At 41.0% G+C, this 144,179-nt stretch overlaps 2 protein-coding genes and 1 long non-coding RNA gene across 17 annotated transcripts; 2 read left to right on the top strand and 1 right to left on the bottom strand.

Annotated features, from left to right (window-relative positions):
- The first annotated feature begins 58,469 nt into the window (after nt 1-58,469).
- On the top strand, nt 58,470-87,760 carry LOC108923165 (homeobox-containing protein 1-like). Of its 11 annotated transcripts, none has more exons than XM_029258606.1 (13): nt 58,470-58,790; nt 60,488-60,491; nt 73,059-73,654; nt 75,667-75,752; nt 77,578-77,688; nt 78,660-78,813; nt 79,454-79,536; nt 80,233-80,328; nt 80,897-80,985; nt 81,469-81,552; nt 82,762-82,812; nt 82,921-83,070; nt 86,110-87,760. In XM_029258606.1, exons 3-13 carry the CDS (start codon nt 73,062-73,064, stop codon nt 86,218-86,220), a joined length of 1,608 nt encoding a protein of 535 aa, XP_029114439.1. In that variant the 5' UTR covers nt 58,470-58,790; nt 60,488-60,491; nt 73,059-73,061; the 3' UTR covers nt 86,221-87,760. The 11 variants fall into 11 exon arrangements, 10 of the variants coding, with proteins under 10 accessions (XP_029114439.1, XP_029114441.1, XP_029114438.1 ...); XM_029258605.1 differs by having other exon boundaries at nt 58,472-58,790; nt 80,894-80,985; XM_029258602.1 differs by having other exon boundaries at nt 58,472-58,790; nt 80,891-80,985.
- A 2,283-nt stretch (nt 87,761-90,043) lies between these two features.
- On the bottom strand, nt 90,044-124,497 carry LOC108922475 (kinesin-like protein KIF13B). 5 transcript variants are annotated; one of them, XM_018732636.2, is made up of 40 exons: nt 123,302-124,497; nt 120,371-120,461; nt 112,444-112,456; nt 112,149-112,209; nt 111,945-112,037; nt 111,365-111,545; nt 110,861-110,948; nt 110,273-110,407; nt 108,261-108,373; nt 107,708-107,819; nt 107,034-107,246; nt 104,217-104,327; nt 103,816-103,950; nt 102,854-102,984; nt 102,656-102,742; nt 102,345-102,520; nt 101,798-102,053; nt 101,333-101,495; nt 100,959-101,105; nt 100,014-100,163; nt 99,705-99,833; nt 99,243-99,416; nt 98,970-99,127; nt 98,621-98,753; nt 98,369-98,512; nt 98,145-98,174; nt 97,884-97,983; nt 96,243-96,369; nt 95,863-95,918; nt 95,376-95,500; nt 95,110-95,286; nt 94,773-94,865; nt 94,411-94,563; nt 94,115-94,192; nt 93,889-93,942; nt 93,550-93,649; nt 92,716-92,849; nt 92,574-92,636; nt 91,502-92,222; nt 90,044-90,873 (listed from the first exon to the last, which is right to left on the bottom strand). In XM_018732636.2, exons 1-40 carry the CDS (start codon nt 123,372-123,374, stop codon nt 90,770-90,772), a joined length of 5,382 nt encoding a protein of 1,793 aa, XP_018588152.1. In that variant the 5' UTR covers nt 123,375-124,497; the 3' UTR covers nt 90,044-90,769. The 5 variants fall into 5 exon arrangements, with proteins under 5 accessions (XP_018588152.1, XP_018588180.1, XP_018588172.1 ...); XM_018732664.2 differs by having other exon boundaries at nt 91,502-92,144; XM_018732656.2 differs by having other exon boundaries at nt 92,716-92,813.
- LOC108922497 (uncharacterized) lies at nt 92,859-93,965 on the top strand. The gene is made up of 3 exons (XR_001965140.1): nt 92,859-93,011; nt 93,577-93,675; nt 93,904-93,965. It is a non-coding gene; the product is annotated as an uncharacterized LOC108922497 (long non-coding RNA).
- Nucleotides 124,498-144,179: the final 19,682 nt, after the last annotated feature.

Below are 144,179 nucleotides of genomic sequence, written 5' to 3'. Positions count from 1 at the left end.
AGCTCTGTTGAGAGAAAGATGACTTCCTCCTGTTTCGTCCTGTCCACGTGCGTAGGCACACGCAAGATCCTGACGTCATCCCAAGGTCAACATCATTTCGCCGAAGCGCCGAGTTATAAATGGAGAAAATAATTTGGTCCTCCTCTCTGACCTCGGATGTCAAAGAACTTCTTTTATTTACCTTTGTCGGCGAAGTCAATAATGCATTAATACGACCAAAGGAGTATATACCATGACTCACACGAGCCTCAGAAAAGGCATCTCAACATAAAAACTAGCAATAAGAAAAGGAAAAAAGTCTTGAGGGCTAATAGTTTTTTCAGAATAGCATAAGCAGAATAAGCAGTCTTTCTATTCTTAAGAAAAGTATATGGTACAATAATCCAAGGTTAAATTGTCTTCAGTGTGACTTTAAATGAACGGAAATGACCTTGACCCAATTTTTTGCATTGTTGCACACATTATTTTCAACACGTTACAATTTCACTAATTGTAAATATTGTAAAGCTGTTTTCTCCGAGGATACGGTTTCTCAGTAGGCACCGCTAATGAGAGTGTGCGGACGCTCTGGTACTGATTGCAGCCGAACTCTAATAACCTCCCAAAGCATTTCATTGCAAACATACCGAAATTCATGTTCAAGAAAGATCTTCGTTTGTATTACATAAATAGGTAAAAACTGGGTCTAAAGTACACTCTAAAAATAACACGCCAGCATAAAATAGCTCATTAACTTTTTGAGGAAATTGTCCTAGTGTTTTTGCGGCCATTACCACCTTATCATTATACAGTATATACAGTATGTGATGAGTTCAATGTACAGTAAATTATAATTAAGTAGAAAAATTATTAAGAGAAGTACTCCTTTTATATGCATTTCTAGTTGCTTGTAAACATTATCATTACGCACTGATGTCAAATTCATGGGTCCTCCCAGCAGCTGCTGCATTTGCATCTGAATTTTTTTTGCTCGTAGACAGTTGAAGTACCAACATGCGGTTGGCAAGAAGTTCCAGCAGCGAACTTCATAGCACCACAACGCTACAAGTTCAGACCCCAATTATGCTTCCTTCAGCTCTTTCTAAGGGCATATTTGAAGCCCACACACTTGAGAGCTGAGGAACACAACAGGGGAAAGCTATCAATTACAGCCCTCGTACAGTCCTTGTAAGGTGTGTATCGCTTCCAGGAAGGAACACTCAGCTCCAACCGCTAACCTCTTAGTGTCACAGCACTACGTACTCAGACCCTGATTACACTTCCATCAGCTCATTCTAGACACCTGTTTGAAGCCCACACGTATCCTGGGAGCTGACTAATGTAAGAGGGGTAAAACTGTCGTTTATAAGCCTCGCGAAGCCAGTTGCCTTTCCAACGTGAAGCATGAGAACGACCCTCAAGTACCCGTTGAAGTACTTTGTAGCACTGAGATTAATGAAGGCTGCATCAGATGGGAACAGGGACATTAACGGCAGTCGGGAATAAATGGTTGATGCTGGTGCCAGCTGTAAGCTTTATTTATCTGCCTCACCTGAACAGAAAAGTGAGACCAATTTAGGATCAATTGCCAGAAGTAGCTTGCTTCTCATCCTGTGCCTCTGGGGGAAGGAGTGTGTGTGGCACAATTTTCCTGCTTTCAAGGGTCAGGTAATTACTCCCAGTGTGCAAGTACTTTACAATCAAGTCTAGGAGGGGAGGAGATAGGCGTGCGCACAAAAATACAGGCAAAGGGTGTATTGCAAATTCCAGCTGAGCACCGTCTTTCATGCATGATACGCAAAAAAGTTAGTGTGAGAAAATGGAATTAATTTCATACATTAAGGGGGAGAGCATGAGCAAATTAAAAACCGTATGCTCATAAAAATGGAAATGGCCACTAAAGACCTCTAACATCTGAGCACGGCTCTGTGTTCAGACATGGTGTAGAATTACTTCAGTATGTCTGGCCTGCTGCAGAGATAATGGCAAAAGGAGGGTGTTAAGGGACTAAATGATTATTCTTAGTGTTGGAGCCAGGGGCGGTTGACTTAACACTTCTGCTTTAAATTCCTAAATACAGGTCTAGCCTACGGTTTCAAAAAAGTGCTCATAAGATGAGATGATTCCCCTCCTTTTCACCTGGACAGTGGTAAAGCTCTTCATTTATTCACCTATTCACTTGATAATTCAGAAATGAAAGCAAAACGTTATAGTAATGGCATTTAAATACGGCATGTGGGGTTAAAATGTGTTAATAAACACTGTTCTTTCATCACATATCAGCATTCTCACAGATCAGCTAAACCCTGTGTAGAAATAATTGTTCGCTAGAATCCATTATCATTTTTACTCAGGTCAACAATATTCCTGATGATGGATGTCACCATTTACTCAGTTCTCTCACCAAGCGATCATGCAGCAAATGCAGGACTTTCTGGTGTCCCTCAGCTGCTCAGTTGCAGTACAGCCAAGTAGTATGTGTCAAATTGTTTTACAGCTGAAAAATTATGAATGTCTTATAAGCTCATACCTCAGTCTGAACAATGGCCCAAACCCAAGACTAATAACCTGGAGCCTGAAACAGGCATTGATATGGACGATGACCCTTCATTTAAATTCTTATAAATACACATTGCCTGAACATCCTAACAAGGAGCCCCTATTATCTTCCAAAATTTCTTACAGAGCAGAGTTATGAAGGGGTATGAAACTTGTCTGAGACAAAGTGAGGACAGCATTTTGAGGTGGGTGCAGGAGGGACTGAGCATGACAAGGGATAAGTCGCTTAACTCTACTAATTACTCTTAGTACATTTTTCATTTTGACAGTGCCATATATAATGATAGCATGAAAATTAGACTATTCTGTTTGGTCAAAGGTATTTTCCAGACAAAGTTGTGGGCGATTAATGCAAGGGCAAAATATTTAACTCTCACACAGCTTGAGAAGGTCCTAGCATTAAATTGGAAACATTTCATTATATAGTACAAATTGCCAGCAGCAGTCACGGGTAGCAGGTAGCACTTTCACTGTGTTACTTTCTTGAATCTTGAACAGCTGAACCATCAGCGCATCAGTGGGCCAGGTTCGGAAGTCCACAGTAGACAGCAGGGAACAAACACGTTGGCTCTCTTTTTGCTGAAGAAGGCATAAAAAACAAAGGCAAAACCACGAAATGGTAAATGGGAAGTATTTCACTGCTCTCCAGATCAGCCTCATCTCCCTCAATCCAGGCTGGAAAGACCTTTAGGTCTTTCATGTCAACCTCCAGAAATCGTGGGAGGTAGCAGCCATTGCTTGCTGTAGAATCTTGTTAAAAACCACTTTGAACCAAGATAATAGCCGCTTTGGGTCTTTGTTAAACTCAAAGTGAAAAAGGATTAAATTGCTTTGCAACCTTAATATATGGTCTGATTACTGGCTATGTTTTGAGTTGTGCAAATCAGGAAGACTGAATAGGCTCTTTAAATAATGTGGCCCTGAAGATGAAAGTCATTTCAATATTATAAGGGAACGAAACATTACAAATAGCCTTAATCTGTCTACAAATGAAATAATTTCAGTACTAAGAATTGAAATGCTAATAAGATCTACGGCAAGTATCGAGAGCCTCACTGGGTTTTCCTTATCGTAATCCCATTTAACGTTTTCATATGTTAGAATTAAGCTCTCTAAACCTCAGCACTTGAGAAAGACAGAATGCAGTGTTTAATTAAGAATTTAGACAGGACAGATGGTCATAAAATTCTGATGTAATAGAAATAGCTGGAAGCTGGCAGAGGAGAATGAAATTAATGTACATAGCATCCATTATATGCCCTGAAGCCAACTAAAGCACAATATGAGAAGTGTCATAAAGATTATGGGCTCCCCTGAATACCTTGAAGGCTGGACTCCATAATATGCAACTGTTTGATTAACCCAGACATACGAAACTGCTCTTGGGAATGTCTACAGTATGTGAGAAATGCATCAAATCTTCAAAGGCTTCATTACATTTTAACTTTCAGTTGTTGTTATTGGTGTGTAAAACATACGTTTCCTGATGACAGGTTGAGCACAGTCTGGGATCTAACGCACCTGCCTTGTACTCACATTTTGCATTTATAAGAACCTCTAAGGGGTCTGTTCACAAAACGCACTAACAGCTCTCTTCTGCACCTGGCAGGCTACCAGATCTGTTGCAGTGATTTGTTTTCTTTGCTCGAGCCAGTATTGTTGGTTATTAATAGTGCTTCCATTAGAAGACCAAAGCCCTTTGCCCCACTTTACATTGCATCTGTTGCCCTGATAAAGCAGTCATTTAAAATCACCTTGCCATGACCACCAAGTTGAAAAGCAATGTGAGAATCAAAGTCATTTTTATTTAGCTTACAGCAGAAGGGGAATAGAGAAGTTTATGTTCAAAGAATGAGGTTGTGTGGATTGAAAACAAAAAATACCTGCCTTCCAAGTAACTAAGTAAACATATTGTTATTAAACCATGTATGACCCATTTTCAGTCATGATGAATTCAACCAAGAACCATTGCACCTGATAAATCCACAGCCTCATTCTACATATTCTCTCAAAATCCATCTATACACACTTGAGTCTCAAAGGCCACACCTACTGCTCGTTTCCTTCCCAAGAGTGGCTGATAACCCAGAAGCTAGGGGGTGTGTGTGTGTGTGGTCTAACCTCCCAAAAAACATACACATTTCAAGCTGTAAAGATAGTATTCATAGTATCAGCTTGCAAAGTAAAAGGTACTGCCTGGCACAATCTGGAAGAAAAAAAAATTATTGACTATTTGAAAGTGGTATGCAACGCCTAATGAACAAGCAAATGTTTTTGATTCCACTTTGAAAGACTTTGCTTGTAAATTACATAAAAGAACTATATACCTTTACAAAATCATGTTACTTTGGCATGAAAAGGACAAGCCTTAATTCTGTTTAATATGTGTATTTATGTCAAAAGCCCCTCACTGAAATATTACCATAAAATGTAAGAAAGCAGCCAAATATCCCAAATATGCAGCCATAACGCTCTCCGGTGGATAAACAGTTAATCTTTTAAACAGATGTTCTATTCTCCACCAGTTTAATCATCTGCAGTATGACACTTGACCGTCCATAGTGTCTCCTACATGTACTCTGCTGACAGTTGATGGAGACATGTGCATGTGGAGCACACTTATGTGGCATGCAACTGTCATTGGCCTGTGACTCTGTCCTCTAATTTACACCCCCACGGTGGAGCAATGCCAGTCATGTACTGCCGTGGTGTAGTCACTCGTCACACTCAGTGACTGACATTGCTGAGAGTCTGAAAAGACAGCTTCTCATAATGTACAAGCATAGGGTTATCCACAGGTGTATGGAGTACGCTGCAAAACCATCCTGTAAAGCACTGCAAAACCACCCACATCTATTTTACATGTTTCATCTAACTGTAAAAATGTCCCTGAGTTTTAGGGATAAAATGTTTTTTAAAGCACAAATTGTTCTGGCCCACTTTCACATGAAAATGTTGCACATCCTGACCAGCAAATGGCACGCTGATGTCACAAGTAGTACTGTATTGCCTGATGAGCAGCACAAAAATATTAATCTAGGCTACTAGATACACTTTTCTATGTAGTAACACTCATACTGCTGTTTCTTCATGGGGCAGCTGCCTTTAGACCCAAAGGTCACAGGTTCAAATACCACCAGCTGTAGTACCCTTGAGAAAAGTACTTACCCTAAACTGCTCCAGTAAAATTACCTGTCTGTGTAAATGGGAAAATTATAAGTTGCTTTGCAGAAAAGAATCAACTAAATGAATAAATGTGTTTATTCAGTTGATGCATTTCCCCATTTATATTTCTTCATTTAGCAGAAGCTTTTATCCAAAGCGACGCACATCTCATAGAAATTTTATAGGCTGATTCTTTTTTCTGGAGCAATTGAGAGCAAGCAACTTGCTCAAGATAACTGCAGCAGGTGGAATCGGAACCTGGTCCTTTCTGGGGCAAGGTGGCTGGGCTAAGCACTACACAGCCAGCTGTCCCTAATGGAAGAAGGTTCGACAGTTGAGTCAACCTCATATTTGTGAAGGGAGATTCCTATGCGGGACAAAAGAGCAATTATTGGCTAGAACCTGAGGTTTCATTCAAAGAGCCCTCAGCTTCTACATAGCTGGAATTACGTACAGTTCTCCATGTATTGCTATCAAGCCCTGAGAACTGAAGCTTTTCCTTTGTCGTGTACTGTTCTGTACTTTGCTGACATTTTTATTTAGTTGATTTAAATGTTGGCAGCTTCAGCACTGCAGCTCTGTGCAGCAGGCTGAAAATCAAACTAAATTGCTTTTAGTCACTAAAGTGGTAATGAACCATATACCCAGTTTTGTTTTTTCCTAAAGAAATCAAAAGTAAATGTGTAAATGGATGATAATATAAGGTTTGCATTACCAATGATATTGACTGCCTCACTTAAGTGGTGTAATTAAATTGTAAAATGTTCAAAACAAACACTGTGCTCCCCCAAGCTTAAAAAATAATATTATCATACAAGTTTCAATTCACATTATTTATGATTTAGAGAAGAAATCCTTTTTTTTTAATTCCTGAGAAAGGTTAGAGAGTGATTCTATACAGCAGGCAGCATGATGGGGCAGTGAGTAGTGCTGCTGTTTCACAGCACCTGCATAGTGCAAGAGGACATGGGTTTGATCTCCACTCAGTCTGTGTGGAGTTTGCATGTTCTCCCCCCGTGTCTACGTGGGTTTCCTCCCACAGTTCAAAGACACCCTCTTCAGGTTCCCCCATAGTGTGTGAGTAACAGAGAGGGTGTGTTCCACTGGTATATGGATGAGTGACCCATTGTAAGTAGTGTATCTAGCAGTGTAAGTTACCTTGGTGAATAAAGCGTAAGGGCTAGTAACATGACATATGTTCATTGGAAGTTGCTTTGAGGAAGAGCACCTACTAAATAAATGTAAAGTGACACATCCCTTTAACTCTTAGTAAAAATTACTTTTAAATATGTATATAGTAAGCAACCTGTGAAAATTCTGCAGGTGACCTGCGTTATTGGCGAATCATCATTTGCTGAGTTAAAAATAAATAAATAAATAAATGCCTTTTATTTTCAGTCATTTTACACTAGTTTTGTTTTAATGTAGCCTGACATTTACAAAAATATGAAAGTATCTGTATTTTTCATAGCTACGGTATATTTTTAGAGAAAAAATTTAGACAACATAACCAATTCATATATTGGACCATCTCTGCATTATTCAGTCTTTTGCTGGACTGGTTGTGTCTCGGAGTTACAAACAAAACAAATAGTGAACAGATTTTCAGTTCCAGTTGTATTTCTAAGTTAAAGAGTGTATTGCTAAGATTCAAGGCATCTAGCACTCAAAGAACTCATTTGAGACCGTGTGCCCCGGGAAATTAAAGGGAGGAGAGGCATTATTGTCAAACACTTGTGTACCACTGATACTGCACCGCTTTCAGACACTCTGTACCTTTGGATGTTGCCTGTAACTGTTCTCTTGTGAGGCAACAAGTTCCATGTTAAAGAGGAATGAGCTGGGGGAGAAGAACTAGACTGACCCCATCAATCTGTGCTCAGACCAAGAAATCTTATCTACAGACCCCCCCATCCCCACACCATCCTGCCAAGGGGTCTGCCTCCGGCACTGGGAAAAAACTGCAGGGCTCTTCCTGATGGAGCCCAGGGCAGAACAGGGAAAAGTACTAAAGAAGGTGAAAGTGGTTTACTTGCCCTATATTAACAAAAGGTTTAGGCTAATATCCTAACGTCAGGATTTCTAAGTGCACATTTCTGATAAATAATACTAACAAGAATAATGTTCAGTCGCTTGCAGTGGCGAATCCAACTGGGGCTGAGGAATCCTGAATAAAATGCTGGGAAACATAGAGCCTAAGGCATTGCACGCCTTGGACAGGACGCAAATGCGCTGCTTGGACCTGTTAAAAAAACTTTCACAATGCAATTATAGTTTACTGTTGGTTTCCAAGTGGCACGGTGGTCGCAACAGCCTGTGTTTTATGAGGTGACAAATTAAGCGGTCAAAACAGGAGCAAATACTAAAGTGTTGAGGTGGCTGTCATTAGCTGGCAGCACTGAGGCGATGATTGCCCCTCCGTCGGACTGTTAAAAAGAGTGGAGGACACAATATTAGAGGCTTATAAAGCACAGCCCGGAGACCGTTTCACTGCGCGAGTGTCAACAATGAAATTGATGAGAAGCAGACATATAGCTGGTGGAACAGGTTGTACTGAACTAGCAGGCACAGCCCTCTTTGTAAGCAAACGGTCACAGACTAAGCTTGCACTCTGTGAATCATGTCAAACATGAGAAATTGTGCTCATGTTAATAGAGTTAAAATAATGAATAAGAAAAAGGTGTTATTGCCGTTATGGAAATTAATTTGTTGTTAATCAAATTAATTATGTTAATTTTGTTTGAAATATAGTGGGGGCGGGGGGGGCACGGTGGCGAACCGGGTTTGACTGGGTCCCGCTCTCTGGTGAGTCTGGGGTTCGAGTCCTGCTTGGGGTGCCCTGCAGCGGACTGGTGCCCCATCCTGGGTGTGTCTCTTCCCCCTCCAGCCTTGCACCCTGTGCTGCTGGGTTAGGCTCCGGTTCACCGCGACCTCACTCACACAAAAATTTACCACTATACATCACACACACACTCACTCACACACACACTGTCTGAAATCCCTGCTGCCACCGCGACCCTATTAGGACAAGCGGGATGGATGGATGGATGGATGGATGGAGGTTTCAGACAGTGTGTGTGTGTGTGTGTGTGTGATGTATAGTCATAAATTTTTTTACCAGTTTTTTTTTTTTGTGTGTTTCTAACTGTCACTTGCACTGACATGCAGTGACAAATTTTAATGAAATTATAAAATGATCATTTCGCAGTCCCATTTACCTGTGTTTTTCTGCTACTCATCATTCTGAGGAATTTCATTTTGTAAAAACAGTCTAACTTTATATATATATTTGTAAATATGTTTGTGTAAATGGTGGGGGCGTGGTGACCCAGTGGTGCAGTGGGTTGGACTGGGTCCTGCTCTCCAGTGGGTCTGGGGTTCGAGACCCACTTGGGGTGCTTTGCGATGGACTGGCGTCCCCTCCTGGGTGTGTCCCCTTCCGGCCTTATGCCCTGTGTTGCCGGGTAGGCTCCGGTCCCCCGCGACCCCGTATGGGACAAGCGGTTCAGAAAGCGTTTGTGTAAATGTATTGCTCCTTATAGTCTGATACGAAGGTAAAATAATACATTTCCAGGTCTTAAATAACCGCTTCAAATTTTCAGGCAATTCTTCCTTCTCATTTCATGATGGATTTGTTTAATTAATAAAGTTAAATTAAGGGTACTGAAGAAATTGCTACATAAATTGTTTTGTTGTATTGTAAATCCACTGGACATGGAAATGTAAGGCAGGTACATTATACTGGCCTAAAGAAAAATGTCACAACACCACAATCAGCATGAGACACAGTGATTAATGCAGCTGTACAGTCACACAAATGGTTCCAATTCCTTTATCACAGCACCTTTTAATACAAGACACACACAATGTCTACAACCACTTATACTGAGCAGGGTCGTGGTGAACTTGAGCCTAAGCCAGCAGTGCTGGGTGCAGGGGACACAATGCAGACAGGATACCACAAGGAACCTCAAGCAGGATTCGAACCCCAGACCCACCGCACAGCAGTCACTGGCTAAACCTGCTGTGCCCGCCCCCAAAAAACATTAAAACATAAAATTCATTAGGAAAGTAAAACATGCAAAGTGCTACAGAAGACAGCAGCACAGAGATAAGTGCACATTTTAATCTCCATCTTGCGCTTTACATGTTTCCTTTTTAATGACCAGATAGACTAAAAATAGCAAACAATGCAATGATGCAATGAGACAATTCAGATGTCTGGAAACATATTTTGTGTAATGTTTTTAGCAGGCAATGCAGTTGATGAATACATGCCTTGACACATAACCATATTTCGCACTTCAGCGTTATTTTCTCTTTTAAAACAGCGCCATTGCATTATTCAGCTCGTCTGAGGCCTTGTGGTGGTAATTATTGATTTTCAGTTGTAATGACTGCATAATTTGTGCTTCGCAGAGGATGAGTGAGTGATAAATAAGCAAAAGCTACACTGGTTTCTCTTAAACGAACAGACGCTTATTAAGAATTTAGTCAAGTAGTGGGGATGTGGTTCTTTGAATGAAGCAAGGCAGATACAAGCACGGAACCCCAAAACTGCCCTCAGGTTCCCTCAAGACTTAAACCTCATCCCACACAGATCTGTCTTTTCCAACATCAGTCTTGCACTGGCTGTTTTTGAAGAGCTCGAAAGGTTTACAAATGTGCTAATTTTGTGTCTATGTTCTCTCACAGAGATTGCTGGTACGCCGTGCCATCGCAGCATAGCAACCCTTCCACTGCTATTTGAATGCAGTGCAGATAATGAGATGCATATTGGCAGAAACTTTAAGGAAAATACACATATTTACTCTTAGGCAGGGCAGGAAGCGGGTGGGATGGGGTGGATTGGGAGGCTGGGGCTGTTTGTCCCAGCCATACTTCAGAAAGTGTCATTACAATTATTGTGATTTATTTTCTCTTGCAACCTTCATATGAAAAGAGGTAACTAGTGCCAGCCAGAGGAAATGACCACTAACCACCCAACAAGCGTGACCTGCAACAGTTAACTGTGCAGAAGGGCAAGAGTGCAACACCCAATAAATGTAGTTGCTGACCATTAACACTCTGTCCTCGTGGTTTTTGGAAACCATCTGTCTTCATAACAAATGGGAAGGTTACACCTTTCCTTGTCTCTTTTTTTCAGCAGGATTTGATCCTGGTCATTCAATTAACTTCTGTTGAACTTTTAACAAGATAAATTGCACAATTTCCCTCCAAATGCAAACAATTAAGACAGAAAGATAAAGAGTTATGCTGGAACTCACACCACCCAGATATGTTAGGGGGTGCACTGTATTGTATATCAATAAGTGCAATAAGCAAGATCAGGAGAACATTTTAAACTTGCATTTCAACAGTGCTAAGATGGACTAGTGATCCTGTCCAGGGTGTACCCTCCCTGGTCTTGTGCCATATCCTTCCAGGATAGGCTCTGGACCACTGCGACCGTGACTCAAACCCCCGACCCACCGGAGAGCAAACCCTGGCCAAACCTGCTGCACCACCACGCCCCCGTATACCACAGATGTAATAATAATTATTATTACAGTCACTCATGTACGTTACAGTCGGATTTAAGAATTAAGAGTTGCCAAACATAATGATTATTGCAATTGCTGTAAATTTGTTACTAACCTAATGCTTTTACCCAGCTGGATGGCGCTTAAGAATAAAACAGCAGGAGCATGTTCTGTTCAAGAGTGGTGTGGGCTTGGGAAATTTAAAGGCAGTTGAAAAGCTGTAAAAATAGAAGAAAAAAAAAACACCTTTTTCAGGTACACACATAAGCACACTAGGGCACTTCGCAGCAGGCCTTAAGTGTCTTTGGTAATTCTGAAAAGTTGATTGCAACCAATACCTGCTGGGACTGAAACCAACAATGGTCAGGTTGAAACTCTGTGTACCTAACCAATACCCTAACCCTTAATCACATATATGCTTCTGAACATTTTGTCCCGACCTATGAAAATATTAAGAAAAACACAAGGTTATTTGCAGGCCCAAAACACACACACACACACACACACACGCACACATGCACACATTTTCAGAACCACTTTTCCCATATGGGGTTGCGGGGAACTGGACCCTACCCGGCAACACAGGGCATAAGGCCAGAGGGGGAGGGGACACACCCAGGACGGGATGCTAGTCCATCACAAGGCACCCCAAGCGGGACTCAAACCCCAGACCCACCCGAGAGCAGGACCCAGTCCAACCCAGTGCGCCACCGCGCCCCCCGGAGGCCCAGAACATACAGGATGAAATGCTGGAGCTCTACCAGGCTTAAAGAAGGAATTCACCCAACACAAAATTGTCTTTCAGAGAGACTGTCACTGATGAATTTATTCATTATTCTGGTAATCTGAAGGTGATCTTGTGTTAATTGGCCTCAGTAAATCTCCATGTCACAAAACAAAGTAGGTCATTTATTTCTAAAACATTGAGTGGCTAACACAGGAAATACATTGGACTTTGTCATTTTATTGCAGGATTGCATTCTTGCTGAAGAAAGATAAATTAAGAGACATATAAATAAGACCAGATGTGACTTTAATATCTACCAGATGTATAGTGTGCATCCCAAAAAAACTAAACAATTTTGGTCTATATTACACATATCATTTCCACGAATAATTTGTTGGCTCACTGTACCTCTAATTTAAATTTTAATTCTTTTTGGGGTGATATGTAAATTAGTTCCTTGCCTCCTGCTTCATTTAATTTGGTTCATTTTACCACAAGTTGGAAATTGTTCAGATCCACTGTCAAAGAAGCATATGCACGCTGTACAGCATACACAGGAGGAAGCTTATCATCTCAGAAACATCCGGACCATCTATCTAGGAAGCATAGTAGTACACAGAACACCTATTCCTTTGGGGCAGGTACCCTTATTCATGTCTGTAATTTTGGTAGCTGAAAAGAAAATCTGCACATCAAGAACCCCAAACCATCTTGACAATTCTTGAGCAATTTTCCCATGAAGAATGAGTGAAAATTGCACCATCGCTGCATTCAAGTTATACTTATGTGAAACATGGTGCTCTGCGCTTAGTACGTCTGTACAGTCTGTAGCATCTATCTGTGACATACTAGGAGACAGAAAAGCTATTTCTTTGTTGAGTCAGAATGTACAGCTATGTATGCTGGCAGACCCTGAACACATCTGTCCATCAGAAACCCATTCGACAGATCTTAATCAGTTTTGCTAAGAGAAATATTTGAAAATTTCACCATGCAAACTCATCATAATACTTGTAATTGTTTCAAAAGGTACACTCACTACATATTTATGCAAGGCAGACTTCTTTTGCAGTAAATATATTAAGTTTGTACTTTTTCTTGCTGTTTTTGTAGATGTGCTAAACCACGAGAAAAGCAACAATAAATAAATAAAATACTGGATAAAAGCTAGTTGTAATCAACAAATCATATTTTTGTCATGCAAAATATTTGCCTTACTCATTTTGACAAAGTAACAACTTTAATTCTGAAAATTGATATTGGATATTCTCATATTCAATAAAGCAATTTAACACCACATAACCTTGTAATTGCTTTGGTACTTGCGTACAATAAAACCATTATGAACTGCAATTTCACCTCCAGTAACTCGAGTGAATTCAAATCAATTTCACTCTTTGCCAAGGATGATAATTCTCATTGATGGAAGCACTGCAGTAAGCAACTATTTGTATGCTAAGTAGAAAACTTGAGAGCAGTGGCTGTTTTTGGACTGTGAACCCAATTTTCAGAATCCAATTTTGCAAAACAAGCATGGTCTTTCAGAGCTGTGGAGTAACAGGGCTGTGATTTATGTAATTATTTCCTCGAGCTTCATTATTCAAGCTCATTCACCTGCACATTTCTCCCATTCCACTTGTAAGAAGAAGGTTTTACCAGATCATGAGCTTTGGATTTGACCTTCACCCCTGACTTGGTACACAGAAACAGACATCCTAAGGAACTGGTAGAATCTTAAAAATTTAGTTGTACTGTAAAACATTTTCTGAGGCATGGGAGAGCATGGTTTTGCTGTTATTGCTGTCTGTGAATGAACGTTCGCATGAGTGTTTCAAAAACCTCCAAAGACCTCTACTGTTGAACACTGATGGCGATGTACACCTATATTATATTTCTCTGTACCTTTTAGTTAAGAAATAATCACTGTTTTCTAAAAATGACGAGTATCTTATCATATCAGGATCTGAAGATCTAGCATTATTAAAAATCTGAAATTTCATCCTATAATTTCAGATTCTCCGGTATCCCTGTACTGTTGCTTGATCTGTAAGTTTTGCCTTACCAAATAACCTCTATACTCCTGAACAGTCACTCCTTGAAGGTGATTCTGAAAAAGCGATGAACAATCCTGGTGATCTTTACTTGCAGTTTGTGATGACTTTTATTCCAGCTGAGCTCATAATTAAAGTCTTGATTGGGATTTTGATGAAAAGAATTTCTGGATCCTTACAAAAATAAACCAGTTTAGAAATAGCTATCAAATTCCAATCCTTTTAAAATTTACTTTAAAACTGAAATACAGAGGCATTTCTACTAATAAAATATATTTTTTACTGTGAAATTAAAACAAAGCATGTTTTATAATTTTGTCGCATTGATAGCTTACATTTTGAATTAATTGTTTATTTGCTGATAATTTAAATTAACTAAAATTGTTGTTCATTTTAGAATTAAAATAAAAAACTTCCATCAGACAGTAGCTATCACCATTAGGGTTTAGTTATGTTTCTTTAACAGTTTTTCTTTTTTTGAATGTAACACAATAGGAAAACGATAATGAGTTCTCAACACATTTTGTTTAGCATAATTTAAAATCACAATTACGACTAAGCAATTAAGAGCTTAGCTGAAACAAAAAACATGCACTCAATTTACACTCAAAAGCCCACAGGATATTGTTATTTCATGCCAACATACTATTTTTTTCTTGTACATCTGACAAAAATGTCTTACAAATCCATGCACAAACATCACATGTTCAACCTTGCAACATTTTTCACAGACAAATTTGACAGAGTGCATAAACCACACTGTGAATGTGGCCATTCATGTCTTCATGAAGTGTAAACATGCCTTGGGATCCATGTGCTTATGTGTAAGTATTTCCCAGGATAGTATCATCATGTTTTGCTGTTAACAGGTTAACATGTTTCATCAGGAAATTATATCACATATCTTCTTACCTCTTCTGCAGCAGTTAACAGAAATGCAGGATACTTGTGGGTTGCTTTGCTTTCATTCTTCTGTGCACCACACATGTACGGTATGTGTGTGACTATTCACTGGTAAATCTGAAAGCATTTCTTACGCATAATTGTAAATGCCATATGTTTTTTCATGCACAAAAATTGACTTGGGCCTTAAATGATGCCTTCATACAGATTTCCAGCCCATGCTTAAAACCTAGTAAAGTGCTGGCACCAGTTTATTGGATAAATTCATAAACAATGTCAATCAATACCACTGTTCCTTGAGATACATCTAAATGAAACATTTCCTTCCTAAATGAAAATATATTGTACCCACAAATCTAATAAGAGTGATCCACATTTTTATGACATTTTCTCCCACTTGAGGAGACCATGATAAATGCAGCCCTGCAAAAAGTCTCTGGAGTTAAAGAAAAAGTGACACCTCCATCCTTGCATCAAAACCAAGCCTAACAATACTAAATAAGTTTTCAGTTTCTTCTGTGCTTTCGCTGTACTTTGAAAGCACATCATCCAAGGCCCGAATGATGAGATTTAGATTTTTATTACCAAACCACACAGATCAAAAGGTAACACTTCTGATTAAGTAGTCAGCTGGAAAATACAAAACCATTTACTCTGATTACATCTAGCAGAGACTTGAGGAAGTGTTACGAGATTTCATTCTCGGTACAGAATGTCTCAACACATTACAGAATATTATCTGCCAGGGGCCGTGGAGGTTAGGGCGGAATGAAATCACACGGATGAAATCTCAGCTGAGGACATTCCAGAGGTTCTTCTGGGCAAGAATGCACCTCCACTCTAATGTGCTCCTAATGGCTTTGGATTTCCACCGGAGCTGGCCAGGTCACCCTGGCTGACAAGCCCAAAGCGACGTGGGCTCATTTCACAGGCAACTTTGGGGCTGTAACGAGCTCATTAAAGTTGCAGAGCCTTATTATGAGGCACGACCAAAGTCAAAAACGCCACACACCTTTTACTTTTGGTTTCCACCACATTCTTGAGAAAATGTCAAATGAAAAGCAAATAACCTATGGAGGGGGCTTCCTGCTGAGAGGAAAGATGAGGCATATTTTTTAAAATGATTTGCGCATGACCAAGTAAAAGGTTTAGTGCTTGTGCCGTACACAAGCACACATATCTCAGATATTTTGCAGCATTATCAGCTTGCAGTGTTAAAAATGATCAGTTTACCACTTTACGGTTTTCTGTTGAGTACACAAAATGCTCTCGAAATCCAATCTGGTAGCACCTGACATCATGTGATAATAAAATACCAGGTGAGAGAGGATCAATAGGTTTACAGATCAATGCAATTGACTCCCTCTATCACTGTAATTACAAAGGAGATTAATTGGATGTGTGGCTCAATTGAACCATGAAGGTAACTGGGATTAACTTTATTGGGTCATAAAAAAAAAATTCTCCTGCCGTTATTTTAAAACGTAACACATTAAATCTAAAACAATTAAATGAAATCAATTGAAATCTAAAACATAATTTCCACTCCGAGGTATTCTTTCACCTGTGAGATTTCATATAACCATTGTGGAAGACAATCCAGCCTTTCAGGTACATATCTGACGGCTGCTCGAATCAGGCGAGAGACATTATGAACTTATTAAAAACTCATTGGTTTCAGCTGTGCAGTCTATCTTCGTTACAGACAAAAAAACAGACAGCAAAATGAATATAGTTAATATATGCATGCAATTATCACAATCAAAATAATTTATTTAATTCAGTGCATGTGAATGAGCTGAAAGCAATTAAATAGTCTGATAATCCATCCCTTCTTGGAGAGGAGCATGGAAATTAGTCAGCATTCTGTACAACTGCATTTACCACTGAAATGCATTAAAAGCTTTACAAAATGATACCAATGATCCAGCCAGTGGCAAAGACAGCCTTACATCATCTTATCTTTCATGTAATACAAATCAAAAGCTTATACAGCATAACATCTACATATGACGGAGGACATATGGCTGTCAATGAATACAGTGGCTTGACATAGGGTTGCTAAAACAACTTCATTTCAAGAGTACCGGGGTAATATTACACAAGAACAAAGTACTTATAAGACAAGTAACACAGTGGAAATTTTTCATTTTTTAGCCAGGATGTAACAATGAATTATTGAGATATCTTTGTAGAAACATCTCACATGAACTTTCAAGAACCAGGCTGAAGGGACTTCTTTCAATAGTCATCACTTCAGTGTTACTGTACAAAGAGAAGAACTTGAAAGTGGTGAAAGACTGGGGTACCGTAGCATATTTAAAATTTTCTCATACTATTTGCCGTGTGACAAAGTGTCTAGTGAAACTTTCTTTCCTGTCTACAACTTGAGATGTGTGTTCCTACCATCCACATGTGTGTCAAGGGAGTATTGTTGCCTCCCCTATTTATTTTTTAGCACTAAATCTTTCATACAGAGACGATTGAAAAAGTCTACCAACACCAGGTGACATTACTGCCGAGAGAAGGGAGAGCATAGAGATGCTGACAGCAGGTGACCTCTCATGGGAGTACACAAACACATACTCTCATATTTCTCCCAGCTGCAGAGTGGGTTTCAAGAATCTCATACATATGGATATCCCAGATATCCATGTATGTCTTAAAGTTATACTATATGATCAGAGTGTTATAGATTTTCCTCTGGGAAAAAAAAAAAAAAAAAAAACACTGAGCTGAGCCAGTTGTTTGTTCTTATTTTAATTATCTGGTTATTTGACCCATCTTTGCAACTGAAGAATTGAGGGTACCTTCTTCAAGGCTATTACCACAATAGTAAGGAGTGGGCCTCAGCCAACCAAGCATTACCACTCAAGTCCATGTCCTTAATCACCATGTTACCATGTTTTGAGGGTTATCATAAACCTTGATTCATATGGTCTTCAGGCTTTCAAGTACCTACGATTTTAGTTGTCTGAGTTAATAGGTCAAAATGAGTCTTCAGCTTTGAACATGGACACTCAGTCCCATTCTTGTCTAGATTTATGCCCTCAAAGCATGTTTACACCTCAGGAAGACATGGATGGCTTTCTTCCTTGTGTGATTTACGAGCCCGGTCAAATTTGTCAGGTTTGGCGTAGACATGTTCAGAAAGTTTACTAAAGAATAGTGAAACCTTTTCTGATATGGGCAGTGCCATAACAAGCTTAGCAATTTGTTGGCAGGTGTATTTAGCGTCCTTTTCCTACCTCATACAGTTTGGAGAAGGGATGTTCTCCAGACAGATTCTCGCAGGAATGTTCTTCAGATACATGACAGTTCTGCAGGTGGAGAGACTATCTTTGGAGCAAGCGTAGGCGTGACATCAATCACTTTAAAATTCAGTGGCTATGGCAACACAATTGTAGAGCATTTACAGACGAAAACGACAGATGTCGGTGTGGAAGGACTCCCATTAAAACAGGTGGTTGTGCTAGGTGCCTTAACAGGGGTCCATAGCTCGTTGGAAGTTCTCCTCCCAGAAGAACAGTAGGGTGTTCATTGTGTGCATAAATGGTGGTTCACCATAATGTTTGACTAAACTCTTCCAGTCAGTTGCTTGACCTATAAGCGGAAGGACATTCTTCACATCATATGGAATCTAAAACTTCGTTCCAACTCTCATTCGGTCTCACACAGTCTCTTCCGGGGCTTACATGACCTGCACAGACAGCATTCATACTGTATTTGAAAGCTTGTTGAGTATTACACATGCCACAGAGAAAGAGCACAGAAGTAAAATAAAGAGGATAAAAACATAGTGTTTTATTCTTCATGTTTGCCTTCCGACATTAAAGTTTTTTTCTTCATTCTCCTGGCTGTCTCAATGTTTTTCTTATGCTCCACCCTACTTGTTTTTTCACGTTGGATCGAATTATTGACGACTCAAGATTAGTTTGCCCCTCTTTTTAAATCTAGTGTTCAGTTTTAACTCTTATCTCTCTGCTAGCTCAAAGGTTTCTTCAGCTATGTGGGGAAAATTCTCATTTTTTCCTGTTTGTTTAACATCTGCCTTAAAAGGATTTAACTGTTGTCAGACTTTATTTAAAGATGAAACCTCGTTATAGAGTTGAAATTAATCATAAATATATTGCATTGTTTTATTTGAGATCTGAAATTGGAACAGTTTATGTATGTCATACCTTTGATGACATGGAATTTTTTTAAAAAAAAAGTAATCATTATGCACATATTCGAAATATGGTTGGAAACACAAACACGAAAGCGCTACACAGATTAATGTGGGTTCTAACCCATGTCTTTAAGGCAACAGCACTGACTCGTATACATAAATAAGCCTATATGGGCTTCACTACTTATTTTTCTTACTTTTGCATTTACTCTACATATATATAAAATTTCTTTGTTTAATTTTTTTTGTTTTAATATTTTATGTGTTATTCTACAGTACTGTTTGAGTGTACATTACATTTAAATGTATTCATTTAGCACATGCTTTTCTCCAAAGTGATGTGCAACTCAGAGTATTTAAGTTTTAGTATGTTATCTTTGTACAATATGCAGTACATTACCTGCCAGGTACCTCTTCATCAGGACTGACTGAAAAATGTCTTGCTAAATTGAAATGTTTCAGAATAAATTATTGAGATGAAAATAATGAATTCAAAGGTAAGGTATATTCAGATGTACAAGCAGAATGTAATAATATTCCTCTCTTTAAATATTGATGTCATTTGGGGAGGGGAAAAAAAAAACTTGTCAGTTATCAAAAAAAAAAAACTTTTGACAATTCTTTTCAGCCTCTGGCTTCTGTCAGGTCAGATATTTTCCCATCCATTACAGAAAATACTCTCAGGCTCTTAAAGAATCACTTGACATGGCATATCAGCGATTGACAAGCTTCGGTCTGAGAGACAAGATAAACGTTGCCTCTTAAGTGACATGACGTATCACACAAGCACTAATAGCTGGAAGAGAAATGCTCTGATGGCGTGCAGAACTCACCATACGGTTGAGGAAAACCATCGAGCACCTGTGTGAGCGTCTAAACAGAAAAACAGCGTAACGGAACAGATTCTATACAATTTGCACTTCCAGGCGAGTCTGTTGTCGTTGGAACAATATATTTGTGAACGGCGTTCGGGAACGACCATCAGACGTCTTTCAGTTTGGGATTTACAAGAGGACAAAGGAGAAGTAATAGCGCTAACATTATGTTCCATCTCTGTGCCGCACAAGGATGTTGAATGAATGATTCTTTCTCAGCACCGTTCCTTGATGCTGCTGCAGTCCCCATAAACCAGGTGCTTAGTCTGAAAATAATAATCACTCTCTCACACACCCCGAGCAGGGTCACAGCAACCCAGAACCTAACCCAACAATGCAGGGCACAATGCTGGAGGGGACTCACTCTAGACAGAACACCAGTCTGCCAGAGGGAACCCCAAGCAGGGCTCAAACCCTAGACCTGCCACAGAGCAGGTCCCAGACAAGCCCACTGTGCCACCACACCACCAGACCCCTGTGCCTCCAAAAATAATAATAATAATTTCCTCCAACAGTCCACAGATGACAGGTGAAACACTGTGTGTGTATGTGTGTGTGTTTGTGTGTGTGTGTGTGTGTGTGTGTGAGAGAGAGAGAGAGAGAAAGGGAGATTAAATGGCCCAGTGAGCGGGTGAGTGAATGATTGAGTGAATGTGTGTGTTATTGGCTTGTGATGAAGTGATGTCTCATCCAGGGTTTACTCTGTCTTGTATTTCATCTTTCGGAGACCACCACTACCCTGCACTGGACAAGCAGTTATTGAGGGATGGATGGACGGACAGGCGGACAAAAATGTGATCATTCTTTTCTTTTTTATTAAGAACTGTAATTTGTGCAAATTCTGTCTTTATGGATTATTATCTCTACCAGTTAAAGTGATATTTTGAGAGCTGCACTTTAATGATCCATTCTGTTCGGGTGCAGAGATGTGCTCAAAATACAAGCAATTATTTGTCAAAAACTAGGTTTTACCTTTGGTGTATAACCTACAGTTACACTACTAATGGTTGCATACTTTTGTAGTAACTGTGCTTTTATAACACAAACCTGTTAGTACAGTATCACATATAAATTGTAGAGAGAGAGAGAGAGAGAGAGAGAGAGCTCACCATTCCAAAGCAAAACCCTGGAGCTCCTTGACAAGACTGCTATCTTCTAAAACAGCACTTTGCCATTAGCAACATACTCTTCAAAAAAAATACTGAAATCTGTTGTGTTAAATGAAACATATTGCCAATGTGGCTTATGTTTAAATTTTCCTGAATTCCTCAAATATGAAAAACGTATACATAAATATTTCAGAAATTGCATTTCCTAAGGTGTCATATGAAAACACAACATTTATTCATTTTGCTGATTTTCTCCAAAGCAACTTACAATTATTTACCCATTTATACAGCAGAGCAATTAAGGTAAATACACTACTCAAGGGTACTACATGTGGGATTCAAACCTACAATTTTTTAAGGCCAAAGGCAGCAGTGCTAACCACTACACTACCAGCTATCCTAGACAAACACCTCCCTGAGACATTTTAACTCAATGAACTTTATTTGGTTCTTCCATGGCCTTGTCTGTCTTTAATTTGCATAACAAAAATTCGGTTTTGGTTGTTCCACGATTGATTCCATTTCACAGTTTATGTTGTCGAAACCATGGTGGGTGGTGGTGAATCGTGCGGTTTTCTCATTGCACTAAGACAGCCAAAGCAGTATAATTTACATTTTGAATGAAAGAGTAAACTCCCCTTACTGGGCGATGGCAGGCTAAGGCATGACTTCTGACACTGTGCCGACACACCTTCGTTGGCCAACATGTGACAGCAGGATGCCCACGCTCCCCACCAGGCTCCCTGCTCCTCTCGGCAGGCGCATCACCTCCGTGTCTGCCTCCTGCTGCAGCAGCTCTCCCAGCACTCTGCGGCTCATTGCAGGGTTCACTGCTCGCTCCTCCCCGCACCTCCCGGAAGAGGTCCCTCCTCCCCCACATCCCCCGACACACACACACACACACACACACGCATACACAGATTTAGCCTCACAAGCACAGGTCAGTTCCTGATCTGCACAGGAGGAGGAGAATCATTCCCTCAACCGTGTCCTCATTTGGCACAAGGAAGAGATATGCTGGGGAGATTGAACCCCTTTCATTGTTGTCAGTGTTGGAGTTTTTTCTGCCCCCCTTGGATGCGCATCATGTGCGGCAACTTGCCACACCAGTCCCCCTTTCAGCTGGGTCTCGGGGCTTGAACGAGAGCACGGGATCAAGAGCTCTGCAGATACATCTCCTCGGAGGACCACAGCTCGGGCAGGAGGAGAACACCATGGAGGCATGCCCTACATTTCACCTGCCTAACCGCCCCATTCCCACCCTCCTACTTACCCCACGCGGCACTAATCTCAGTAATATTCCCTCATGTGCCCACGGTTGTTACCTACAGCAGCACCACTTCATCAAGGAGCCTGCAACTACACTTGCTGTCAGCAACAATGAAGCATCGGGGGGCTCCGAAACAGCAGCACAAAGGAGAAAAGGGGATGACCTGCCGAATCTCGTTACGGTTCACCAAGAGACTGACAAAAACCAGCTAAAGTTTACAGCTGGCTAACCAAAGCTTTAAAAATAAAGCCATATGCACAGTATTTCTGCTCCAGATTCTCACATATAAGGTAAAATACAATGAACAGAATGAATAATAATAGTAACAAAGAGCAGAAGATCAGACTGAGGTTTGAAACTGTGACAGTGGTGTAACTCCTCCCTTTTCCTGCTGCATAGGTGGTAAACCCTTCATTTTTCACTTCAATAAAAAGTCAAACTGAAATAAACTGCAGTTCTTGACATCAGCCCATTTGAAGGACTTGCTTCTAATGATGCTGGCATAAAGATCCTTCACTAGCTGACAAATATCGATATTTGTAGAGATCACTTGAATGCATTCGTGCGCCATCAATTTCCTTCTTCATGAAATCATGTTCGTTCCTTGAGTTGTAATCGGGAAAAAAAAAAAAAATCACTTTCAATTTATTCTGCTTGTCACCCTACGAAATGTTTGGTTTTTCTAGCATTACAAGTTTGTGTGGCAGCTGTAGTGAGCCTTTAACAATATAGCAATCACGGGGATGAGCCTATGTATGTGTTTTCAAAAAAACTGGTGACAATAGCTGGTGACAAATGACAATGATTTTCTGTTGTTTGTTAAGACAGATCGACCAAAAAAACGCCACCATTTGTTATTCTTGCTTAGGCGAAGCCTGCATTTCGGGGAAAGGAAGTTTTCAAAGTCGTCGGTCAGATTTATTCTTTTACTTTACATGACATTTTTTTCAACAAAAATTGTAGACTGACCAGAAGGTGCCTTATTTCACTCTGTCTGAAGCTTTTCTCTCTGCCTTGAAGCACAGTTATTGTAGGGCCTGTATGTTTAGCTTTGCTATAAACTTTTTTTTATTGATGGATAGTAATGAGAGGGTAACGACACTAAACCGCAACGTAGCGTCCAGAGATATAAATTTGACAAGGTCTTGATTTTGAGCTAAGCAATTGAAACAGCAGCCCTGGGGAGGGTCTGCAGATTGAGCAGAAAGCAAACGGTGATGGTGAGGCAATATTGCCAGGATAGAAGATCTCCCACTCAAACAGCTCTCTGTTGCAGATTCGTGATGGCCAAATATAGCAGGACAGTACCACAGTATGCCGTGTTCTCGGTTTCTCTGGCCTACAGCACTTGGACTGTCTGGAACTAGGAAGCCGAGATGAACTGTAAGTGGGATGAATCCTGCTAAAGGCGAGTAAAAGAGCAGATCCCAGAGGTATCGCAGCAGACTATTGATCCTGCTGCCGACCGAGATTAGTCTAAAGCTCGGCTTTTCGGCCTGCTCAATTATCATGTAACACGCACAAATGGGATTTGCAGATTTTAGAGATCCGCAGCCGAATAACGTAGGTCATTAACAATGTTCTCTTATTTCAATTATTTTGTCAATACTTTGGTCGGTAGGATATGTCAAATTGGATGATTTTCCGAAAGCGCCACGAGAGCTCTCCACGGCAGCCTCCCCGATATTCCACTGCCATTGTGGGGTGGCTCCGGTCTCCGTGGTAATTCACTGACAGCCTACTGTATGAGAAGTTCCAGTTATAAGAAACTTGTTCCACCTTCGCAGTACTTTGAGGTTATCAGAACAAAATTTCCCTTGCGTACATATTTGTCAATATGAGAACAAAATTTCCCATACCGCTGTAGTTCCATGATATTTGCATGAATGCTTTTTGTCCAATACCATCAATAAATATTGATGTTTAAACCCACTTTATTTTAAAAGGGCCCTGCAGTTTTGTCTAGAGACTGAGGCTATTGCATCAAGCTCGCTAGAAAAATAAAAATGTTTTCCTGCTGCAGCCAACAAAGTACATTAGGCCTCTGCGGTGTCATGGGAGGAGGAGGACGAGGGCGAGGAGGAGGAGGAGGAGGAGATTATCAAGTGAAGCAGGATGATGATGAAGTGGTCAGAGCTCTGTCTCCAGACAGCCCTGACTGCACAATGGCAACCAGCACTTTTGTAGCTGTGGGATGGATGCTCTTCTGAAGGTATGATACCCTGAATAATATTCCCCCATGAAGCAGTACTACAAAGAGAGAATGGGTCCAGGCAGTAGTATTTATGGAGTCCACATCTTTTACTATATGACAGGCATAAATCTTGCAAACAGTTTTGGGATAATTGTCAGAGACCCCGTCCATGCACACAATGTAGACCCTTATAAAACAAGATGTTCTGAATAAATAATTTAATTAGGGCAGAGAGTTATAAAATCCATATGTCGCAAGTAACCTTACAATTTTGCATATATCATCAGCGAAGGCTGTGTTTGTTGTGAATCACCTGGATGTTGGTTTAAGCATGTTTAATATTCGCTCGAGCTGATCTGAGCCAAATAGGGGAAACTTAGAGTCAAGCGGTTTTGCTGCTAGTATAATCTTTCTGGCATAATGAAGCATCACATGGTTTCTGAATGCCAATCCAGCTGCACCTGGATGAAATGCTTGGCTCTCCGATTATGTGACAGGACACATTATGCTCTCCATCTGGTGAAGAACATGAACACCTCGGGAGAAAATAGAGTACAAACCTGCTGAGGGAATAAAAAACTGATAGTGGTTGCATTTCTTTTTTTTTTTTCTTTTTTTTTTTTTTTTGCTGGAACTCATCAACAACTGCTCGCTTGGCAGGCGCTTTCCTGAAACTAGAAGGAGTGGCGGTGGGGAGCAAGAGATGTTGTTTCCGACCAATGGTGTCACACCAAGCCACCAAAGCTAAGGTGCAGAGAGGGAAAATGACACAGTGTTTATTAGTGAGCGTGGCTCTCTCTCTGTACCGCACGACCACCCTGCATCCTGCTGCAGCGTCTGGCTCGACTCGGATGATAGCCTCAGGACCGCGTCACTAAGTGGTTGGCACAGGTGTTAGTGTTTAGAAGCATCACATTTCACCCAGCAGTACCTGGGAATACGTGTTTGGATTCATCATGTTTCGTCTTTCTCACTGTTCTCTGCTATTTTCACAATTTGCATCTGTAATGAGCATCAGCCTTTGATTCATATTGTAAACCTGAAAAATACATAATACATTCCATTTCAATTTCACTTTTCTTGTAGACTATTTACTTTTTATTATTTTCAATTAAATAAAATGTAAATATGCTTTATATTTGCATTTATTAATTTAGCAAATGCTTTTCTCCAAAGTGAAGTACATCTCAGAAGGACACATTTGAATTATCCGCAAAACACAGTTATCGGTCATGTAAGTGTTGGGCTGTCTGGGGTGAAATCAGTTGGTGTACTTATAATTTTTTATTCCAATAAAAGTACGGTTCAAAATTTACTGATGCCTAAATGTAGTATTGTGGATTTTCACCGTTGACTATAATTTGCAGCAGTCACAGAATTTACTCAAGGACAAAATGTCTCTGTGTCTGTATTTTTGTTTTTTGTACATGATTTTTTTTCTCCATTTTTTAATAAATTTATTTTTTTGTGAAATCAGTGAGCACAGAGGAATGTCACTTTACTCACCACGTCAGTGATTTTCCACACAGCTTGCTGTCCAATTGGATCTCAGTCGGTGCCTCCCCATAAAGTAATCTGAACATTCAATTCCACTTTCTTCCAAAATTGGTAAAAGACTAAACCATTATTTGGTGATGTTTTGTTTTTTTGTGGCATGAGCTGCAATGTGACTTGTAATAGAGAATATTGAGGATGCAGCTGAAATGATTACACGCACACACACACAGTCTGAGGCTGCTTGTCCTGAGTGGGGTTGCGGCGAGCCGGAGCCTAACCCTGCAACGCAGGGTGCGGGGCGCAGGGCTGGAGGGGCAGGGGACACACCCAGGACGGGACGCCAGTCCGTCCCAAGGCACCCCAAGCAGGACTCGAACCCTGGACCCACCAGAGAACAGCCCCTGACCAAACCTGCCGCACCACCGCATCCCCTCCCCATGATTTTACTATATTAAGAAATACTACGGTGTTCAGAAACTGTCTGATTTCACATTCATCTCAAGTGGATGTTTTCTAATTCCATATTAGTCTATGAAAGAACCTGGTATTATACCTTATTATCTTCCATTCTTAAGCTTACTTTCCTTTCTTGCCTGTGATTTATTGGATGTATGTATTTCAATCCTGGGGTAACTTGATCACATTCAAGCATTAGTAGGGGAACAGCTTTTAAATCCACCCTGTTTGCCTACAGATTTGCCCACCCTGGATGATCTCTGTAAGGAACTTACTTGAAACCTGGCTGTAAAAAATGAGATATACCAATAAAGTTTTACTGGCTGATTTGTGAAAGCTGTAGGGGAGTTTGTTGCAGCCTTGTTGCCTTAAGCTTTCAAGGGATGTCTCGGGCTTAACACAGGAAAAGGCATGAGAGTGTTTTAGTGTCTGACACTGCAGGGCTCTAGCGCAGTTTTGTTGAGCGACTGCTAAAATTTAAGGAACGCATCCATAGTTGTGGTTTGTCGAAGCAGGGGTCACCGGGTTTAATGTGCTTGTCATCTCAATTATTCCTTTGTGTTTGTATGAGCATTTTTATGAATTTCGCTTGAAGAAGAATAATACTGGACCACTAGCAGAAAGCAGACCCACAGCATAGGGTGAGGCTGCAATGGATGGACAGCTCCCTGGTGCCGGCCTCATACCAGCCCTAGCAGATAATAAAGAGCAGCTGTATCTAATAGAACAATTAAGGCTGTTATATGAGGCAGTTGGTGTGAGACTGAGGGAGAACACATTGGGAGTGAACAGGGAGGTGGAAAAATAAAAAAAACAACACACACAGCCTCCGGGTGTATGACATGATTGCTGACATTAAATGTAAATCGAGTTTTTGGTATTTTTTTTGTTGGTTTCACCAGTCTTTGTATTGCAGGCTATGTTTTGACTTTGAAAGAGGGCATGTCTCTATTTTATTTTTATACTTTAATATAAACTTTTTTTTGGAACCTCTGTTGCTCTGTGCCTCTTCTGCATATGTGTTTCTACTTCACAAATGATCAAATCGAAACGAAAATGAAAGATAGAAATATAAGTACAGAACGCTCGGGCCATCGGTATGTAATATAAATAATAATCAAGCAATAAAATTTTAAAATTTTAATAGCATCAGTGTTTCCTTGCAGTATTGTAAAACACCTTTTTTAAATCACTTTCTCTCTCAAATACAAAAAAAGCATTGAGATAATGTAGACTTTATGATGGACTAAAATATGTGAACATGCACACAACTGTTTTTTCACCATTTTGGTTCTTTGAGGTTAAACTGACGTACAAACTTGTAAGGTCAGAATAATGTCAGAATTTGGATCTTGTGAAAACAGTGGCATGTATACCTGTGCATCGCAACCATGCATGTTTGGATTTTATATTCTATACGTGATGCTCTGTATGTTTGTAATTTCTCTAATTCAGTTTTTAATGAATATATTCTGCTAGGTAGACAAGCTATGTCAATCAGACCTGTTTATTTTAATTCCATGAAGAAATGCTACTACTTCAAAAGTATACATGCTAATGCAATACATAAATTTGCATATTTTCTAACAAAAGGGTTCCAAACTTGCAGAGAAACCATTTTAGAAATTTTATATAACTATGTGCCCATCCACTCATAATTTTCATGATCACCTTTATATATTTACATCCTCTCTACTTTCATGTTGCTTAAAATGTTTGAGAATGTTAACATCCATCCATCCATCCATCCATCCATCCATCCATCCATTTTCTGAAACTACCGACCTTGAAAAGGTTTATAGCAACAAAAGGCCAAGTAGGGAAGACCAGACACACATTTCTACTGCAACATTCACCAGCTCCTCCTGGGGGATACCCTGGTGTTCCCAGGACAGCTGAGAAGAATAATCTATCCGTCACATCCTGGGTCTGCCCCAGGGCATCCTCCCAGTGAAGTGCATACTGTATACCTCCCACTGGAGTCATTCTGGGGGCATCTTCACTAGATATCCAAACCACTTCAACTGGCTCCTGATTGTCTAAAGGAGAAATGACTCTGCTCTACTCTACTTTACTGAGGAATAATTCTAAGAACCTCAAAGGAAGCCAATGTTCCACAGGAAAAAAAAAAAAAAAAAAAACAAAAACTTTTGCTGTTTCAGTAGTTTCAGTGAATATAAAGGAACTTTGGAAAAATAAAGTTGGTACCATGAGAGGGAGTTTGCATTGTAACTTCTATAAATAATCCAGATAATACACACTGGTAAGATCATAGAATTATATTATTCTGAAGTAGGTTTTTCCCCCCATTAAGAATTAGGACTTTCTTATTTTCTCCCCAAATAGTCAGAAGCAACGTCATTTGTCATTACCTGTAGCTTTTTAGTAAGATGGCCATTTCAAAATAAATGTAGACCATGCTACTTTCGTATGGGTGCTGTACGGTGCTACTATGCATTGTAATTGTATAATAAAGAGACATTTCTCACAAGTACTGGTAGCATCATTTGAAATCCCCAACAGTAAAGCAAAAAATCAATTTTACACGGAAAATACACCATACCATACCAGATCCCTTATTAATTTTAATGTCACTGTACACTCTCCTATCCCACCATCCAGTACTTCTCATTTTAGCATGGAAGCCTCAAGAAATATATCTAACAGATGCCTGCATGACAAACCTTACTGACCGCAATGACTAGGGGTTGTTAAAGAGACTGTTAGTTTTGGGAAGAAAGGATTCAGAAATATGAAACTCAAAGTAAGTTGAGAATTCTTTGTCGTTGTGGAAGCACTAAGACCTGTGAGAAGTTGAGAAGGCGAACAGTTGGAGCCTTCAGCTTCCCGCATTCATTGCTTTGTGTTTCCCTCCTGTCTCTTTCTCTCTCTAATCTCTCTCCTCCAGTCGCTCCCCTGGCGGAAACACAGCTGGCCCCTTCGTCCCTGTCCTTCCCAAGAGGGAGGTGGTGAGAGCCAGCTGTGTGATGCTCATATGGGACTGGATGAAGCATCATAGGCAGGGGGCAAGTGGCGACATCGGTGCCTTCCTTCGACTCATAAACACTGCATTATAAAATTTAAATAATGACACCGCGCATTGGAATTGTCACAGATTGATATAAGAATAGCCGTAAACTGCTATCTTCTGTGAGCAAGACAATATCCACAGAACATTATTAGAAGGAAACGCATTAATGAACTGAGACTACGTATTAAATTGCTTTGATGTGTACGCCAACATGTCAAGCACTTAACAGACTTAAGGAAGAAGGGCACATGTCCAAAATAACTGTCTTAATATAGAGTCCTGATTTATGATGTTTGCTTGTGCTCACAAAGGCTTTACACAGACATTTCTGCAGTGGCTGCAGTGGTCTAAGAAAAGATGTAATTGGCCTTTGGGTATAGCAGCTCTGGGTATTTTAATTAAAATTTCCTGGCAGAGTGACACAGTAACCCTTCATTTTCACTGAATTTTTTAGAACATCTTGGCATCACTGAATTTCATTTTTGTCCCAATGTGACCCTGTCAGTAGAAGAAAAAATTAACCCCCTTTCTGACCTACCTCTAGGTTCCTAATCATAATTCCAAACAAATTAGTGTGTGCCACTGTTCTTTTGTGTGATAAGGAAGGCAAATCATGCCTAATAAGTAATGGTTCCTTGCGCTGCTGACTAAAAGTTGACAAATTATCCAGACCAAGGGGTGTTTTACAACCTTGTATCTGTCGTTAGCTCTTGACCTCTGCAGCTAAAATATAGTAATTACCATGCAGTGTTGACGTGTTGTTTTTTCAGACAGATAAGTAGAGGGGATAGGGATTCCGTGCTGCACAATTATCCTATTATCAAACATACGTGTTTTTTATGTTCTCAGTTTCCAGATTTAGTCATTCATAATTGTGGGTTAGTTTAACTTCATGTCCATCCAAATATCTCCAATGGTGGGATGCCCACACACTGTTGACAGTAAACATGGCAGTCAGTGATGGTTTGGTGCAATGGTGCAATTCACTGGTGGCAACTTATGGTGGAGAGTGTCCAATAACACCAGGTAACAGTAAATTTAGACCCCAGCAACAGCCTCAGCTATGTGGAGCCACATTCAGAAACGATTTTTTGCTGCACAAACTATCTTTATGGGATTACTCAATATGGTGTATGTCTGGAAAAGGACAGAATTGAGCCTTACACTAAATCAAAAAAAAATGCACTCCTCCAAGTGAATGCATTGAAATAATTTTTAAAAAAGAATTTTTATACAAAACTATGTTGTAGGTGTCTGTCAGCGTGTGGTGCAACATTTTGACTTGTACGGAAGTGTAACCGCAAATAAGATAAGGTGGCATCAAAGAATCAAATCAACTGGCTCAGAGGAGATGGCACGGGCCAGCTATACTTGTAATGGTTGGGGAATGTGAAACGATCGACGCAGAAGAGACACAAGCACTGGGGGGAAATAATAATTGAAAATGGCTTTAATACATTTTAAATGGATATGCACCACATCTGTTACGCATGCTATCCAAAGAGTTCTCTCTGGGATGCCAAGCAGGGGTCCTGTTTGTAAACCAGAGCTGGCTAGGGCAGGTTCCGCATGAGCTCTAAGAACCTCAGAGTAGAAAAACTATCATCCAGTGTCTGCATATCACTAGCTGTTAGGGCCATAAATTTAAGACAAATAAATAACCACTAGCAAGCAAATAAGTGGTAATATAATACACCAGTAGGTAACATGAGGGTATATACCCATTCGTACTGCATATTACTGCTCCTGTACCTCTGAGTCGACAACTTGATTACGATGCCAGAACAATACATTCAATCCGAAGAGCTGGTCCATAAGGTTTGTGACAACAACTGAGCTCAGACGTTTTCAAGCATAGATGATACTTGCCCGAAATTCTTGCGCAAAAGGAAGCGTGCAGTGGTTACAGTGATTGCAGTAAGGAAAAGTCGGTGTAAGACTGAATTTTGCTCTGATTATTTCGGTTGGAGCAGCGTAAGACTGCCTCGCTCCTCATCAGGTGAAGGATTGTGTTTACCCCAAGAGCTGATGCGAAAGATCAAATACAAACATGGAAATCACATGTATTCTTGTACTTCACCAACATACGGACGAAATTAAGTTTATGGAGGGAGCAGCAGACATGTCACAGAATATAAGTGACTTGTGCATGAGAGCATGTATTTGTCTACAAAAGCAATACCTGTGGGCCTTCTAGTTCATTGAAATAGATGCAAACTCAGTTGTGACAAGTTAGAATAGCTGAGGATGGTGTGACTGCCAAATAGATAATCATCACTGCCACGTGAAAAATTTGCAGGCAGCTAAAAGACTCTCTCACTCTCTTCATGTGACATTTGCTATATTTTTATTACAGGACCAGCCAGAACTGTTTTATTCTTTTGATTATAAGCCTATACCAATCTAAAACCATCTGAAGTAACATTCAATTTTGGAAATGTAAAGTGACACACTGGATGTGCTCCTTTCCAGCTGAAGGACAAGATATTCTGGAGGCACATTTTCCACATTCAACATCGACACGATGACACTTAAAAACAACACTTCTGGTGGTTCATTGTGGTGAGTTGCCCATCCTGTGTGCGTCCCCTCCCCTTCCAGCCCTGTGCCCTGCATTGCCAGGTTAGGCTCCAGTTTGCCATGACCCCACTTGTGGAACACACACTCTCTCTCTGTGTCACTCACACACTATGGATAATCCTGAGCAGTATGTCTTTGTATTGTGGGCAGAAACCAGAGCACCCAGAGGAAACCCATGCACACAGGGGGAGAACACGCAAACGCCACACAGACTGAGCGGGGATCAAACCCACATACACCACGTAGGCATTGTGAGACATCAGCACTACTTGCTGCGCCACCATGCCACCCACCTTCTAATGATCTCATTCTTTCTAATTTTCCTAACACTGGCCAGGCACAAAAAACTGTTGTAGTACCATTTTTTTTCCCGAGTAGCACATTATTTGTCCTAATTTTGGTGAGCAAAGATTGGAGTAGGTGGGAAATTAAGACACTACAGTTGTACTGCTTTAGAGCCCGTGGCATGCTCTCCTAATGTCCAGATAAACTGAAAATGCAAAAAATGAAAACACTGAAATAATATCAGTAATACAGTAACTAGTGGATAAGGTTACTGTTTGAATATGAATAGATAATGACAGGGCCTTCTTGAGTGTTTCTGCCACCAGGTGTACTTTTCATTCGATGAATTATACATTTTAAAAGTTGAGAAGTTAATGCAGAACAGTGAGGTTCTGGATTTCCTTTAACCCGTTTTTGGGAGTCTAACAAATAAGGAGTGATTGTAATTACAGGTGATGCTGATGAAAGTGCCCTTCAACTCAGTATAGCATAAAAAATAGACCAAAAAAGAGCGCTTTGATTCGTGAGCAGTGCGCTCAAAAGTCAAAATGGTTCCTGACGCTTAAGTTAAAATTCCTAACCTGGAACATTTCTCCTGCTCTGTGTGTGTGTGTTTTCAACATGTTATGTGCAATACTTGTGTCCTACAAGTAATTTTTGCTTATGTACATAAAAAGTAGATCATGATTTTTTTTTTTTGCCTATACAAAATATGAGATATCTTTGTACAGATCAGCCCATGTTCTGGTAATGATTATAAATGTGCCTCAATTACTGAAAGATTTAGAGTGTACGAAAATTATTTTGATATGTAGATGACAAGATATGAATTACAGACATTAGAATTGCATGGATTTCATGTGAGGTATTGTGGCTGGTTGCAGGATGGCGGCAGCAACTGGAGCTGGAGGGACAAAAGACAAAGGAAAAGAGTAATGTAGGCACTTGACAAGTGCCTGCAACAGGTCAACAATACACTGACTACCGAGCACAACAAAAAACAGCAAAATTGTCTTGAACGTGAATAGGTGGCCTACATTCATTTCCTGGAAGTCTTTTCTCTCCACTTAGAGACCAGCTGCTTTATATACGGTCTAAATTGTCTCATCGCAGGCAGCTTTTCGTCATCTTCTGTCGGACGTCCATGGGGCCGGCACTGGGTGTGGTCCATCAAGCATGGCTCCTCACTGTGCAGTGGTTCCACCTCCCGCCACTTTGCAATATGTGTTCACTAATGAGGCCCAGCAAGTTCTTGTTTGTTGAGCCCACCAGGAAATGCTGGAAACCAGCTGTGCTGGCAGCCACAAGAGGACAGAGCAAGAAGGAAAAGAGAACAAGTGCTGCTTCACACTAGATTGCCCCTACCGCCCCATGGAACTTGTGTGTGTTTTGCTTTGTGGTTGGTTTCTGTCCAGCTTTCTTTAAAAAGCTTTGTGTTTTCTATTTTCTGGTATTTTCTCTTAGGGTCCAACCATACATTACATAAAATTTGTAAAAACTTATTTTTTGGAGGGAAGTATTAGACCAAAACCGTGACGACACTTGTATGACAGATCGCGTGTGCGTGCGTGCGTGTGCGCGTGGACGGACATCAAGTGAAACAGAGAGTGGACTCAAACACAGTTTGCTTCAGCATAAAAATGTGTATTTCAGTGTTCAAACAAATAATGCCAACTGCAGTATGTGAGAGTGACAAAACCAGGAAGACGCAACTGAGTTATTCAGGATGCAGGATGCTGCAATATATCTCTGTAGTCAAATACAACCTTGAGTAATACAAAAATAATTACAACATTTTATCACTGGTACATCCGTCATAATTTTGGAGAAACTCAAAACAACCTAACCCACCCGCCAATCTCATACAGCATATATAGTCACTCACTAACCTTCACACTCCCATATGTGCTGTTTTAAACAAACCCAGCCGTACCCCGGCACTACTTTTCTTTTGTTCGAAAATGTCCCAGCGCTCACTCAGTCACAGTGCGATCCCTCCTGTGGACTCTAAGCCAAGACTCTAAGTTAGAAAGTACACCAAGTATTCAGAAAAATGATCACTGAAGCTAAGTTTGGCTTGGAAAAAGCTTTTGAATGTGTCACCAGCATATCCAGGTTCCTGTGTTCCTCCAGCTGTGATCCCCTTTGCCCCAGGGCCCACCACATTGCCATAATAATAAATGCACACTCTGAAGTCCTTGTACATTCATGTCTTGCTCCATTTCACATCTCCGCTTCCCCTTTTTAATGTCAATAATAAATTGCTCCCGGATTCTCAAGGCGGCCTCCCAAAAAAACGCAGCTCGTAAAAAAAAAAAAAAAAAAAAAAAAGGAAAAAAGTAGCCTCTCCGCAACTACAGTATTTCTGCTGAAGATAGCACAAAAGTCAAAAAAAAAACTTGGGTAAAATGTTCTGTCAGTTCATTCTGCGACTCACTTCATCAGCTATGGCATGGGGATAAATTAAACATCACACAGAGAAGCAGGGATATGGAAATGACAGAGCAGAGAAAGCTGCCATCAGTCCATGTGTAGTGCTGAATGTTCCCATTGTATTTAATGTCAACTTTGGCATGTGCTCTAATGGGAAAAGTCAGCCTTGAGCTGCCATCACATTTTAAACCTTACTGATACCCTTAAGCTCCCTAATTGCTGGATATGATCGAGGTGAGGGACAAGACATACGTATCTGACTGAAAGAATCCCATCCACAAGTGCGCATACATTTTACATCATTTTTTTTTATTCACAAAACCATCACCTGGTAGCGAGCAGCATTCCGGGACTGTCTCAATTCTGCGTGACGCATGACGCAGGCCTAATCCAAATGAGAAAAGTGGGCCGCCGGAAAGCAGAATTGTCACCTGCGTGAGTGATGTCGAAAAAAATATAGGAGGAGGATTAATTACAGCAGCGCGGCTGAACGCTTCAGTAGCCTCGGCATGGGACCGAGTCACTGGTATGAATGTCTAATCTTTTTTTTTTTTTTTTTTAAACAAATCCATCTGCTCGGTCTCCGCTTGCTTTGCTGCCATGCATAGGACTGGTCTAAAGGAACTGAGGAAATCACAAATTTGTGGGTTTGAGTTAAACAAAAAAAAGTCAGATTTCTGCAACTGTCTCGAGTGCAATAACGTTGCACCAGTCTCCCACCTTACTACGCGCTTACTCTCTTCCACTACTGCATATTGATGATTCTCTAGTACAGTATGAAGAAATGCCGTAGTGTTTTTTTCCGACGTAGCATATATGCTTTTTTAGAAGCAGCACGTCCTTGTCGTGAAATGTCTTATGTACGGAACATTTTCTCCTGAAATAAAAGCAGTTGCGTACGAGCTGTGCTTTTTGATCAGAACGAAACCCCCGATTTATGTCCTTTCAAGCAAAACCTCAGGCAGACGAGTGTGCCTTGAACGCTCGAAGGCAAAGTGAAGTGTCTGTCTGCTAAGGGGCATGTGTAGTGGCGGGGGGGGATAGCAGTTCAAGCTTCATTTTTTCATGCATATCAAAAATAATATCATTTATCATTTAGACATGTCCAGTCTTTATGCATCAGTAGAGAACCCTCACATTAAAGAAACCAGGGCTTGGGGGTTGAAAATTTGTTTTGTTAAACCCATTGTCAGGAGGTAATTGGAATTCTCATATACATGTACCCACAGATGTAGCAAGGTATTATTATGTGATAATGGAGACGTTTTTAATTTATTAGAATAGAGCATAGCTATAGACTTCTGATTATTCTTGACAAATTAAATGTCGGGTCCTCCTGTGACTGTTTACATTTTTTTAAAAGCAAAGAAGTGAGTGGTATGCTGGTTAAACAACTTGACTTGAGAGGCCCTAATTAAACCGATCATTTTAAAAAATGTAAAAGCCTTGTGGCCTTTTTGAGATTTTTGCCTTTTTGATTTACGCTGAGTGACAAAATGATTATGGGCTGACCATTGGAATGTAGTTTGGGGTCTTTAAATAGCCAAGCTCCGAAATGGAAAAATACCAATAAGCCCTTTCCAAGACACAAGGCTAAGAGAAAATTTTTCGCAGTTACACACCTCCATCTACTGGAGGACTGTGTGCTGCTTTACTGTTTGCTATGCATGGTTCACATCAACATTTCTCCTTTCCTGGATATTCTTGCTCGTGCTTGGTTATGAAATTAACTTTTCATGGTTGATTGCTGCACTTCACGCATTTGTCTTGCTATTTAGCTGGCAAAATTTTTAAATCAAAATTTTCACAAATTTTAATTGCAGCCTTTAATTTGTTTCATTTAAACAACTGTGTTTTTTGTCTAAACATATTTTCAAATGGTCAGCTTGCTTAAATCTTACATTTAAATAAACACAATCAACTTGTTAACATGTTAATTTTGCTAATAGCATTAATGGCATTCAGTAATAAAAAAGTAAGATTTCTCTTGTGGTTTCTTATTTTTTAAAAAACTGAATCTAGCAAGTTACTATAAGCAGCTTTGTATTAATATCTTCCCACATACTCTTTTAAAATTATTTTAAGATAGTCTAGTATTATGCTATGCGAAGGTCTGATCGGAACGTTCTCAGGACCGAAGCTCTCTGTCGTAAGAGAGTCATTCAGCTGGGTTGAGGCTATACCCTGGTAGAAACCTCATAATATGTCAGTGACCTTCAGCCGTCATACTTGCTGGCAGCTCCATCACTGAAATTACCTCTACAATCAAATCATCATCTCCCAAACGGCTTTGGCGCGGCAGAGTGAAGGCTGGAAATCGGAAACCTCACTGCTGAACAGGGTATATGAGCTCTTTCCATGGCTGAACTGTGCAAACATGCATTGCCAAGGCAGGGAAGTGAATGCTAAGAGAAATATAGTTGCTCAGGAGGTTGAGTTGTTCCACATCTTCTGGGTTATGTGGGTTTGGATCTAGTCTCTGTTTGATTTCATTTCCTCTAGTTCCTTCCTACGATTTAAAGAGAATTGAATCAGTGCTCAACTGAACGGAAGAGAATTATTGATTGGCGAGATCTTCTCATTGCAGGAATTTAAGTCCTCAAGAATGCCAAAAAGTAAAAATTAGAACAAAAGACCTCTGACAGTTCTTGGGTTTTGAGAAAGGATTTTTTTAATGTAGTGCTTCCTGGAGAACAACAAACTCAGCCAAGCTCCTGTTACATTGACTCTTTTCTCTTGGACACAGGATGAAATGCTACAAGCTCTTCCTCAGGTGTTGATTATCAAAATGGTTCTCTGCTAGCGTATTCAGTTAAAATATTGGAACCGACACATAGTTATGTCCCCACCTCCATTTCTCTTGATCCAAAGCCTACCTTGGTGCAGAAACCCTTTCTTCTCAGTATGAGCTCTTTCTTTCATAAGTGTCAGTATTAATAAGTGTAGAAGATAATCCTAAAGAGTTACATCACTCACATTGATCTCAAAATAAAATATTTTGGGTTCTGATGCATCCCATTTGCAAAACTTACTGTAATGGACTACATTTGTCAAACTGAGGAAAGCACCAGTACTTAAAGAACCTGAGTGCTGTTTCCAGCACTCTTCACCTGTGAATTTTATGCCCCATGTGGCTAGAGCGTTTCCACAGAGATAACTACTTATACATTTCTTTTTGTGTTTCACAAGCATCTTCTTAGGGAGGTCATCTTTTCTCAACCAACCCTTGTTTTCCACTGGGTAGGTGACACCTTGATCTAAGGTTAAATATCTACTAAATCTCCATCTCTACGTAGCGGAAGCCTAATCCCATATGTACCTCCCCATTATAATAGGTAAAACTTATTATAATACCTTACTGTGCAGGATCTGTACCATAATATCCAATAAGAATGTGTCTGTAAAATTTTCCCTAAATGTTAGCATGTTAATAACAATGCTTCAGTCTGATTGGACTGTTCAGCTGAAATCCTTTCCTTGATGTCTTCAAAAAAATGTTTTCTTCATTTCTGCACCAACTGCAGAAATATTCTATGTTGAACGTAAGTGCGCTCTTAGGAATGTCTTTTCTCCCAATCGCCTTTGTTTATATGATCATCAGTTAGGTTTTATTAAGCTTATGACCACATATGGTGTGTACTGATCTTTGTCCCTTCTGTCAAAAAAAGTAACCATGCGTTTTTGTGAAGAGGTTTGAAAAATATGAAAAATGGTGTCATTTTTACAAATGTTGTCTTAACGGTATATCACTTGACTCTTGTGTCATCTCTCGCATGCAAAACAGAAAAGGAGGAATCTGATACTGCTTCTGGCTGTTGGTCCTTTTTAGCAACACATGGGATATTGTGTTGGATTCAGTTTAAACAACAAAGATCTCTGAAAGGCACTAGATGAAATTTGTGAACTCAGACTGTACCAGCTGTCTGTTGAGCAGACTTTTTGATTTTTCTTTTAAAACTATGACATAAAGTAATAATTTTTCAAAAACATACTTTAATCAAGTAAAGCCCATTAACTTGTATGCCTCTGCCTGCTGTCAAGACTCCCCATGTGTGTTTTTGAAGATTCCTCCTCTGTGTATTTGGGGGTTCAAAATGTTAAAGGTTCAAAGTTTATTTTTCCCCAAGGATATTTGCAGCTCACTTAACTGGATAAAAATGAACCCAGTGGGGTAGAGTTTTAGATCTCTTCTTCTGAGTTAAAGTGGTGAGCTCTTAAAGGCGACAACTTGTGGTTCTGTAGGAAAAATCTTTTTTTTTCTTTCTTTCTCTTTAACAAATGTAGTCCAAGACATTAAGCAAGCAAATTGTGGTTATGCTTGTGAATTAGCAAAGAAAAGCACATTTAGAAGGTCTTGAAGTTTAAATTAAATGAACTCACTATTGTCTCTGGCTGGTTTAAACAACGAAACATACTGCAGCAATATAAATAGCTTCATGATTGTACTGTTTATGCGACCTTCTGACCAGAGTGAAGGACAAGTCAAAGTCATGATGTAGGAATAAAAATGTGTTACAAAAAAAAAAAAAAATTGAGTACTAGTACTGTAGATGCATACATGCATAGAGTAGTTGGAGGTATCTGATATTGAGATTTTTAAAAAATTTTTGCTTAGTCTGGCAAACCATTCTGCAGTACTTGATTTCACTGGAAAAAACAACGCTCTCTAGCAAGCCTAGAGTTCCAGTCTACCGGGCTAACAGATAAATTGAGATTAAAGTGTCAGTGCCCATGGCTTCTACACTGTTTCTACCATCGCTGACTTCACTTAGATTCCTTAGAATCAAATCTGAGAGGAAACACACAAAATAGATGCACACACAGCTCTCTTTGAGCTCACCAGCACCACAACCATAGTCCATTATTGGTCCTCTGCAGCTACATACAAGCGCATTGTTTTGGTCTTTTCCTTTTTCCTAATGAAAAGCACCAGAAGAATGCCTTTTTCTCCCCTTTAAAAATTGCCTCCTTATGATATCCATTAGTGCACAGCCTCATTCTTGTTGGATGCTCCCTCAGCTCTAGGTTTCAGTCAACACACTGAGCACTCTGAGCTGCCAGCACACTGGGAGGTAGAAAGATTAATTGCATTTGAAGAGATAATAGGTTTTTAATGTGTCAAAATGGTTCAAAGACTAAAAGACCAAATTTACAATACACTTGAAACCAGGCAATAAAAAAAAAAATCAGTTGCTTAATAAATGATACTGTATCAGTCAAAACAAACACTTTGTTGGTCGCAACATGCTGCTAAGTAATGAAAACCACTCAAGCTGAGAAAAGACATTTCTATGAAATTGTGTTTGTATCATACCCTGTTAGTTAACGTTACTTTGACAGAGAACTGCTGTGTTCTCAGCTACAGCTACCCTTCATTAAATATCAACCATGATTCATACTGTAAATAAAAATGTCCACAGGCATTTAGCAAACAACTGTGCTGTTTTAGAATTAAATTAAAAATTAGGATTGCGCCTGGTAGCCCTAGTGGCACACTTTTCCTGGGATGTTGGTTTAAACGTAGGCTCAATTCTGGCACAGTCTGTGTTGAGCGTACATGCTCAACGTTGTGTTTGCCGGGATTTCCTCCAGGTGCTCCAGTATCCTCCCACAATCCAAAGATATGTGTTTTTGGTAAACTGGTTACTATAAATTGCCTGCAGTCAGTGTACATGTGAGTGCCTGAGTATGTGTATGAATTCCCTCCGATGGATTGGCATCATACCCAAGGCATACAGTCCCCCAAGCCCTATGTTTTCAGGATAGACTCTGGACCACCACAGCCATGCATTGGACAAATGGTGACTAATAACTGATAATAAGTAATATTAGATGGACAGGTAGGAACAGGAAATGAAATACAATTATAAATGACAAAAATTGTGAAGATATTCTTGAAAACGTCCAGTTTTTATCTTTGTAGAATCCACTGTATTTTGACAACAGCGGCAATGAGAAGTTTTGGTTCTCTGAAGTTTAAATGATCTACTTTCTTGAGGTGATGCAAAAGGTCCTGCCAGTGGTGAGTGTCAAACAAGCTAATCTTCAATTAACTAATTTTTTTTTTTTTTTTGAAAGTGTGAGTTAGAGCTCGCCTGTAAGTTTGGCCATGTTTTTCAACTGTAAAATTTCTACCATGGACACAGTTGCCAGCAATAGAGCAATAGTGAACTAACATATGAGAACAGACACTATTCATTTTACAAGAGTTCCAAGAATTATATTTTTACATATCTTTCCAGTGTTTAAAGTAGGCAGCATCTAGACTAAAGAAAATCTGTTCATCCCATATGAGAAATTATGGTGATTCCTTGCTTACATGCAGAAATGACAGCTGGAGCCTGAGACCAAAAATTTGAAATCTGAGATATTATTTTGTTGTTCCAGAGCACATAAAATTCTACAGGATAGAGTTCATTTTTGCAAATCACCATAAAATTTGAAAGAAACCACCATGTGGCTTGGCAACCATTGTACGTTGACCCAACATCCAGTGATAAGCTGGACCAAAGCAGCAGGTGTAGCACCTAAGCTGTGTATCACAGAACTGCATAGACGTTCTCAGATGACACTCCGTTGGCTGTCAAGGGCATGAAGGAATGCTTCCCGCAAGAGACAGCTCCAGACACCTGCATCACCAGCAGGTAGCGTAGAGATTTGAGTTGTGGCCTTAATAACACACTAGGGTTCAAATCCTACCTTCTGCTGAAGAATAGCTGAGCAATGTTCTTCCACTACATTACTCCAGCAGCAATTACCAACCTCTAAATGGACAAACAATTGGAATTAGATTAGTACACAAAATTACCATTGTAAATCACTTTGGAGAAATTCACCAGATCCCCAACAATGCAAGGAATGAATTAGGAATATCTCCTACACAGGATAGAGTGTTGGATCCTTTTGTCCCTCCCCATTTCCAACACTGTTTGTGTTTTACTCCCCATGACATGCTCAAATGCTGGGAACCACCAGCCTATTCCATTTCTGGAAGGGTGATACCCTTAGAGACGTCCACGGTGCTGGGGATCGACAGTGGAGGCTGTCCTAAAAGGTAACCCTCAATGGGAAACAGTTCACTGTGTTCATCCTAGCCTAAAAACAAGCAGAGTTTTTCCACATTCTGCTAAAGGGCTTAACAGACTGCTTTTCATCAATAAGGATCTAATGGTATAAGTTTCCCTCTAACCCGCCTTAGGCAACCTGTTCTGACCAAGCCGCAGCACTCTGACATGACATGTGTATCGACATGACTAGAATTCTTAAACTCGTGCTTGCACTGGGCTAAACGGCCTGTCTGGATGTCGAAAACATCAACAACTCTCTCACTCAAATTCATTTAGCCGTTTGTCCTTGTCACGGTCAAGAATAACCACTGGGTGCTAAACTGAGAGAGGTACACACTGGACAGGACACCAGTCCATTACAGGGTAGCCACATACACACACTCACTCATTCACACAGGCACACACTAAGGGCAAGTTAGTGCTCAATTCCCCTGACACATCTCAGGACTGTGCGAGGAAACGGTAGCACCTGGAGGAAACCCATTTGAACACGTTCCACAGAGAAAGAGCTGGATTTGAATCTAGACCCAAACAGCCCAGTTGCTGTGCCACCGTGCTGCCTTAAATAAGTAATCAAAAACTCCATGTATGTCAGATTGTCTGAATGGATGTGTGTGTGTGTGCCCTAAGATGGGCTGCCATCCATTCAAGGGTTGAATCCTGCCTTCCACATGATGTCGCTGAGGTTGGCTCCTCTAACAATCAATCTGGAAAATATTAATGCAAATGATAACAACCTTTGAATTGTTTAATGAATCTATGCTTACGTGTCCGTATATACCAAGAATCCGGCTATGCAAGGGCACAAACTGAATTTCTTTTACAGGCACAAACAAAAGCAATTTCTAGCATGGAGTGAAAACAAATATGATTTGTGAGAAGTGGAATACATTTCTGAAAAGGTGGTCCCAGCATGCAACTGCATGATAAATCTCTGTCAATTATCATGAGTAGTTGAGCAGTGGAAAAGCAACAGGAAGGTTTTCTGATATTACTAAAGGGGCTCTGTTGTGTGACTTGATCTGAACATTCCCACAGAATAAGAAACATATAGCTGGAGGAAGGCAAAGCAAACCTACGGACAGAAATCCAATACAAAGGTAAACAATTTCCATTGTGTACAAATGTTTGGCGAGAATCCATTCAGATGTTACTGTGGATATTAAAATAAAATGCTCTGCCCCTCTTCAGGGGTGTCTGAGCCAGTTCTCAAGAGACACGTGATGTTCTGGTCTTTCCTAAATGTTAAGAACCTTACTGAAATAATTATTGGAAAAGTGAATCATTTTATTTGGCACTAATTAAAATTTATTGTCGACATGCTACAGTATACCAGGCTGAAGGGCTAAAAGTGGCAGCTCATTGACAATATTATAATACACACACACACACATTTTCAGAGCCGCTTGTCCCATACGGGGTCACGGGGAACCGGAGCCTACCCGGCAACACAGGGCGAAAGGCTGGAGGGGGAGGGGACGCACCCAGGACGGGACGCCAGTCCGTCACAAGGCACCCCAAGCGGGACTCGAACCCCAGACCCACCAGAGAGCAGGACCCGGTCCAACCCACTGTGCCACCGCGCCCCCCTATTATAATATCAATTATTATTAATTATTTGTGTTAATTTATTTTGCTGACACTTTTGTCGAAGGCAACATACAATGTCACTTAGCAACCTACATTGTACCACTTACACTAGTTTACCCCTTTATACAGCTGGATAAATTTTACTTTAGCAATGCAGGGTATGTACCTTGCCCAACAGTAATGCAATGGGAGCAGGGGCTCAAACCCAGGATCTTCGGCATCAAAGGGGGCAGCTCTATCCACTACTTCCCCCGTTGCTCTGTGATGAAGAAACAAGTGCATTCTTGCAACACTGAGGCTTTTGTCATACTGCTTGCTCAACCGAGAGGGTCTTTCCATCTGTGCCAACTTGGACTGAAGGTTGTTTCTTCAATTTACACAAGAGACCTGCTATAGACACCCTGAGTGAAGTACTTAACAGAATCTGCATACTATAAATTAGCAGATTCATTGCTGAAATTGCAAGTCGCTGTGGATGAAAGCCTCTGCTAATCAAATAAATAGTAGACCATTTCTGTAGGATTGTTACGCTCTGAACTGAATGATTACCTGCTGTTCAGCAGATAGTTCACTCCATTTGTACAGGTACGTAGGTATTTTCCTGGAGCAACGCAGGGCAAGTACCATATTCAAGGGTACTGCAGGAGTAGCATGGAACAGGACTTACATTTACATTTATTCATTTAGCTGACACTTTTCTCCAAAGCAACTTACAATGTTAAGGTTACAATTATTTACCTATTTATGCAGCTGGGTAATTTTACTGGAGCAATTCAGGGTAAGTACCTTGCTCAAGGGTGCTGCAGCCGGAGGTGGGGCTCGAACCTGCGACCTTTAGATCCAAAGGCTGCCTTTGGATCTAAAGGTCGCAGGTTCGAGCCCCACCTCTGCCCGTGACGTGAGTGGCTGACTTGAACTGGCCCCTCACATAACAGGCCCATGCCCTTAACCACTGCCCTACGTACTGTTTCTGCGAGACGCCCTCTGTTTATTTCTAACAGACTTTTCCCCCTTTGTCAGTAACTGATCCTCAGAACATTTTTTCACTGAGATGGCTTAAGTTGAGCACACCGTCTGTCTTAGTCACAAAGTATTCCAGTATGTGATTTAAAAACTGCCCCGAAATACAAGTGTGTCTATGATGCATTTTCCCATTTGGCTGGTGTTTGCTCATCTGAGAAACGGTGTGTTCCAGACACTGGTGAGCCTCTTGAAGGCACACACACAGTTTGAAACCGCTTGGCCCAGGCGGGGTCGCGGCAAGCCGGAGCCTAACCCGGCAACAGAGGGCGCAGGGCTGGAGGGGGAAGGGAAACACCCAGGACGGGACGCCAGTCCATTGCAAGGCACCCAAAGCACGGCTTGAATCCCAGACCCACCAGAGAACAGGACCCAGCCAAACCCGCTGCACCACTGCACCCTAACCCTCCCCCTTTGAAAGTAGACAGGACAAAAGTTGCCTACACTGCATACGCTTTCCTACTTATGTGTTTATTCAGGTATTTTGAGCAAAGGCGAGAAACATGGTGAGAATGTCTGTCCGCAGTGCGCGGTATTTCTAGACAAACAATGAGACCCTTGTTGAGACTGTTTGTAAAGAGCAAAACAGTGTCAACAATCGTTTACTTCCTGGGATCCAGTGGAAATAGAAATCTTCATGGCTGTCAGTAACAATGGCCACCACTGCCATAACAGTTTTGCCTTGAGGTTACGGTGAATACACTGAGAAAAATGTCCACCCCACCAGTCCCCATTTCCCACTGCATGCAGATTTCATCTTCACTTCATTAATTCATCTCCGGCAGAGAACCCTGTATTTTCGTCACAGCCATAGAACAAAGACAAATCCTGGTTTTGCAGCAGTACTTTTTTTTTGTTTTTCCTTTTTCTCTCTTTCTATCATTTCCTTCTTTGCAGCCGCAGATGGTGTCTGTAATATACATTCTACTATTGCATCCTTTTTGTACTGTGACCAACCTGCAAACTGGAAGGATGGGTATTGGAGGTAGTGGTGCTGGGGGGGGGGGGGTTATTGGGTGGCAAAAATAACAACCAGAGAGAAGAAAATCAATTCCACAGCATGTCTGATAGAATCAGATCCATTTTAGTAATGGATTTCACTACCAATTTTTAATTCAAAACATTGGCAGGTATATCGAATGTAATTATTATTTTAAACTTTTGGTCAGATTCCAATCAGCTGCATCTGTTCTTTGGAAATGGCACCAGGGCTCTGTTCCTTCAGCATTGTCAGTCAGTTCTACGTGCATCCATATTTCAGTCGGTTTGATCATCCTGTTAGTACAGGAAAAGGACGACACAAAATCAAAACGAAGGCATAATCCAAAACTAGTTTTTTTTTTCTTTTTTTTTTTTTTAATCATTTCAAGTATCAGTAACCCTGACTGCCGTGCAGGCTGAACAATTCAGTCAGTGAAAGATTGAAACATAGTCATACAGTGTCACTGCATGCTGACATTTTTGTATAGTGACCTTTATTTCTCAATCAAAATAAATGTGTAAAAGTATAAAAGTAAATAGTTGGGACAGCTGGTAGTGTAGTGACAGCCGCTGCCTTCGGATCCAAAGGATGTAGGTTTGATCCCCACCTCTGGCTGTGGTACCCTTGAGTAACGTACTTATCCTAAATTGCTCCAGTAAAATTATCTAGCTGTATAAATGGGTGAATAATTATTAGAATGTAATTGTATTATAATTATAACCTTAATACTGTAAGTTGCTTTGGAGAAAAGTGTCAGCTAAATGAATCAAGGTGAACCATAGTCAATAAGCTGTTTCTTTCATTTGTTAATTGTAGTGATATGTAAGTTTGGTGCACAAATTGTGCAGTGGAGGAAAAAAATGGGACAAGCAGGTTGGAAGGACCCTGGTCCAAACTTTCACACCTGCTCTACTACAGTTTAATAACGACAATAAAAGAATCATGCTTTACAAATGTGCAGTTAACTAGTTTAGTACGCAACCCATAGTAAGTCACTTTAGACAAAATCAGCCCAATGAATAAATTAACTTCCTGAATAGGGTAAGGTTTTAACATTTCATCTATATTATATATTATCCTCTCATTCCTGCCTACAGATGACTGTGAGGTGGAGGAAGAGCAAATGTGTGGTTATTTGAAGACACACTCTCATGCATGTTGGAATTGTGTCTGCAGAAAGCGATACACGTGTGTTTGATGATACCCGAGAAGCCGAAATTCCATGTATCACCAGGCAGCAATCTAACTCCATTTTTCTTTTTGCCAGGTGCTTCAGAGATATTTCCCTTTCCCACACGTTTGTGATTGCCTGCTATAAGGTTGTCAGGGAGGAAGGGAAGGTGCACGCCTGATATGCATTACAGATGCTGTTGTCATGGAGTTCTTAGGCAGCTTCTAGTCATACAGTCCTGCATCCACAACACGGACACGAGAGAACAAAAAATATGTAAAACTGTAATTGCCTCTTTTATATTCCTACTATTATTGTTTTTTTTTTTTTTTTTGTACATGCCATGAGGTCAGACATTGGACTGCGGAACTTTCTAGAATGTGGCAAATGGCACAGTGGACAAAAATAGTTTTGGTAATTATGAGTAGGTCAGAACTGATCTATTTCAGGGTTAACATCAGTGCTGTATTGTTTTCTGAGCCTGAAATTCAATGATCTTCACATAAATAAGGGTTTCAGTATATGAACTACATATTAATTAAATTAAATTTAAATTTAATATGGGATTCAAACATTTTAAAGGTAATCTAACAATCACAGCCATACAGCATTGTCAAAGTGAAAATAGCTTTAACAGACACATCAAACTGTTAATATTCTAATTTAAAGGACTAATTTAAAGGTCTTCTACATTTATTACAAATACATGTGAATCCTTGTACTCCACACACTCATACACACAAAGTCTGCTGTCCCAGCCTGTCTTCCATATGGACAGACATAAACCCACAATAGATGCGGATACCTCACACCTTTTTTCCTCTGAAAAATTGAGAATTTTTTTTTTTTTTCCAAGAAAACTTCATCATGTGTATAATTGTGGCCCAAAAGTCTAGTCATCTTACAATGCCTTTCTGAATGGTGATGGAGCTGTGAAGTTGAAGTTTATTACTGGTGTTGCAGTTTCCTCCCTTAGTTCAAAAACATACATATCAGGTTTACTGGTCATGCTAAACCACCTCATAAAACTATTGATCCCGTATTTGCTCAGGATAGCGAAATAGTAGAATGACTGCTACTGAGAAGATCCATCCATCGTCAACGACCACTTGTCCCAAGCAGGGTTGCACTAAGCCAGAGCCTTACCTGGCAACACAGGGCGCAAGGCTGAAGGGGGAGGGGATACACCCAGGACATGATGCCAGTCCATCGCAAGGCACCCCAAGCAGGGCTCGAACCGCAGACCCACCATACTGCAGGCACCGGCTGCACCACCACACCCTCCTACTGAGAAGATGTGAATATTAAATTATAAAACAAACAGCATGTGAAAAGCACACAAAAAGAGAAACTGATAACAAACATAGAATAACAGAAATATAACAAACATTTTGGAATAAAAGTTGACAGCACTTTACTAAGCTGCAAAAAATTAATAGTAACAGGAAAGGTGGCATGTTGTGGAGGGCGTAGTAGTGTGTTGGGTTTGGCCAGTGCCTGCTGCGTGGCAGGTCTGGGGTTCAAGCCCTGCTTAGGGTGCCTTGCGACAGACAGGCATCCTGTCCTGGGTGTGTCCTCTCCCTCTTGCGCCCTGCGTTGCCGGGCTAGACTCCAGCCCACTGTGACCCCACTCAGGACAGGTGGCTATTGACAATGGATGGACTTGGCATGTTGGCCACCCATGAACTCATCCTACAGCTTCATTGCCAGAGACTCTCATGAGCTCTCCGTGGTGCTGAAGGGTGGTGACATGTTCCAGCCATGGGTCATAAGCTGGAAAGGTTTACAGTTGTGCTCGTGCATATTTCTTTGGATTTAAGCCAGAAATCCTGTCTTCAGTGTCTGCAAAGCACCTCTTTTCTCACTGATGTTATGTTGTTGAAAAAATCCTGCACACCCTTTAAAAAAACAAGGAAAAGGCCTGAAGTCTTAAAGACTGAAAGAGCAGAATTGTTAGAAGTCAAAATTTTTTAAGTGTGTTTGCCAGCAAATCACCATCTTGAAATCTAAGGTACCACCTTCATTCATTCATGACCAATAACTACGTGTCCACAGCAAGGTTTCAGTGGCTGAACCTGTCCATTGGAGGGCAATCACACACACACATACTCCTGGGAATTCTGAATAACCGATACACCTCAAACATGTTTGGTGACCGTGGAAGGAAACTCACCCAGACACAAGGTAAATATAAAAATCGGAGGCGAACTCGAACTAACAGCCCAGGAGCTGTGAGACATGAGTAATACCCACAGTGCCACTGTACAACACCTCATAAATTCACTTCAGTTCAATTAGTGAATATTACCCTTTCTGACAGATTAAAGAGGCTTACCTAAGACACAGCAAAAAGTATAGAGAGACATGGAGCCAAGAACAACAGAGGGGAAAAGACGAGTGTGGTGTAAAAGCAGACGTAAATGGAGAAGAGTAAGAAACACTACTGAAGCTGTTACAGGACAGAAAAATAAGGGGTCCAAGGTCAACTGGCTGCTTACCTCTCCTAGGCATTGTGAACAAATTCATCAAGACCTTTGACAGGGAGCTATATTATCATCTTTTTTTGTTCTATAATATGAACGCTTCAAGATGATTGATTGGTGAGCCTCAGGCAGGCTAGAAGGGCTCAGAAATAGAGACAGAAATAAAAAAAGACTTTGGTCTATGTGCTGTATGTTAAATTATTGTAACTGTGTTCATTTCATATATTTAAAAAGAATTCTAATACTAATTTTGATGTTACTATACAAATTAAAAGCACAAAATAAACTGTTCTTGTTTGGCATGTCCTTTTTCGTACTCTGCTACTCTACTCTACTCTACTCTACTCTTCTCTTCTCTACTCTGCAGTATGTACAAACCACTGCTGAAAATATTTGTTTGAATGACTCACCACTCAAAGAATTTCTCTTGCAATACAAGTTTCAAATGGAAATTGTAACCCTGAGTATGGAAAAAGTTGTTTAATGTCTTTGACTCCCAACCAGAAACACTTGGCTTGAAAATGCAAAGTAAGCAGATTTTTATTTAGCAGTACTAGGTCATATATATTTCTTCTGCCTTTGAAGAAGAAGCACATGCAGTATATGGCTGGTGATGGCTTTGTAAATTTACAGTCAGACTTTTTTGTCAAAAAATATATTGTAGAGCTAGCTTAGAATTAACGATATCCCATAACATTTAATATCTCTCAGTGGGCCTTCTCATGTCTGACTGCTTTTAACCATCCACATGCTCTGTGCTTGCAAGAGTCGAAGGTTTATAGCGCTGAACGTGGGATCAATACTGCAGACATTACTGCAGACAGAACCTCGGTGTCAGTACGCTGGCACAGAAGGCTATTAGAAAGTGCCGGAGCAGAGGCGGGAGCTATCAATCTGAGTACATCCACTGGAGAGAAATCAGCAGGTTGACAAAATGTTGCCTCTTTCCAGGTTGAATTTATTGGCATGAAGTGAAATGCTTCATAAAAAGGCTTTTGTTCCTCCCATTCTCGTTCTATCATTTTTTGAACCTGAGGTCAGCCTGTCTTGCCCAGGTACAGGTTGTATGCTTTGGTCAGACCTTTGAGTAAGGCAGATTTGTGGATACTTGAGCAAACAGATGGGTACAAATAACAAATGCTCCTGCAGGTATAGCTCCCTTGGTGTAAACATTTATGTGTCTGTGTGTCCTTTGCAAAATTTTAATAACGAGGCTGCATTTTATGTAACTGACTATAATCTCGAGAACAGATTCATACTGCCATGATGAATGCTGCTCATGGTCCCCAGCCCCAAAAATTTCATTTAACAGCTTTCATATAACGTCTTCTGATATCATTGTAGCGATTATACATCTCAGTTTGTCGGCTTGTGTTTTGACATACTGTGAAATACTACATATTCAGAAAAGCTAAGAACTATTTGCTTTTTTAATTGTGTGTTACTTTGATCGTGCTCGGAATAAAGGTATAAACACAAAACGCCTGAACGGTGGAGCTTCTTTTTCCTTCTCGTTTAAATCATGTTCTCATCAGCTAATTATGTCTAAAAAAAAAATCCCTTCATCATGTGTTCTGTTTTAGAGTACTGAGTTCTGGCCACTGCTCTGATGACTTAGTCTTTGTATGAGTTAATTGTAGCACTCCAAAAATGTTAGTAGCTGGTCATTGTAGGCTCTACCTAAACTATATACAATTACTGCCCTTTCAGAATCACTGGCTGGCTCATGTTACTGGACATGTTGCAAAGCCTGGTCTATTACCATGATAAGAACAGTGCAGCCATTAGTTCTGTGCATTTCATACACAAACAGTAAACACGTGCCTTTATTAATTTTCGGCACACTCTCTGTAGGTACAACTGTTACATTCAAATGGCCTCTCAGATGTACTTCGCTGCCTGACAGTGGACATCTTGCCTTTGGTTTAAATGAGTTTTAGTGACATGGCCTTTGTTTTATAAGTCTAAAGGACTAAGGGAGTCTTTGTCGGGCTTCAGAAATAATGAGGTAGGCGCCAGGTCCTGCCATCCTGAGTGAGTGCTCTCAACTCAACCAGTTGTTGGCCTGAGCACATTTGCGGTGCTTGTTGTTCTGCTGGGAAAATGATTTGCTGTCATGCCAATGCGGGAGGAACGCAGACTCCAAAGTGCAGGTTATGGGGGAAGGGTAGAAGATAAACAGCTGCTCAAGCTTAGAAAAATTGAGACCCCCCCACCCTACCTGCACCCTGAAGGTCTTTCAAATCAGGTAGATTGTTGAAATATGTTTTTGTTACCTTTTGCTCCCTAGGAAAAAGCTTTGGTTGGTTCATTATCTCTGAGATACTGAATAATAATGGCAAGATAATGGGCCAATTTAAATAAGAACATGCTTTTTTGCTGTAATGGCTGGTATTATTCTTTGGATGTTGGAGGTGAGTTGGAGGAAAATGTCAGTAAATGTCAGACATGATCCTTTTGAAAGAAAAAGAAGGGAAAAGAAGCTTCAGTTGCATATAAGTGGACTTTATATAAGTTCATCAAAAGTGTTCCAATTAATAAAATACTGAAATGTTCACTTTTTAAAAATTATTTATTACATAATTCATCCTTTAATGAGAACATAAAGAAAACTGTAAAGAGCATCCCAGGTAAAGGGTTAAGAAAATAACAAGCATGTTCTTTTACTTTAGATGAGATATTGGTCTCGGATTGGAAAAGCATCATTATCATTTGCACACAAGAATAACACATCTTTTCCTGTTTCTCTTACTGTATTCATTGGAATTTATTGTTTATTTATTTATACAGTGTAAATTATACTAACATCTTGCATTTCCCTTGTGCTCCATTGCTCTTAAGTGTTTTTTCTGTAAATTTTCATGAAGATGTTCATATAACCCTATAGTCTGTATCAGTCTCTTTTTTTGCTATAGCCATGCAGAACTTTCTGGGTTTTTTCTTCATACTTAATTCAATAGATAAGGTGTTTTTTAATCTCAGAAAATGCAGCATCTCTACAGCCAGACCATATCAGTTTGGTCATGGTCTCCAGGAAGTTGATGATATGAGTTACTCTATCTAGAGATCTCAAAAAAAGCCTGATTTTGGACCCTCTTGCAGTATTATATGGATGCTTAAAAACAATAAGACTTTAGATTAAGGGCATCATAATGATTGAGATGTTCTGATAATTTGTAAATATATGTTCAACTTCCAAGCTAAGAAAAATGCTACAGATAAACTAGGTTTATTCCTCTGCTCAGGACTGATTTTGTGTTTAAAACTGACTGTGTCATTTTAAAACCAGGAGCTTGATGCTAGTTCCCATAATATACCAATAATACAACTATTAGCATATTTGGTCCAATCCTGGAGGACTCAGCAGGTTTTCCAGGTCACTTTGCACCACTTAAAGCTGGAGAGACAGTGAGGTGACACAGGTTGGTCAGTTCTTGGCTGAAACCACCACTCCTAGACTTGGCCCTCTAGGACAGTAACTGACAGTTGTGCATAACAGTCTGTCCACCTGTACATTCTGTTATTAAATATACTCCAAGTACTAAAGAAAGATTAACAATGTTTTTACTATCAGCATGTATAATTAGCATATTTGTCTGGAAAAAAACATCACTGAGGTCCATGGAACACCACTATCGTATCGCTCTGGGTATAAGGAATTGAAATTGATCCCATCTTTGTCTGCAGAGTCCAGATCAGACTGTAACTTGTGATTTTTTTTCTGTATATATACAGAGAGATGGAGAGAGAGCGAGAGAGAGAGAGAGAGAGAGAGAGAGAGAGAGAGAGAGAGAGAGAGACTTCAGTGCTACTGTGATGAATTGGTGTACCCAACCTCATGTCCTATATTTGTGGGATAGGCCCTGGATCACTGAGACCCTGCATAATAGCTCAAGTGGGTTGGTGAAAACGCCAATATAATATTCTATTAAGTCGACAAAATTGACTGATTTGGCAGACCTGGTATCAGAAAGAGATAAAGGTGTAGCTTGAACTTTGACCAAATACTTCAATGTTTTATGGCAAAGTCTTTGTTTTTCATTTAAGTACATTGAAAAGAAGTTTGAGTGCCCCCCTTCCCACATTGAATTCCCTTCCTTGCAGTTTTTGATTCCTAACCAAACCCACCTCCCACTACCTTATCCTCTAGAAAATCCCCCAATTCTGTTTTTCACATCCATTCAAAGCAGGTTGACTCATGTACCACTGAAAGATTTACCCCGGAGGAAGGTTTTTTTTTTTTTTTACACTGCTTGTTCTGACAGAACATGTGGTGGAAATGTGGGGGAGGAGTAGGCTGAGATACCAAGTTACCTCTCCTCCATGAACATTATCAAGGGGCTAGATGCCCGGATATTGAGCTCAACTTCAATGCAAGTGGGACACAAAGCATTTAAGAGTATCTGTGTCCTTTTTCAGATATGTACCTTCATCCACCCACACATTCCAAGAAACCACATATAGGATTATATTTTGGAATAAGAAAGGGAGGATATGCACGGTGAGGGATTTCCAGTAAATTTGTGCACTCCATGTCCCTAAAAATAAAAATGTACACAGTTTATGCATATTTCATGCATAGGGATTTCCTCTTATTTTGCCCTAAATTAGACCATTTTAGTTCACTTAAAGTTTACTTGCATCAAGTTGCATGTCCTTCAGAATATTTTAATTTATTCATTGATTTTTCTGACATTTTTCCACAAGATAATTTATACTTGTACATTAAGCTAAGAAAAATTATTTACTCATTAATACCAAAGAGTTATTTATAACTGCATCAATTTAGGGTGAGTATCTTGTTCAAGGGTTCCGGTATGAGCAGGGATCTGAAATCAGGAACTCTGCTTGCTAGATGAAGTCTGTAATCACTGTTACCTGCTACACAAGTATAATTTAAGTATATTTTGTAAGAGTCATCACTCATTCACTCATTCGCTCAGCTTGTCTTTGTCAGGGTCGCTGTGGTCTATCCAGAGCCTATCCCAGAATCACTGGACCTTAGGGTAGGAGGGGTTCACCTTGAACAGGATGCCAGTCTATCGCAGAGTAGGAAGAGTGAAAAGAGGACATTAAAGCAGCATACTATTAATAAACGTGTTTCTCCGCCCTAGACTGTGCCACTTTTGAACACTTGCAACATTAGGATGAATTTTTTTCTTTAATGGATTATAATCCATTACTGTTACTTGTTATCTTGTTCCGTTTGAACTCATAATGTGGATGATTTTTTCCCACCTGATGACTGCTGACTGAAAGCTGACCCCACATGTGACCCCTGGAAGCATAATGTAAAATGTTTGCCTCTTCATATTTCATATCTGGAAATATCTTTGTGTAAAGGAAAACCTGAGCGGGAAGTAGTTATTGGGGACTGTACAGACTTTTCGCAAGATAATAGGGTTTTTTTTTAGGGTTTAATCGACCTGTGGTCTGGTTTACATTACCTATTTTTAAAATTAATTTTACTTCCTTTTTTCCTCTCTCCTATGGCCTTGTAATGACCCCAGAGTGTTGCAACGTGATACTGCATCAAGACATATTTTGCAATTACACCAAAACAGAACAATACGTGAACATAAACATCAGTCTTGACATCATGTTACAGAAAATAAACGACGTATCTTTGATAACTGCACATGTTTTTACACAAAATATATGACCCAATTCATAGGTTTATTCACGGCAATTTGAGATTAAAGTTCCCTGCAGATTTTTATAGCCCAGGTATTATTGTTTCAGAAAGCCCAGAAGAGTCTGCATCAAGCAGATACTCTGCTTCAAAGGACCTTATTTGTTGTGGTGGAGACCTTCAGCCAGACCATTACTGAAGCAATACAACCTCATGTACCTTGAGCACAGGCAATAAAACAATAATTTCTGCCCCTGAAATTTGAAACTCCAGTTTTCTTGTCAGAAAGTACAAACCATCACTGTGCAAAGTCCGTCTCGTGTACATTTTTTGTTCCAGTGGATGAAATGTTGTCGGTACTGCGGCTCACACGGTGATGGGCTCGGAGAAACAGCTCCATGATAACAACTGATATTTATCTATTAAGCAAACTGGTAAAGTAGTTTGTTATAAAAATGTACTGTATTATCTGGGTCTCTGATAATATGTAGAGACAAGAGGAAAAAAAAAACACCCATTCCAGCAAGTAAAAGCACTGCTAGTCAAACAGCAATTTTTAAACCCTAGGCACTGAACGACCATGAGTACAGTGCTACCGCACTCACGGTCACTACATGTGCAGATGCACAACCTCGAATATAATGGGTATCTTCTTTGAAAGACAGATTAAATTGGAGATTCGCCTTGGGTGTAACAAGAGTGACGGATGCAGACAGCAAGCTCAGTAGCCTTGAAAGACAAGTTCTGGAGCTGAAAGAAAGGGTGTAAGGCCTTTAAGATAGCAGCATTGTGCTTGAAGGTCTACTGGAGGACACCAAGGACGCTAGACCCCTACGAAGACTTCCTTAGAAATATACTGGGATGAGATAACCTTCCTAATGGCCACAAACTAGAGCAAAAAATGAGGGCCCCTTGGCTGTAAACCATGTACTCACAAGAAACTCTGTGCTGTAGAGAGGCACGACAAAAAAAAAGGTCCAGAAAAATTCAAGAGAGGTTTTCTTGAGAACTGCAGTTCTGGAAGACACACACTGACTCCTATAATAATTAATAGATTATAAAAATAATACAAATTATTTGGACAATTATAAAAAAACATAATTAAAATAACATCATATCTTTGAAAATTAAAAACATTACTGAATGTTAAGGTTTATTTAAATTTCATTCACGACCACCTGATGCTGTGTTCTATACCATTCAGAAATGAACCAATGCAGAGGAAGATTGTAATATTTTCTAGGTTAATTTCAGTAGTAAATTACTTAATTTATATATTTTTTTCCAATTATAATGGTATTAAATGGCATTAAAGAGCAAAAACAGAAAAAAACAGGGGCTTTTGTTATTTTTTTAATTTAATTAAGAAGGTTTTGTCCTACTTTGTGTTTCAAAAGAGGGGGTTTTGTCTGGACCCCCTTTATAACAGCCCCCCATTCCCTGCTTGTGCCTCCAGGTGGGGAAGCCACCAGACCATAGCTGGAGGCAGAAGGTAAGAAGTGAGCACAGAATCACACCAGTACAACAGAACACAGTGAAATCAAACAGGCAAGGGTTTGATAACCATCGAGAACATGTGAACTGTTGAGTAGCACTGAGGGAGAAGCCGAGGTTCACAGGAACAGGCGGGGGGGGGTCACTGAGGAAACCTACAGATGGAGACAAAGATAGACAATGACATCACACACACATATATCATCTGAACTGCTCGTCCCATACGGGGTCACAGGGAGCCAGAGCCCAACTCGACAACACAGGGCGTAGGGCTGGAGGGGCAGAGGACACACCCCAGACAGGATGCCAGTCCGTCACAAGGCACCCCAAGCGGGACTTGAACCCCAGACCCACTGGAGAGCAAGACGAGGTCCAACCCACCGCGCCCCCAGATAGATGATGAATATATGGTTATTTTTATTCTTATTCTTCTTCTTATTATTATCATCATCATCATCATCATCATCATCATCAACAACAACAATAATAATAATAATTTGGCTGACACATTTCTCTGAAGTGACTTACATTTACATTTATTCATTTAGCAGACGCTTTGTCCAAAGCGGCGTACATCTCAGCCAAAGTACAATTTATGCATTACGTTAAGAGAAAGAGACACAGCTGCAGACATGTGACTCAAGTAAACCTAGTTTGTTACCTTCCACTTGCTGCACCGATGTTCATCGTTCAAGTAGATGCATAAAACACAGGATAGACAGATCCTGATACCCTCCTACTAATTTTCTTTTTTTTTTTTTTTTGACAGGTGATCCAATAACCACTACCAATCTGTATACATTATTGGATCACCTGCACCAAGGGTAGTACAGCACTGGGGTTCTGTGAGTGAAAGGCAGTAACTCCAACCACTACAATACTTGCTGCCCCAACATGTGGGCTGAAAATTTTGAGTAAAGTAAAATCTGGCATAACTTGTCTTTTAATGAACGTGGGTGAGACACAAGGCTATTCTGAATGAATATGTGAGGTTAGAGGTGAGAGCTCTTCCCTGAACTTTCCAAGAGTCAATGATGAATGTGCACATTTCCTACGCTGTGCAGTAGGTGGCAGTCTGCAGCCTATGGTGGCCTCCTTGAACCCGAACATCTCCTTTAGCAGAAAGCAGATGCACCAGCGCCGTTTATTGCCAGGATGTGTATTACATTACATTACATTTATTCATTTAGTTGACGCCTTTCCTCAAAGCGACTTACAGTGTTAAGGTTACAGTTATTTACCCATTTGTACAGCTGTTCAGTTATTCAGATCAAGTTCCATGTTTGAGACCCCACAGGGCTCCTGCTTCTTACATATCCCGTTCAAGGGTTAAAGGAAGGAACGGAGACAACTGTGCAGACAAAGGGCCCCAGTGAGCCCAGAAACTTTGAACCTACAATACGTGCCCCAGTTACTGCATCCACATTCGTTCATCAGTGTTTCAGTTAACATGCAACTCACTTTTCCAATAAAGAATAAAGACTAAAATATATTAACCGCTGTTGTACCTATAAAAATGTTTAGGAGTATTTTAACAGTCAGTATGCATTCGTTTGGCACGAAAACTGACACATTTAACATTTTAGGTAAATAAAGAAAAGGAAATAATTGTATGTATAACTAGTCCCATTAAGCATTATATGATGAGGTTATACCCATAATTTTTGAGGTTTTATATTTCATTCTCTGCAAACATCAAAGATGTGGAAACCTTGGGCTGAGAGCACTGACTGTCCACTCAGTCGACATATAATTGATGTCAAAATATTAATGTAAAGATATGCCCTTGTGGCCAAAGGGTTGTTGGTTCTAGTCCCAGACCTTGTTACTACTACTGTTTTACCCTTGATGTAATACTTAGTACTAAGTACTGAATTTCTCACATTAAATACCCTGCCACCGAAATTGGGACTGGAATATTAAGGCCCTTTGGATGAAAGCTTTGGTTAAGCAAAAAATGATTAAAAAATGAAATGCACTGTGCAGCTCGCGTGCGCGAAGTGCGAGATGCACGTGCATCACCCCCACCTCCCCGTTAAACGCGCATTCCGCTGCGCGGTACCCGCCATGACGTCACCTCCCGCACGGCGCTCTCAGTCAAGGGTCAACGGTGATGCTCACACATGATGCTTACAAACAGAACCTGCTTCCTTCGGTGTCCATGGGAGTTGTAGTGCTTCCCACGCTGAATACGAGACTCTGACCCCTCGGAACAGTTCGGTGACCCTTGGCGGCGCCCCGTCGCCTGAAAGAACTACGATTCCCGTGGAAGAGCGGGCCGCTGTCGTGTTCATGTCAACATGGCGGCCGTCAGGCAGACAAAGGCGAGTCCGCCGCGTCCGGCGCCCAGGGCGTATTGAGGGGACTGCTGAGGGGAGTGCTGACGGGCGACGGGCGGACGGCGGAAAAGCGGGCGGCGAGCAGCACGCAGACTGCTGGCGGAGCTCCGGCACCGGGGCCGCGGGAAACAGATTTGTTTTAGCGCAAATACATATCCGTTATTAAATGCTGTGGCGGACGGAGGCCATAGATCCACACACTGAGGTAAGTACTACTCCTACTCGCGAACGTGGTAGCCAACTACTAGTTAGCTCTGTGTCTGAGTACCGCTCACGTGCGTGGGTTATCTAGTTAGCGGGATGGCACTGGTGACTGGAAGTCAAACGCAACAGATCGCAGCAGTGGAAAAATGAGCTGAACTGCGAGCACGAGGAGTTTTCTTCTTGTTCTTCTCTTCTTCGCGCGGCTGCGCAGCGCTGCAGCACGCAGCCCTGAAAGGAAGTAGTAAACGGTTCATTCTACTGGCTGTGGCCGCCTGCTAAAATCATGTAAACTTAGCAGAGTCCGCTAACTAAGAGCGTCCCCTCTCCCCACTCTGGGTGGTTGCAGTTTCGTTAACCAGCAGCTGGGCATGCACACAGCTGGCGGGCGCTCGCGGCGCGCGGGGCAAACTCTCCGCCGCGGGCGGGTTAGTCAGAGTGGGTAGTAAGGGTCACATCTGTCCTTGGGACACAGCTGGCTGTGCGCGCGCGCGCGGCGCGGGGACACCGGCGCTTCCACACACACACACACACACACACACACAGCTGAGCTCGCGTTAACTCGCCGCTCCCTCCCTGACTGAGCCGGACTGTTTCGCTCGTCACTACGTAGACTTCGTAGTTGCATCGGATTTGCAACCCGCTCCAGTTTGGCTGACTAGCGCCGGTTAACTAGTTGAGCGGGACGCTCAGTCGGTTCGCTGCAGATGCAGCGCCGTAAAGTAGCCATTTGCTTACGGCACGAGGCATGACTCGTTAGTGTTTGTAAATGACGTGTGTGTGTGTATATATGCATGTCTGTGATGATGTGCAGTGCATGATTCACACGCTCACACATCCGCAAGTAGTAATTATGTGTGTGTGTGTGTCTGACATAATATATATTTATACATATAATGCATACGTGTGTGTGTGTGTATAGAAAATCCGTGCATGAACATGCAGAGTTACATATATGTGTGTATGAAATATAAATGAGTTATTATCTGTGAGTTGAGTGACGCGGCTAAATATGTTCTGCAGCTCTACCACTCCTAGGTTACAGCCCACGGTGTCAAAAGTGATGTAAAGTTCTCCAGGCGCCAAGAAATATTTAAAAAATAAATGTAAGCGTCCCTATTAATCATCCTTTTTTTGTTACCGCAAGTGTTGCAGTTGCTCCGAATTAGAGAGCTGGCCATTATTATTATAAAACTAGACCATGCTCGGAGTTGTGGCTGACAGTGCAAGTGGACTTTTTTTTTTTTTTTTTTGAAATTTTGCAATTAATTGACGAGAACAAGATGGCTGTTGTAAGACAATGTAAATGGTAATTCCAGCAGACAGTTTGTTTCCTGTGCAGGATTTGGAGGGACCGGCGTTGTGATGGATTGATTCGGGCTGCTTGGAGCTCTGAATGCACCCTGGGGGCGTCCCTTGCTTATGATGAAGACGAGCGCTTTGCTCATTGCTGTGCACGCGTGCATACACGATGCGCGCTCTCTTCAAGTAACGCTCGTCTCCCCGCCGTCCCACATGCACATCCGCGTGAGTTTCGGCACGGGATGCAGCCTAAAACCAAAAAGTTGGCGTAGGTCTAGTCTTGTTCGATCGCGAGAATCAGGTTTGAGTTTGCTTTTCAATACGCGTTTTAAGTTGCTTGAAATTATGTCCAGGAAATGGTAATCGTTAACTGGAAGTCATCTTTGGTATTTAGCTTAGTCTGTAAAGGTTTACGTTTAACTTCCCAGCAAGTCAAAGTTCTGCTTTAGTGCAGGAATGTCCGTTATTAGCTTTATCCTGTAGTTTTGTACCCTGCTGCCTTTGGTTTGGTAGAAAAATTCATTTTCTCTTGAAATGAAAGCTACCTGTAGATATGTGTGAGCTTCAGCTTCACTTTTAAGGGGAGAAAAGAAAAAAAAAAAAAAAAGAGTGGGAGCAGAGTTGTCAATCATTTCATTCTAGAATGACACTTTTGCTCAAACACATCATGTTTGATTGCCATTGTTTACAGTAAGTCACAGTTATAAATTAGTGGTTGACATTATGATGATTTACCAATATTAATGTATATAATTTTGCGGTTAAATTACAGACACAGGCTATATTAGATACCCTGTCTCCATCCCTAGCAATATTTTTGGCAGCACATGAAATGAAGGTACCCGGAGTATCCATCGTAAGACAGACAACATCTCTTCAAGCCCTTGATGACAGCTATTAGTCTGCCTTACTGTATATACACGCCTGGCTCTTAACCCAGTGCTCTGCATGGCTTCCTATCTATTAACAGCTGGTGAAATGTCAAACGTCTAAAACCAAGTGCGCAACATAAGACCATCCCAGCACAGAAATGAAGAAAAGATGTCACTTGTCGCCATTATGTACATTAAGAGTGCAGTGCTTAGTGGAGCTGTTAGGTGGCAGGTAGTTGAGGGACAAGTACTATGGCTATGGAGGGGTTTTAGTAACACCATCTGCCTCAGAAGAAATTGCAGCTAAAGTTACTGACACCTGTGTGTGTACACGTTCCTTAAAGTACAGCATACTGTACTTCCTTTTTTGTTTAAAAAAAAAAAAAGTTCATATATAAAATCACGGCAGAAACGGTGCAGTCCTTTTAAATCTGTGCTGCACTTTATTGCAGTTGTGAACACCAAAACTTTCTCTTATGTCTGTGCCTTCAATTAAATACAGTTAATTGAACATTTGAATACATTCTGCCTTTTGATACAATTTTTAACCTTTTTTTAAGAGTATCCCAGTTAATTTATAGCTAACTGACCATTTTGTGATAGATGATACTTGCTCTTAAATGTATTAAAGGGCATTAACTGAATAAATAGTTACCATGTAAATGCAACACACAAAACATTTCTAATTAATGTTTTAAATTGTAAATTGAAATACTGTTTTTTGACCTTCACATTTTACAGTTATATTTACATATGTTTTAGGTTGTTGGATAACAGTTAGTTTTTGGAGCTGCTGCCTTTGGACACAAAGTTCACAGATTTGAATCCCTCCTTTAATAGACTTAAATACCCTTTAGCAAGGTATCTATCCTAAGTTGCTCTTGTAAAATGACCCAGCTGTATAAATGAGTGAATAATTGTAAGTAGCTTAACGTTGTAAGTCACGTTGGAGAAAAGTTTCAGGTAAATGGGGGAAAAAATATAAATGTAGTTTAAGCCTCTTATTCTTGGAGTTCTCACTTATCGAAGCTATAGGGCACTCATTGATTAATTGGAATAGTTAACTTGGTCATTACGAAGCAAAAACCTTATCTGACACTTTAATTGAGCAACTTCTTTTAATCCATTTAGGCAGGTTAGTTTTTATTGTAGAGCAATCTTGAGTTGGACTTGAAGCAGTTATCTCTAGGTTATTTGTCTGTCTTCCTAATAACTACATGTTCAGCTGTTGTATGGGGAGAGAAAGGCTTTATTATTATTAATAATAAATTTGTAAAAATGAAAACAATATTGACTAAAATAGTGAAAATGGTTGCCAGTTCCTCTCATTTTACTGCTGGTTGGTTGCTGGTATTTTCAGAGCAATAGTAGAGAATTCTACTTGTGATAGCAGAGCTTAATTGTTGAAACATTTGAAAGAGTTTTGCACCTTATATTTTTATTTGTTAAATGGGCGGTGAGACATGTGGGTTTTATGTCACCATGCTTGACGATTCCTTCTGAGTCCTGTAAGCATATCCAGTGCTTTGTCTGGTACTATTGGCATTTTGGCTTGTGCTTTTTTTTTTTTGAGCTTTTTCGTTCAGCAGCACTTTGAAGTCTATCTCCCGTTAATTCCGTGTATATTAAAAAAAAAAAAAAAAATGCTTTCCATGAGCATAAAAGTGCAGAAAGCTGTTTGTTTTCCACTTGACTATGCATTTTGTTAGTTTAAAGTCATGTGTTGCATGGCTTGAGAGTTCTAGCTTAAAAAAAAAAAAAAAAAAAAACATTCTAGAGGATTTGTTAGAAGTTTTTTTTTTTTTTTTTTTTTTTTTTTCTTTTCTTTTCCCCCCCTTTAATTTTTGGGACTGCTGAAGATTATGATATGGGTGTGTTGTGTGAAAATTGAATATATTGCCTTGTTGCAAACCGTGACTGGAATTCCTTTAGACGTTATTAGTTTTGCAGTTATGCATTAGGACATTTGCTCATCAGTCATGATGACTTTGGCAGCTACAAAGCTTTAATGTAAATCCAATCCAGTTCCAATCTCCACATTTATCACCTTAGTTTGCAATTTTTTTTTTTTTTTTTACCCCCCTCCCTCTAGTTTAATAATGCCTTTGACTGACCTACGCTGGTGGTGAGGCACGTTCCGGAAGAAATGTAACTTCATTTTGTTAGAAGTGCTGCTGACATTGTTTTTTTAACCTCATCAGTGGCGGGCGTGGTAGGAGAGCGCTTGTGAGCAGCAGCATGCGAGCATGAAGCGGAGCACGAATGGATGCATTTCTCTAAACCATATTATGGCATATAGAGTTTGCTGCCATGTTGTGTAAGCACCCTATCGCTGCATTAATCAGGCTTAGTGGAACACTCAGAATGCATCTTGAGCAGCTTTTTTAGTAACACTTTTTTTGTGTACTGCGTCCTGTTCTCGAGCAAGCATGCCAATGCGCCAGACTTTGTCTGCTGTATTATATTACCCTCCAGACAGCAGTTACCAGCATCTGATGCGCTCAGCATTGGTCTGTGGTCCGGCTGAGATTCGCAAAGTTGTGGCTCAAGTCAGAAAATGAAATCTGCGGGGACTATCGGAGAAACGCCCCTACTCTACTCAATTGTACTGTGGATGGGTAAAGAGAGCGTACGTGTATCTTGTAGTATGTTAGGGAATGTAACAGTGTTCACGTCTGTGGTACTGCATGTATCCATGTAACGTTAAAGGCGTTAGCCTTCACTTTTACGCATTTAGCTCGAAGATTTACTGGATTAGTTCAGGGTAGGTGCGCTGCTTAGGTGTGTGACAGCAATCACCATGCCAGGACTTAAGATATCAGTGTTCAGGTTTACAGGTGTGTCCCTTTAACTGCTGTGGTATTTGCCCTTCTGAACATGGGTACAGTGAGTTTACACATTATTAGGATGTTTATGTAATGCACAATTTTTTTTCCGCATATCTTTGCTGTTCTGTTTTCCTGGCGTCTTCGTTTTCCGTTATGCTTCTCTACATCTGAAGACTAAATCCTATGCCTTATGTCACCCTGCACAGAATGGTGAAAATTCAAAATACCCCTTTAAACACACTTGTCATACATATACTGTGTAATTAAGACAGTTTGTACCATTCGCCATGGTATAAGGACTCCATTCCTGGGTGTTTGAGCTTTGTTATTTGTAAGTGCAAGAAACTGAATGAACTGCTCAGATTAGTGTTTAGAATTTGTCCCAGTGGATTACCACAGTTGTGAGTATGGCTCAGATCGGTAACTAGTCCCAGCAGATGCACGTAGACGGTTTTGGGCATGGCTTGGATTGGTAACTAGTCCCAGTGGTTGAATACATTGGCAGCTGTGAGTATGACTCACCGATTGGTAACTAGTCCCAGTGGATGAACAGAACAAACAGATGTGCAGTCAGGCTCAGGGTACTGGGAGTGGACATCATCTCATTTAAACTTTTAACAAAATGCTGCATTGTGTTCTGTGCACATTCTTCGTTTCATTGTTGCGGTAAAGTTTGGAAATTGTTTGAAGCAACAGTCATTTTAACTATAATCTACTTCACAAAGTGTAGTGGAACATGCTTACTCACTCATTTTTCTAACACTTTTACATTGTAGTCGAAGTTCTCCCTCTGGTTTTTCATAAATTGTGTCCGTATTTCCTTGTGTTCCCACTTTGACATAACTTTGAATGTGTTTGCTACACCCGCACAGTCCTTAAACCACCTCTAAATAAACTTAAGAATTAGCCAATTACTCGTTTATTATGTAAGCAACACTGTGGAAGTGGCAGTCCCAATCAGACATTCCAGAACACTGAGTTTCAGTATGCAGACTTGAACAACTTTTTTGGTTTTGGTTAAATCATATTAAAAATAAGGTGCTGATATGATACCCATGGTCAATTTTTTTCCCCACGTATGCAGAGCTTTACATCCTCAAATTGGCACGATTTTGAAACTCACAAGGAGGCCCACAGTCATATACAAAATGCCTCGCTACTTTACCGCTGTGTAAAGACTTATAAACAAACTGACCAGCTGCTGTCTGCAGAATGCAGGCCTGTCGTTTTCTATAAGACTGTTGGCACTGCGTGGAAAATATAGAGGCCATGAATAACCGAGGGACCTGGGGGCACAATCAAAAAGCAATTCTGTGCTGTCTTCCCAAGCTTTGTGTTGGAAAAATGCTCAAGGATGGGTTTTGCCCTAGATTAAGCAAGTATTATTTTAATGCCAATGTGGCCCTTTTGATTGAGGCGTGGAAATTTCCTGGATTCCTTTGGATCTTTATCACAGTTTTATTCTCCTCTAGAGAAAATAAGGCAATGTTGTAATACACAGCTAAGGCTGGCAGTGGTTGTTGTGGCTGTTATGTAGCATATTGCATCAAGTTTGGACTTTTTCCACAGGCCTTCATCCTAGTTCTTCTAGTATTTACCTATGTTAGAACTAATAGGTGGTGCTGGTGCCTTGCGGCACTTGGGTTCGTACATGAATTTGAATCAGGATCAGTCTATAGCATTTGCATGCTGTTCACATGTTCTTGTGCGTTTCCTCCATTTCCTCCGGTTTCCCCGTAAAATCCAAATATGTGTTTCAGGTGAATCTTTTTTAATCTAAATTGCCTGCAGAGAGTGAGTATGAGTGTGTGAGAGATTTCCCTGTCATGGTCTGGCATCCCATCCAAGGTGTACCCAGGGTCATGCCTTCTCTTTGCAGGTTAGGGTCCAGATCACATATTTATGTTTTCATGAGATTTTAAACAGCCCAGTCATATTCCAGCTTGTTTTGTAAGAAAATATTTTGTTGCTTGGTAATGCAGGTGAGCTCTCTTTACCAACAGGTGATATCTTGTAGAAATGACATATTGGGGGAATCAGTTGTAGTTGTGCCTGTACACATGGTTACTGTATGTTACTTTCCTCTAGATTTACAGTAAGTTCCAACATAAACACCTTCAGTGATGGCAAACATCTGTATCGCAACTTAAATCATGCGTGGTCTGTTGAGAATTTGGATCAGATGCCCGTAGATATCGGTGCTTACACATGGAATCTGTTTGCTACTGTAGTGCCCATGTGAGAGCTGTGTCCTGATTTACTGTCAGTTTTTAAAAGTAGCCTTTTGATTTATTACTTGATGTCATGGAAGGTCAAGCAAATGTGAGTGAGCAACACAATTGTGTAATTGTTGTATGTCGTGCTTAAGTGATTTAGTTATTTTAACTCTTTCTAGGTTACCTGATGTGAAGTTTACACTGTTTGCATGGAAAAACTACAGGTCACACACCTTTTGGCGGTTAAATCAAGAAATACAAGCAGCTTTGAGTGAGAGGAATATATACTGTATCTGTGCATTTGAATGTAAGTCCCAACTATTTTTACCTTGGGGTTTGATTTTGTAATATATTTTCATGCCATGTGCAGGAGATTAACCATGACGCATCTCTGTGTATCCAGGAGGTGGCATGAAAAAGGGTGAGTGTCAGTCGCCATCGAGATGCCACCTGCTGGGCCAGTGGTACAGTGTGTAGGGACTCTGCCTTACTCTCGAAAGGTGCAGGTCTGAATTCCATACTCCCTCCGTACTACCTTTGATCAAGGTACTTGCCTTGAATTACTCTGTAAAAGTAACCCTGTTAGGGGGGCACGGTGGCGCAGCGGGTTTGGCCAGGTCCTGCTTTCTGGTGGGTCTGGGGTTCGAGTCCTGCTTGGGGTGCCTTGTGATGGACTGGCATCCCATCCTGGCTGTATCCCCTCCCCCACCAGCCTTACGCCTTGTGCTGCCGGGTTAGGCTCTGGCTCCCCGTGACCCTGCATGGGACAAGTGGTTTCAGATGGTGTGTGTGTGTGTGTGTGTGTGTGTGTGTGTGTGTGTGTGTGTGTGTGTGTGTAAAACGCTGTTGTATAAAATGGTGAATAATTGTAAGTGGCTGGACAGACAAAGCTAACATTGCAAATCACATTAGAGAAAGGATCAGTTAAATGAATGAAATACTCGTAATCAATCATGGAGTAGGAACAGGGCTGAGACCATTTCGTCCAAATGCAGCTGCACGCGCAGCGCCCCAGCACACCCAGAAGCAGCAATGACTCCGTCCTTATGCTCACGTCCCCTCGTCACCCTCTTGATGTCTGACATTGTACTTCCTTTGGAGTCATCCGCACGTGTAATCTTCCCTCTGCAGCTGCCTTATGGGCTCACACTCCCCCCAGCTTTTCATCTCCACTTCACAGCTGCCCCCCCTCCCACACACACACTCCCTCCGCCTTGACAGGAGGCAAGCTGTGAACCCATATACCATCAGTTTTCATTCTGGTGGCTTCATGCCACAATGGTTTATATTTCCATGCCTTTTTATATTGGTTGTATTAGCTCAGAGGAGTGAAACGCCAGCCAGAATTCAAGAATTACGTTTCCCCCCCCTTCATATGATTTTGAATTTTATTTAGCTGTTTTTCCTAATCATTGTTGTTGGTTTTTTATTTTTTTGGGGGGGGTGGGCTGCTTTTCTCCTCTGCTGTGTTCTAGTACTGAGATATTCCGATGAGAGTATATTGCTGAGCAGATGCTCTTTTACCATGGTGCTTTAGTCATTTCCTATCTTTAATGTATGCTTTCAGAAACTGAATAGGGTTAGCCATTTAAAGTAATCAAAATCAATAATAAATAATCCAGTTTTTATTTTCTGCTGTAAATCAGTTGTAAATAGACCTCCGAACAATGTTTGCTCGATTTACCTCGTCTGTGCTGAAAAAGTTTTTTTTTTTTTTTTTTTTTTGGTTATTTTAAACAAACAAATAAGGGCAAAACAGCTGAACTGAGAGTCCCTGTTGAAACAACACTGGTGTGTTGTTCTGAATTCAGTTTCCGTGCAGCAGGTATTTCAGCTGTTAGCGAGAGAAGGGAATAATTTGTCAAATGTTTGTCAGTGATGAGGCTGCATGTCAACAGTAAATTAAGCTATCAAAAATCATATTCACAGTTTAATTTTATTTCTGACGCTCTAATTAGTGGCAAAGTAGAATATTACAGCAGTGTTCTCGGGAACATTGCACGGAATGGTAAAGGCTGCCTCTGAGCCTCTGACTCGTGTGGACCGAGGTGCACAGATTTCTGCACTGCTTTCCTGGCTGTGAGCCCCCTGTACCCCCCCTCGTCCCGTCCCAACCCCCCCCTCCCACCTTCATCACCTGTTTACATCTGAGTTGTGACCCAAGGAAGTATCACTATTGCCTCTTTAGCTGTTACTGCTATACAGACCATGTAACTTAGGAGCTTTATAATGGAAAGAAAAAAGACCTCTTAGTGTTTTTATAACTTATTAAATATATCCAGTTGTGTTACTTTTGCATATTTATACATTTGTAAATATATTTGTCCAAAAGTCTTTAATATGAACTTTGGCTATAATTTATGCCATCACTGATGTATTTGTAGCCTGTTGGGATTCTTAAGGAAAGATGCGTAGTAAAAAGGAGCAGTTTAAAAAAAGGCAGTTTTTAACAGTTAAACAAGTTTCCTCAAGCCTCTGTCATGAGTCAGTCAAAATTCATAAATTTGTTCAGTTTTAATCCCTTCAGCCAAATTTGCTGATTGTACAGACAGTGTAGTACATTGTTACCACAGCGCACCATAGTGTTTAATTCTTAAGCAAATCGTGTAGGCTTTCATTCGTTTTGCATGAATCAAAATTAAATGGGTTTAGAGGCTCATTTCAGGTATAAAACTTGGGCGTGTTTTACCTCAATTTAAAATACAGCTGTCAAGCAATTTTTGTTTTTTGTTAAAAGTTAATTAACATATTACCTGATTGAGTGTATGCATTCATTTGTAATTAGTGGGTTTTGGCTCAGACACATTTAGTGTTTTTACCTTTGCTGTTGTTCTTAGTGTTGTTCTGTGCTGTCAGCATCATGAGTTGTCTGTGCTGTCATGGCAGAGTTGGTGTAAAACTCCAGAGACCATGGACTTGTCATTAGGCCTGTAGCACTTTACTACCACTTGAATTAAAAAAAAATCACTGCAAAAGTTCAGACATTTCACTAAATAAGATACTGGGAGAATTTGTTGTGTGGGGGGTGCGGTGGCGCGGTGGGTTTGACCGGGTCCTGCTCTCCGGTGGGTCTGGGGTTCGAGTCCCGCTTGGGGTGCCTTGCGACGGACTGGCGTCCTGTCCTGGGTGTGTCCCCTCCCCCTCCGGCCTTACGCCCTGAGTTGCCGGGTAGGCTCCGGTTCCCCGCGACCCCGTATGGGACAAGCTGTTCAGACAGTGTGTGTGTGTGAGAGTTTATTTTAAGTGAAAGGTGTAGAATTTGAATTAACTACTAACTATGAATATTTGTTTTTTATTGTAAAGAACTCATACACATTTAAAATCATGTGTATTTCAACTGAATTATTGTTTCACCTATATTGGTTTTGGCAGAAATGTTTCTGAAATTGAGCAGCACGGTGGTGCAGCGAGTAGCACTGCCACCTCACAGCGCCTGGGTACTGTGAGACAACACAGGCTCGATCCCCTCTCAATCTGTGTAGAGTTCGCATGTTCTCCCTGTATCTTTGTAGGTTTCCACATCCCATCCAGGATGTACTCCACTCTGCCTTGAGCCCAAAGCTTTTGGAATGAGGTCTGGATCACCATTACCCTGCTCAGTATAAGTGGTTCTTGAAATTGGATGGGTGGATGTTTCTTAAAGTACAGAAGATGTGAAGACCCATCGCCTCAATACCCCCTATTCTGTAACCTTACAGAAGTATATACACTTACTCAATTAAGGTCCTATTATATATTATGTGAATGCAATGGGGCAGTATTTTCAGTGTGGAAAAATGTGCAGTATGTGTCCAGCAGTCACTAGCTGTGCAAGTGTTGTGTGCAAAATTAGCGAAATTCCCATAGATTCATTTAAAGAGCTCCACATTTACTTTGACAGCAGCTGGTAATAGAACGAGTAACAATGAGAGACCCCATCCTGCATGGGAAAGCCTGTTTGACTCTTTCATTAACCTCATTAAAGTGTAAATATGTGCAGCGTTTTCAGCGGTCATGTTCCATCTCATTTGAAGACACGGCCCCCGATGAGTAAGTTGCTGCTCTTCCCAGTTAAGTGCATTGCATCCTTGTTGAAGTTTGTAAAGCTGAGCAAATGCTAATGTTCCTGTAACCCCTCCACGGATGATGAAATCATCACTCGCGGGTGGTGCTGACACCGTTTACCTTACATTGGTTTCGTTGTAATGTGGCTCGTGCCTCACGTCTACGAGTTGAGAGCGGTAACAGTTCGGGGAACTTGCACCGTAGCTGTCTCCCACCTACACTGCACATTATCTCATTATTTCAGTAGCACGGCCTTGGTTCTGAATCAAAAGATTAGCTTAACTTTGTTTCAGAATTTTGCCAGTGAAGCAGAAGTTCCTGCAGATTTAATCTAATGTAGGAGGGGGAGCAGAGCTTAGCCGTCATGTGTTGTTCTTTAATGAATGTGCTTCCTAGTAAAGGCCAAACAATAAGGCAATGCGTTACAGCGTTGTCGTTTTTATTTATTTACTTCCACGTGTATCTACATTCATTTGTTTATTTCAGTGCAGTAAAGTTTCCAGACTTTTTGTCTTTCCCTCATAACCACCCTATGGTGGACCAAACTTGTTCTAATTTACATTCATTCATTCATTTAGCTGACGCTTTTCTTTGAAGCGACTTACAGTGTTAAGGTACTTAATATTCCTTACTTATATATATATATATATACACACACACACACACACACACACAGCTGGGTAATTTGTCTGAAGTCTTCATTGAACATAGGTGGGCCAACAGACAAACATACATAAATGAACAACCCTGTTTCCAGATAAGCATTAAATGTTACCCCTATTTCAGATGTTAGGCAGTGGAATCGACAGCGTTCGCTGTACAAGGGAGTGATTTATATTCCAAATACACAATTTACTGATGGAAAAGAATTGATTTATAATACCTCATTTATCCGGTTGTTGCATCATAATTGAATTTGGAGTAAAACTAGTGATTATTCAGCCAAATAATGGATGTTTTTCTTCACAAATATTAACTTGGGGAAAAGAGTTTGAAAAGTAATTGCTTTCTCATTTGATTTGTTTAAGGCCTGTGTTGAAGCCTGTTGAAGTGGGCCTTTTCGTACCGCGCGTAGTGTTTACACATTGGCAAAAAAAGGCAGTTTCTTACAGAGTGGAGGTTCCTATTGTTTGATCAGTTTTGTCTATATCGTAAAGTAAAATGGCCTTCAGTCATCTTGCATGAAGGCACGTGTGTGAATACCGAGTGGCAGTAGTACCGAGGGTTTCTTCAGGCATCGACAAAGTTTTTATACTGGCCTGCTTTTTCCTGTACACAAGCGATGTCTTGCTACGGTGTGAGACTGTGTGACCAGCAAGTGCAGTCAATCTGCACTTGAGGTTCCTCTTGGCATCTGCAGGATTGCCAGCTGCAGAAAATTGCTAAACCACCCCGCTATTGTCCTACAGCATGCAGCGACTATGCGCCGTGAGTCATCCTCTGCCTCTTTACAAAAGTGGAAAAAAAAAAAATTAAAGTAGGTTGGCTCCCTCGGATGGAAATTTTTCTTGGCAGTTTTCCCTCAAGAGTCTTTTACTCACTCACCCGCTCTCTCTCTCTCTTTCTTTCTGTCCCTCCCTCCGCCCCTTATGTATAACATAAGTCTTACGCAAATTGAAAGATAAATCCATTTCGCATCTTTGCTGGCAGCTCTGCTCGTTCGTGGAGAAAGTGCTTGCTTCCCAAGGCAGCTGTAAGATGGTGTGAGTACAGGGGTACAGCCTTGTATTCGTGAGCACCCCAGTGATACGTTGGCTCTTCAGAATGCATGTCACTATTTATAAATCCATCCCACCAATAAAGCAGCAGTGCATTTTATTGTGATCTGTAATCTTTGTTTTTGTAACTGTGAACTTAGTGCTTTTACAAGCTACACTTAAGATTTCTACAGCTGTGATCATTGTTGCTATAACGGTTGGCTTTATTACTAAAGTGGCACAGGCAAGAAAGCAAATAGTTAGAATATTCTGAACACAAAAATGGATGTGCAACATCTTAAAAGACCTAAACGATCCACGTCAGACGATAGTGCAGAATGAGATTTTTTTTTCCGAGCTGTAGAGCTAGCTTAATGTTCTGCTCGTGTTTATGTTGTTCTCCACTGAGCACTTATGTTTTCTTAGCCTCATCCATCGCCCTAATGATGGCACGACCTTGTTGTATTTTAGCGGAAACAGTAGAAATGGCTGCCATGGCAACTGGCCAAGAATGACTTTCGCAGGGTAAAGATTTTCCATCTGTGGTATCGAGGAGATATTAGTTTGTTAACTGACGACTTGAATTCCAGTAATTTTAAAAAAGGTACCATTGCTGAACTGATGAAGCGGTTTAGCTGTAGTTAAGTGCAAGTGTGGATCTCTGCCTCTCACTCTGTCTAACTTAGGTGTCACCCTGGACTTGTTTTGGTAGCCTGTCGTGGACTGCATGGTTTGGAGACTCCACAAATGAAAACGCAACGGAATGATCATCTGGCCTGCTCAGGAAACAAATGTCTTCCATTTGTTTGTAGTAGAGTACCAGTAATGGCAGAAACCTGGATTGATGGCTGCTGCACCTTTGTTTTCAAGCCAGGTTTTCCTCTTGAACTTGTGGAGAGAAACTGTAGGCTTTGCTTTTATTGCTATCCATCTGCCACCAGTGATTTGCACCCTTTCTTGATTGTGACAACATACGATATCTGATAAAATATTCAAACAAATGTTTGGAACTCGGTGAGCGTTACATTGACGTAAATGAATAATTATGGCTATGCAGCAAAGGGGAACTTATGAAGATTAAAAGCTGAATGGCACTGCGGTCTCAGAGAAGCTGCCAGTGATAACCAAATATTTGCTGTTAGAGAAGGGTGGCTAAAGTCTTGGCATACACTAAACAAATCCCTAAATGCGTCGTGTTAAGCAGCAAGATATACTTAATCTTGTTTGAATGGTAAGATGATCTCCCTTCCTCATGGTCTTACTTGCTTTGTTCTCTTCCTTTAAAAAAAAAAAAAAAAAAAAAAAAAATCTCCAGAATGTCCCACTACACAGACGAGCCCCGCTTCACCATCGAGCAAATCGACCTGCTGCAGCGGCTGCGCCGCACGGGGATGACCAAGCAGGAGATCCTGCATGCGCTCGAAACGCTGGACCGGCTGGACCGCGAACATGGGGAGAAGTTTGGCAGGCGGCCCACGTATGGTGGAGGCGGGGCCAGCTCAGCTGCCAACAATGGCAACACTAGCAACGCTGCTATCACCGCCACCACATCATCCTCTTCCTCTTCCTCCACGCCCTCCAGTAACGTGGCGGCCTCCTCGTCCACCGCCACAGCGGCAACGCAGACGCAGTACCGCGGAGTCAGCATTGTTGGCAGTGGGGGGGTCGGCAGCCTCTCCCCTTCACCCAGCAACAGCTATGACACCTCACCGCCTCCTCCACATGTCCCCACCACCGTTTCTCTGGGTGTTGTGACCCAGAATGGGCGCGATGGCCTCTCTTCCATGCCCAATGGGAAGCTGTCTCCACCTCGCTACCCGGTCAACAGCACAGCAGCACCGCGAGGCTATGGCTTCGAGGCCGCTGAGGAGGACCTGGACATCGATGACAAGGTGGAGGAGCTCATGAGGTCAGTTGCTGAAACAGAGATAGAAACTGTCTACTGACTATTAATGTGTGATTTAATGTGCAGACGGTGAACATTGTCAGGTAGTAAGAGGTAGGTGACACAGTAGTTAAGGATATGAACTGTGGTAAATTTATGAACTGTCCTAATTTTGTGTAGCACTCGTAGTAGTATATCTGGATGGATTAGGCAAAAATGTAAGTCGTATTTGATGAAAGCATCAGCTAAGCAACTTCATTGTTATAAAAACAGTAATGCCTCATCATTGAACTTTTCAGCTACAAATATATTGCCCCCAGAAAACTAAAACTTTTTCATGTGCTGTTCGCTCACAAAACACACATTTTATAAGGTTGCCCTAGTAGTTCATTAACAACATATCGTGACAGGCCTTTAGGTAAAAGACACATCCTCACGAAAATTTTATTTTTAATATGCTGCATTGAGTGCCTATTGTGATTGTGGTCCCCCCCCCCCCCCCCCCCCCCCCCCTTCCCTGCTTTTAGTCTAAATATATCTTTCTTTGAAGAGGGACCACTTTTCATGAGCAATATATGTTTTTTTAAACATATCCGATCACTAACGCAGCAGTGACATATAGGAACAAAAACATTTGTTTCACCGTGCTGATTGTGTGACACCCCACACGTTGTCAAATGCTTCATCTAATAAAACACTTCTTTTCGGGACACCAGAGGGCAGTCCGTCGATGTGGCCACCCTTGCTCTCAAGTGCAGCTCGCTGTTAGTATGTCTGTTGCAGATCCCAGGCCTCCTGTAACTCTAAGAGACAGTATGTCTATTTTTTGGTTGTCTACAGATGTGACATTCTCAACATTTCAGCGTTTTTAATTTGTCAGTTTTTAAAAGTCAAAGGGTGAGCTGTGGAGTTACGGAACAAAGAGAAAGAACAAAAAAATGTATGAATGCCTTTCTTTCAAATTGTGGAGTGCAACAGTAGATGGCAAAATAATCCTAAATAATATTAAAATAATCTGATTAAACAGTAAAAAGTAATCTTGATATTTCCCTAACATAATGTTGTTTGTAAGAAGTGCATGCTGTTTTTTCAGTCTCATATAATTCCAGAGCAGAGGCTTAATATATAAGACCAGTTAAAAAGTATAGACACTGGAAACCTGGGCGATATTTGTATGGGACAAACTCAACAAAAACGCTTTTTAAAAAAAAAAAAAAAAAGTTAGAGCAAAGCAACCCACAAAAAAATGACTGAATGCCTCATGGGAGGGGGGGATATTTTCCAGGAAATGTATTTAAACTTTTGAGCAGTACTCTGTATTTAAAATGGGGAAAACAGCTAAGATTATCAACAGTGAGATTTTTCTCTCCTTGAAAAAGCAGTGGACGGTGTGTCGTAGCATCTTCTCACAAAGTCGGACTGATGTATCCTGTATCCAGTGCTTCCAGTTTGTTCTTCTCAACCTAGAGTTAATTATGTATGGAATATCGATTTGGTTATGTGAGAAACTAAAACTGATCGCGGACAAAGATGAGCCCATTTTGGCTTGATTGTTTAAACTTAATTTTGCTAATTGGAATCAATACAATTGTAAATGAGCAAGCAGGCTATTCCCCCCCCCCCCCTTTTTGTCTTTCTTTCCTCAGAATGTCATAAACTCTTTGCTGTCACAGTACAATGTAGAAGTCGTTTGTCTGCAAGAGATGTGCATGTGATCCCGATGGAGGGTGGGCAGAAATTTGCATGTCGATAGCAGATTTCTGCTTATTGGAGCAAGATAAGAATGCCGTGTGTTTTTGTTTGCACGTGCAGTTCCAATCCATTTTATTCGTGTGTTGTGTCCTTCCCGGCAGGGCTGCATCAGAGCGCTTAGCGTATGATCAAATGGAAAAAGCACAGAGGGGCACACACACTGGTCCAAGCCCTGTCACAATTGCTGTGTGATACTGACTTCTTCATAGACATCTGAAAGGGTTTTATTTTCAGTTTCTTTATCTTTGGCTGTCTTTTGATTTCATTCCTTCCTGTCCCTGCAGGAGAGACAGCAGCATCATCAAGGAGGAAATCAAAGCCTTCTTGGGCAACCGACGCATCTCCCAGGCTGTGGTGGCTCAGGTGACAGGTGTGTGTGACCCTCAGTCCTTCATTCCCTCCTCCTCCTTGCTGGGGGAAAATTCTATTTTTTCTTTGTATTTGTCCTACTTAAAGTCTTAGTAATTTGGTCCCAGCTGGAATTGGTTTTTATTTTGCTCACCAGACATCTAGGGCAGTTTACTCAGCTTACATGTTTTCACATGTAGTGACATATTTAGGTACTGGTTTCAGTGAGGTTAAGTTAGCCTTAAGGCTGCTCAGGTGAGACTGTGTACAAAATTCTGGTCATCAGCTCTGCTCCTAAATTTGCACCAAATGTGTCTGCTTTTCAAGGACATTTAATTATACTGTGTGATTTGCTCAGTCACGTTTGCTTGTCTGAGCTGTTTGACTGTTTTGCTGTGGATAGGTACATCAAGCAGTTAGTTCATTTTTAGCCTCATCCATCCACACTACAGACTTGAGAAAACCAACAGAGCCACAGGGAGCAGAAACTCCTGGATCTTAAGAAACTCTTAACAGCTGCAAAGTCTAACACTGATATTTACCTAGTATGTAGTTATGACTACATTGTCTTAATATCACGTTTATAAAAAGGAGTGCAACACCCTCATTTCTGGGGGGTGTGGTGGCGCAGCGGGTTTGACCGGTGCCTCGCTGTTGGACGGGCCTGGGGTTTGTATCCTGCTTGAGGTGTGTTGCGGTTCTGTGTTTCTTCCCTGCGTGTGCCTCCCCCAACATGCGGAAGAAGAACCTGGCAACCCACTTCCGTTCCTCCCTTGCCTTGAGAACCACACAGGTGGTCGCTGTGTGTCGGTTTGACTCAGAGGGACTGATGCCGGCAACCCCCTTTTCCATCAAAAGCGCCTTCATGTCCTCAAAATGCTGTCATAAAAGTGGGATACATACTGCGTCCAGTGGGATATGGAACCCTTCAAGAAGGAAAACTTGTAGGCTTTTGAGACATAAAGAAGCTGGAAACATCTTCCATACTCTTTTCTCTAGATGTTCCTGTACAGTTTCAGGGATTATTGGTGATCTGCTGATTGGGAAGTCCTTTAAGCACTGACCATTTTGCAAAATGGGAACATTGAGAGGAAACAGTTTGCATTAGGTCACCTAAAATAGCTTCATGTTCCAAGGCTATATGAATATTACATCATTGCTCCCGCTACATAGATCACTCTGTTACAGATCCATCACCATGTTAAGTTTGTTTAGATTCTTCTAAACAAAAACCTGTTCAAATGTTAGAAAAAATGAGGTGCATCATTAGGCCATATGTGTACAATGTTCTGCTTTTATGCATTGGTCTTTCACCAACCAAAGGATGGGGAAAGCGAGCTTTGCGAATCTCATTATGTAAATTTTTTTTTTTTTAAATGTAGACTTTTACAGGGGTGTGTGTTTGATTCTTTGGCACTTTTTAAGGTTAGTGTTTAGAGGTTTTTAGCAGCTGTTCTGTTAAGTGTTCATTAATATGTCAGTCAACCTTTGTTTCTCTTTGCAGTGCAGTTTTTCCTCACCTATCATATAATGCCACGTTTCACCATATTGTTCCACTTGATACAGGAAACCTATAGAAATTTTAATGAACTTGTAATTTGGGCTTCCATGATTTGCCCCTTATCAACGTTGTTGTCTCTTGATGATTTAGAAACAGGCACGTTGAAGTTCTGATGTCTCGAAGGCCTCTTCTATAGATGACACGCATTGGTATCTGGTATTCAGCTTGAATCACCTGAGTAGCCCACTCAAATTGTAATTCAGGTGCTTTAAAGCCAGAGTTCTTTTTGTTGAGTATTGACCTGATGTACCTTTCTCCCCCAAACCTCCCCTATTCTTGTTCCCAGGTATCAGCCAGAGTCGGATCTCCCATTGGCTGCTGCAGCAGGGCTCAGACCTTAGTGAGCAGAAGAAGAGGGCCTTCTTCCGCTGGTACCAGCTGGAGAAAACAACCCCTGGTAATGCCGGTCACCGAAATTGCTGCTTCGGACCACGGTCGCCTCTATGGATGCCCTGTGCAGCTACTCCCCTGACTAAGCCATTACTAAATCATGAAATTTCTAGCAACTGTGTACCCCCTTTTCTTTCCGTTGAGTCTCTGCTGAGCTGGAGTGAAGCCCTTTTGTTCTTCAGTGGAGGCAGAGTTCCACTTGGCCTTTAACACCAGATTCACTCTGCTCCAGAATGGTGTGGGAAAACACAATGACAGTAAGCATTGCAACAACTCAAGTTGGATGTGCTACAGCCACACATGATTGGTGTTCTGCAGAGATCTCAGATGCAGTTCATCATTTGAGAAAAGAAGTAATAATAGTCTGTGTTCATAGAACACCACATTAGTATTCATGTATTAGGGGTTTCTGACCTCTGAGGGCTTTTTACAGTATATTAAAAGATTAACGATAATAAACAGCTGAGGGAGTAATCTAAGTCAGCTCTGAATGACATGAAGTGGCACTGGAAATTACCTTTGTGTCTCTAGAACCATCACAGCCACTTCCACTTGTCCACTCTAACTCACTTCCTTGTGCTGTGCCTTGGACCAAAGTAGCTGCCCGGTCCATTATTTGCAGATAAAGTCAATGTTCCTTTTCAACACCTTGTTGATACAGAGTCATGCCCTTTGTTGGAGAATGTGATGGAATTGTGGGAGTGATCATCCCACAGCTGGACAGCACCATTCTGTCACTTTCAAGTTTAGACAAAACAGCTAAAGATATACCCTTGTACAGTGTTAAAATCAGGAATAAATTTCTTTAAATGCTTTGTGTTGACTCTGGTTCAAAGTTAAGTAGAGTAGTACATTTAATGAATCGTTTGTCATCCTTTGCATAAAATAAACATTTAACTGATCAAGTTAAATTTAAGACATTGAACACAAATTGGAATGAATTCTGATGTAGAAACACTGTCCTCTGTGTCTTCTCAGGTGCCACGTTGACCATGCGACCTGCCCCTTTGACTTTGGAGGAGGCGGAGTGGAGGCAGACCCCACCACCCATTAGTTCGACCCCAGGCAGCTTTCGCCTTCGCAGGGGCAGCCGCTTCACCTGGAGGAAAGAGTGCTTGGCTGTAATGGAGAGGTGAGGGAATACTCAGGAACATTATACACATTTTACATTGTAGGGCAGTCAGTGGAAGTTAGCCTAATTAAGCTTTTTATCGGACACAGCTGTTGGACCCTCCATAATGTTTCATCTATAGCCAAGGGGTGGGGGGAGGGGTGAAAGAGAAAAGCAGGCAAAGAATGTAAACTGAAACGTGTCATACTTGGAATGAAAAACAGAAAAGAGTCTGGTCTTACGGCTGCTCCCCCCACCCCCTTCTCATGCATCCATCAGTGGCCATGGATCCGAGCACAGTCACAACCACCCATCCTTAATAAAAGTAAATTTCAGGGGAAAACGAAAACATGGGACAGTTAGTAGCGTAGTGGTTAGAGTTACTGTCTTTCAACCTGAAGGTCGCAGGTTCGCTTCCCAAGTTTGGCTGTAGTACCCTTGAGCAAGGCACCTATTCTAAAAAATTTATCCAGTTAAAAATTACCCAGCTGTATAAATGAGTAAATAACTTTAAATACCTTAAAATTGTCAGTTGCTTTGGAGAAAGGCATGAGCTAAATGAACAAATGTAAATGTAATCTTGATCCCAGGTAGGCTTGCCAGTGGTGATGCGTTTTTCACTCGCGCTCTCTGCTCACCCCCGACTGTCACCCTCCTCCAGCTACTTCAATGAAAATCAGTATCCTGATGAGGCCAAGAGAGAGGAGATTGCCAACGCCTGCAACGCCGTCATTCAGAAACCAGGTGAGGTGGACTGCAAAGCGGGAAAAACGGAGATTTGTAGTTAAGTGTAGAAAGGCCAAAAACCTTTGAATCTGGTGAAACGATTGTGTTTCTCTGACTAATCAGAAACGCTAGAACACTGCATGTACTGTTTTCGTTCCTCTAAAACATGTATGTTTTTGTTAAAGCAGTTGCTGTAATACTGTCTTCGTTTTTGTAAATGTATACAGATGCTGCAGTTCATATTTTTCCTTGTATTCGTGCAGTGTAGCGCAGCAGTTAGTGTGAAGAAAGATTGGAATAACTTTCATTCATTTGAGCCACTGCAGAGTTTTATGAAAATGCAATTTTAAGAAAATCTGACTAAGCTGATTTCTATCCCTCAGTTGCAGGATAATAATGGTCTGCAATTGCTGACTTGCAGCTTTTATAAATAGATGTGTGTGTGTGTGTGTTGCGGTGAATATCTGTTGGCAAAATAGTGCACAGTCAGCTTCTCCTCAGGTTCTTAGATCAAGATGTAGAATGTGGTTTAGCATATGTGAGAGGTGTGTGCGAAGGTTTAAGGAGTGCGGTGGGGAATTCGTACCCCGCCAGCAGATTATTTTAACTTTCCTCACTTAAAAAGGCTTCTGGAAGCAGTGTCCCTTACAAAATGACTGCATGTCTTTGTCCGTGTGTACGTCTGACTGACTCTTGCCAACTCACCTTATCCAGGGAAGAAGCTGTCTGACCTGGAGAGAGTCACTTCCCTGAAGGTGTACAACTGGTTTGCCAACCGTCGAAAGGAGATCAAGAGAAGAGCCAATATTGGTAATGTGTCAGATTGGGGGGCTGGGGGTGCAGACGAACAGGAGTGTTGCGCTTTAGGCCAACAGACAGCAGCGCCTGGCTCTTCTTCGATTGCTTTTTGCTAACTGTCTCGTTTATAAGTTTTCCTGCTCTTCAGCATGTGCTCTTGGGAACAGTGACCTCTGTTTCAGTTCCGTAACAGTTTAACATTTTACAGATTTTTTTAAACTGTAATAGTCAGTTCTGGGTTTGGATAAAAACAGTAGCCTCAGGGCCCCTTTTGCAAATGTGTGTATTGACGTGTGCAATACTTTAAACATCTTTAGGCTTCTGTATGATGTGTTAGAGAAATGTCTGAAGCACAGAACGTTCTTCGAGGGCAGCAGACAGCCTAATAGTTAAAGGAGTGAACTCGTACGCTGAAGGTTCGTGGTTCAAGAGCTGTGCTGCACAACCTCAATTTCTCATGTATAAATAGGTGAAATGAAAGTGGGTGAAGCGATGTGAAACGGGATCTGCATTGTGTTGGCGACCTGCGAGCAGCCCCTCAGATATGTTATGGCAAGGTCTGTTTTTTTCGAAGAAGCAGCAATCCTGGAGAGCCATGGAATTGATATGCAGAGCCCAGGGGGCCACTCAAACAGCGATGACATCGATGGCAACGACTACTCCGAGCAGGTAGCTGCTGCCGCCAGGGTTGGGGTGGGGGAATCTCAAAACATCACAGCTGTGTGGAAATTTAACATCTGATGAGGGTTTCGGGGTCCAGGGTGTTTTTATTGTGTTTGTGTGCTTAAGACTGCCAAATCTCGGATAGAAGCTTAACCATTTCTCTCCAAATTTACTTTGGAGGTAAAAATCAGATGCTGGCAAATCAGAAGTTAGATGCATCAAAAAAGGCAAGTTTATGTAACTTTCTTTTCAGTCAGTGGCAGGACAGTGTGTTGAGTCTGAAGTGAATATGTGAATATGACGTTTAGAAGATGGAAACAAGGTCCTTCCCTTTTTTCCCCCCTTTTTTTTTTCTTTTTTGTATTGCAAAGGTGTGTAGGTACTGCTACGAATCATTCTATGATGACGCATCTCCTGAGAGTTGATTCCTAACAATACCGTATACCAATACTTGCAAAAAGAAAAAAGATTGTCATGACACTATTGCAGGGCTGCGATGTCAACTTTTTTGACAAGAGACCAGTGTCCCGATGCTTTGGTTTCAACCACACTGACCTGTCATCGCCCACTCAGGTACGCTAGACATACGCGTTGCCATTCATGAGCTGTCGAAGCACACTGAAATTTTCATTTCAGAAAGCTACAGACATTACTGTTTCAATTAAAAGTTTTTTTTTTTTTTTTTTTTTCTTCAGTAAAATGTGACATTTTAGAAAGTATGTGATGAAAGTTCAGAGATCAAAATTGACTACTAAATTAATTGTTTCAGCTTAATTGCAACATACCTTTGTGGGCTGTGACACCACATCATTGAGTTTCCATACCCCCTTACTTGTTTTTTTTCCTTTTTAAATACTGACCAGGCTTCCAAGTTCAGATGACAAGTCATGTTAGCACGGGGGGGAACAATGAATGAATGACCTGTGTTTAAACATATTGGAGTCTTTGCTTGGTATCAGAAAAAGTGGAGTTCTGTGTGGTTTTACTGCATTACTGACTTAAGAAGACTTGAGTGATGAATGTATGTTAAGTTACACTCAAACCTTTTTTTTTTCTTCTTTATTGAAACTATTTAATGCACAATGTGTGCATGCAGTTTCTCTAAAATGTACATAGCTCCTCAACTTACGAACACAGCTGGGCAAGAATTCATATTCAACACACCACTCACAAAAAAAAAAGGCTTATTAGTAACATTAATCCTTTGAGTTATTCATCGGTTAGGTTGTATTTAGTGTAAAGCTGTGAATGCAGTGGGAGTCTTTGGGTGAATTTCACTGCCATCTATTGGCTTGGCAGGTAAAGACGGGTTGTTTTGGCTCAGGTATAAACCGAAAATTTTAAAGTAGATGTGAAGAAAATGCCACTTAAAATATATACGAAAAACGGTAAATTTTGAAAATTTGTAACTGTTGTTCGTAACATGAGGAGCCAGGGTAACTTTTTTCGTAGCTTTTCTTGAAGTCTTCATTATTTTTGGGTACTTTTTTTAGTGCTTTTTAAAATTGATGGTTTTGTGTATGGTGTGTTTTTTTTTTTTTTTTTTTTTTTTTTTTTTTTTTTTTTTTTTTTTTTTTTTTTGCCCGCCCCCTCAGTATTTGCATGGTGTTACTGTGGACAGAAGCAGAGACTTCAGTGTCCCTCACAGTCAATCATGGAGTGTTGATATATAATGATATATTTTGTGTTATACCATGCCGCTCTTAAGTCAGCACTAAGCAGATTTAGAATTTAAAGAAAGGAAATAAACCTAAAAAAAAACAACCCTTCTTGCAATTATAGGTCCCCGGTTGGCCCCCGAGTTGGCAGCCCACATGTCCCAGCCCAGGCCAGGTGGGATCACAGAGGGGAGCCACGTTTGGCCACGATGAGGCGGAGGCGAGGCAGGTGGGGGACCCCAGACTGACTGCTCTCTCCTGGTCTCCCCCCTCCCCTCCCCAGGATGACAGCACCAGCCACAGTGACCACCAGGACCCCATCACGCTCGCCGTGGAGATGGCTGCTGTCAATCACACCATCCTGGCACTCTCCCGGCAGGGCGGGGCCGACGGCGGCGGTGGCGGTGGCAACGGAGGCGACATCAAGACAGAGGTGCTAGACGATGACTGAAGAGCCCTGGCAGGGACGGGGTGGGGGGCAGCAGATTGGTAGTGCGTGAGTGAGTACGCACAGCGTGCTGGAGCAGAAGTGTGCCGTTGACCAAATGACTATGCGTAATCAATTAACTTTAGGAGCTGTCGGTCTCTAATGAACCCGCCTCTTCCCTTTTCTGCCCTACTATGTCATGGTGCCCCTAGCTGCCTCCTGCCAGGGACCCTCTGCAGGTTAAATCTGTAAAACGGAAATATATATGCTCTTGTCTGTTGAGAATAATAATAATAATAATAATAACAATAATAATAATAATACCAGGTTTTTAATAAGTTCCTTTATACCTCCCATGGCATTGGGTTTTTTGCCCTTTTTTTTTTTTTTTGTTTTTTTTCATTACTCAAATGCCTGACGTAGCAAACAACCATGGAGCCCTTTCCACTCCCGCACGGGAGAATGTCCCCTCTCTCTACCTCTGTTGCTGTTCTCAGAGCAGTAGTATTAATTGTCTCTTCCTCTGCCCTCATGCTCTCTTAGTGTACAGAAGCTTAGACAAGGTGTTAGCTGTCACATGTCAGTGTGATATGGTGTGGCGTAGTGTTCGGTGCAGCCCTCCCTTCGAAGCCGCTCCTCTCCCACGTCGGTGAGATCTGCTTCGGCCGCCTTCGGGCATCAGGGGCGATACGTGGCGTGCAACTGAAAAATCATTTTTTTGTCTGCGTTCTGTGCCCATCCGTAATAAAGTTTTTCAGTATAACAACTAATGTTAGTTGTATCGTTCCTGTAACAGGGACTAAATATCATGAGATGTGAAAACTTAAAGCTAATTGTCTTTGAACTCTGCAGGAGTGGATTAGCAACATGAGGAAGGAGAGATAGAAATGATCCACGTTTGTCCATGTGAACTGAGGCCACCCCTGGATTTTGGGGTTATCTTCCAGCTCGTGCCCAGAGGGGTCCAGCATCCTGAATGGTAGAATTAGTACCGACGAAATGGCTTTGCAACAGCTGCCTGTAATTGGACACTAATTAGCTGTATTCCCAGCTAAAACCAAAGTCATTTTAAAGCAGTAAGTTATTTATTTATTTATTTTTTTTCCCCCCACCCTCCTCCTCCTAGCAGGTGCCCTTAAAAGAAACAAACAGCAGCAGAAAAATTATATGAAATAATTATTCTTTTTCTGACTGCCACTTTTCTACTTGGCAGAAAAAAAAGTTTTGGGCTCGTAGTCCTTTCTAAAGGGCTGGAATTTCTTTTTTGTTTAAGCCGACATTTCGGTAAACTGTGTAAGTCCCTCAGCATTTCAAATCCAGCCGCCCAATCAAGCGAATTGGTTGCTTGGATTTACTGCCACACTTTACCAGGTGGTTTTTAGCTTAGTCCTGAAGAGCCCCAACCCACTTGGTTTTGTATATGAAATTAAATAAATTTCTTAATTGCTACCAATTAATCTCAGAACTTTCTAGTTTAATGCCACTATAGGCTGTGCTGTAGGACCTTTGAGCTACTTAACTGCAGTTGCTCCACTCATCATCTGATATGTAAAAGAGTAGAATTGCAAGCGATTCTAGATAAAAGCATCTAAATTATAATGGTAATACAGATAAGTAGTTAACACTTTTAAAGCCAATATAGCCACTTTCTTTAAGAAAATGTGCAAAAAAAAATCCATGCAAGATGCGGCATCAGGGTATCCTTTTGGTGCTGTCCAGTGCTGTGTTTCTGCAGTCTTTAACAAATTATTGGACAGCCTGTGAACAAAGAATTCACAACAGCAAAAAAAAAAAAAAAAAACCGACAGTGAAAGACAGCTAATGTTTCTCTGCAGAATGTATCGTAGCTGTTTTCTTTGCTCTTCCCTAGGCTGGATAATACGCAACCGCAGCCTACGATAGCCTTCACTTTACCTGCCCTCATCGAGGAGATGCTTTTTATTCTCCACCAGTCTCTCTGCAATTGAGATCTTTTTCTGTTTAAAGCAGTCAATGTAGTAAACATTAAATGTCCCACGGCAAACAGGCCCTAAAATTCCGGTTTCAGTAGCAAAAGGTGAAGAGCAGCCCAGTGTGTCCGAGCATTGCCTCTGTCTCTGTTCTGCGGCTCTATGTTGTAACAGTAGAACAGATTTAGGGCAGTTCACCAGGATATGTTACCTCAGTGAACCACATCATTGCCAAGCTTGTCGACTGACAAACAGCTTTAGTTTTCACATCATGGCTCTCTAAAGGCCATAGATAGGGTACGTTGGGTTTGCCTTTGGGAAGCAGGGGATGTGGGGCTGCCCAAGAGCAGGGTGAACGGAAACAGAAGCGATAAACGGATAAATGCAGTGCAAAAACCTGTAGCAAGCACAATATCAGTGCTGCCTGCCACAAATACCCATTATCCATCAGGGCGGAAAGGACTTGTAATGAGTAGGACATCCCAGCAGAGCCTGGATTGGGGTTCTTCAGAAGCATTTGGAGAAGGCAGCATGTTCAACAGCACAGGACTAGATGTGCGAAACAAGTCACTGTCGGGTGGACTGGACCCCTCTGGTGTCCACATGGCGACAGAGCCGCTAAAATGTACGTCGCTCCCATAAACCGCGATCCCTACGTCTCTTAGGATGCTGCTTCTAACGTGAGTTAACCAGTATTTCTTACCTAATGTTCTAGCTATTGAATGACAGCTAAGCTGACTAATGAATTCTTTTCTGCTGCTTCAGGGCTTGGGAAAATTTGAAGCTCTGCTATCAACTAACCTAGCGCTTGGTTCTATATCATATGTATCTTATGAGAAAAAAAAGACTGTTCCAGAAAATAACCAGACAACAAAGTGTATTTAATTTTTTTTCTTGTGTAAAATTCTGCTAAGCAGAAATGTATAGAATGAAACACACTTTTCTTGATTCTCTATTTTTGTTAATTGTCTGTTTGTTTTTAGTTTTTTCCTCCCCCCCAACTTTTTCCCCTTTGTCTGTCTTTTAATGTAACAGCAATCTGCCTGTTTGTGTTTGTAATTGTAAGATATGCTTAATTGTAAAACACCCCATTCAGAGTGCAAGAAGGGACTTGCCCCCCCCCCCCCAGATCATCAGTGAGGAACCCTCCCAAGCTCAAGAGGGCGCTGTGTTGCAGGAAGTGTTTTTCTCTGTATGCAGGCAATGAAAAGCAGTTACGAGGACCACACGTGGACGTACTCAAGTTAAGTGAAACAGACTGCTGTTGACGTGTGTCATTTCTGGACTTATGGGACTGATGATACAACCCACACACTCAACCCTATAAATAGGTCAAGGGTGCTCAAGATGTATTTATGCTGTACAAACTTTGTGCACTTTAATCCTTACAGATTAACAATCTAAACCTTTGTGCCAGTTTTTTTTTGTATTATTCCTGGCCTCAAACACACTTTGCAATTTAGCAAAAATGAGATTAATAAAATCCAGTGCAATTTAGTAGGAAGTAGAAAATCACACCCTAAGACCGGAGGTCCCGAACGGCCCCTAACCCACGGTCATGCTAGAAAGTGTTCAGGCGGGAGAAGTTACATTACGTGTGTGTGCCTTCCCTTACAGAAAAGCAACGTACAAAACTATACCCTAAGTGTACCAATGTGGGCAATTTGGGACACAGCTGTGTGTAGAACCCATGCTGACAGTGTACGGCATGTGTTCTGTTGATGTACTCTTGCAATAGTATGTTTACCTAATTAGTGATGTACTGTATAAGTAGAGAGCTCATTGTGAACACCGTGAAGTTTAGGACCTGCCAATTTTGAAAATGCAGTAACTCAGAACTGTGAAGTCTTTCTGTTTTCAGGAGGGAGGTGATCACAGAACCTCATTCTTTCTTGGTCTTTTTAAACTTTATTGGTCGGAATCAGGTTTCCTGTAAAGTTTTTGATTGCCTTCATGCTGCAAACAGACTGTGTGTGTGTGTGTGTGTGAGAAGTGTGTAAGTGTAAAAATGCCAAAAAAGTTAGCAGAGCTGTGTTTCCTCAGCTCCTTTCCCTCAGGTGACGAGGCACATTGCGTCCTCTGTGCCTGACCTCACTGAACGACTGCTTTGCTTTGAATACACAAATAACAGGGACTTTTTTTTTTTCTTCCCCTTCTCTTGGGGAGAAGCTGCTTATGCACGTGTTCCATGGGCTCCTGTACGGAAAGAGAAATGAAATAAAATTACAAGGAACCCCTGTAGAAGACAGAGGCAGTTGAGGAGGGGAGGGTGGCTTTGAATAAATGAATACGCAGACTGTCCTCGTTGCTGTGTTGCGGGAAGCGATCCCATACGCACCCGAATGGCTGCTGTCACACAAAATGAGCCCTTGCTTCTGCTCAGCTGTATTCTATGGAGAACAAGCAGTGTGAGCAGCGTGAAAGATGGTGTGGGGGGTGGTGGTGGCGGTGGCGGCGGCTACTCTTGGCCCAGGGGCTGGTAGTGTATGAGCTTCAATTCAAGGGTCACAATAGTTGCTGGTTCCTGTACTGTGAAAGGGGATGTTTTACCATTAATCTCTCCAAGGGTTCAGAGTCCTCCTGTCCCTGCCACTTGTCCTTGTTGAATATGTGAAACAACAGCTAAATATATAAAATGTAACAAAAGTATAAAGTTGAGTCATTGTTGTCACAATTTGAAATAGTATAAGAAAAGTCCTGTATCTCCTATTTCAGAATTTAGTGCCTTTTTTGGACAGTAGACTGTTCTGTAATTATAATGTAGTATACAGTATATATGCTTTTGTTACTTTTTTGTTTCTGAAATTTAACTTGTGTTTATTTTAGTATTGTACCTACTATAGAATAAAAAAAACTTGATAAACCTGCAATGAATGTTTAATATACTGCTGAGTCTGGACTTTCAACATCCCCAGCTTATAGAAGATGAAAAGAAGCAGGGTGAGGCATATACATATTTTTCCTCATTTAACAGAAGCCTGAATTGATGGTAAGTACTGCTAGTAATCTGAGTGCATGCAACTTATTTCAAAATAAGTATGATATATTACAGTACTCAAGGGTGGTGTTTAAAACATGTCACTTTACAAAACTTTTTGGATAAGAATATAGTGTATGCACTGAACTACTGAAAAAAAGGACAAAAATCAAGTATAGACTAAAATTTTATTCTTGCAGTGCAGTAACTGAGTCCATTTAAAAATCAAATGCACAGTATTACATGTGATTTTATTCTTTGGATTTCAGCAGTTACAGATTGCAGTTAAAATGGCTCAATTAGCCACCTCTGTATATGCATTTGTACATATAGTGACTTGACAACTGATTGTGTTAAAAGGATGAGTACTGTGGTTACTGTACATAAAGATACACAATGACAACCACCGTCACCTCATGTCCCTTATGGTTGGTACACAGCAGGTACAACTATAATACGTATAACTGGGTGTGTGAGGAGGCAAACATTTCAGTAAACTTGCATTCTAGAGTGAAGTTGCCACCAGGCCACTGACTCCAGGGGCAACACTCAACAGTGCTTTGTGTGTTCATGTTTAGAAGGATGCTTCCGGGTGCTGCATGGTTCACAGTGATGTTCTGACAACTGCAATGGCACTATTTGCAGCCAAGTTTACAAAGCTGGGTGTCATTTCAAGGTAACGCCACTACTGTCCCATTCGCAATGTGAGGCCCTTTGCAACGCTATTGTTCACATTACTCAAATATTGCAATACATATATGAAACTTTCAACTTGAATGCTGATTCAATGAATTGTGCATTTAGAAATGGTATTCTCAGTAAGGACCATATAAAATACATAGACTGAGAGCTGGGGGGGGGGATGCTCAGTGTGCTGAAGGAACAGGCAGAGGTAGTGTTTCTATATTGCATGTGTGTCATTGCTAATCCTTCTTGGTGGTTGAACCCCTGTGCAAACAAATGTTACTTTAGGGTGTGTTCAGGCCAGCAGCCATTTAAAAACAAGTAGCACAACAAAGGCAGGGGCAGCACATTGCATCTAAAGGAGTGGAACAACCTGCTTCCTTGGCAGCAGTTATCACAGCTGAAATTCTTATATTTGTAATGGTGGCTAAAAACAGCTATATTTAAATATTGTAACTGTACAGGAGCTGTTCATTAAGACTGAGTTGCCAGTTCTGGCTAAATGTAGTGCTGCCATATACATTAAGAGCCAACAAATTCAGTATCACACTGATAGTGCTATTTTTCTCCAATACATAACCTAGTTGAGATTTGTCAGTCAAATTACCATGTACTGTATAGGCAGTATGGTGGTTTTTGAAGTTTGTCAGTTCTTGTTTGGCATGTTCTTCAAGGAATTTTAACACTTGGTCATTAGTTATGAAATGTATTTTTAAACTATCTAGTGTTAACTTTTCAACAAAAAGCTCTATAGTAAAGCAACAATATATTATAATTTATTATTGCACAAATATTTGCTTAATGAATATCTTGTTTCTTTAAAAAGAGGAAATTTTAATATTCTCCAATAGACTTGTACCAAAACACCACTACAAAGACCAGACTATGTAACTAACATGTAAGATTTCTGATTCAGATCAATGTTGAAAAACTGCCATAAAATATGTATTTGCACACTCAAATATACTTTGCCACTAGGTTTGGGGAAATATAATTTCTGGTCATTTTATAGGGTGCCAGTTTAAAACTTCCATTACCCTTAAGGAAATAACAGTAAAACACATGCATCCAATTCTTTAAAGCCTTTAGCTTTCCTATTCGCTTAATTTTATAAATGTGCCATACTGCCATTCCAGGAACACTAAAGCAGTTGTCAGTATGAGAGTTTGTCACTACCTACAGGGAATGAAGACAAAAGATTCTCAACTTTTCCCAACTCATTACACAGTAAAACACAAACAATAGGATATGGCCTCTTCACAGTGAGGTCACAACACAGTCAGCCGTCCAAGCCCAGCAGTCCTTATTCGGCCAGCATCACTCCATGTCAACTCTTCAGCTTTATCCACATCATGGCAAGAAGCAACTCACCACCAAAGATGATTTATGCACAAATCATGTCTGATTAAATGCTAACATTCCAATCATAAGGAAATAGGAAGTGTTCTGGAAAACTAATTTGTCTGAAATGTTTGCTGTAGGAAGAATATAAGCAGGACATTTCCTTGTGCATAGATTGCCATGAATGACACTCGTGGAAGGCACTTGTAGGGTGTCCAACTTGCAGAACTACTCCTGAGATCAGCTCCAATGTAGACAAAGGCAATCTCAGTATATACAAAAGGGGAGATTTTTTTTTTTTTTAAAGGCACATTTTGGAACATCAGTCATTTGATTACAGTGGGAGCACGAGTTTACCTCTGTAATGAGGGATTAGGATCATTCCATAGTGCAAGTAAGGAAGAGCAGTTGCACTCTTAAGGTTTCTCAAAAAAAGAACAAGCCAGAAGCAGCACAATGCATTCTGGGCAACAATGTCAGAAATAGGGAATAGATAAAATGGACAAAATCTGTGAACTAGTGAAAATTTGCTGTATTTGGAGTGGACAAACATTGCCACTTCCTGTCTGTGAGAGAAAGCAGCGGGTGAAACACAGGATGCTGCTGCTCTGCAGGGAAAGTCGGAATGCGTCAGCGCACCTTGGGGGCCCTGCTACAGCTACTGGGACAGAGTGACCAACACAGTCTCCCTTCAGCTGTCCCAGGACTGGCAGTTCTCGGTGTGAGTGCTGTCACCATGGCAGCCCTCCATACGTCACTTTGTCCCTCCAAAACTCACTGTGTCTGGCCTTACCAGCACCCCGTACCCAGGGCTGCACTGGAAGTACTGGTGGCCACCAACTGAGCCGTTATGTTTACCTGGGGAAACAATTGGCATAGTCAGGATCAGGCATATATTATTTCATCTTGTTCTTCACCTTTGACCTCTACAGTAATTTCTGCTTATCTGATGACTAAATTTTTAAAAATTTATCAAAATATGAACATCCAAAAAAAAATCCAGTCTAGCATTCAGTGAAACTGTACGACAACATCCAAGGCAGCACTGCCAACATGAGTGCTTTTGAGATTTTCATTCTCATGTTCTGAGTTTCATTTTTGTATTAACTACTGATCCTCTTTCAGTTACAAGTCATGTTACTGAGTTCAATAACAATGTTGTGCAGTACAGTTCAGCAGCATACAGCATCAAACATACCCTACTCTCAGGTAGATGGACACACTATACAAAGGATATATCATCGGAAAGAGGATTTACTGTAACAGCTAGTGCATCTCTTGTTTATTTGCAGGAATAGTAGCTCAGCTGACCAAGGAATCATCAATCCCTGATTTTGCTGAACCAGGTGTCATGGCAATAGAATAAAAACCATGCATTGCTGGATGTCCCCAAGGAGACAGTTTCCAGCTAAAGATGAAAATTTCAGACAAGAACCAATAAAAAGGGTGGAAACAAATTGTCAAATTAGTGGCATGAAACACAAACCTGATGGAGTATCCAGTTCAACTCCAACCCAGATGCCATCTGCAAAGTCAGTGGGCCCGACGTAGCGCACAATGCCACTCTTGCCACTACTCACTGTGACACATGCGCCCACCTTCATCCACTCAAGCATGCTGGTGTCTTGTCCCTCATCTGAGTCCGTTGTGATCTCCAGCTTCTCCAGACTCCCCCCAGACTCTGTTCCCAAACCAGTCATTCCAATTTCTTCCTCCACACCACAGATGTTTCTACAAGACTTTAGATCAGAGGTCGCTGCCATCTTAGTGACAGGTAATGATGTTGACAGAGGGATTGCTGCAGGGGGGATGGCGTTCTTTGCGCTGGGCTGAAGAGTTGCGGTTCTCACATCTATGGGAGTCAAAGTTCTTTGAGTTTCCTTTTGTTTATCAGCAATGGCTCGGACTCCATTTTTTCCCCCAGTTTCTAGGGAAATGGGATTATGAGAGGTTCCTAGACCATCCTCACAGTCAGAGCCACCCTGGCGAGGTAATGTCGCTGCACACGGGTAGGCAGCTGGGTCCCCAACTGTAGAGGATGCCTCAGACAGGGTTGCCGTGGACACACTCGTAGAGAAGTAACCACTCGAGGCCTCGCTGGCAGGGCTGAGCGCTATGTCATGCGTTTCCTGTGAGGATGAAGGTGGAGAATCTTGGGTATCTACTGACCTCTCTCTGGACATGCCACTCCGACCTGTTACGGCCACCTGCAGAAACAACGCCGTATACACGTGTGTGTGTGTGTGTGTGTGTATATAAGTATGTATATAACAGCAAAGCTAATCTAATAACCAGACAATCGCTTCAAAGAAAGTAAGGTATTATGTACAAAACACTATTTTATACAGTGCCTTTACAAGCAGCTTTTCAAACCTCTTTACAGAAACAATCATAAATGGGGCACAATAAAACAAATTTATAATTAAAAATAATAAATCAAAGGACAACAGATTAATATAGTGACAAAATAGTAAAACAGAAAGGAATAAAGCAAATTACTTTCCCATTCAAAGGTTTGCATTGCATTTGCTTCAATAGAGAACTGAAAAATTACACACCAGCTCTGGTTTAACAGGGCCATCCTGATGGACAGTAGATTGTACCATGATACGGGGCATGGGCTAGGAAAAAAGTGAATTCAAAGATTAAAAGTATGATTTTTCACTTCACAGAACGCAAGGACAAGGAGGACATTCCCACCTGCTGTGCTTGGGGAGATGGACGAAGGTCTTTTTTATCATCCCGCACAGGGAAGAGGGACTTGAGAAGCTTGGGCATCTGGGGAACTAAGGCCTTCACTGGGGAAAGACAAGAGGCAGCCAGTCCTGAGAGACCTAAGGGCAGGGCAGGGAAGGGCAGGGTCAAGGGAGGACAAGGCCAAGGGGCCACAAGACAGAGAAAGGGAGACATGCATGAAAAGCAGGGAGGAAAATGGAAGAGAAGACAGATGAAGTACAGGAAGCTAGAGCCAGAAAGAAGAAACAAGTCCTTACCAAGTAAAGTGTTTACTAATACCTTACCAACTGTTACATGGCAGCATTTGGGTGAATCCAAATGTATGAAATGATAAACATGCTAATGTGGACTGAATTCAGTTTACTTACTGTAGTTCAAATCAAATTTTTGGGTGAGTAATGGAATGTGTGGTTAAACTTGTGACTGGTAAGGAGTTCCTAAAGGAAATGACTGGATTGAGAAAGGAGGAAAAAATGACAAAGTTCCAAGTACTAAAAGTAAAGAGGATAAAACAAAGAAAAACAACCTTTTTGCATTAGTTATGAACAATGCAAAGATTACACAAAGTAGGATGAGCGGGCACAATCATTAGTAGAAAAAAAATAATTCTGCCAGTTAAAAAGACAAGGCTTTTTAGTAACAGTCACAGTACACAGTGGTGACTGATGTGAAGGAAGTCAAACACACACACCCCCAATAGTGAAGGGACATAAGCTATACTTGAGAGTACTCAAGACAGCGTGAATAGGTTTGGCTCTTGCGTTCTGAGCCCGAGGTGATCCGAGGTGGGATGCTCACCTGGCTCTGGGTCCTTGTTTTGTGGAGGTGAGTTGCGGGCTGCAGTGCGACTCAACTGAGGTGAGGTCCTGAAAATGTCCTGTTGACTCTCCCAGCGGCCCTTATTGGAAAGGAGGAGAAACAAAGGTATATATTCCGACCCAAGCATTCATATTTAACATTTGGGACCAGAGACACATTCCAAAAACAGACAGACAATCACAGCTAGCTGTACATCACAATAACCGTATTCATGTAATTATGATAAAGACAAAAATACCGTCTTCAGTGCTGTGATCACATGATGCTGTCAACGGTCAAATGGCCGTTATCAGAAAAATGATCGCTTCGAATTCTCACCTTGTTGTCCTCCAGCATACAGTTTATGGAGAGATCTTGTCTGCTTCCGGACAGCTAAGAAGGGGAAGAATGGGAGGTGGGTTTCACTATCATTACCTCCTTGCCTTGGGCATGACTTAATCCTACTGTAAGGTAACAGGATTCCATGCAGCTCAGAACCAACATTTGTTACTGATGAACATCCCTGAGGAGTAATTTTACTGAATGTCCACATGCACCACATTACCCTGTGTACGTTGGGTGAGCTCAGGCTGCGTCTGCTCCCCTTCCCCTTGCCTGCAAAGTGCTCCTTCACAGCTACTTCCTGCGCATATGCACATCGACAGACGGGCGCGCACACACACACACACACACACACACACACACACAAACAAACCAGGGACACAGAAAACACCAACGCATAGAACACACACACACAGGAAAGAGTGAGGGTAGGGGTAACTAGTAGATTCTAAGCAAACACATGATGTGATGTATGGGAGAGCCATCAAAGTAACTGCAGTAACCACTGAAAAAGCAGACCTGCCGCAGCCGGTCCAGGGTGAGAATGTTCTCCACGGCCAGAATGCTGCGCAGGTACTTCTCTATGGCCGCCTCGCTGTCGGCAGATTTGGGGTCCTCAGCATTAGTGGCAAGCCGGGCCAGCATCTCCCTGTCCTCTGAGCTTTGGGCATCCTAAAACACACACACACAGCTTGTTCAGCAATACGGTCAATGGCAAACTATCACACAAAAACTGCTTAGAAACAACATTAAGTTAACAACAAAGGCAACCAAATATGTAAGACTTATCTAATTAGTCCTAGTCCACTATAAGACCACAGTGGCTCCTTACTGCCCACCCACAACAATGCCCCATCCTCAGCATTTCTCAGCCCCCTCACCCTGGGGATGTTGGAGACAATCTCAAAGGTGACTCCACAACCTGGTATGGTGCTCCGCTGGGACATCCGTCGCAGAAAATTTTGGGCAAAACCCTAGAGATCAAAGACACAGGTAATGGGCATATCAAACCATGATCCATTTCAAACGCAACCACAGAAATACAATTTTTTTTCCAATGACTCCACAAAACTTATTTGATACCACAAGGACATGCTGCACTGAAAACATGCGTTATGTGACGTGCTGTCTTAAGTATGAGCTTTACCTAAGTAAATATTCTAAACGCAGAGCGATTTGGGCACAGTGAAGAGGAAGAAGGAAGGCTTCGATGCAAACCTGTCGGCCTGTAACGTTCACGCAGATGCGTTTGCGCAGGACAAGCTGCATCTCCTCAGGGTGGCTCAGCTGTACTACCACCCGGACTGTGAGGTACACCCGCTGGTCTGGTGCCACACCCCGACTCAGCTGGGGGCAGTCATGCACTGCCGAGTCCCAGGAAGCCTCAACCTTCACCTGAAGAGAGTGATTCAGTTTGATCCTTACCTTGCAGTTACATCTTTATCTAACTATGGCCCAGTCTCTTTCAGACCACCACCACCCACCTCTCCATCGTAGCGTTTAACAATCTGGAGGTCAAAGAACTCATCCTCATCCTCGCCGATCAACGTAGCATCCCAACCCCCAGGCTCTGGCGGGTCTAGGTTGTCCTGAGAGTTGAAGTCATCCGCTGCAGACATACAGGGACAGAGTGTTTGGTTACCTGCCACAGGACCATAGCTGCACTCACAGTTAAAGATTCGTCCTCATATTTCCATGCATATCAGGAGTACTGTACAATGTCATCACACAACTAAATATGCCATTATTACAATATACCCCACTTAATTCCATACAGCTGACAGGTGCTGTATATTACATTTAATATGCATAAAGTTTCAACTGCTTCTCTGATTTGTGATGAACACTTGTTATACGCATTAGATTCCAATGAGACCTAAGAAGCTCTAAGTTTCCATGTAAACTATGATGTATTTTTTGTAACTACAAATCCACAAAAAGCAAGCATCAGGTGAGAAGAATGAAACACACTACTGAGATCCAGGAAGAGGACAGGGCTGTGTTTCTCCATTCCGGGTACAGGGACCCTGCAGAGGCACAAGTCAGCTGTCAATACCTGAACATCTGAACAATGAAAGTGTAATTACTGCATGAGAACAAAAATGGCACATGCCACAAGCTGGGAATAGAAGTTAATAGTGATTATTAGTGCACAGCCATGGTCCAGAAATGCCATGTGCTCAGTCTCAGCTCTTTATTATAAATTTTCCTTAACAGCAAGTTACCTGTCCTGGTGTTTCAGGTGTCACTTAAACTATAAGATAAGATGAAACCTGTTGGACTGTGGCCCCAGGACTACGGTATAACCCAAACCATAACCCTACCCGAATACATTAGTGCAAGGTCCTCACCACTCAGCAGGTGCCCCAGGGATGCCACTCCCTGCCGACGGGACCATGACAGCGTTGCGCTCTTCCGTTAGTGTCAGACGGCACTCTAATAACTGGGCCTCTCGCTCCACATCATCTTCGGTCTTGTCTGCACACAGAAGGCCGAGGAGGAGAGTCAGCATCCTACTGGATTTGCACTGAAACAGTTTTTTGGCTCTCTGTCCTGGTCAACACAATGTGGCAGGTTTTCTACCTCTCCTCATACCACTAGGAACTCAGGAAAGGAAATGAATGGATTCAGTGAAGACAGAAAATTAGACGGTTTATTGCAAGGCCGGAACAGATACCTCATTTAAACTAGCCCTTCAGAAATGTAGTGGAACAGCCCTGAAATAAGTGTTTGCATACCAAGTGTCAAATTTGACAGCATCATTTTCAGTAGATTTCCTCCTAGGAGTTCTCGCATTGCTGAAAATGGTCTTGCAATATATGATACAAGCAGGAATATGCCCATATTCAGTCTCAATAGCTTAATTGAAGATATTTATAGCTGAATAGCTTATATTATAGCTCAACTAAATTCAATATACACAGGACAAGATGTTACATATGTATATGGAGTAACGTCTTGTGTACCTTGAGTGACAAATTAAATGGCTGGTCAATGACATCTTTATCAACCTACCAGTAAACAAAACATTTGTATTGACATATGAATAATACACGCAGAACGAACACTAAAGTGGAAGCTCTGCTACATAAGGAAAATTTTGATTTATAAAAAAATAATTTTGATAGAGCAATAAGATCACTGTACGCAACTGCAATGTGTGTCAAAAGTTTCTGCATGTTTCCACTTTTCTCCTGTCTGTGAGTGTGTGTGTGTGTGTGTGTTAGACAATTTCAGGAGCTGACAGTTATCTCCTCCGTTTTGAAATAAAAGCACAATTTCATACTGATCTGTGCAGTGGGCGGACACAGTGGCACAGCAGATAGCGCTGTGGTCTCCCAGCACCTGGTCAGAGAACATGAGTTCAATCCCTGCTCAGTCTATGTGGAGTTTGTACATTCTCTCCATATGTTCTCGTGGGTTTCCTCCCACAGTACAAAGACGTACACTTGGTGCTGTTGCAGTAGCAGCCTGACAATTTCCCCACGGTGATTAATAAAGTATGATGATTATGATTAAAATTTTATTTCTAGAAATATTTCATGGGGTGTGTAAAGTGTGTTAAAGGTTTTAAATACAGGGTTTGATAGCTCTTTAGCTTAAACATATTAAGTATGTATATTTTTAAACAGTGGAGCAACAAATGATCTGAGAAATGTTAAGAGCATTGGTGTGTTAAAAAAATCTCTTTAAACTTCACATAATTAGCAGTAGCTCACATACTACTGGCCTGTCTTAAGGGAGATATACACATTAATTGTTCATTTACTGTGCAAAAATGTTTTGACTTTTAAAAGTACCCCATCACATTTTTTGCCTCTTAGCAATTCTGGTGTGCTTCAAGTATTTCAGTCTGTCAAAGGCAAAAAAGAGCAGAGGGGTAGTTTTGAGGGCAGGAGGCGATGTATGGGCAATACAATCACTAATCACTGGAAACAAGATGACCTGCTGTTTTTGTACATTACAGGAGAAGAGTGTTGATCAATGTGTACCTGTTTTGTCAACCACCTTCTGAAGATGTTGATCCAGGTATTCCTGTCTCTTGGTCAAGGCAGTCAACCACTGTTGCCGCAGTCTTTCCAAGTCTCTTTCCTGCAGAGTCCAGGACAGGGAGCTTTAGCTAGTTTCATAAGGTTTCCTAGAGGTTTAATATATTTGCTTCAGGATTTGTAAAATATTAGCAAGGGCTGAACTGTTATACAACAGAATAGTGTGTGGCCTTGGAGTAAATCACTAAACAACTCAATATATACCTGATAGCTGTCCATCTCATCACCTTCCACCTTAAGACAAAAAATAAACAGGTTATCAAATATTGGAAACACCCATATTGATAGTTTTCTGATTTACAGGTTTCAGCTGTTACTGTTGTCATCAATGTATATCTATTAATTATGCAATAGAAACCAGGATGCCCTGCAGCCCCCTCTAAGTACAATCTCCCATTCCTGTAAGAGAGTAAAGAGCTGTTCAGCACCTGTGATTCGCTCCCTCTTGAGGGACGGGCCTGGCGAATCTCCACACAGCCAATGGACACTGCCAGAATTGCTTCGGCAATGAGAGGCATCGTGCCCGAATCCTGCACTGAGCGTATCTCTACCAGCACCCTCCTGGATTGGCCCTGAGATAGAGAGGCAACTGATGATGTGCTTACAGTATCCTGAATCTTTGTGAGCGTTCAGTTCTCAAGACAGAACAGAAAAAACACACAACACTTCTTCATCTTCACCTGCTTCAACTGAAAAATTCCCCCCGTGCGTACGTCTGAAGCAGGCACAACCTCCACAGGGATGTATTCCCCATTCTCATTCAGCTCCAGCAGCTGCACCCACATTTCCAGCCTCCGGGTCACCTCACTCCACCTGCACACAGACAAACCTCGTTCAACCTTGGATTATCTAAAGGGGACAACAGATATTACTAGCTGTACAACAACAACATTTTTTTGCGCAGTTCTGCTGAATTTCATCTTACTGATCTTGACTGCACACAAAAAAAAAAAAAAAAGCCTTTCAACTAAAGTGCAACATGCTTTATGCACTTCCAACATATTGCCTTCCCTGGCTGATTGGGAATACCTGTCTCGAAGTGTGCGAGTCTTGGCCTGGATAATGCCAAGGTCCCAAAGGGCCGGATTCTTGCAGGGATCGGTCTGCTTGTGGCCGTACACCTCGATAGCCAATGCACCCTCTGTCAGGTACTCGATGAAGTCCTCAGAGACAGTCACTGCTAACTCCTGTTGAGCAATGACAACACAAAAAGATGCACAACATTTTACAGAGTAAAATTTTTCAAACCTTTGAGAGTTCAAATCACAAGTCTATGATTATTACACAGGCCAGCAGCTTCACCTTGCAGCTGTCAAACACCACCATGCAGTGGGGTTCCTTCGCACTGGGCGAGGAAGAGGCAGGATCCACCTCAGGGCCCACCACAATGGGCTCTGCCTGGTCCCAGAAGGAGTACTGGCAGAAGACAAAGTTGGACAGATATCGTGGTAGGCCCGTGGCCTGCAGGATCTTTATCTGCAAGGGAAAGATTGGGAGGGGGGGCAGCGGGGTGACTGAACAGATATATTTGTGAACACATTTTCAGTGAATCCATGGTCCTTAATTGGGTGAAGACCAATAATTAGTTTTCGCTGAAAATCCATGACAAGCGCCATGTTAAATAGATGTGTTTTCAAATTCAACATTTTCTCTTTTCTGTTCACACCCAAAGTGCAAACCCATTTAAATATGTCTCACTTTCTCATCTTACCTTTACTGCAACTGAATTCTAGCAGAAATTAACAAGCAGAGTCCATCACTCACCATGCAAACTAGCTTGCGTTCCTGTATCTCGCCCTCAGGACTCTCCCAGCTGCAGTCATCAGACCCACCTGCACCTTCCTCGAAGCCCCCGCTCACCCTCACCATCTCCACGTGCAGCCGTCCTGCTACCTGGCCACAGACACATCCATCAAGTGATTGTTGAAGTAAATCTGAACCTTTGTGCTAGTACGGCCTCATTATGGGGACGTCACTCTGGCATCCAAGCTCTACCTCACAAAAGCATCGGACACGAACTGCAACATATTCGTACATGGAGACAACAGGTTCATAGTATGAGGTTAAACTGACTTCTCCTTTTTGATTGATGATGGGCACAGCATACTGCAGCTTGACATCATAGAAGAGGCAGGAGAGGAAGACATTTGCCACTCCAATCAGACTGTGATTCTCCTGCTCGTCAAAGAAAGGGTCTGCTCTCTTAAAGTAGGAGCGCATCACCTACAGGCCACGTGGGAGAGAAACACGCAATGGTGAAATTTCTTGGCAGATAAAGATTATCTTACCTAAAAGACTTTGTTAAATCTATCACAGAGCATTCTGGAAAAGGTTAATACCTTATTACTGGCTAGCAAAAATTTTTCATGCCAGCATTTACATTTATTCATGTACTTAATGCTAAACTACCAGAAACTAGTACTTTAACAAAGAAAACAAGATTTAATTTACTCCAACTTTAAGCTGAATTCTTATACCAAAAAGGTTGAGCTATAAATGTCCTTTCAGTCATGCACATAATTACCATTAACAGAGCATTAAAAAAAAATTACTATTAGATTTGCTGTTACTGTTTACTGCTTAGGTGATGCCATTATCCAAAGTATTTCAATTTATTCAACCATTTATACAGCTGGTTATACACACACAATTTCTGAACCGCTTGTCCCAGACGGGGTCGCAGGGAACCGGAGCCTAACCCGGCAACACAGGGCGTAAGGCCGGAGGGGGAGGGGGACACACCCAGGACGGGACGCCAGTCCGCCGCAAGGCACCCCAAGCGGGACTCGAACCCCAGACCCACCGGAGAGCAGGACCCGGTCCAACCCACTGTGCCACCGCGCCCCCTTATCAGCTGGTTATATTACTGGAGTAATTCAATATGTCCTCAAGTAGCAGTGGTGCTTAAGTTTTCCAATCTTCCAATTACAAAGCCATATACTTGAAGCACTACATTATCTAGGCCCCTATATGGTATCTGATAGTATTGTATGGTGTAACAAAACAAGAAGTTCTTACAGGATTGTCTTCATCATGGTCCTTCCACTCCTGGTAGAGCTCCCGCATGTCCACCAGCCGATTCTCCATTTTCTCTAGGGCCCAGATCTGCTTCCCTTTGCCCTTCCTGCGCACCTGGATGGCCGGTTCACTGAGCACTGCGTCCCGCTGGAGGGAGAGAGGGCAGCATGAGGGCAGCGGGACTGTACCATATTTACACACACATTTCTACAGGACCAGAGGTACATCACTGAGAAGAACTAAATGTAGATCAATTGTGCTGTCAGATATTTCTAAAAATAAGATTCCAGTGTTTGTTATATATTTAATGCCTATAGATACTCATCAGTAGTGGAGAAAATAAGTACTAACTGCAAAAAGAATGGAGGACTGACCTTGCGGTTGGCATTGAGGTTGGTAGCAGGGATCTGCAGGGTGACACCATACTCTGTCCTCTTGTCCATTTCCTCAGCAATGAAGTTAGCTTCCTGCACTAGCAGATTGGCTCGTACAATCTGTTCCCTCAGCTTCCTCAGGCTGCGTGTCAACATAGCCTCCCTGACGAGGACACACATTGATGATGATATTAGTGTCGTTACCATCATCATCACCATCGCTTCTGTCAGTGTTACTACTGGCACCACACTCTTCATCCTGACCATCATACTTCAAAGCAATAGCAGCGAATGCCTGTACAGGACATTTGTAACATCATTCCTGTTCAGTAATTCAGTCTAAACCAGGTCCTTCAGCCCCAATTAAAGGATGATGCTGGAGAAAATACTATTGCATTTATGGCCCAGGACATACGAGTCTGACATCTCCGGTGGGCATCATCAGCAACACTGATTAAGACTGACCTTTCCTCTGTCCACTGTCGCAGCCGCTGCTGTGCACTGGGTGACGACCCTGCCCCCCCACCCAAGCTCAGCCTCTCCATGCTCCGGTGGTGCTGCTGAGGCCACTGTGGGGGCAGTGTTCCTTGCTTGTCTGGCGTTAGCCGTCTGCGCAGTTGCTGCAACTCCTGCTCGTACATCAGACGCTGACGCTCCAGAGCAGAGCGCTTCTCCTCCTCATGCTGGCGCTCCAGGCTCTGCAGCACTGCCTGCATGGGGTCTAACAGATGAGGACAGAATGAGCAGTCATGAGGCAGAGGGACCAGAAGGGTAGAGGAAAGAGCTATGAATTACAATGCATAGAATAAACACTACATTAAAATCATATTTCTTGTTAGATTAATAAAAGGATAGGATACAGCTACCAGAAAAATAACCATACACGTGCAACTAGTTGAACAGCTATGACATTTTACAATAATCTTTCAAAATTTTCAATAATACATTTAAAGAATTATTTTCAAATAACTATCCATTGCTAATCCATCACCCACCCACTTCTTCCACTCACCATTGTTCCCCAAGGCCTTCATCATCACCTCCGTTTGGGCAAACTCATAGCTGAAACTGACTTCACTGGAGACCTCACTGGCCGAGTCACCATCACCATCCAGCTGTTCGCTGCTGTTACTGTTCTTCATCGCACTGCTTTCTCCTTCATCCTTTGTTCGTTTAGGCAGATTGATCCTGTAAATGCACAAGGTGTAAGATACGTCACAAAGAGTTTTTCTGTAAATTGGTACATAAATCAGATCTCCTACGCACAAGAACTCAAAGCTGGAAGACACAAACTATGTCAAATATTCTCAAGCAGATGCAGACCTGAAAAAGTGATTGTTTCCCCAAAGGATGCGGTCACCATGGTGAAGCTGGAGTGGGCTTGTGACTGGAGAGCCATTCACACAGGTTCTGTTCACAGTAAGAAAGTAGAAGATGTTCCATTAAAGACACATTTTAAGGACAAGGCATGAATCAGGAATAATCAAATGATGAACATGGTGAGACTGAATACATACTTACCGAGAATTGTGATGAGGGGTTAGAATTACACTCCCATCAGCAGTGATGTCAATGACACAGTGCTCTGACTGGATGCCCATCCCACACAACTGGATGTCCTGGGAGTCAGCTGAGCCCACTTTGGTGTGCTCCTATGGAACAGGGAGACAGCAGGAGATAACATACAAAATAAAGACTGATCACATTAATACTTTGTACTCCAGTTACATGATTATTTGATGACACCGTACTCCATTTAAAACAGAAAAAGTATCCTTTTCATCATGGAGCAGATGGGCAAACAAAGTTTAGGTTTTTGTAGTTTTGCTGTTAACTATCAGACACATTACTTCAAAATGACTTTACTGAAATAGGGCAGAACAGATGTACAGACATGAGTCGCTTAACGATGGGAATACGTTCTGAGAAATGCATCATTAGGCGATTGTCGTTGTGCGATCATAGCGTGTACTTATTCAAACCTAGACGGTATAGCCTTGATACAGCCAAGAGATGCTGTAAACAAGATTTATAATGCTGTTGCCAGCGTAGCACATAGCATACAGTTTTACAGTAAACTTTATAAGTAGAAAGAGTATACTCTAAAATAACAAAAGTCCAGTAAATACATAAAACAGTAACACAGGTGTTTATTCTCATCAAGTGTTATGTACGGTACATAATTGTATGCGCTATACTTGTATACGACTGACAGCACAGTAGGTTTGTTTACATCAGTACCACCATGAACACGCGAGTAACACATTGCGCAACGACATCACTAGTCGATCATTTTTCAGCTCCATTATAATGTTTTGAGACCACCATCATACATGTGGTCAGTCATTAAGTGACGCATGACTATATATCAACCTATTGCAAAATCAATTAAATAAAATGTATGCACACAAAAAAAAAAAAAAAAAAAAGAAGTCTCTGCTCCTATGAGCGGCAACACTTCTTGTATAGAAAGGGAACTGTACCTTTAAGTAGTAGACAAGCAGCTCATTGAGGGCAGGATCAGCATTGAGATTGACCAGGAAGCACTTGTCCTCACCAACTCGGATACCAGATGACTGCAAGGAGATGCCAAGGCTCTCCAGCTGCTTCTGTCTCTCCTGTGCAGTTAAAACCGTGAAGAATAATTTTCCCCTCCTTAAAAAATACAGCACTTATATCACTTACCTGTGTACCTCAGAAACCTTCACAGATGCACCTCTCATGTTCACCAAAAATTTTCCTCCTTGCATTTCAAATTCAGTCTCAAGTTTTGAGACTCTCTTTGATGTTCTTTAGAACTTAAGCACATAATTTAGGTACTCATTTTGTAAACATTTAAGTCACTTGACACAAATAAACATAAATCTGCATCAGTGGGACAGACCTGTGCTATCTCCTCTGTCTTTCTCAATTTCTCTTCCCATGTGATTGTCATCTCCTGGATCAGTTTCTCTGACTCTTCCAGTCTCTCTTTGAGCTCAGGGGCCTTCATGGACTGGGAAACAAGCACACACACACACACACACACACACACACACACACACACACACACACACACACACACACACACACACACACACACACACACACAGAAATGTGATCATTTATTAAGATAAGAAAAGTATATGGCCAACAAAGGCCTGAGGCCTGCTTCAAATCTGAAGATTTCCTTGTCTTTTACGACAGACTGAATATCTGTCATATCTGTCTGTCAGATTAAATAACAGTTCTGCAGGTTGGGTGAATCATTTAAAATCTGAATCTGATTTATACATTTTACTGGGATTATAACCGAAATTAAACCACCCCAAAACTGACTAATACTGCGCCCAAACTCACAAAGATACTATGAGCACATGCATCACTGCTGGAAACCTTTAAGTGGGCATATGAAAAATTTTAGCTCAAGTTTGTCATAGGTACAAGGACCATGTACAAGTATCATGAAATTCTTCCTGAATGCTTCTCCAGAGACTATGGACAAAGACAATAGAAATACTGCACAAACAAAACAATGACAGTGAGTAGCGCAACAGAAATAAATAATAGTAACAGTAACAACAATAATACCAGCTGACAACCAGAGAACTCAAAATGAGAATGCTTAAAGTGGCAGTGTAATTTACCAATGTTCCTTGGAGGAGCAGTCCAACTCTAGTTACTAAAGGTGGCACATTGGTTAGTGTTGTATACTCTTACAGCAGTGGGGTAAAAGCTGTTCCTGTACCTAGAAATGCGGGTTCGAATAGACCTGAGCCTCTTTGCAGATGGCAGAGAAGAGAAAAGTGCCCATGTGGGGTGACTATGATCTTTCATGATACACATCGTCTTTGAGGCAGCGGATGGTGTAGGTGTCCTGGACTGCTGGTAGCTGTGTGCCGATGATTCCCTGAGCTGTTTTGACCACCCTCTGTAGGGGTTTCTTGTCCTGTATGGAGCAGCTGCCACACCAGGATGTAATACACCCTGTGAGGACAGACTCCACAGCACACCTGTAGAAAGTGGTGAGGACTGTAGTGAACATCCAGGCTTTCTTCAGACACCTGAGGAAGTGGAGACATTGATGGGCCTTTTTGATGGTTGATGCTGTGTGCTCAGTCCATGTAAGTTTGTCAGTGAGGGTGACCCCTAAGAATCTGAAGCTGTTGACCCTCTCTACAACGTCCCCTCCTATGTAGATGGGTGCATGAACCGTATCCTGTTTCCTGAAGTCAATCACCAACTCTTTAGTTTTACTGACATTCAGAGACAGGTTATTGTCCTGGCACCACTCTCCCAGGAGCCTCACCTCCTCTCTGTAGGCCCTCTCATCGTTGTTGGTGATCAGATCCACAATGGCGGTATCATCAGCAAACTTTATGATGGTGTTGGAGCTGTGACTGGCCACACAGTCATGTGTGAACAAGGAATATAGCACCAGGCTCAGGACACTTCCCTGTGGAGTGCCAGTGTTGAGGGTCAGTGGGGAGGAGGTATTACTGCCAATCCGCACACGCTGGGGTCTGTTGGTGAGGAAATCCAGGATCCAACTGCACAATGTGGCACTCAGTTCCAGTCCTAGTAGTTTGTGGATCAGCTTGGTTGGGATGACAGTGTTAAATGCTGAGCTATAGTCCACAAATAATAGCCTTGCATAGCAGTTTTTATTATCCAGGTGAGACAGAATGGTGTGAAGTGTGTGTGATATTGCATCTTCAGTGGATCTGTTGTGGCTGCAGGCAAACTGTAGTGGGTTCAAAGTGTCGGAGATGGTGTCCTTAATGTGTCCCAACACCAGCCTCTCAAAGTATTTCATTGCAATGGGGGTCAGTGCCACTGGGTGATGGTCATTAAGGCAGCTCACTTTGTTTTTCTTGGAAACGGGGATAATGGTGGTGTTTTTGAAACAGGTGGGTACAGCTGAGCTTTTTAAGGAGGTGTTAAATATGTCCGTGAAGACAGCAGCCAGTTGCTCACTGCATATTTTTAAAACTCGCCCTGAAATTCCGTCCGGACCAGCAGCTTTGTGGATGTTGACATGGCTAAAGGTTTTTCTCACTTGTGCTACACATACGGTGAGACTGGCATTATCATGCAGCGCTGTGGGGATCCGCACCGGGGGGTCTTTGTTCTCAAACTCGAAGCGGCCATAAAACACGTTCAGTTCGTCAGGGAGAGATGGAGCGGCACCTGTCAATGTTCGCATCTGTGGTTTATAATCTGTTAATGTTTGGATTCCCTGCCATAGCCTACGTGCATCTTGAGTGCAGTTAAACTCTGATTCCACCTTCCTGCTGGATTCCCATTTCATGCTGGCGATGGCTTTGCGAAGCTCGTACTCGCTCTTCTTGTACGCGTCCGTGTCTCCGGACTGAAACGCGCGCGGATCTTATTTCGGATTTCGGCAGTTATCCACGGTTTTTGGTTGGGGAATGAGAGGACTGTTTTATGTGGTGTGCATGTTTAACATGACTATGATGACAATTTCTTATTTTTAATAGGAATATGTAGTTAATCATTTCAGAAAAAAAAATTACCATTACAAAAGGCAACCCAAAAAAAAAAAAGAAGTGTCAGTGACACGTCAGCTGAAATTAAAAAAACAAAAAAAAAAAAAAAAGGAACAAGTCCCTCAGTTGAGTGCGGTCCAGCTGTTACTGAAGAACAAAGACCATGTTCCAGAGAGGGGTGCTCCTCTTATAAAAGAAAGAAGATGGCTCACCTCAGCCTGCGTAAGCTGCTCCCGCAGCTTCTCTACTTCTTCCCGGAGCTCGCGGATGATGCGGGCATTGGGGTCCTCGTTGACCACTGCATGGTTCACAATGCTCTTGGCACGATCAGCATAGCGCAGTGTGGACAGTGTTTCATCATAATTATCAGCCGCTGGGCTCACTGTGGCCACCATGGCCGTCCTGCTGTTCCCTCCAAGGCTGTCCTGAAGGTAGAGAAAAGAGCAAAGTGTGTTGTTCAGGAGGATTTTCTCATAAGTTTACAGAAGTAAATACTGCAGTAGCAGAAGTATAGTCAGCCTACACTCAGTAGGAATCCTGCTATAGTATCCCAGAGATCTAGGATTACTCCACTGAGAGAAAAGGAGTGACCCAGATAGAGCCTGCTACAACTAGAGCTGAAGGAAGTCAATAAGGTTATGTAACACAGAATGCAAATGGCTTTATTTTATATCCTTATTGCACTGACCTCATTAAGGGACAGTGCAGACAATCACCTTCAAGGTCATTGCATTTCTCAGTCAAAACTGTGGCAGATAAAAACTTTCAGCTGGACAACTGGATAATAGAAATAACTGAAAGTTTCATAAGGTTTTAAAACACGACCTCTTAAGTGAAACAGTGGTGCGTCCCTGCAAGGTGTGTGACAGAAAGGACTGACATTCACCTTGAGAAGCCATGTCAGCACAGAGTCTCTGTAGGGCACAAACTTGCTCTTGTTCTTCCCCGCACCCTGATCTGCCAGTGCTGAGATGACTAGGCCAAGTGTGGTGAGGGACCTGGGTGCAGAAGTGAGGGGAAGCATGCAGCAATCATACATGCATTAATGCAAACATAGTGTGAATGAGACAAACATTTTACAGGAAAGCAAACACGAAATGGGGCAACACCCATTTATACTCCATTGACAAACAAAAGTTACACAAAAGTTTGTATTAAGTTTACATTCATTCGGCAGATGCTTTTCTCCAAAGTACAATAACTATTTAGCTGACATCCTCATCCAAGGTCTCTACAATTAGTCACCCGTCTATACACCAGAGCAATGTAACACCCACACACACACACACACACACACACAATGGGCTTAATTCAAAAAGTTATCAGTAACATCTTCAAACTACAGGAAGAAAACAGCACACCAGGATGAAACCACAGAACTATACTGTTGGAGGACATGGTAACTGTAAATAATGAAAAGGAGGAGACTGTAGACAAACTTGTTGATGTTGCTGCCTTCCTTCAGTCTCTCGCCTGCTGCGCCTGTCTTGGCTGCTCTTTCACTCCCAGCCAAGTCCACCAGGCTCAACTTGCTCACCTTCTCTCCGCTAGTCTGAGGAGAAACAAAGAGATGGGTTAGGAGGCTGATGAGGCCTGTTCCAGTATGAAGCTTGCCAGCTGTTTGAAAATTACAAGTCTAATAAATTGTGTTTATATTATTAATATTACACCTGGACAGTGACGAAATTCTGTTCAAAACATAATTACAAGTTTATAATCTGTTGCAATTGCAAACATTTCCACAGAAAATTTTAGGCAGGAACAGTGTTACACCTAAACAAATTCCCATTTGGCTGAATTTTAAAAAAAAAAAAAATTTCCACCCAGTAAAATAAATATGGTAACATGTACCAGTGAATGCACAACTTAAGATAACTCAGTAAAAAGATTCCAGGACAGAACAAGAACAATGGGCACTGTAATAATGGGAGTCCAAACAAATAAGCCACTTTTGTCTAATAACCTTAGATTTACTGCTGAAAGAGCAATAGGTGAGTGGAGTGTGTTAAGTCTAATACAAAGTCACTAATAGGGATACAGATTGACAGTGAGTTTTGTTGTTTACATGAGAACAGCCTTGCTTGATCTGAAATACAGACAGAGATAAACTGTTAGTCAGATATGGACTTGTGATAAAGTATAAGGGCACATTGAGAGTAAAATGACCGAATGAGCATATCTGGGTGGAGAAGGGTATAAAACCTTGCTGGAAATGGACCTAGAAAAGAGTTAGTGTTTTGCATCTCCTGATTCTGAACTCATTAAAAGTGTATATATGTGTTAGAAAAAATATTATCCAGAGCCAAATTTAGCATTACCATCCTGAAATGAACACTGAAATGTAAGATTTAAGCTAACTTCTGTTATTTCAGAACAGCAGTGATGTCTGTCCGATGCCTTGTGTGCTTTCAGAGGCCAGCAAGCTTATCTAGCTGAGACACTGACCCTGTACCTCTCTTAAATTATTGACATGCATGACCTCAACTCTGAATTAGGTGAGGCAGGTTTGACGAAGTTCATGAAACCAGACCAGATGGAAACAGGGAAACTGAGTCAATCACTTGAATGAACATATGTTAAAGCTTTAAGTTCTGGAAATTATTTTGAGCATGACATTTGAGGAGCTTTCAGAAAACCTGTGAATATACATTTTCTTTTCAAAAATTTTTCAGAAACAAATTTAAGGAGATATCAAGCTCCAATTAGGTATGTGTTAAGGATAAAATTAAAAGATTTAAACAAAAAATTAAAAACACAGTACCAGTCAAAAGTCTGGACACACCTACTCATGGGATCTTTACTTTTAATATTTTCTACACTTCAGAATAATATTGATGATATCAGAACAATGAAATAATGCATGGAATTATTCAGTGAGCAGAAAAGTGTTAAATCAAAACTATATTTTAGATTAGTAGCCATCCTTTCCTTTATGACAGCCTTACACACTCTTGGCATTCTCTCAATCAGCTTCTCTATAGCTACCTAGGATACTTTTAGCAGCAACCTTCAAATAGTTCCTGCATATGCTGAGTACTTTTCTGCTTTTCCTTCACTCTCCAAACTCATCCCTACTGGAATTAGATCTGGTGTAATCTCTAAATTTCACTAAAGTTCTAAATGAAAATGTGGGGATGCGTTGCAAAATTTTTTTTTTTTTTCTTAAAATTGTTTTGAAAGAAATTCTTCATACATAGGCATTAGCTTCAATATTTATACCTGTCTTAAGATTAAGCATCAAAGAATAAGCTTTTAGGTAAAAATGTCTTCAGGATTATGAAAAAACACATTCAATCAGATCTGTGCAAACTTGACTGGTGCTGTATATTGAACAGATCCTTAAATAGATTCTATAAAAACAAAATGTATTAAAAATAGACTCAAAAAGAAAAAATGCAGAGAATGGTATAAAGTGCTGTGTGATGGTATGGAGAGGTACGCCAAGTTTTACCCCTGACTGTAGGTCCATGAGCGTGTGTGTGAGGATGATGTTGAAGACAGCATGGGAACGGCTGCTTTCCTCATTCATGTTGGTAGCAGCCACCGTGCGTGACTTGTTCCCCTCTGACATCAGTGACTCAATGTCCTGCCATTGACAAAAGATGGAGAGCAGCAGTTGAAAAGTCCTGAACCCTAACCACAGCTAATCCATGACTCCTACTTTAAGCTTCAGGATTCAGTTGTTTGTAATGGTCTCAGTTCCTCTAAAGATCTTCTAAATTCTAACAAGAACCATAAATAAATGTTTAATTCTGAAGTGCTGACATAATACCAACTGAAAACTAACAAAAAGCCTTGCAAGGCAAATGACAAAATAAAAAGCCAGCAAGTCCTTTCCTGATGTAATCTATTAAAAGCTTAGTTTGGAACTGGTGCAAACACCCAAAATTCTGACCAATATAAGGTAAAAATATTTAACATTTACTCTGCCCCCCCAAAAAACTGACATCAGATTTCAAACCTCGACATTTTATAGCAAAAAATGCAAAAGCCAGTAACTGGTAGACTTAGAGTTGTTATAATGGAATCTGTACAGTACCTTGTAACTGGCCACTGCCAGGCGAGACAAGCCATCCACGTATGGCCCCAAGACCTTGTGCTCCCTCACTTTCAGGGCCTGTCGACTCCTGGTGGGTAGGTAGCACGATTAACTCAATGATTCCATAGTACTACAAGGTATGCAACTAGAGTATAATTTATAACGCTTCACCTTTACATACCCTTGATCACAGACAACAGGAATTTTGCACACATAAATGTTTTTAAACAAAAATATGTTTACAACTCAAAAGCTGTGTCAGTTAAGGTAGCTTCAGTGTGCTATGAGTTTTAATGCATGCAACTACCCTTATGCATTTCCAGAAAATACTGCCTCTGCTTGGTGATTTAGCCAATAAGCCCCCTTGAAATGTTTTTTGAAAATTTATACACCAACATACACACAAACAGTGCATTTACATTATTTGAAGTGTGGCCACACCTATTTAAATACCTTTAGGGGAATTATGAATAGATATTGAAGACAATGGTCTGGTGATCTCACCCCTTGGGGTCCAGCAAGTCGCGAACTTTTTCATTGTAGATCTCCATGTAGGACACCTCCACAGTGAAGCTCTCCCCTTCACGCTTCTGCTGCTCGGTACGCTCAAACAGCGCACTGCACAGACGTGGGATTAGGCCTGGCTGGTCAGCAGAGCCCATCATGGTGAAGGACTTCCCAGAGCCTGAACCAGGCATTTAAAGAGAACGAGACTGTTGAACAATGAAGGAAACATGCAATCAAGATGCGCAGCTCTTCCACTAAAAGCCCATTTTTAGGGGGAAGCAATTAGAATATAAGCCAAGGAGACTGACATATAACCAAATTGTTCTGTGTTCAAACATTTTTCCTTATGTCATTAAGCCTGCACAGCACAGCTACATTTTTGTAGCAACAACTATTCTGTCTCTCAAAATGTTATTTTTGGCTATGAGAATAATGTGCTCTCTAAAGACTGTTTCCCTTTTTCTTAACATTGGAAGTCTTTGGAACAATGTCATTGTGTTTCCATATTTTATTCTAGTACATATGAGAGCTCTATTGTACAAGTAAACAATACAATATTACTGTACTGTAGAAGTACCTGTCTGTCCATAAGCAAAGATGCAGGCATTATAGCCCTGGAAAGCATTGTGCAAAAGACTCTCTCCCAAACTTTGAAAGACCACATCCTGACCTTTGACAGAAAAGTCAGAACAAACAATGAGGACATTCAAACCACATCAACAAACTAAGTGCTAAAGTATTCAATAACACAGACCAGGTATGATGCATCAAACCAAGTGACCTGCAAACTTGTCCTTTTGGGACTCATCCATTGACCAAAAACAGTAGTCATATGCAAAGACCTGAAGGCGGGAGAAAGAGAGAGACAGACAGACTAGCAACAAAGTCCCTCAATTCGAAAAGCTGTCCATTTTCTCAAGTTCACATAAAATAAAACCTAGCTCTAAATAGGAAAAAGTCTTTCACCTGAGTCATGAAAGCATGTCAACAAAGTTAAAATCAGCAGCATGTCATTCATAACACAAACCTGATGTACTTTAAGTATGAAATAATGGACAGAGTTCTTTGTGTCTTACCTTTGGCTGACTCCTGATGAGTTTCAGGCCAAGAGTACGTCAAGGGAAAAAGGGGAGAAAAAAGGCATGAATTTAGTAAAAGATTGGCAGGATGGGGAGGACATTCCACCCCAAACCTCAAGTTTTTCTGTGAACCTGAATAGAGCTTACTCAACATCACTCCATGATTCAATGATTCTGTCAGGACTGGAAGAATGTACCCTCTATGAAACCAACTCCTTTCAACATTTTAAATGAATACTTGCAAACAATGTGGAAGAGTTTTTTCCATTTGTTTCTTGGAAACACAAATCTAAAACAACCCTCGTCATATTAATACACAGCATTCATTTCATTCAGAGAACCTGTGGCATGCCTTCAGTTCTATATAAACCAATCTTTTCATTTATGAATTTTTTAAATCACCACAAGGTCGCTTAACTGACTCATCCACAACAACCTACAATTTTACCCTTACAATTTAACTGCACTATTTTAATACTAAATTCATAAATAATGGTAGTGAAAGCCAGGATCCTGAAATATCGCAGTACTCGGACAACATCCAGGCCATGTCATCAACTGTACTTTGTTCACTGAGACCAAACAACCTGATTATTACTCAGAGAATGACTTGCACAACTGCTGAGACAACAGTGTAAATAAGCATTCAGAAAGGTAGAGCCTGTGTCAGTGTGTTATCTTAAGAGAACCTCACCTTGGCTTTCTGCTACGCCTTGTGAACACAGGAGTTAACATAAGGGAGTACGGTAAGCAAAAAGCACCAATTCAGATATTAAAGAGAAATGGCAACATTCTGGTTTACAACAAAAATGTAGTTAAAATGTGCTTTCAGCTACTGTACACCTTCAAAATGATGGCAGAGTACCCCCTCCTCCATCTCCTGCAGTAATAAATTCTAATTATAGCCTTTTTAGTGATGCTTTATGAACATCGCGCATCAGCTTTCTGATGGTCTCCAGGCCAGCTGGTACGCATGCAACACGACACATGCAAAATTGGACAACAGTGTTTTACAACAATGCCACTAACATTTCCAGCAAGGAGCAGAGCAGGAACATTCTGATCAAATTACTCCCAGCTTCTCATTAAAAATAAATAAATAACAATGACATCTAGCTCTGGCACACAAAGTGTCTCCTGTGTAACAAACAGACTAGAAGCTCCCTGCTGTCACATTCTAGAAATAGCTGGGAGATACTTAGTCCACTGCAGCATAAATCAGGGTGAACCTCACCTTGGGGTCATTTGCATTCAGGAAGGCTTTGGGGGTTGGGGTGGTTAGCTCGGAGCTACATGGACACAAGCAGTCCTAGATGGTTTAGCCAGAGGCACCATAATGTCACATCCAACCACAAACAATGCTGTGCATTTACAATTGGCTCCATGCATGACTGGGCTTCAGCAAAATGTTAAAACTGCAGAATTCCTCATTTTTCTGTTTCATGCTCTCATAATTTTAGAATATGATTCTGAACAATGAACAGAAAACACATGAAATTAGTGGCTCCTAAAATTAGATGTTTCTTTTACTGAACACTCACAAATTTAAACCAGATATACCTTGTGTTGTGTGTTTTTTCATGCCCAGTGAAAAACATATGCTGAGCACTTGAGTCAGTCACCTGGGTGGGACCTGCTGACCTGGCCGGATAGGGCTTAGCCCTTTCTTACAAGATAAAGAGCATGCATTTCCAGGGCATTGTGTTGACTCAGACAGCAATTAAATAAGACAAGTATACAAAAATGTTTCATTGATTCTGGCACAAGATATTATAGGAGCGTTGTCAAGGGCCAGCTCCAGTACCTCATCTAGACTTCCTTGTCCTGAGCACTCAGAAAAGGGAATGAAATCGGCAAGACAGCAAATAGATTCAAGCGCTTCACTGCCCAGCTGGAAGAAGAATCTCCACATACACAGTAAAATATTGTAAAGAATAACCTTTGACCTACCCCCCACGGTAAATGGTATTAGCATATTCTTTTGCTGCCTCAAATATACACATCACTAGATTTTTTTTTTCCCCCCAGACCTAGTGCTAAAAGAAAGCTGGGGAATCCCTACTCTCGCTGGGGAGCCAAGTCTGTGAGAGTCTGAATTCTGTTTTGTAATAGTGTATAAAGCAGCTGAATGTATATTTACATTTATTTAGCAGACGCTTTTCTCCAAAGCAACTTCCAATGGATACTATGTAGTGTAGTATGATCTATGTAATGTGAATGTTATGTATATCTATGTAGATCTATGTAGTGAGAATGTTACAGAAAAAGTTGGCGGAGGGGGCTCAACCAAGCATCCTGAGCACAGTATCAAGGCCAGTGCCGGGACTGGTATCTGTGTGTTGCACTGCAATGACACACACTCAAGGGAAAGCAGCTGCGCAGACCCTGGGTTCATGTTTCACACATTGCAGAAACACGCTGCTGGGCATTTTCTTCAGAGCCTAACAGTCTCGCATCAGTGCAACTTCTTAACACGCTTCTAACCCAACAGCAAAAGTGGAACATGTATGCTTGGCATGCAGACAAAACATGCCTGCTAGGATTTTAAGCTTTGCCTTCAAAACCTGAGTCAACATTAGCAAACGAATAGCAAGAACTTTATGGAGAAGCTATGGACTTGTCATGCATACTCCACATTGTCAACCAAAAACATACAAATGCCAGGCATAAAACCAACAATTCCAATTTAACAGCTGTTTCTGCATTGATCATAATCATTACTAAGACTACCATGTGTTCTGATACATCACATTTAATGGAGTATTAAATCATGTTTAAAACCTATTATAATATGTTAAATTTGATCTGCATTCAAAATGCGTCAAGTTTCTTAAAGAAATAGTTTGTTCCAGTGCAAAGAAATTTTACAGGATGTGCACTGCAAAGAATACTAAGTGGAGGGTACTATTAAGAGCATAGGTGTGGTTTCTAGCTACTGCAGTTGTCACCTCCAACCTACATCACAAATTCAGCAGAGAGATCATGAAGATAAGTGGCAAAGACAGCTTAAGAATCTGAGAACACAGTTACTACAAAATATTACCTACTTTCTCTAAGGACAAAAAGCTTTCCACAATAAGTTATATCATGCTCACTATAACTCTTACGGGGTTGAAGCCACCGGTTATTTCATACTTTGATAACAGTGATCCATTATCCAAGTCACATTTCTTAAACTGGAGTCAAAGTCCAAGTCTAACTTTTCAGTCACATGCCTTCAAGTCCTGCAAAATACAAGGGGTAAGTCAAACAATATCCACAATAATGTTTTAATTTTTCAAAAATACACTCTGGATACTTTTTGGCTTACCTTTGTAATTACTTCATTACTAGAACACTGGTACACTGCCTGTATTTTCTGAATGCAAACATGCAATAAGTTTACCACCTTCAGCATCCCTGAAAATCATTTCTTTAGAATACATGTTGAGCATGAAAACACTTGGTCTGCTGATATGTCTGCTAAAGAAAACTCTTGACAGCTTGAATAATATTTTTAATTCATGAAACCAAGTATTTCCTGAAGTAACCAAACTGAAACACTTACTGCTTTCAGCTTTGTGATTTTAAGCCGTCTTTAACCTACAAACATTTCATTATTTTAATCTATAAAAATTCTGCTCTATTATTTCTTTCAAGGAATACTATATAGTTTGCAGTGATTTTACCAAACCTTACCATTTGTAACATTTGCCTACTACAGGGTTTTTTGCCTTTATACCTAAACAGAGGGGGGGTGTACACTCAAAGCCTTTCTGATATTAGTTGCCATGACAGCTGTCAGAAGAAGTCAAGGAACGAAGTAGGAACAAAAAAAACTCCTACCTAACCATATGACTAAGTCCCACATGGCCCAAAAAACACAACCAATCAGGACAGAGCTGGTCTGGCTTTTAACATACTTCTATCCCATTTTTTCTCTCATTCTTACCGACGTCATTTAAAAAATTATTCTTTGCTTCACTGGACACAGACTACAGCAACTAATCTGGGAAAATATGACATACTATATACTTGACATATAAAAATGTACCAGATATGTCATAATAAATTAGGCCTATTTCATAACAGGCATACAGTAAGAGACCTGAGCGCATTGCTTTTGCTTCACTACAGGCTGCTATGATCTTATACATAATATCAGGAACACTCAATCCATGCTCACAGATTTCATTTTCCATAGGTCACATATTCCTACTGATCTTTCTCAGCACAATTTAAGATCAACAGATTGTTTCTTAATGATGCCCTTACTAAGGTCAATAGAAAGTTCTTTCTTCCGTTATCGGAAACGTAATCTGTTTGGATGAGCAAGAACAATTACCACCCACCATTCACCAGAGATTAACTTGCATAAAGTGTGCAAAATGGCAGGATGCTGGTCACATGTCCTTTGCTCAGAGTACTTCAGTGTCACTACCATCCTCAATCTTTCTTTTTTAATAAAGCAAATTAAAACAGTGATCTGTTGTTGTTTCCAACAGCCAGCTCTACACTCAATTCACTGCAAGTAGACAAATATGGCAGGTAATGAACTCACACTAGACCAGCTTTTACACATCTGAAAAAGCCAACGGCAATAACCTGGGTAAACCAGAAAGTGGGGATAAACAAAGTGGAACGAACTGCTAGATGTGGGCCGAGGCATGTTGTCATGTTGCAGTGAAAAACACAGGTCTTGAGGCACAATGCTTGAACAGTGAGCCTCAATCCTCATGTCAAATTGCAGTATATTATGTGTCTATACGTTATATGTATTTTCAAAATGTAAGATGACCACTGGCTCTCGGAGACACAACTACCTGAAAATTGCCACTTCATATTCAAGGAGAGGATGTGTTGGTCTGCTTGCACAAGTGTTTAGCATGAACAGAATTGTAAAAACACTGTTTTTGATATAATCGGGGCTGCCACATTCCACTCTCTAGCACACTTCAACCAAAACATTGTTAAAATGTCATGTCAAAGTTTTTGTCAAATGTACTTTTCCAAGCTTTAAAAAACAGACAAAAACTTGAATGATATACAAATGGTAATTCTCCAGCACTCATTTAGATATACTGCACTCTTGCAATAGTTGTCAGTGTTTCCTCTACGGAGATTTACATGGCTAATCTACATGCAAAACAAAGCTTTCCTGTTTCAGTCTGTTGCACATTGGATCTTGACAACATTCCAACAACACATCCTCTTTCAGATCGTGTAACTGTACCTTCCTCATATTACAAACAGAAGCTCCATAGATCCTTACCCATTACAATTAAACACTAAACATTTGTAGAACGACCTGAAATGATGTGTAGCATACCTTTCCGCCTCTGTTTATTCAGAAAACACCTTTATCCAAAGCAAGACACATAATATATCATACTAGGGACATGAAGTATCATCAAATGTTATACCAGCTAAAGAGCAAAATTACTTACCTGCCACAGTACCCTTAAGGTACTGTTACTGAATTATTGTAGGATTAAATATGTCTTTTTTAGGGGAAACCTTCACATTCACCACAGAATATTTAAACATATCCAAGATATTCCCATTTGCATACAAAAATTCAACTTTACAAGTTTCATTTAATGCCTGTACTTTGGATTATGATGCATTTCTTTGCATTTACAAGGACTGGATTTTGATTGCATCGGTTTCCCAACAGCTGAGCAGAGTAAGCCATTTACATTTATTCAGTTTTCAGGCACCCTCCCCCCCCCAAAGTGACTTAGAATGACTATTAAGTATTGAACTGACATTTACCCAAGGCCAATTACACTAGATTCCTTATGTCTTTGGACTATGGCAACAAACCAGAGCACCCAGAGGAAACTTGCAGAAACATCAGAAGAGGCTGGGGCATTCATATGTTATCCCCCCCCCCCCACACCGGGGTTTCGTTTCAATTTCACAATACATTTTATAAATACGTTTACTATATGTTTTATTAATTTTGTGGACAGCTCTGACACGGGACAAGTATATTTTAGTATATCCCATAAGGTTTATGTGGTAACAGGATTAGTCACGGTTTTTGGGTATGAGTTATGGGACTCAAGAACACATAATTTTTAACCATTGAAACTAAAGGTAACTATGCCTTCAAGCTATAAGAATTCAGCTTACAAAATTTTCTTCAGGAAGGCATTACCTTTGTAGAGTGGAGGCAAACTACAATTCAGGTTCAGTTACTGATTTACTAGGTTTAACAACATTGCAAAAACGGTTCCCCGTTCTGGGAAATCAACCTGAAAGTATTTGTAATTAGTCCGGTTCATTACCCATTGTGCAACACACACTTGTCCAGTCTTTAAAGAAAGAACAGACAGCAGCAAGCAGATACATGCCACCATAACACTTTCAAATACAAATACATTAAAATTCCCAATCACTTAGATTTGATTTTTCTTAGAATACTGAGCTGTGCACAACAACACTGTAAATAACGATCTGGGACAAAGATTGAAACAACTTGTCACATGTAGGGATGTGATGGAGCTGATCTTAAATTTATAAATCAGTAATCCAGAATTTAGACTTATAGATCCATACAAATGCGAATACAGAGGCAGTTTTTAAAGAAAACTGAAATGGAAAGTATCATTTTTACTAATCTGCATGCACATAGTTAAATGATAAAAATAATTTTGTTTCAACTTTACACAGGAGTAATTTTCTTTTTCAGCAATTCAGAAGTGTTCAATCAGTTGAATCAATATGTTCAACTTAAATATTAGTAAGAAATAAGCATTTATATCAGCATCATTATTTCCACTTAAAAACTCAAAACAAGCTGCATATACAGTATGTGAACTTATAGTTTTATGTTATACGAAAGACCACAATGACATACACCTTATGCAAAGTCTTACAAAGTAGGTCTAATGCATTTCACAGCATAATCAATATGCAAATATATGCACAAATCATTGAGAAGTGATTTGCATATAAAGGTGTGTACCTATGCACATGTAGTACTGTACAACCATTAATTATTACTCTCTCAAGTGCGCCTAGACTTGAAGACAGTAATGCACATACATATAGTATAAAATAAAGTTTATAATGAGTCAGGTTGCTTTGACTACTTCACCCCCATCAAATTTCTATCCACACCCCCCCCCAAAAAAAAAAAAAAAACACTGACCAACTTCAACAAATTTTAGATCTGCCAAAAACGTCTGACAACGTTCGAATTCAAATTCGAATTTAGAGGATTATTTAAGCATGTGACAGTGAGAAGCCTGGCTTTTAAAATGCTTTTTTTCACTATGGGAGACAATACCATTTATTTCCAAGTTTGAAACATTCCACTTCATTTGCCCTTTGTACTACATGGAAAAAAAACCACGAATGAGAAAGAACTGGGCTCCCTTGTTTACCCCCATAAAACTCAAGCAAAATGTTTACGACCGCCAGATGGTTAAGCAAACATTTTTTTCCCTTTTACTCTTATAGACAGAATGGGGTTTTGTGGATATAGCTGACCTGGGGCTAGCCTCTCTGGTTGCTATGGCGAAGAGAGCTGGAGTAAGGAGGAAGTCGCATAGAGAAGAGTTATGCCTTGACACACGACAAGGGCGGAGAGCGCAGCAGACGAGTGCTAGGAGGGTGGACATTTAAACTCATTGCTAGCCTGCCTTCGCTGTCAGTTCCCTTCACAATCATCAGCTGACAGTGATGATGGTTTACACTGCAACCCAGCAGCTACATTCCCACCTCAAGAGAGTGCATAGAGCCTTCAATGTTTCTGGTCTGTACAGCACTTCAACATATTGCACACCACATTTTAAAAACCATTATTGTTCTTCCCACCTCCTCTGTTTGCCAAATGAAACTGGCAAAAACAGAACAAATAATGTGAATTTATATTAAATTATTTTACATTTGAACTTCATCAAATTCTGAGCCCAGTCCCATGATGCCTTCTTACCTGTCTCCTTTGCCAAGGTTCCCACCAGCTGGATGCAACACGGTCTGGTTGCCCTCCATCTCCACAACACATTTTGTGTTTAGCTCCTTTTCTGCATTGAGAGCAAATAAAACTACTTAAAAACTCAGATCAACACAGATGCATTTATTCAAAATCAGGGCATAGCTGCTGTAAAGAAGAATCCCCAAGATAGCCTAGATATGTCATAAAGATTAAGAGCACAGATTGACTCAACTAAGTGCATCTGGCATCATGCTTTAGGCTACCGTATGGTGAGAAGCACTCCTGGAAAAATCTCATCCTAAACCAAACTATGCATTTGTTCACATCTTAACTATTAATATAATATGAAAAGGCTGTTGTCATTCATCAAAAATGATCAATTAGTGGACATAAGTTATTTAAAAAAATAAATCGAATTATCTTAGTTTAAGGGCATGAAAATCAAAGTACTATGCTTCTACATACAAGACTGACCAAGTGCTCCAAGTTCACAGAAGATACTACTGAACATTACATTTCATACACTACTAAAATTACATCAAAAACCCTTTACAAATGGGCCAATAAATTTGCCATAAACTAAACCATGTTGTGTATCTGAAAAGGCAATATACAGAGCAATGATTCTGTTTTGAATGTTACAATATTGTTAACAGATTTTAACTAGGTAAAGGAAACATGGTGGTAAAAAAAAGATGTCAGAAAATAGTTGTTCAGTTATGATCTGAAATAGAACTCCAATAAATACCAGCCAAGACGTGGATGACGTGAATGAAGTTACATAAAAACTTATGACAAATGGACAAGTCCAAAACTCCGTAAATTAAAAGGCACGGGATTATGAAAAAACACTTCACAAAATTTGACATTATGCAGAAGACTGATGATGCATCCCAGTCAGATCACAGTAATGTCACTGTGTGGGGAAAGTGAAAATTGAAAACAACCATTAATGCTTCTAACAGTTTGCTTGGCCACAGTTCTACCCACTGTAAGCATTATGCAGATACTTTTATATTCAGCACTGCAGTAATTCTTTCACTGAGTGGGCATAGAGCTGTCATTCCAATGATATTTTTCCCACCAGACCATGACAAAATGACTAAACACAATGCACTGATATTAAGGATATCGAACAAGTCATTAAATATTTATATAACATGCTTGCACTCAACTATGGGTTTTCTACCTCTTTAAACGTTATTTGAGCACAACGGGACAGTTGTAGCATAATGGTTAGAGCTACTGCCTTTGGACCCAAAGGTCACAGGTTCAATCCCCACCTCTGGTTGTATTACCCTTGAGCAAGGTACTTACCCTAAATTTCTCCAGCTGTATAAATGAGTAAATAACTAAGCACCTTAACATTGTAAGTTGCTTTGGAGAAGAGCATCAGCTAAATGAATAAATCTAAGTTGATCATAATACCATGTATTGTCAATAGGCTAGCTACAGAAACAAATGTGCTTGTTTATAAAGATAAATTTAAAAATTTTCATCACATAAAATTACATCATCATATCCGAAGTCTTTGTCCACATCATTTCAGCTGACTGCGATGAAGACAAAATGGTAAACCTACACCTTATTTAGCGACATTCAGAGAAAACTGGGCTTTGAGTGTTGCACTGCAAACTATGTATGAACAGAGGACTTTGTTAAAGGAAACGAGACTGAATCATGACCTCCTTAAGAGGATGTGTCATGTGACCAGGGTCACCGGACAGCAGTGGGGGGAAACCTGCCTGGTGGCGGAAACAGCCTTCCTCATTTCGCCCACATCGGGGCTCTGCTGGGCCAGAGACCCCTGTAGCGAGGACCAACAATCTTGGCTTCATCGCTACTCCCAGTATCGCAACTTTGTTCATGATGTGCAGCAGGAAGTAACCTTTCTACAAACAGTCCGTCAACAAACAAAGACCCTATATTACGCAATAAAAGACTTAAATCTCTCACACTCCGAATCGGAAGACCCTAACCGATTTTAACGTCAGAAACAGGTAACAGTGGAGCAGACAAGAGGGTGCGACTCCCCGACAGCTGGGGTGACTATGGGAACACATACTGTTATGCAACGATACAGCCACTGCTCGGCAAGACTCCCTTCCTGCCTTTGTCCAGCACAGCACAAAAACTCAGCTCTGACACAAGTCACCACACACTGCTGGGTACACCCCAAGCAGCGCAGTATCAGCACTTCAAAGGCTCACACAACCACGATATGCAGCACTCACTCTAAATGAACTGTTAAGATGCAATCTTTTAGGGCCCTCAGAAAAAGAACTGCTTTACGAGTTGCTTCTGGTAAGAAGATTACATTTTTTGGAGCCACGTCAAAGGAGGAGAGTGGGAAACCGTGATTTTTCCATCTGGATAATTAATGCTTTATGCATTTAAACATAGAGCAGTGCTTTAAAATTTGACCCTGGCTCCTCTTTACTGAATGAGGTATGTGAAAGACTCATCTATTACTGTCCAGTGGAGGGTCGCACTGGTCTGAAGCCTATCCTAAAGGCATATAGCATGATTTAAGGGTCAACCTGGATGGGATGCCAGTCACACACTCATTTACTCACAAAATATGGGTAACAGTCCCCAATTTACCTAAAATGTAAATGTCTGGTTTGTGAAAACCCACACGAACACAGGGAGAACATGCAAATTCTACACAGACGGAGCCAGATTTAAAGCCACATGGCACCGACACTGTGTTACCATACCACAAGAGTGCCAGCTCCACAGATTATTACTGAAAACTTCTGGTTTACATTACATTCAGATGTAGTACTCTTGACCTGAATGAATGAAAGAAAGTGGGAATCGAACCTGCTACCTCTGGGTCCAAGGCAGTAGCTCTAACCACTATGCTACCAGCTGTCCCCTAAGAGGTTAAAAGTTGCAGATGGGCTGCTGACCAGATCCACTCACCTCTGCGGTTCATGGGTCGGACTCGGACGGCAACCTTCACGTTGGAGTCGTTCAAACTGGATTCCCCCACCATGGCGCTGGCTGGCCAACACTCAGTCGGCGTGTGTGTCTGTGTGTGTGTGTCTCCAATACCCTTCCCTCCTTAAACTGTGAAACTGGTCCCTAGTCTCTCCACGTCACGTGTACAGGGATAAAATCAGAGGTCAAGTAAGTCCATACCAACCCAAACTAAACCCAACGCCAACACACACATCCCCGGAGCTTTAAGGAGACCGAAACACCGACCTTCTCTGTCAAATGTTAGTTCTATCATTCATAGACCAGCATTCATTCATTTTTTTTTTTTAATTTAAAAAAAAAAAAGCTTGTACAGTCACTCGCGCGCGACAGAACTTAACTATCTCGGGTAACTAGTGTGTTATTTTCACTGATTATTTATTTTGCGATTAGAAATTCTACTGTGTGTTCGAGTTGGTTACGGAAATTGCGCTTCTTCAATCTGATGTGCGGTTAATCAACCTACTCGACTAGTCTGCCCGTCAATTCAGAGGTAAAATTTTAAAAATACAAAAATTTCGACTTCCAGAGTGTTCTTTGACATAATCATCATGGCGAAGTCATCGTACGTACGGTTATCAGACGGCACACACTGTTGCCACTTAGACTGTCAAACATTAGAAAACCTGGTCACCTAACAACAACAACGAGTAAAAGCTGGAACTCCGCCGCGAGCTAATTCGCGCTCCATGTCACCGCTGACGGCCGAACCAACTAGTTAGTTTTAAGTCACTTGACTTGTCCAGCTAGACACGAAAGATCACCGCTTAACGGACGGCGCGCGTGGACGCCGGAACCCAGCGCGTGTCGGGCGGAACAGACGAGAGCTCGAGGAAAGCGGAACGGAGCGCGTGGAAGCCGCTAACTCGGGACTTTCTTCCGCTCCTCGGTCAGAGACATGGATGGATCGATCCGCGACGGGAGCCGGAGCTGAGTCTCTGAGACTCTGTAGTCTAGACTCTGATGGACGCCCACGGCGAGCGGTTTTCTCAGCGGGCGGACTCCACAGTGACAGCCATCATTCCAGCCGCCGTGGTTGCCTTTGGACCCTTTCTAGTGTTCGTCGTAAAAGACATCCGTTCCCAGCCCGAGTTCGCGAATTTCCACCTGTTTAATTTCCTGAACATGCCTAGTGGTCCGGCTCGGCTAACCTAGAATAACCTCAGACCCGCCTTTTCCGGGAAAGAAGGTCACGGTAAAGAGTGGTCCTATTGACACTGAGCGGAGTAGTTTGGCTACCATGTTGGTGAGGTCAGAATCTATTCAAGCAAATCACTGTCCCAGTTTGCTTCGTACGACCACAGATAATCCTGCTTGAACCGCATTTATATGTCTAGCCTGAGATTTGCAAAATCCGAGAAAAATACTGAGTGAGCACTGAAAATATTAACTCGAATCCAGGTAATTAAGGTGAAAGTTGAAATGTTAATGATACTGATAGTATATTGATTATAAACAACAAACTATGATGAAGTAAAACCCAGTCTAAAGTCATAAAATGAAATGTGTATTATATAATGTATGTTATGTATGATCTTAGAAATAAAGGCCTTACAAAAGTATTTTAATTATCATTGGTCTAATTATGACAATAAAGCATAAATCACATTTTCCATTCTCACTGTTATTGGTTTAGATTATTGTTCAAATCTGATGAATTTGTAATTTCAGATTCAAAAATAGACTTGGATTACTAAATCTTAAATGAAATAAAGCGAAACGTCATTAAGAATCGCAAATCAAAGTTTAGAGATCACTAGTCCCCTCTAGAGACTATAATAAACAATAAGAGCCATTATGTTTCTTTTTCTGTACAATAAAAGCCTGTATGTCTTTTACAGGTGCTCATTTACATAATTATCTATTGCGGTTTGTCTTTGCACTTAATTGTGTTGTATTTTTACAACCTGTGATCTATCATTCACGGTTATTTTCTTTGCAGAGTTCATTATCATAATTTAATTTTAGAATGCAACAAAATCAGTTTCCTTCAGTCATGCGCATTGTTATTATATTGTGTCTTTTATAATTGAATGCTGTGCTACTGCTATGAGTCATGTTCTATTTCAAGGGGGTAATTTCCCATTATTGCCTTCTGCGCCGTTATGTCACCTTTGCACAAAAATATACTAGTGCCAACATCAGCACATTTATGAGCATAACCAAAAGAGAGGTAGCAACACAGAAGAGCGATGTCTTCCTTTTAAAAGCGGTGCGCTTTTGCTTTCTCCATTTATCTGTCTATGAAATAATTGTGCTGTGAAAGTGTGTTAGTAAGAGCGCAATTTCAGTTCTGAACCGTGCGCTGTAATATAATTCTTTTGGCGCTAGAGGGCAGTAGAGCTCTATATTCCAATTATAGGAGCCGTCGCTTAGTTTAGTCTCATCTTTCTTTCAAATAGATATCTGGTTTACTACATAATACTGCATTTCTTCTGAGTGTGCCTGCTGAAAAAGCAAACTAATACATTAACTCTCTTTGCTCTGATAACAGTGAAGACTGAGTATTTTGTGTTTTCAGCTCTTGCAATTTCTTTCTAGGTTCAGCTGCCCTGGCATCTTCAGGGCTTGTTTTCTCCATCAGGTGACCCTGACTCTTGTACCTATCCTGTCTTCCACTAATCTGGAACCCAAGGCATCAAAAAGCCATAGACTCACACGTATGTTCGAACCATATGAATTATCTGATGGGAAGTGCAGCTCATTCAAGTATCTTTAGTTTATAAAAAATAAAGAAGTTATTTCTTTATAATAGAAAAGAATAAAGTGAAATAAAGTTTATAAATAATAAATAAGAAAGTTATTCAAGTCTATTTATTTAGTCTGCCTCATCCAGATCATCATATGATATATCACCTCTTAGAACTGTGCACTTTCACAAATTTCACCAATTCGTTCAGTCTCACACCGCACTGAACTTACTTATGGTCTTCTAGAGATATGAATCTTCTGGGATATAGCTCTGGAAGTCTGACAAAGCATTGTTATTGATTTTAATGTCAGTTACTGTGCTATATTTAGGGGTGCGGTGGCGCAGTGGGTTGGTCCTTGTCCTGCTCTTTGGTGGGTTTGGGGTTCGAGTCCCGCTTGGGGTGCCTTGCGACGGACTGGCGTCCCGTCCTGGGCGTGTCCCCTCCGGCCTTACGCCCTGTGTGCCGGGTTAGGCTCCGGTTCCCCGTGCCCTATATGGGGTGAGTGGTTTGGATGGACGGAGCTACATTTAATAACTAAAAGGCCATAAATAATTTGTATCTGTTAAGTGAAACTTTGTTAATAAAAAAGTGCTAAAGCTGAACTCTGCAATCCTCATGTTTAATTTCCATTTGAAAAATCACTTTAACAATCTGGACTGAATAATTAAAAATTCAGCTTGAAAAAAGTGACAGCGACATCACTCAAAAGGGAAAGATTGAAGGTTTTCAGAAATAACCAGCTATGCCAATAATAAGGAGCTATAGAGAGACAGAAAAATACACAGCTTTTATGAACAACACAGTGTGCGAGTTTATATGCATTTATTCATTAAGCTGACAGTTTTCACCAAAGTGACTTGCAATGTTAAACTACTTATAGACTGAAAAAAAAAATGGAAAGTAGCTCTACTGAAAATACTAAAACAATACATTTACAATCAACTTAATACACATCTGTTTGAGATGAGAACATAATTGTATCATATAAAGTCCAAGTGAAATTCAACACTCACCAGAAAATGATATGATCAAGCTGCAATAAAATGTTCCAATCTATTTAGACTTTTGACATGTTCACTCAACATGATTTTTACTGCTTGTTCAGTTTACTTAATTAAAATTAAGTAATGCAACACAATTCTTTTGCATTTTGTCTCAGTTTAATTTCATTGTGTACAATCCATCTACATTTACTAATTCAGTTGTGCTGGGACTATGTGAATAATATTTGTTGGGTCAGAGTATTGCTGAAACTGAAGTGAAAAAGGGAGGCTCTATTAAAAATATATATCTATGTAGTATATTGTATTATATATAGTTATACTTTATTATATAGTTTAACATTCTATCACTTTATTAAATATATATGAATGACACATAATTAATAATGTTATGCAGATGACATAGGGATACATGTTTTTTCCATCTTGTTTTCTCGAAAAAAGAGAAAACCAGGCTCAAGCTTCTTTTCGATATGATAAAAACAAGACAGAAAATGTTCTCTTCAGTGTTCGTGTGTGTTTCCACTAAGCCTAAGGTTTATCACAGCTTCATTTCTAGAAAAAGAAAAAAAGTATTCTGATAATAGCTGTCCACCTAAAGTTAAATACAAGAAACTGCGTTTTAAGAAAACCCTACACTTAAGTCATCATGTCGACCGTTAACAGATTAGGCCTAACAACATAGTTTCGCCGAGCGCGGGAATATCGTGGAGATAAATATACATCGTACGAGTGGTGGTTTATTCAAATCGAATCAAATTTATGAGAGCGGTTTTAAACTCACGTTCTCTGGTGAAATGTCACAAGCTCTTGATATAATAATATCGAATGAAGGCCACTGGTCTTCACAAAAGCATAGCTGCCGGCCGTACAAGTGGCCTCTCGCTGTGTGCTGTTGTTCCAATGACTGTTTGTAGTTACCTACCATTTATATAGCTGGGTAGCTTCCACTGCAGTAATTGAGAGTAAGTACCTTGATCATCAAGGGGGCTACAGCTGGGATTTGAACCTGCAACATGCAAATCCAAAGGCAGCAGCACTACTATTCACTATACCCTCACTGAGCTGCTCTGCTGCTTTCCCATTTGCCCCTCCCCCCCCAATGCAGTTAATAATTTTGATTGGGAAATGATCCGTTTAAGCTGTTAGACGCTTCTGGAGTTTCCCTTTCGTTAATTTGTCTAGCTCATCCCATACTAGTTCTGCCCAGTTTGTCCTCACGTGCCCGTCCTTTTTCCACTACTGTGGGCTCGTGTCCGGAGGTGTTTCGTGTCACGGCACACTTCCATGTACGAAAGGCCCATCTTGTGCGGACGGTGACATCCTGAGGGTGAGAGTGCTGCAGACTTGTGGAGGAAGAGTCCGGAGCTGTGAGGGAGGTGCGGCCTGCGTGTGGTATGCTGGCGTAAGTGAAAGAAGCCAAGACGCTTGAGAAGCTGCTTACGCAGTTTTACACGCCCGGCAAGGGACACGGGATGCCGTGCTCTGCTGTCTGCTATATTTACACTGCGTCTCCCTCCTGCTCTTTCAGCATCTCCATGAGCCACAGCTTCCTAATTACGGTAGATGCTGAAAAACACGCGGAGCACATAAACCCCACATTTCCTTGGCTTCCTGCGCTTATTAGTCCGCAGCTTCAACGGTCCATCCCTAAGATCTGATCATCACGAGCGATTCAAGAAAAGCCCATCTGTGCCACGAAAGGGAATGCCGGTTTACCGATGAGATTATTTTGTTGCTCCTTACAGGTTTCTCTATTTATCAGATTTGATATTTTACTAAACCAGTTGAGGATTTTAGACTGTAAAGGTTACATTTCCAGACTGTGTCATTAACTACTGTGCCTCCCGGTGGTAATGAGTCCTCACAGCAAGCAGCTAGTCTCTATGTCAATTTTCACTAATTTTGCATATGATTCCTTTAATCACTTCTACCACCCATTCATTTAACTAATGCTTTTCTCTGAAAAGACCTACAATGTTAAACTACCGGGCAGTTTCACTGGGTTGTCCCAGTGAAACCACCCGGCTATATAAGCTAAGTGAAACTACCCAACTGTATAAATGTGATTCAAACCCATGACATCTGTCTCTAAAGGCAGCAGCGCGAACCACTACGCTACCAGCTGTATCCCGTAGTTGAACGGTGTAACACGTGTAACACGCTGCTACATACGACATTACAATAACGTGCGCTGAGTTTCAATTAATTTTTAAATCCATAATTCAAAGAATCAGCTCTGGAGCAACAACTATAAAATTTCCTCTGATACGTGTGTGTGTGCGCCTTTGACTGTACTATAAAATCACCTTTTCACCACATGGGTGCCAGGGCCAGAAAGCTGTGTCCTTTGATAAAAAGTAATTGAATGTAAATGTTAAGCCTTCCCCTTTCCTTTCTTCCCCAGAGAGCCCCCCCAAAGGCCCCGCTGGGGGCGGACAGTGATGAGGACCTTGGAGCCAGGAGGGGCAATTCAACCGAAAGGGCAATGGCTTTGAAGCTTGTTAGGCTGCAAAACTGCACCCCACTGGTAGGCTGCAAGCACCCCCACCCGACACGCACGCGCACACATAGAACCGCATACACAGATTGACTATCCTGCTGCAGAACTGAGAGTCTGACAAAGTGCAGCAGGATTTATAGTACTTTTTAAAAGTTGGAGCCCACTTGCTGGAAGAGAGTTTATGAATTACTGGACCTTTATTAATCCCAGAGGGGAATTTAGCGAACACAAAAGTGCCCTTTTTAAGGAAGCATTTCCCAGAGATATAGGACACTTCTGTGTTTAAGGCAAAGTCAATTTAAGACTAGGAGTGAGTGAGGCACTCATGACTTTTCTTTGTATTTCAGTGAAATCTGTGTCAGCAGTAGCACTCTGTGTGAGTGAGGACTATGCCCAGAGGTCTAGCAAGATGTGCAGTGGTTGGAACCCTGCAAAGATAGGACCTGGGCTCATGTCTCTGCTCTCGGTGTAGTACCCACGAGTAAGGTACTTCTTAGCAAAAACAGTGGGTGGTGTAGGGGTTACAACTACAGCTGGTGGACCCAGAAGGTCACGGGTTTGAATCCCACCTGCAGCTATAATACCCTTGCACAAGGTACTTCCCTTTAAATTCACACACACACACACACACACATTTTCTGAACCGCTTGTCCCATATGGGGTTGCGGGGAACCGGAACCTAACCCGGCAACACAGGGCGTAAGGCTCACGGGGGAGGGGACACACCCAGGATGGGACGCCAGTCCGTCGCAAGGCACCCTAAGCAGGGCTTGAACCCCAGACCCACCAGAGAACAGGACCCAGCCAAACCCGCTGCACCACTGCACCCTAACCCAACCCCAGACCCACTGGAGAGCAGGACCTGGTCCAACCCACTGCGCCACCGCGCCCCCCGGGTTCCCTTTAAATTCCTCCATTAAAATACCCAGCTCTGTAAATGGGTGGATAAGTGTTCGTAGCTGAATGTTGTAAGTTGCTTTGGCAGAATGTGTCAGCAACATGAATTAATGTAAAAATCACTCAGCTGTATAAATGGGTGAATAACTGTAAGGAGCTTTATGCACAAACCTAACATTGTAAGTTGCTTTGGAGAATGGAGTCAGATGAATGAATCAATGATAATTATATAGGCTGTCCTGAAATCTCATCGCATTAGCTTGCATAGTCGTGGTGCCGGAGTCACCAAGCCATCGACAGCAAGCAGAAGTTCTTTTTTATGAAAGTATATTTCAAAGGAGGGGGTGCGGTGGCGCAGTGGGTTGGACCGCAGTCCTACTCTACGGTGGGTCTGGGGTTCGAGTCCCGCTTGGGGTGCCTTGTGACGGACTGGCGTCCCGTCCTGGGTGCGTCCCCTTCCCCCTCCGGCCTTACGCCCTGTGTTGCCGGGTAGGCTCCGGTTCCCCGTGACCCCGTAAGGGATGAGCGGTTCTGAAAATGTGTGTGTGTGTGTGTGTGTGTATTTCAAAGGAGCTATAAATGTACAGCGAGATAAAGGACTCCTTTCCGATTTTCCTCTGATTGGATATATTGTTAGCCGTGCCATGATGCATGAAGTCCGGCCAGTGGAGGTGGTTTATTTTTGCCCCTTAGTGATTGTTTACTTTCAGGAGGCCGATAAGAGGCAAAATTCTGCGTGGGAGTGAGTTCCCCAGATTACCGGGCCAGAGCTGCTTATCAGCAGGTTTGTTAAGATGACATGATTAGTATAATTGTTCCGGCCACTAATCAGATGGAAGCGTGGCAGGCAAGGGGCTTCGTTTCAGGGACCGCCGTTATCTACGCTGGGTGGGATGAGAAGGGGGGCATGAGTAGGCTCTCCCGGGTCACTGGGAGGTGGCGTACTGGGGCAATAATGACTGGCTCCGTGTCTAGGAAACGCACGATGGAGAGGATGCAAAGCCTTGTGGAAAGTATGATTCATAAAGTATTAAAACAATAAGCAGATATGGGCTGCTGGAGCTGTGCAGGTTGTATGTATTTTTCATATTCCAGCTTCCCAGCACACAGATTACTGAAAGACTATTGTCATTTCGTATGCTCCTTTCAAATTTATTTTTATGTCTCCTTCGGGAAATATTTTTCTTTTTACTACTTTTGCTAAACAGATGAATTAATGGTAAAGGATTTTTTTTATCTGACTCATTCAGAGGAGTCATAATCTTGACTCAGGATTTCGGTTTGCTCATATGTCCTTTCATTTTCCGAAATTTCTGGTTTCACGTTTAGTGCTGAAAAGTGCAAATAATGATTTACATATGGTAAGTAAGTAGTTGTAGTTAACTAGTTGAAAAATGCATATAACATTTAACCCCCTTTTTAATTTCCATATGATGGGGACTACAGAGGAGCGATGACCTTTCTCGGAATACCAGTGGATTACAGCAAAAGCGAACCTCGCAAGAAATAAAAATAGACTTTGGGATCAGGTCTGTAATTTGTGTTGAGAGGCTGGGTCAAGGTTTCAATTAAACCTTGAAAGTAAATAAAAGCCTTGGGTAGTTTAAAAAAGGAAAAGAAGGACTTTGTCAGCAACATTTCAAGGTAATGGCTCAACACTAATATGTACCACTATCTTGTAGTTGTTCTTTTAAAAATAAGCAGTCAGTGGGGGCCAAGATCCCCTATTCCTGCCACCCAACAAGCTTGTTTAAAAGGATGTTAAAGGCATTATAAATCTTAGGAATATCTAAATTGCAGGCCTGTCTCTTCTCATACCAGTATGTTTTTTTTTTTCTTTCTTTCTTTCTATTTCAGCTCTTAGTCGTTCAAGTGATATTGCACAGTCTTGATATCCATTAATGATTTACCTCTGACGGCTATTGGATTTAATTTTTATGCTGGCAAACTTTTCAAATGCAATTTCTGCATTTGCTCTGCAGTCGCTGGTAGCTGACCTGCAGGGTGAAATTGCATCTGGAAAGCCTTTTCAGAGTGTGATGCACCATATTAGTTTTTATTCCCTATTCCAGTGCCCTGTGGTGGAATATTGTTTCACATTACAGGGGATTCTATTAAGTAAAATGAATTGAAATTGTTTATGATGGTGGGAGGGGTTCCTTACTTAGCAATGAAAATCAAATCTGAAGTTCCATCATTACTGAGCATGTCCAATTTGATTTTAGTTAAAGTAAACCATGCTGGATCAGACCCAGGTGCTCACATTCAAGATAAGATTTCTACAGGGGTTCAACAGAGATGGCGTAAGGACGGCACCTGACCTACAATTCACTATTAATAGAACTGTGTTAAAATTCACAGAATTCATTTAATCAAAAGGGTGTTTTCAGGTAACATCTAAAACACTTAGTCGTCCCTGGCAACGGCAACAATGTAAAAAAAAAAAATATATATATATAATATATCAATATGTTCATCGGTGCATTAAAGTATAACTCACCATCCGCTACGGTCACACTGTTGTCTTCCAGTTCACTCCTGTTCACACGCTTCATCACTCTTTCTCCATGTGGCCTCCACTCATCCTCTCTATCCATATCTTTACACTAATACCCTTCCATCCCCTCTCCCACCACAGCCTGTTTGAGACACCATGGGCTTCCCCTGGCAAGGAGAAGCAATCACAGGGCTGGTACCTCTTCCCTCAGGGCTGCTTTGAGTAATGGGTCTGTCAGCAGCCACACCGTCCGTAAGGCCTGAGGGGGGCATCCAATCCTGGATCAGGATGTCCAGGCACTGAAGTGGACTCGCCGCTGTGCCCTTAGCAGTCATGTCTTACATCACCCAGAATGGGCTTCTCATGTCCGTCTCTGGGTACCGCTTAAAGTCAGCTGTAGCAAAAAAGTTACTGCAATCTTGAGGCACATTGATGCTTTTATTTTGTAGCAAATATTGTTTATTATAACCAGTCTTTCCAAATTGAACTTTAACTTACATTTTCCGTGGGAAGAGTTTTGTGATCCCTCATGTATATAGAAGGATGTCACTATAAGTATTATTTTGTTCCTCGTGCTAAAAATGGCTAATAATAGAGTTGTCAGTGTACCAGATAGATTTTATTTTCATTAAGTGATTTTGCATAAGGAGATTTTGGGTTTGGTTCCCAGTCGATGCTCTGAAATTGTGTTATGCATAGAAGTTCCAGCTAGAACTAAAGCTGTGAACAGGTACATTTCTGGGTCTGACCGGGCATTACTCCAAAACGGCCTTCATTGGTTATTAAGTCCATTATTTAGCAAAAAAGTTTTTTAGGATGAATCACTTACATATATTATCAACAATAGTATTTCTGTTATATTTGCTCTGGAATTCGTTGACAAAGAGTGCTGAGGTTGGTCTTTGAACCCAAGACAGGAGGCGGGGGCTGTCGAGGGCCTGTTCCTGCCCTTTCTGAAAAATCATGGCCAGCTGCACCCTCTTGAGGGAATTTCAAAGGACTTGAAAGCAGCTGGCCCAAGGACTGAAGTAGGATGGCTTGAAGGCTATTTGGTTTGGTGGTATAGATTCTCTGAAGGGCCAGTGGGCCAATTTTGGTTGGTTAATTGTGATTTTTGTATTTTTGATAATAAACTATTTGTGTTTGGAAGACCTGCTGTTCTGTGCCTTTAGTCCTGCCCATATGTGACTGCCTCTCCCCCTAACAGTTAAGAAAAATAATTTATTAATTTAGCTTATGCTTTCCTCCAAGGCAACTAGCTATGTTTGGTTGGTATACTAAGCTAGGTATAGTACAGTGATTTACCTCTTTCACTGGGCAGTTCTTACAGCATTAATTCAGGGTAAGAACCTTGCCATAGGTTACAACAAAAGAGTGGGATTTAATCCCTGATCCTTTGAGCGCAAGGTGATGGCTCCAACCACTATGGTACCTGCTGCTCGTGATGCTGAAGCTGTAAAGGGTGTAGCAGGTCAATCAAACAGCAGCATGAACTGCAAAATTCAGCAGAATCTTAAACTTACTTACGCTTGACTTTTCAAGTCATGATACTTAAATGTTACTTGTACTGCGGTTGGAATCTTGTAAACACTTGCTACCTGGTTGGTGTACAGCATTAACAAAATAAGTGTATTCGGTGAAGGAGGGCGCAGCGGCACAGTGGGTTCGGGTTTGGCCTGTTCTCTGGTGGGTCTGGTGTTTGAGTCCCGCTTTGAGGTGCCTTGCGGCAGACTGGCGTCCCGTCCTGGGTGCGTCCCCTCCCCCTCTAGCCTTGCGCCCTGTGCTGCCAAGTTAGGCTCCGTCTCGCCGCGACTCCGCTTGGGACAAGTGTTTGCTGGTAATGGCAATGGCAATGGCAGTGACAACCTTGACACTGAATTAAATCACATTACATTAAATGTTGTATTTTAATTTGATGCCAGTAACTCCTCTTTTTCAAAAACTCGTAATACATTCTTTGACAAAAAAGATTGTCCAGGTACTTTAATAAATTTTTTCATCGATATGTAAAAATTTAGTTAATTTCTGTTGTTCTTGCACTCAGAACATTCAGTACCTTTGGGGAATACAGTTCATCTATCAGCGGCATATTAAAAGGTTAATCTCTGGAGTGTTTATATTAGTAAGAGATACCTTCTGGAAATATTGCAGTTTGTACTGCATAATTTATATTTTACTTTTAAAACCTGAAGATATTGTAATTACAGAATAATAGTGTTTAACCATGAATAAATCTGAGAAAATGAATGTTCCCCTTAGGGCATGAAAAGCACTTAAGGAGTTTAATGAGTGATAAAAAAACAAATTGCAAACAACTTATGTGTGGAACCAGTGAAGTGTGAAAGCGCCAAAGAAGTCGAACCTTTAAGCCAGTGCAGATCAACATTTAGTTTCATCAGTTCCTCCTGCCTGAAAGAGAGCTATTGTTTTAAAAGTGAAAACACAATGCACAATTCTTTAAGCTCTATCTTTCCTTTTCGGCATTCGGCATTCATGTAGTTCTGTCCATCCCCTAAAGAGGAAAAAAGCATTACTCTTTACCTCCCTTCCAGAATGCGTCAGCTCAGATAACAGCAGGAGAATCTGTCTACATTTAATAGGATTCTTTATCGCGGCCCTTCTCTCCTTCACTTCGTGTTTCCCGCTTGCACTGGACCGATAGCATTCCCGGGCTCACCTCACCGTACTCCTGGCGCTCTCTCTTGAAAGGGGGTCAAATGGGATGCTGATAATAGTAGACTTTGTGGCGAGGAGGTTAATTTGGAGCCTGTAAATTGCAGCAGGGGATTTTAGGAATGGGGAGCATTCCCAGGCAACAGCCGAAATCAGTTTACCTTCTCATTTTACAGTTTGCTGTTAGACATAAGCAGCAAATTCGTGTTTTTAACTTTTCCGATTTTCCTCGCAACTTTCTCAGCACCACGCCTTTCACTTGGGTGAAACATTTGGAAACGGATGGACGGATATCTAAGCAGAAGGGTAATACTAGGGAATGCCCACAAGAGATGGTACACAACACACCACAATGTTCACGTGGACATTTTGAATTCACAGTAGGCAATTTAAAAACATGTTAATGCAATAGAACCTATTGCCGTGGTTTTCAGGATAAAACCAAAACAATAAATCATCATACACTATAAAAAGATTATACGATAACAATATACTAGCAAAATCTGCATGTCAAAGTGCAGCACTTTTGTAACAATAAAGTAGTAATACAAAGATTGTGATTAAGGCAAAATGCTGCAGATACTCCCATAGCTGAGTCTCTGTACTTTGTACAGCAATCTTTGCAACCTACTGAGCACAGCATGCCTTGAGGAATAAGAAATTGTCGAAATGCTGCTGTTGACGTTAAGACTTTCCTAAGGTGCTCCTCTTCTCCCACGAACTGTCGGTAAGTTCATTGATAACGTGACAGCTTGGAATCTTTGTAAGAAATGATATAAATAATATGCTCATGACAATTCCTGGATCACATTATATTATGACGTTGATCCCAGAAGATTAAATTGCAAAATATAAGTTCAGAGCTCGAAAGGCACTGAGCCAATACATCAAATGGAAAGACATAATCAACAAGCAGTAATGAGAGTCAGAGTGCGTAAGGATGGGGGTTCTGTACTTTCTTCTTTTCTCATAATAGATCTGGGAGACGTCAGTGAATACACGCAGACTGTTTGAAGCCGCTTGTCCCAAGCGGGGTCGTGGCGAGCCGGAGCCTAACCCGGCAGCACAGGGCGCAAGACTGGAGGGGGAAGGGGCACACCCAGTTAATAATAATTAATAATAATAATAATAATAATAATAATAGGAACAGAAAAGTCTTCAGCAATCTATTTTTGGTGAGGAAGCTAAAGAAAGAGGAATATACCAAGAAGGATGCTCTGTGATTGCTGGAAACAAGAACACAACTTGTCAGGCTTCACCACGAAAATGATAAGAGCATACTGGCGTCCTATTGATTCAACCATTGACTGAGAGCCTTGTCATTGCTTCGATCCTGCTAAGAAGGAGACCATGTCCTCATGGGGTGTGTCCACATAGTGACGTGTGTGCAGAGCAGAGTAGGCCTGAGAGGACCAATAGAGTACAAGATTACACCTGCATCTTGTCAGACGCATTTGTCTGGAACGGTGGCCTTAAGCTATGACTCATGCTTTTTGTGCCGCTTTCTTTATTGATTGCCATCTCATCAATGCATACTGCATTTTGTTGTTTGTGTGAGCTGAACATGGATGGAAGGCCATGTGATCTTCCATGGTGAGCAGTGTCATGAAGAAGTTCAACTGAAGTTTGATTTGAACCCCCCTATCTTGGGGTTCAGGCATGCAGTGGAGCAATTTGACAGTCTTTATTATTGACACACACTGAATATTCACAATGTATTATGCAGGTATAATAATCTATTCAGTGATCCAAAGATCAGTGGTATTCTTAGGTATTCTTTACAGCAGTCGTCACTCTTAAGCAATAATAATGTTTAGAAATAATTAATAACTCTAATAATTAACTACACATTCCCTAATGATGGAACATGCAATATCGCAGAAGTGGGGTGCAGATGGACCAAACATGGATATCATAGTTCTGTTTTGATGCCACTGTATTGCACCGTGGAACACATTCCTGGTTTCCCTACAAAGGTTAACCAGAACAACTGGAGTATAAACTAAGAAAAAACATATCCTAATATATATCATAATGTTACGAATGAACAGATTGAAGTAAATATAATCAGTAGAGACCTAAGATCTGTTTTTGGAAGACAAGTAAGTAATTTAGCCCTTTCTGTGGTGACTCAAACATTGCATGTTTTATCACTGGATCCATTGTTTGCTCAAGAGAATGGCTCTGTCGAAACTGGCTTTGTGTTCCACTCTAAGTGTTTTCACTCAAACAATTGTCCTTGAACTGACTGGAAGCCTATTGTCTCTGCAGGCACAGTGAAAACCAAAAGCCGTCCTTAGCTCCTCATGATGAATGTCTTTGGTTCCTGCAGTAATGGTTTTGATCACAAGTACACTGCTCTTTAACCCTTTTCCCTTGGATCACAACCTTAATCATGTCCAAAGAAGGCAGAAATACATTCTTTGTTCACAGAGCAAATTATTGGTCGAAGAACCAAAACCTGACACCAACATATTAAATGCAATCAGCCTGTTTTGGCTTTTGATTTGGATATTTTGGTTGTTTGCCATGTATCAGCAGTCACGTTTAGTTCTGACTCTGCTCAACATAAAGGGCACTGATTTCTGCTGTTTATCCCCACACTTGTTCTTAAATGCAAATCTTCAGCTGGTTGTGTATGTGTGGTGTATGCCTCAGTAATTATAAGAAATTTTTAATAATAATTTTTTTGTCTGCATTTACCACTTGTCAGTATTAAAACTTACAACTTTGTATTTGTAATTGCTTCTGTTCCTCCTTTGCTAATAAGCTGTAATTATATATTATACTGCTTATTAGTGTATTGCTAACCTCTACTTATTCTTTTGCATGCTGGTGACCTAGGATGAACATCTGATAGAAGACGCTGTTGGGAGGGTGCATTATGGATGTAGTATGTTCCAACAAGTAGGGGCAGGTTCCCATTTCATTTCCTCCAGTGTTTCTTTCCAGTCGTTTTCTCTCTCTAAGTGATGCACGGAAAATCATCTTACGGATTGTGTGACGCTCACATGCAAGCGTGTGAAAAGTACAACACCCGCTCTTGCGATTATCTTAAGGAGAACACCTGCTGTTGCTGCGATTTGCCCATTGTATGTTTTTCCCTCTCTCTAAAAATGCACCGTAGCATTTGTAAAAAATATCTTTGCAGTGCTTCCCGCAGACTGTGGTCAGTGGCTAGAATGTCTCAGGGACACAGTAAACATGTAGCCTTTCTTGTTTCTGTTTGCCACTAACGGTGGATTCTGATTTGCAACTCATATATCTAACAGAGAAGAAGAGAGTCCATCATGCATGGTTAATCAGTCAAACTTACCTTATAAGACTGATATTTCCTAAGACTGAATATTTTATCTTCAGGAAATATTGTTCCATTAATGACTGACCTCATTTTCTTAACCTGTTGTATTTTGAGAAGCGCTAATAATTTTTTGTCTCCGATACGTCTGCTGTGCCTGTATTTATTTATTATGCTTTCCAAACCACCCTAATAAGATTTTATATGGTTGCTTTAACTGAAATCTCTGTATATGTGATGTATTTGTATCTATTAGCCAGCTGTATAAATGGGTAAATAACTGTAACCTCACCACTGTAAGTCGCTTTGGAGAAAAGCGTCAGCTAAATGAATAAATGTAAATGTAGATAATATTTACTGATGTAACTATTCTACATCATAGATGTATATAATCTTCTTTCTCTCTTATATAGAAAATGAAGGCATACCACACTTTGCTCTGAATGTATTTCTTACATTTATTTTTCTCTGTATGGGTGAAACCAACAGTATGTAAATTAAAGGTGACAATGTCTTTTGGTGACAGCATCTTGTAAAATATCTAGTCTGTCCATTGTCTTCCCTTCCCCTTTACCCTCCCTTTTCCTCCTTTCTGCTCTCTGACTCCAGCCACCTGCCCATCATTACTGTGTTCATCAAGCCAGCTAATGAAGAGCTCAGTAGGTCAGTGGGTGCTCCATGTACCGCCTGGTGCCTACACATCGACCTATCTATCTATCTATCTATCTATTGAAAAGCCTTGGAAGACACTTTTATAGAGACTTAAAATTTTCCCACCTTCTGCAAGTGCATATTTTAGAGCGTAGTGGTGATAGGAAGAAACACCAGTGGAAAACCTGTGTGTATAAGACATTTAAAAATGGTCTTGTGAAATTATTCTCTATACATAATATATTTGAAAACCAACATCATTCCGAACTTTGCAAAAAGGAGGACATTAAAAAATTTTCATTGACTAAGTATTCCCAGTCATTTTCCACATTTGAGGTTTGCTTTCAGGGGCTCCCAGGACAATTCATTATCCATTTTTAATTGTTCAGTTCCTGTCATTTTCTGTATCATGGATTTTGCAAGTACACTTTTTTTCTAAAATTGTAATAGTGTGTGACAAAATGTTAATAATTAATGGATCATTACAATGAGTCAGAAACTATTAGCTGCCTACACAGCCAAGCTAATTATTTGCACACCAGCTGTAAATTCTAAATAAGCAGAGTACATTGAGAAGCATATGAGTGTTTTTGAATGTTAGCTTTGGTTACAAGCAGTGCCTACAAGCTATCTTCCACTGAAAATTTGTTCCTCTGATTTTCAAAAGCTAGGGAATATTACCTTCATGAAATTTTAGAGAAAAACCCTTCATGGTTAGGGCACAGCAGTTTGCTACGGAGTTGCAAAGGATTAAGCCTCTGTCTAAGCTCGCGACTGAATAAAATCCCAGGTTTTTATTAACAATTAATGAAAGAATTATGAGAATACTTTGTGGTTTCAATGATTTTAATAATTTAATAATTTTAATGGAAATAGACTGTAGTTCTAGTTCTAAACAATACAAGACACATAATACACTGTATCTCTGTTTGAAATATACAAGACAACGTAACACAATTTACACTTCCCAGTGGCAGTGTGTTGACTTTCTCCATCAGATGTTACCAAGCTACGAGCTAAATTTTATACACTTGGATTACAAATGAAAAGTCTTTGGCACATCCAGCTTCCAATTGCTGTCATCAACTGTGCAGCCAGTGAAATTTCATGTACAAAACAATAATTGTACAGCATCATAATGTTATTTGGTCAGAAACCCATGCTGTTCCAGCCTCAGATAACTACAGGCGATGGTTCACAAATATTTTTGTACCAAACACTACAATGGCAAAGATTTTACCAGAAATTATACAAAAATTCTATCAGACAAGATGGAGAAATTTTTACATAGTGATGAAACAGATATGAAGCTCTCATGAAAAGTGGTCACAATATTCTGCTGGGGTACAGAGAACACTGTAGGCTACAGCTTGTTTTGACATCTGTAATGTGCAATAAATTGTTCATAATGTACAATAACTTGTTATAAGAAGATGCGATATTTGGATATGCTGCTATACATGAGACAAATACATCTGAGGACAGAATGCCTTAAAGATGCATTTCTGTGTCTATGACTGTAATCTGGATAGCAGTATTGTCGATTATTCTTGTGTAGATCAATTGGTGAAAAACTTAATGTTCTGTATTGCACCTTTACATTTTTTATTAATATATTGTAGACTGTATCTCTGTTGTAGATCACCTCCAGGTTTTCTGTTCAGCAAAAAAGGAAGAGAGATACAGCCTGTGCCATAGAAGTATAAGGGCTTATATGAAGGGCTTATGTTTAAAATGACACTTAAAAGAGATTTTTTAATTAGAAGCATGAGATCTATTTGTAACAACAAATTATCACAATAACCATAGCAACGGATTTTTGCAGTCTTATTGTCCAGGCTTAGTACACAGCTGTACCACACCCAAAATTAAATTGTAGCAGGTCAACCGTTTTTGGCACTTAGACCTCTCAACAGAATTGTCGTTTTTGTCACGGGCTTCGGCAAAATGTTTTGTGCTATGCCTGCAAAAGACAAGTTTAAATAATGTCAGATTACAAAGTAAAGCTATTATAGCAAACAAAGAGCCAAAGTGCAGACCTCAGAGGTTTGCTGTCCCCCAAGTGGTGACATTAAAGTAATTTCAGTTGGTCAAATGTCAGTTGATTGAATGAACTAATAGTCTATATAAACGTGAACTGGACTATTGATGAAACCTAAACTTAATTTTTAACACATCTTCATTTTGCATCTCCAATCTGACTCACAACCACTGAAAATCAGCCATGTTCAACATTATTAAAAGTTAACTGCTATTGCTAAACAACATTTTTAGAGGACTGAAGAGCCCCTGATAAGGTGTAATTTTTTTCTCATTGTCACTGTGAGGTTCAACAGAAGCTCTGCTTTCACAAGACTAAATGGTACTTATAAATAGCATTTTGGAATCCCTTTGAGTTCAGCTGACAGACTCCAAACCATTGTTATCGCAGCAGCACACTCATGCTTCAAAGAAACAAGGGATAAACTCCATGTATCAGACACCGCATGGTAGCCTTCTGAAAGAGCTTTCTTGGTTCATCTGCCACAGCAGAACCCAGTTATACTTATTTCTCATCTCCTCACATTGTTTATTTATGCAGAAAGCACTTGTCACAACAGTTCCTTTTTACACAAGGTTCCCTAAAACAAAACTCATAAAGCATCTGTCATCTGAAAAATTGCTCACAATAAAAGCAGCGCACAGCTGTCTTTACTGGAGGATCTTTATCACAGGTCATTCATAAGTTAACAATGACTGAGATGTTTCGCTGTAAGAGCTTAGGCAGTAGCTCATGATATGTCTGTGTTGCCAAAAAATGTCTTTAAAAATGTGTAATTTTACAAATTAATTAGCAGTTCTAATATTACAGTTTTTTTTTTTTTTTTGCTATTACTTTTTATCTAAATATTGCAATACTCTTCGTAAAACGATCAAAAGCAGTAATTCTACCACACACACACACACATTTTCCGAACCGCTTGTCCCATACAGGGTCGCGGGGAACCGGAGCCTACCTGGTAACACAGGGAGTAAGGCCAGAGGGGGAGGGGACACACCCAGGACGGGACGCCAGTCCATCGCAAGGCACCCCAAGCAGGACTCGAACCCACCACCCAGACCACCAGAGAGCAGGACTGCGGTCCAATCCACTGCACCACCACACCCTGTAATTCTACCAGTAAAAGTTAATTTCAGTAGTGAATAGAGTAGGAAATAGTCAGAAAAACCAAGGTATAATTGTTTAAATCATTACTGATAATTTTATTACTTAATAGTGGTTGATTAACATGTAAGCTAGGCAGTAAAATTACAGTAATATACCCAACTATATTGCCCTCGGGGCCCATGCCTGAGACAGCAGCTGATTCAAAGCAGTGTGTTTCTTCAGTTACATTCAAACAGGTTCTACAAGCTTCCCTTGCATTCTTAAAGTTGTTTTTTTTTTCTTTTTTTTTTTTTTTTTCCATAATGCCAAAAAATTTGGGGCAGGGGAGGGCTTTACATGTGTAAGGTACAAGAAGCTGGAGAAAAGGGCAAGCCTCTTTAAGAGGGAAATGTCACTGGGGTTATTCCACTAAAAAGTGCTCAAATGTGCCATCTTATTCCAGCAGGAAGTCAAAAGGTTACTTTCCACGCCTGTCCCCCTTGCTTTTTATTTTCTGCTACTTTGCAACACCAGTCTTTCCCTTAGTCATGTTTCTAACCAAGTACTTTAGTGCATTTAAAGGTCTTCTTTCTCTACTCCGCGTGCTGTGAGAGTCACAACCTGAAACGCGTGTTTTATGTTGAAACATGCTTTCAGCCCTCCTTTGAATTTTGTGGTCGGAACACAGGATATCGGACTTCTCAAATGCAAGAATTCAAATGAGCAACTGGACGGGACTCAGAATTTCCATTTGTGGCGGATGAGCCAATGCCGAATGTTTTAAATAACGTTGTTAAAATTCATATATTCATGGTTTGCTGTTTTTGTACCTCCAAATATTGAGCCCTCTGTGTCAGCTCTAGCCTTCATTTTAAGTAGTGAAGATCAAAGCGTCCCCTGAAATTATTTTAGGTATGCAGAATAGGTGTATGAGATATTTCCCAGCAGTTGCACAAAACAGTCATTTATGTTTCCCATTATTCATAGTAAGCAGCTTAAGAAAAATGTTTGTGCTCCATAACTTAGTGCTGGGCACGACACAGATGTACTGTACACTACGGAGATACATATATGGGAGAAATGCATAAACAGCCTCTCTCACGGCAAAGCAATTTGTTTCCTCATCCGCACTGCCTTTGGGCACAGCTAAAAACCGTCTGCATTTTAAGAGCATGGTTCATTAAGACGAATCCCAAATGGGGGTCATTGTAAAGCCTTCCCTTCATGCAGAATCCCCTTTGTGCCCACGCAAAGGCTGGCACACAAAAGGATGGCAAAGCTCACATTCCGGGTGTAATTGTGTGGATTATGAATGTCAGCACAAATGTTACTAGGAAATAAGAGCTTCATGGACAATGCTTGAAAGCTTTTCTTTATACCAGGATCCACCAGTAGGAAGAAGAAGAGTCAAAACAAGAGACCATTCCAAACTAACATCATACCTGAGAAATCTGTATATCTGCAATAATTAATGTTAATGT

The sequence above is a fragment of the Scleropages formosus genome, chromosome 15 (assembly GCF_900964775.1).
Source record: "Scleropages formosus chromosome 15, fSclFor1.1, whole genome shotgun sequence".
NCBI lineage: Eukaryota > Metazoa > Chordata > Actinopteri > Osteoglossiformes > Osteoglossidae > Scleropages > Scleropages formosus.
Note: the sequence above shows the minus strand (reverse complement) of the source record. Positions and strands in the feature narration are given on the sequence as shown.

What these genes read in the sequence shown, in the direction of transcription:
- LOC108923165 (XM_029258602.1), top strand. Translation starts at nt 73,062, where the DNA reads ATGTCCCACTACACAGACGAGCCCCGCTTCACCATCGAGCAAATCGAC. An exon ending in AAGGTGGAGGAGCTCATGAG is followed by an intron (nt 73,655 to 75,666) that starts GTCAGTTGCTGA and finishes CTGTCCCTGCAG; the next exon opens with GAGAGACAGCAGCATCATCA. An exon ending in GAGGCGACATCAAGACAGAG is followed by an intron (nt 83,071 to 86,109) that starts GTGCTAGACGAT and finishes CACCCCATTCAG; the next exon opens with AGTGCAAGAAGGGACTTGCC.
- LOC108922475 (XM_018732636.2), bottom strand. Translation starts at nt 123,374, where the DNA reads ATGGTGGGGGAATCCAGTTTGAACGACTCCAACGTGAAGGTTGCCGTC. An exon ending in CCGACCCATGAACCGCAGAG is followed by an intron (nt 120,462 to 123,301) that starts GTGAGTGGATCT and finishes CTCTCAATGCAG; the next exon opens with AAAAGGAGCTAAACACAAAA. An exon ending in GAATTTTTCAGTTGAAGCAG is followed by an intron (nt 98,513 to 98,620) that starts GTGAAGATGAAG and finishes TCTCTATCTCAG; the next exon opens with GGCCAATCCAGGAGGGTGCT.